Below are 120,435 nucleotides of genomic sequence, written 5' to 3'. Positions count from 1 at the left end.
CAGAGAGAGTGGCAACATATCGGAGGGCAGTCAGAGAGGTGCAAGCCCCCTGTCCAAGGTGTGCCCATGATAACAGATGATAACATCCAGTGCGTGAGGAGAAACAGCACTTCTGGAAGCTCCCTTGCCTGCCCCTGGCCCAGCATTACATACAGATCACCCAATCTGTATGTAATGCACCCAAGAGTACCTCATCAGTCTCAGAGAAGAAGAACAGACAGCACGACCAGGGCCACCACATGTGTTCCATAACTCTGGCATGAACTCATCCTCATTATCAGCAGCCCCAGCTCAGCTTGGTATGAGAACAGTCTGGTCCAGGCACAGGACTAAGGTTTCCCCAATGTCTTTAGGAGCTGTATTTGTGGCCTATAGTTGCTGTAACAAATTACTACAACCTCAGGGGCTTAAAATAACACAGTTATCATCTTACAGTTCTGGGGGTCAGAAGTCCAAAATGGGGTCTCACAGGGCTAGAATTGAGGTGTCAGTAGAACTAGGTTCCTTCTGGAGACTCTGAGGGAGGAATCTATTTCTGGCCTGTTCCAGCTTCTAGAAACTTCTTCTAGAATACCCACACTCCTTGGTCTGTGTCAGCAACCTTATCACTCCTCTGACCCTCCTGTCTTCCTCTTTCACTTATAAGGATACCTTGGGCCCACTGGGGTAATCCAGGATAATCTCCCCATCTCAAGGTCTTTACCTTAATCACATGTACAAACCCCCTTTGCCATGTAAGATGACACATTCACGGGTCTGCAGGCCAGTGTGTGGACATCTCTGGGGTCATGATTCTGCCCCCTACAGCAGGCTTGCTATTAAGCCCTCAGAGAAGTCATTTATGCACACCTGCAAGCCGCTGAGCAGAAGACCGGGACTTGAATCTGGAGCTCCAGTATCCAGGAGAATGAATCTTCCTTCCCTTGCATCACATTGGCAGCCATGTGCAATTTGCCTTCTTTCTCTTCCTCATTCACCAAGACAGGGGTTCTAAGTGCTCACTGAGTGAAACACAGCCCTGTCTCACCGCCTTCCTCTGCCTGCCTGTCCTGGGCAGGTGTGGTGTGGTGGAATCCCTTTGTAGACCAGGCACCTTCCTGGGTATGGCAAAGAGCCGGGGGCAGTGCAGGGACCTACAATTTGAAGCAGAAGATAGTGTTCTAGATGTGTGGTTTGTGTCCTTCAGTGGTATTTACATTTGGCCTCATAGGATGGTTCTTTCTCCTTTTTCACCATCCAGCTTGTCAGAGTGTGTTTCTGGAGGGAAATTTTGTCTTGCTCACAATGGTAGGTGTTCAGGCCCTTCGTACTGTTTATAGCTGAACTCATCATTTCCCTCCAAACCACCCAGCATCCACCTAGTTCCCCAAGATCTGGGCTGTTAGGTGCCTCCCTCTCCTTCCTCCGCTATAATGGGCTTCTGAGCCAGTCTCTTCAGCCCAGCATTTCTCCGGTTCTGAAAACAGTACCGACTCACACTCTAGAGATTCTCCTCTGCGCTATGAAGTTCGTAGGACGCTGCTCAGGACAGGTCGGCTCAGGACCCAGCCTGGACCTATCGTGGTGCAGCATTCCCTGACACACAATGGTGTGCTGGTAAATATTTAACAACACTGTTAAGAAGAGCCCAGAGTTGTGACATTTGCTGATTTTTATGGTATATATACATACCCTCACCATGGCCAATGTCTAAGCTACCAAGCTGTATGTTGAGTTGGGAGCTGGTACTAGCTGATTCCAGCACACCACTGTATGTGACCTAAGTTAGACAATTGGATTCTTGCCAAGACCCTTCTGAATTGGAGGAGGAAGAGTCCCTGCTCTGCTCTAGGAATGCAACTCTCAGATTGTGACCCTGGAGGTGCCAGTAGTCATACTCACTGCTGTTTGGAAAGTTCTGGGAGAACATAGCTAGCATGGAGGGAGAAAAGGGGCTGGATAAGAAGAGAGAACTATTGGTAACATTGTTGTAAGACTTTGGACCCACCTGCTCATTCCAGTTCTGAGTCAGTGAACTGCCTCTTCCCCCCACCCACCTTCAATTTTAGTCTAAGTGAGAGTAAGTATTTTTTTCCACTTGTGACTGAAGGAATTCCCATTGTGCTAGTTTGTCTCCATTTATCTTACATCCGTGCTCCACCCCTTGCTCTGTGCCCAGAAGGCTGATCTCTGCTTTCCTGTTCAGCCAATGGGAGGACCCAGTAGAAGAAGGGAAGGCAGAAGGATCAAGAGGTGGCATGTCATTCCCCACAGCAAGCCCCCTTTCCTGCCCCCTCTCTGCCTATCCAGGGTTCAGCTCCTGTTGGGTGGCTCTCCAATGGCTCCAGTGCTCAGTGAATTCAAGTAATGCAGTTCCCCACACTGTCCCTTCAGGCCTATGGATGGTAATGGCTTTTGGTGGTTGCTCGTCACTGGGTGCCTCGCCTTCCTTGTGGGCTCCCTTTACTCAAACTACATCTGTGTAAATAGTGCTTCCATTAAATTCTCATTGGGAGAACCCTTTTGAGTGAGCCTTGTTTCCTGCTGATACATCCCTGACATATAACTTTCCAATGTGCTTCTCATCTCACAGGCAATGCCTTGGTTCAGGCCCCCACATCTCTCACCTGGGCCACTGCCACAGTCTCTTAATGGTGTCTCTGAATTCAGCCTTGACCCTTCTCATTGGTCCTTGACACCATGGCCAGAATAATCCTCTACGTTGCATTTAGTATCATGTTATTCTTGCAGCTAAAAACTCTTCATTGATCCCCCACTGTCTCCAGGATCGAGTCCAGACTGCTTACCAGAGTAAAAGAATATTCACAACAGAAACTCTATATCCTCTGCCTCATCTTTTGCCAAGTCTCCATTTATACCATGCCTCCCGGCCAGGCAAATATCCTTGAATGCTTTGAGAGTCAGCTGAAATGTCTGGAGCTTGTACCCACCAGGATCACAGCATGGATCATACTGTCGCCATGATGGATTATGTGGGTTGATCTCCACCCCCCTAGACAGCAAGTCTCCTGGGGATCATTGTCAGAGCTTAGCACTGCCCAGTCCTGATTTGACTGAATGAGGCCAGGTTGTGTGGAGAAGATACATTTAATTTTATATCTCCATGTTTACCCCATGTTTACTCCATGAAATCCTAGAAAATCATGGGCTGGTTAATGTGCCTCTCGTATATATAGAAAAAGTATATACTCTGAAGATTGAATATAGATTAAGTTAAACACCCCATCCCCCCAAATCACTTTCTTTACCCTAGTGGGAATCCGTTTTTAAAAAAGAAGATTACTGGAAAAGTCTACATTTGCATGAATATAGATGCCAAAACTGGCTCTTTACAAATCAATCAGCACTCATGGGCACAGAGGGTGCTCTATTGTTGGGGTGCCCACAGGACAGGGGGAGAGGAGGGGACAGTCGCAGGAGGGGAGAGGGGTCAAGGCAAAAATAGCTGATACCACCAACAGCTGTTAATTCAATTCATTTAAAGCTAACTTCAGGCCCAAAGTTCTCTGGGCACCTGTACAAAATCCAAATTCAGCAGAAAATAAATTTCTTTTTCAGGCATAAACACACAAACAATCTCCTCCAAAAGCAAGACTTGTTCCCAGGAGAAGATCTCAGTTAGGAGGAGGCTTTGGGAATTGTGTCAGATCCCAAGAGACTTGGTTGAAGAGACCTTGTTTCTACTACATTCCTCCTCCTGTGTAGCTCATCAGCTGTGTGGCCCTAGAAAACATCTTTCCTCTCTGTGCCTTTTCATCTGCGCACAGATGCTTCTCTGGACATGACAGAGCTGCTGCTAATGGTCTGGAGGTCAGACCCAATTGCAGTTCTCTCAGGAATCCAAGGGGCAATAATGACATGCCTTGTTTGGATGGCACATGCATCATTTTTTTAAGATTTTATTTATTTGACAGAGAGAGAGTGCACGTGCATACACACACAAGCAGGGGGAGCGGCAGGCAGAGGGAGAGGGAGAAGCAGACTCCCTGCTGAGCAGGGAGCCTGATCTGGGGCTTGATCCCAGGACACTGGATCATGACCTGAGCTGAAGGCAGACACTTAACCGACTGAGCCACCCAGGCGCCCCCACGTGCATCATTTCGTCTGCTCTTTACCAAAGCCACAGAGGAGGTATTGTGTTGCCCAGTTTACAGATGAGAGAACTGTGGTCCAAAATCAGGGATTAGTTAACTGGAACCATGTCTTCAAGCCCATTTTTTTTTTTTTTAATAGAGAGAGAGAGCACATGTGCGGGAGCGGTAGGCGGGGAGGGGCAAAGGGAGAGGGAGAGAGAGAATCTCAAGCAGACTGCGCTGAGCGTGGGACCCAAGGTGTTGGGGGGGGGGGCTCCATCTCACGACCCTGAGATCACAACCTGAGCCAAAACCAAGAGTCCGATGCTCAACCAACTGAGCCACCCAGGTGCCCCTCAAGCCCAATATTTTTACTCTAAATCATCTACTTTTCTTTTTAAAGATTTTATTTATTTGACACAGAGGGAGAGAGAGAGCACACAAGAGGCAGGGGGAGAGGCAAAGGGAGAGGGAGAAGCAGACTTCCCGCTGAGCAGGGAATTTGGTGTGGGGCTGGATCCTAGGACCCTGGGATCATGGCCTGAGCCGAAGGCAGACACTTAACAGACTGAGTCACCCAGGTGCCCCTAAATCAATTACTTCTAAAAAAAGTCATGGCTCACTTAAAAAAATAGTTCCACACAATTAGTTCCTTGCAGAAAATTCAATATAAATAATGCAAAAAGTTCTCGACTTCCCACACTAAAGGTGATGACTATTATCTGGCATTCCAACAATCCATGGTCACATAAATGCAAGTATATCTATATAAATAGATAATTTTGTTTCATATTTTAACAAAATTTACATGATATTGTACAGGTGATCCTGTTCAGAAACTTTCTTTTTTTTTTTTTTTAAAGCTTTGTCTGAGAGAGAGTTCTACGATGGCACTTATAGATCTGCCTCGGACGTTTACTCTACCACAGGTTATTTCCAAGTACGGCTGTACCACAGTTTAACCTTTTCTTACTCATGGGTATTTGTTTCCAGTTTTTGGCTATTGTATCCTTTATATGCTCTTTTTTTGGTATGTGTTTAAACACTTCTCTAGGGAGACATACAACAATGGCATTGCTAGGTGTTAGAGAATTCACAATGAAAATATTAGTGGGTATTGTTAAATGGTGCTCCACACAGGCTGTAACAATTTTCATCTGTACCACTGATGGGAGAGCCATTCCTCACATCCTTGCCAACACTCCATGTTATCAATCCTTTTACTTTTTACTAGTTTGATTTGTAAAATGATATCTCATCTTACCTCCCTCTTCCCTGATTAGTTTGAGACTAAGTCTATTTCACACTGTGAGTTGCTCATTAATGTGCTCACCCCACGTTCCCATTGACTTGCTGAGCTTCTTACTGGTTTTTATATTCTATTAACCTCTATTATGTAAGTCACAAATATTTTCTCCCACTTTATTGCTTTTATTTTTGAAACTGTGTTTATAGTGTCTCTTTTTATGCAAAACTTCATATTTTTGAGGTAGTAATATGAATTAATCTTTTCTTTCATAGGTTTCTGCACCTTTTTAAAGAAGGTCTTCTCTACGTCAATATATACTTGTTTATCTACAGTATCTATTTTTCCTATTTCACATTTATTCATTTAGCTCTGTAGTTCATCTGGAATTTATTTTTGTAGATGGTATATTGTAGTGTGCTATAGGATTTTTCCCCTGTATCTCCCAACTCTGAGTTCTTACTGAAGCTCTGAAACTCTTTCCTTAAGAGTGCCTTAGTTCCCCAAATTATGGTCTCCCTTTTTTCCCAAGACCGTGCACACAGGAGAAGGAGGGGAAAACATATGGTAAATACTATGTATAGTGCAAGGCAGGAAGAATCTCATCCAAAAGACTGGTGCTGATAAAATGCCAGAGAGAGGGAAAGAGCACTTTCAGTGGTGCAATTTAGGAAGCCTTCTTGAAGGAGGTGGCAGTTAAATTGCTGGGGGAATGAGAGGTTGTTTAGCTTGATTGGAATGCATATTATAGGAAAGGGTTGCAGCTAGATAGGGTGGGACAGGCTACAGTGTGGGGGTCAGATCCAGCTGCCACCTGTTTCTATATGGTGTGCGAACTAAGAATGGTATTCTATGTTTAAATGGTTGGAAAAAAAAGAAGAATACTATTTTATGACATATGAAAATGATATGAAATTCAAATGTCAGTGTCCATAAATAAAGTTTTGTTGGAACACAGGCATGCCCATTTGTTGGTGTATTGCTTGGGGCTGCTTTGTGCTCTAAGAGCAGAACTGTGGAGTTGTGACAGAGTGAATGGCCCACAATGCTGAAAATATTTACTTTCTGGCTTTTTTACAGAAGTTTCCCAACCCCTGATAGAGAGACGTGAAAGTTTAGGAGTTTGACTCTTACGTGGTAGGCAATGACATGGGAAGCTTTATGATCAGTGCTGTTTTTCAGGAAGATGGCTGTTAGTGGAGAGATTGGTAGATAAGAGAGAAAGGAGCATCCAGCTCCTTGCCTGTATGGCTGACTGGGAAAGGTCATTCCAGGGTGGCTTCACAGGTCCAGCCACATCTCATGCTTCTTGTAGGATCACCTGAGTGGGCAGCCTGGGGCCTGCTTTCAGGGTGAGAATCACCCTTCAGACCTGACCCAGCAAGATAGAACATGCAGATCATCAAGATTTACAAAAATATAGATGATTAGGGCCCATTGATACCAATAGCACCATCAATGACAAGCCATCAAGAAGAAAAGTTTTTTTTTAAAACAAAGTTCACTTTATTACATTAATTTTACACAGTAAAAGAATATGCAGTGCAGACTTGTTTAAATTCTCTTGCTGATTCTCTTGAAGACAATGTCACCCAATGTCATGGTCTGAAAGTAAAAACAAAAAAAAAGCACAAAATGTTCATCTGATGTTGAATTGTAAAAGGTAATTAAGGCCACAAAATCATCCCAAATATGCTAGCATATGAAACAACCCAAAGATTTCTCTGTTTTTTGTAAGATCAGAGAAAGGGTGGGCCATCTTTTCTAAAATTCCATGCCAGGTCTTTGTCACTTCACTTCCTCATGTGAAGAGTTGTCCTGCCTTTTAGTGAATTCCTTTCTATATCGATGGCTGTGAGAGCAAGACCATCCAAACGAGTCCAGTCTAATCCAATTTCTCAAAGTTTCATTGAGTGCCTGCTATGTACCAAAGGAACCCCTTAGCTTCAGCAGCAAGGGAATGGAATGAAAAGATCTAGGTTTGAACCCTGGTTCCATAGCTCATTAGCTGGATGACCTTGGACAGGTCAACCTATCTATTAAATCCCTTATCCTGCCTCCCTCACAGCTGTGGGGACGGTTGGGGGAGATACCAAAAGCATATCAAAGCAGGAAAAAAGCCTATCAAAGGACTTTGGCCAGGACTGAGTCCAGGAAAGGCTCATCTCCCTTTGCTGGTACCTTCCTGCTATTCTGTGAATGTGCCAGCATGGGTGGGGACAGCATGTTTCCTTGTTGACCCTCACACTCTACCTAGTTGAGGGATTCTCCCACTTGAACGAGGAGGGGTGTGACAGACCCCTTGGTACTGTTCTGCCTTCTATTACTCCCCAAAGCACATCCTGGGGACAAAGAAGATCCAGAGGAACATAACTGCAGGAGAAACACTGTGCTATTCACCCCCAAATCAAGGACAGGACATGGCCGACTACCAGGCACCAAGGATGATTGCACAACGGGAGTATGCCACTCTTAAAAGCTGCCATAAAATTGCTATGAATATGATTCTTCTTGTAAATGCCTGTGAGCAAGTCTTACGTCTACATCCCGATGGAGACTGAGAAAGGTGGGTCAAGCTGGTGGCTCTGCAGGACGCTCTATCTCCTTCTACCAAGCACCTCGCTTACCCCATCCTATTTGGGTATGCGTGAAGAAAGGGGGATAGCAATGAGGAGAGAAGGAAGAGGGCGAGGTTAACTAGCACATCTGCTTCAAGATGGTACTGAGTATACGAGTCCACACCATCTATAATGGGATTGGCTGGCTCTGTGTAGGATTGTGCATATACGACTGTGGATGACAGCCCTGTGTGACAGGCCCTGCTCAGAGCAACCCTCATTCTGTCATTCCCTGGCTATTTGTTGCCTCAGTTTCCCCACTTAGAAAAGTCAGGGTTGTGGGAAGATGGAGATAATGTGTGTAAACTGCCTGGTACATCATGGGTCCTCAGTAAGTGGTAGCTGAGGCTGAGCACAGGAAAGGTGGGGGAGGGGCTGCACCTCACCCTGGACCTCTCCCTTCCCCTCAAGCACTGGGAGCCAGCAGCCCAGAGTGCCAACTTACGTTGGTGATCATGTCGCCATTGAGTTCGGTCATAGACTTGATGCCTTTGAAAGTTGTCACCAGTTTATTGTCACCTTCCATCTGGACCACTGCCTGCAGGGGAGAGAAGAGATGAGCTGTGAGGAAAGTCGGGGGAGGGAGCAGGACCCTCACCAGTGACACTGGTTTCCCTGCCTGGGTCCTGGCTGACAACAGCCAAGCCACTCACATCCCCCAGTCCTCCAGCTCTAAAGACAGGAGGTGCCTTTAAAAGCCAAAGAAAATGACAGTGCTTCTTTGGTCAAACTTCTAATTTATGGTACGTGAACTATGAGAAATAAGCATAGGACACCTAAGTGGTCTCAAATGCAAGCACTAAGATAAAATTGGTAAAATCCCAATTCTCCACACTGATGGACAGAAGGAGTAGCAAAATTCCAAATACTGGCCGGTTGGGAGAACACCTATTAGGCTTTGGTATATGTTCCTTCCAGCACATTTATATTTTCTGCTGTGGTCTCTTTTTCAAGCTTTATGCATCCAGGAAGAGAAAGCAGAAACCCAGCAGGAAACAGAAGACCCTGGCCAAGGTTAAAAATGTGCCTCCAAGACGGACAGTTGGAAAAGGCCTGTGGTAAAACCCAAGATGGCCTGCCCCTTCCTACGGGCACATCAAGACAATTTCCCTCCCAAAGCTTATCGCAGACTTTCTGACCTGTACTGTCATAGCTGGAGGGGCAGAAGAGGTAAAAAGACCAACATGCTGAGGCCAAGGCACAAAGTTGTCTGGAGCAGGAGGCATGAAGACAGCTGCTCTGGGGTTTTGGCTGTGCCAGGCATGTGGAGTTTCCCAGGGAGGAAGCGAAGTCTCTAGGGCGGGGCACCCCACTGCCTCGGATCTCTCTGCCATCATCTTCTGGTCATTTCCACAGTGCACACCCTGAGCTGCAGCCTAGCAGTGATGCCACCCTGCCCACTCCCTTCAGTCAGGGAAGGGTGGCTATGCCCATTTTACAGATAAGGTAGCTGAGGCCAGGGGCTCAGTGACCCCTGAAGGCTTGGTCTGAGGGCCTGCCCCGGGCCCTTGGTATTCTGGAGTCCTTGGTGTTGGTAGCACCTCCTGCAGGAAATCTCTCCCCATGACTAGCAGCTGTAGGCTCAGCAAGGCCCGTTTACTTTGGGCTCAAAGATGACCACAGCTCTGTTTAGGGTTTTTCACAGATTCCTGCTTGTCCACTGCTGGGCCTGGGAGAACCTGTGCCTGGTCCCCCCCACATGCTCCACGTAAGAGAGCTCGGGTTCTTGGGCCAGAGCACCCAGACAGTCACAGGAAAACGGGAAGGGCCTCCCTAGAGCTTCCCTAGAGTTGTCTTGGTCTCTCTGGCTCCCACCCCAGAAGTGGAGTCACAGATAAGGTATCCGTGGTGGGAACTGTGAAGTGGGAGCCTGGCAGGATCAGGCCCTGGGGCCAGGTTCCAGGGAAAGTTCCAGAAGCAGAGGGTGGTGTGAGGGGGCACCTCCTACCTTGACCTTCTCCCCAGTCATGGTCTCCAGCTCACACTCTTCCCCCAAGGTGAACTCATTTTGGATCACTTTGGACCCCGTGGTGATGGTGAGTTTGAAGTGCTTCCCGTTCTGCACAATTTCTGACACCCCCTTGATGTCCTTCCCCTTCTGGATGAGTTCATCAGGCAGACCTGGTGGAAACCATTTAAGGTTCAGAGATGAGCAGAGGTGGGAGCTGAAGGGCGGCGGTCACAGAGAAACTCTGTGGCGTGGAGTCAGACAGGGAGGTGCCGTGTCTCCCAGAGGCCAGAGGCCCAGATTGAGTCCTGTGAGCAACAAGGGCTTTGACCTCTGAAAGGAAAGGTCAGTGGCCTGACTCCGCCTGACCTGGCGGGCCACTATTTCACCAGGGGAGAGGAGCGGGTTTATAAAGAAGATACTCCTGTGTCCTGAAGAACCTTTCCTCTAGTGAGCGCCCTGGTTCCCGCTCGCTTTCTTATCTCACACCAGACTTTGCTCTGAGTGTCAGTGTTTCATTCCACACCCAGAGTGACCACACACTTTGTGTTCCAGCCAGGTCCCTCCTGAGAGTGAGAGGGGGAGCAATGAATAAAATGCTAGAACAACACGGGCCAGCCAGGACAGTGCCTGGCGAGCCTCTGGCCACATCTACACTGTCATATGAAGTGAGGTCCATGTGCGTTGGCAGTGGGGTTAGAGGGTCCTGTGGCCCAGGTAAGGGATTCGGAACAGAGGTGGTGTGACACCCTGCAGGAGAAGAGCCTAGCTCTTGGCTAGCTCTGAAGGTCCTCTCTCTGCCTTTGCTGTCTTCCCCACACTTCCCCCTACCCCAGCACCCTTCTTTGTCTCACTGCCCCTTTCCTCATAGGGTTCCCTCTACCTGGAGCATGCTCCCCTCCCCCTGTCCCCTAGGGACCACTTGCTCATCTGCCAAGGCCCAGCCAAGGCTCACCTTCATCACCAGCAAGCCCTCCGTCCGTGCCCTCCTGTGAACCCCTCATCCTTCACATGACTTTGGGGGGCACAGAGGAGTAAAGTGGGGTCTCTGGAACCAGCATCCACTTCAAATCCCAACGCAAATGCTTCCTACCTGTGTGACCTTGGTCGGGATTACTTAACCTTTCTAGGCCTCAGTTGTCTTGACTGTGAAATGGGAAAAATATTAGTACTCAACTCAGAGTTTTTTGGTGAGGATTCATTGGGATATTGCATACTTAGGGCTTAGCACAGTGCCTGGTAATGAGTCAGTGCTCAGTACACATTAGGGGATACTTTATTGTATTTATCTCTTCTCTTTTTCTCTCTCTAAACTGTGACTTGGAAACGAGGCTCATTTCCAAGTTATCTGTCTCCTTGGTATCCGTCTAGCACAGTGCTCAGCATGGGGTTGGCCCTGAATCAACGTTTGTTAGAAGAATGAATGAATGAGGGAGGGAGGGAGGGAAGTCACACAGTGAGGTGTCGGCAGAGATTGCCTATGGAATGGCCGTGTCCAGTGAGCACTAGCACAAGCTGCAAATGACTAAAAAAGTCCCATGCATAATATGGCCTCTGGTCTGTGCAAAGCCTGAAACTTTCCTCCCATCCCAGCATCGAGACTCTGATTAGCCACCGCCAGCAGGGCTAGACCCTCACTGCCGCGTGACCCCCAGCCTTGGTGTCCAGCCCAGCACTCACCAACTGCCTTCATGAAGACCTCAAAGTTTTCCTGGCTCTGCAGTTGGTACTTGCCGGAGAAGTTCATGGTGGCGACAAGGCTCACTCCACAGCGGATCTGCAACCCTGCTGGCTGGGCTGCCCAGTGTGGGTTGATTTATAGGGGGCTCCTTCCGCTTCGGATATTGGACATAGGTCAGCAGCTGTCTACTCCTTTATGGCCAGGTTCAAACATTAACTGCTAAGAGCAATGGTCAATGATAAAAAAACAGGATGGGCACAGCAGAGGTTTGCTCTAATTCAGCAAACATTAATGGATGTCAGTCAAGTGCAAAGCCCTACATTCCTACAGCCTTTAATGTGCCAATCCTCCATTAAATGTGTGTGTGTGCATGTGTATGCACCTGTGTGCTTAGAGATGTGCGCACATATACGTGTGTGTACTTAGATCTAGACACACAGAAAAATACCAAAGAATCCTTTTAAACTCAAAACTTCTCCCTTCTTTACATAACCTTATGATCTCTTCCATCCTTATCATTATACAAACTTAATTTTTACAAAGATGTCATAAGCCCCTAGCGCCATTTTGTATTCTGGGATTCCTCTTGATAATTCCAAGCTCTGCACCGTCCACATCAGCCTCCATTTAAAGGTGTCAAACAAAGCACACCATAGTGAAGGGCAGGTGGGAACCATGGAAACTGGGTGTGCGGAAATTGAGATGCATTTTATTAGGCAGAGACGGGGTAGGAGAGAGAAAGCAGGTAGTATCTGCTGGGCCAACTGAACATGTCAGGGGGGCCATGCTTTCCTACTGCACCTTCTGCTCTTCCCTCACCTTCTCCACCTGCTCACCTCCTCTAGAAATCCTCTAGGCTCATAGAGCACTTTGCAAATACCTATGTTCCAAATCCTACTGGGATTATTTCTCTGAGTATTCTTTTTCATTTCTTCTTTGGCATTCCCAATACCTGGCACCTAGTAGGTGTCCGTAATAGGTCAGTAAATAAAAACCATCAAAAGGTAATGAGGCCATGGATCTTCTTGTTAAAGGAAAATAAGAAATATGGAGAATTAGGTTGGCACAGCCCCTCACATCACTGAATCATTGGGGCGGGGCAGCCAGGATCAGGGTGTGTGTGTGTGTGTGTGTGTGTGTGTGTGTGTGTGTGTGTGTGTGTGTGTCTAACCAGGCAAGTATGCATAGATGAGACTCCAGTGAACAGGGCTGGCAACGGGGTAACCCTGAGACACTGTCCATTTTTTCTCCTTCCTCTGTGGTCCTGCTCTGCCATTCCAGCCTGCACCAGGATAGATGGTGGGAGATTGCAACCAGAGCTTTCTGTTTCCTGGACAGTGCTCTCCATTGCCAGGGGACCCTGTCTGTCCTCACCTGCGGCATGATCATCAGGATGACTGCATGCTCACTCACTCAGCTGCCAACTGTCTGGGCTGCCGGGGCATCTGCTCTGGAAGCCCAGCAGCCCTCAGGTTCTGGCTGTATGGGAGTCAGGGGACACATGAGTATATGGGGGCTCGTGCCAGGGACACTGACACTGCAGGAAGACAAGCTGGGGAGCACAGCACTAACACAAGCGTGTCAGTCCACAGGAGAGGCGAGCTCTGTTGTCTCCGACTCCCTCACACATACTCTCCCAAACAGAATGTGGACCTGTGGATCCAGCAAAGTACCCGAGAAGTCCTCTCATCCCCACATGTGCTCAATGTCTAAGCCCTCCTCTGGCATCCCTGACAGGTGGCGTCAGCATATACCCTGCCACGGAGAGGTCACTCCTTTCTGAGCAGCGTGGGCAGAGGGCACCGGTTGACAGCCATCATGCAGATCCCAACACCAGTAAGCCTTTCCCTCCGGTGCAGAGGGGTGCTCCACTCTGCCCTCTCTGCTCGGTCCTCCTCTGACAGTGCCCAGGACACAGAGTGGTTTCCAGGCCATGGATCAGGACGGTCCCTGGAGAATGTTACGCAGGCTTGGAAGCCCAGAACTCACAGCCATTTTTAGGCACCACAAAAGCCCTAGCACCATTGGGACAGTGGCTCAAAGCATGATATGCACATCTTGTTCTGAACCTTGATTATGTACCTTTTAATATGTCTCATTGTATTGAGGGAACCCATATTAGATCCTAATCTCCTCCAAGTGGGACAATGATTTTTTTTAAAGATGTATTTATTTACTTGAGAGAGAGAGAGAGAAAGGGCAGAGGGAAAGAATCCCAAGCAGACTCCAAGCAGAGCAATGAGCCAAATGTGGGGCTCGAGCCCACAACCCCAAGATCATGACCCGAGCCAAAATCAAGAATCAGATGCTCAACTGACTGAGCCACCCAGTGGCCCCAGGGACAATGATTTTTTATTTTATATATGTATGTGTAAGGCAATGAAAAATCCATTATCTTAAGAATTGGCATCAGAATTCCTCTTGGAGAGGAAACTCTGTGTGTGTGTGTGTGTGTGTGTGTGTGTGTGTGTGTGTGTGTGTGTAAATGGCTGAAGTAGCTGCTTGGAAGAGAGTGAGTGAAACCCAAGATCTGTGATCAGCAAGGGCTCAGGTGGTGACGGGGAAGGCCTGCTGCGCTGTGCAGCACGCTGGGAGAGGCCCCCTTTTGCCCCTGGATGTCGGGAAAGGAAAGAGCAGTGCAGGGGGCAGAAAGGAGGGGAACCAGTGAGTGGGTATGGGGTGACGGGGCACAAAGACACCCCGGTGACAGTAAGGCACGAAGCGCTTCCAGGAAAGCTCCTGTTGCGTTTGAAGCCGCTCATTTGCCGCCAAGTGAATCTCCATCCATCTTTCTTTAATTCCCTCCCCGACGACCTCAGATGCTTTAGTAAAAGGTAATTCATAAATCAATACAGGTGCAAATGGAAAACAATGAAGGGCTGAGTTTCATTTCTGGATTGATGCCATGGAGATGAGACAGTATACCTGAAACCATAGAGATCTTTCTTGACTTAACGATGGCATTGTGTCCCAATAAACCCATTGTGAGTTGAAAATACCATGAGTGGAAAATGCATCTACTGTACCTAACCTACTGAACTTCATAACTTAGCCCAGCCTACCTTACACGTACTCAGGACACTTACATTAGCCTACATTTGGGCAAACTCATCTAACGCAAAGTCTATTATATAACATAGTATTGAATATCTCATGTAATTTATTGACTACTGTAATGAAAGTGAAAAATAAAGTTTACATGGGTACAGAATGGCTGTAAGTGTATTGATTGTTTACTCCTGTGATCACGTGGCTGATGGAGCCAAGGCTCACAGCGGCTGCCCAACATCACAAGAGATGATCGTACTGCATATCACTAGCCTGGGAAAAAGAAATTCACAAAGTATGGGTTCTACTGAATGAGTATCACTTTCACACCATCGTAAACTCAAAAACTCCTAAGGTGAACATAAGTCAGGGACTATCTGTATCAGGAAGCAGGGTGTGTATGGGAGCACAGTCCCCCCAAGGATCCCCAGAAATCTTAGTGAGGGCTTTGGAGGAATTCAAGCTAATTTTACCCAAATCCCAGAGTGCCATGTGATCCCAGATGGTATCTGGTGACGTAGACTAATATCCACAGGCTGATAGCTGGTCTGTGTCTGTCTAATGAGTGCAGTGGCCGAGTGCTAGACTAAATTCAAGTCAGACCTGAGACCCCACCCACCCCACCTCACCCACCACCTATCCAAAGAACTTCTCAAACATTTATCAGGGAGCAAATCAGTAGAAACTTGCTTCAATGGGGAGTCTGGGAATTTTTAAAAGCAATGAAATAATCACTAAGGAAATGGCTATGATGAGGTCATTAACCCCTTCCCCCTGCAGCCAGTAAGTGCTTAATTTGGGAGGATCTACTGGAAGTGTCCTGGATACACCATGCTCTCCCACGCAGCCACTGCCTGCCCAGCATCTCTCCTCAGATAAAGGGATACCTGGGTCCACATCCAGACACTCTCCCCTTGACCATGGATGTCACATGACACACCCCACAGTGCTGTTCTCTGGGCTCTAAGGTGGAGAGTGGGAAGGAAGGTCATGAATTTTTCTCTCTAGGGCAAGTTAGCACTCATCCCAGAGCCCTCGCAGGAAGGCTGTAGCGGGTCCTCCTTTTCTGGTGTCTGACTCCCAGCAGACCCTTCTCCTTGGCCTCTCACTCCCTGCCTACCCAGTCCAGGGAGCACCTTGGGCAGGATTCACTCAGAGGCTGGCCAAGAGGCTGGCACAGTGGTGAAGACCCGCAAATGGACAGCCTGACAGACATGAGGCAAGGACCTCCTCCCTCCCCAAGATCCCAGATGGGGCCTTCTCAGGCAATCCGCGATGGCCTCCTTCAGGCCAGATTTTTGTGTGTTTGAGTCTTGAAGCTGAGGAGGTGAGTGGCCATTTCAAAATTTAACACTTACAAGTATTTTTCCATGAAATTAGGAGAGGGTAATGACATCTCCAGTCCACAAGCTAAGCAAACACAAGAAGAGATAAGCTTAATTGCAATGACAAAGTTCAAGTGGCTTTCAAGAAAAAAAAAAAAAAAGACTCTCACTTCATGGGAGCAGTTTTCAGTTCCCCAAGTTTAATGCCTCCCCAGTGCCCACTAGACATCCCCTCTCCTCATGCTCCCTACTCGGGTGAGCAGTGTGGAGGTGGGAGAGAAGAGGTGACGTGCCTCTTGGTGACCAGAATATGAGAGGCCAGGCCCCTCTTCAGGTGTGTCTGACCCCAGGGTGTCTACAGCGTCAGCTTGCTCATACCATGTGAGTTGCTGGAGGTGCCCTGAGCTGCCCATACTTCTGCTAGACAAAGGGCTCTGGAGAGGAAGGACTTTGGTTTGGGCCCAGATTTCTCTACCTGACCTGTGATCCTGGACAAATCACTCAGCCTTACTAGCCTCCACTTCCTTATCTGTGAAATGGTTTCTCTGCCCTGTGAATGCCCTGGGTAAACTGTCAAGTCCTTCAGCAATGTGAAGCTCTTATCAGAGGGGATCAGAGCGCTTTGCATTGGCCTTTGTCAGGTGTCTCAGAGCTATCCCTAGCTCAGGACTGGTTTTTATGTTTATTCCTTGGCTTGGGGACAAGCTTCTTCCCATCTCCCTGGGCTGGCGGGTAGTGTCTTCCATCCCTGCCCAGTATGCTAAGGTGCACTGGCCTACCAGGCATCTCGGTCCCCACTTTGTGTCTTTTACAGGCCCTGAGGCTTCATCTCCTGCTCCTGAGGGTATGGAAATCCACACTCCTGGCCACCCAGGCCTATTTCCAGGTCTGGCAATCACCCCAGGCACCCCAGCCTCACCGCAGTGTTTACTGCTCTTTCAGTTCTCTCTGTGCTTCTGACACTTGGGGATTTTTCTTTCTTTCCTTCTTGTGACCTCAGCTATATTTCTGAAAAACTCTTATGGTTCAACCTTCACATTTTAACCTTGCTGAGGGAAGAGCTTGCATCAGCTCCATTGACCATGTTGTGGGTCCCGGAAGTCTTGTGTTTTTATTATTAAGCTGTTTTAAATCCTTTTGGTGGAATTTCAGGATGTACATCCTTCAACAAATAATTTTAAAAGACATTCTTAAGCTTTGCTTTTCATATGCATAGTCTATGTCTTCTATCATTGAATTTCCTTAAAGAACCCCTGTAAACAACTGTCCAACCTAGAATGGAATCTGCCTTAAAACCATCCAATATCCTTGGCATTTTTAGACGTCTGCCCGCTTGAAGAACCCAAGGTGGGGGGGGATGCAAATATGATAAACAAACATTGTGGGTGGTGGTTTGTACTGTAAAAAAAAAAATCATACCACACAGATTGCCCTGAATAGTGTACTCAACCAAATGTCCTTTTACAAATAATTTTTAGGAATATCCTTGCTGTAGAAATGAGACCTTCCTGTGAGTTATTTTAAGGACCCCTGTGAGTTCTCCTCTACTGTGACACAGTAGAGTGGAAAATCCTATGGATTACGTGGCAGACAGTGGGGGTGATTTGCAGGATGATTTAATCGAAATAGAATTCAAAACTTATCTCTAAGGCTGTTTATAAGGCTCCTATTTTGGCCGTAAACCTAACAGTGTTTGCTTGTATCACTGTGTCCTTGTGTCCTCTGCCCTCTGAGGGTTGAAAGCTAGCCCAGTGGGCCTCAAAGTCAGCCTGACACTTCAAAGAAAAACCTCTTGCAAGTGATCCTTGGCCAACCTGTCACCCTCACCTTCCAACCCTGCATTCTCTCTGCTTTAGAGCCGTGAGTCATCAGCCCTTCAGAAGCAGGATGGCCACTCCACTGACATCCCTAAAGCTCAGTCTGCATTCCCTCTCTGTACAACCCTCCTGAGGTCTCTGCTTTCTCTGCTGTCCTAGATCAATGTCCCCAATGCCAATTTCTATTCTGTTGCCTTAGGGCTATTATATTCATAGTGATAAAACAATAGCTTCTATTAACCAAACACTAAGTAGGTGCTTTTCCTACTATCTCAGCACATTCTCAAAACAATATTATAAGGTGTTATTATTGCCATTTTTCAGATGAGAAAACTAAGGTATGAAAAGGTGAGTAACTGCTTCCAGTTATGCAAATAGGAATTTGCCAAATAGGAGCACGAACCCAGTCTGTTGGACTCCAAAGCTTATGTTTCCGACCTTTATTATTCCCATATTATAATTCTCAAAGGTGTATATCTTGGTTACTTTCCTGAAAATTCTTCTAAACCAGAGCTTAGTGTTGCACTTTCCAGAGTAAGTGTCTAGAAAATGTTGATAGGACAATAATCCAGATGTTGTTGACCTCTTAAGTCATTCATGGTTGGCTTACTGTTAGCTCAGAAATGTTCTTACTCTAGACCAAATAACCTGACAGTGCATGTGCATGAAGCGAGAACTCAGAGAAATAAAAGATCCTGAGGTGGTTCCTGGCCTTGTGTTCGGTAGAGATGAGTGCAAAGCGTATTTCACTAAATTCTAATTCTTTAAAGCTAGCATCTGCAGTTCTTCCTATATTCGATTTTCTGGAATATCCCATATGGGTCACTCTGGAAACACACACCTTGTTGTCTATGGTGATCATGCACATCATTCTGTCCCCTCCTCCAGGGTAGCCTTTCCCCAGCTTCTATCCCAACAAAGCCACAAGCATCAGATGATTCATCTACTTCTCGAATATTCACTCAACAAGCATACTCTGACCTCCTGCGTGAAATTTGTGGGGTGGTGGGTTATGTTTTGAATCTACAAAGGAACTCACTGTATAGTAGGGAGCATGATGAGAGTTAAAGCTCCCTTTGACCAGGATGAAGTTTGAATAAAACTTCAAAATGTAGAGAATGACTGAGTTAAGAGTAAGAAGGAATTTTCTGGTCAGGGAAGGAGTCAAGATTCATGAAAGATTCGTGAATAGAGAACAAAGCATGCAAAGGCTTAGAAAAATAGGCTGTTGCTGAACAAAGCATGAGGTTCGGGGAGGAAGAGTAGAGACAAGAAGGAAGACCTGGGGATGGGAGCCAGAAAGGGAGGCGGGAGCCAGATGGTGAAGGGGAGGCTGCTTTGTATCCCCAGATGAGAGTGTGTGTGCATACCCCGAATGGGGTATGTATCAGCACAGGACACGATTTTAGATGGTACATGGACGAACACTTTTATATTAATATATTAATTTTAATAGTTATGCATTTAGTCTAATACAGATTAGAAAAACATACACCAACTTAGGACCTCATAGATGTTACTGCTTAGGACAAGGGCGAGTTGTTGTTGCTTTAGGAGTAACTTAGAGAAAAAATAACCCACAGGACAGGAGTCCAGGAGAGAAAACAAATATTGCCTTGGGCGTTTCAAATGAGGAAATTTAATACAGGGGGTTGGTCACCGAGCTGTTGAAAGAGCTGGAACAGCAAAAGAGCTGGAATGGCAAAAGAAAGGGGATTCAAGGCTGTGAATGCCCCTGGGCTGGGTTCCAGAGGTCTACAGGTGCTTCTACAGGGTTGGAGGTGGCTGGTGCCTCCAGCTGTGGATCTGGTAAAGTGGTGCTTCCTTGGCTTGGCTTGAACCCCTGAGAGGGGCCACCCCCAGGCAGGCTGCTGGAACCTAGAGCCACTGCACTCCTGCTGCCAAACCAGCAGCCACTAGAACTGCCAGCGAATGCTGCCCAGCAGGACTGCGTCTTCCTTCCGCCTTCCACGCTCCCGCCACTTGACTCATCGGCATGCCCGAGGTCCGGACAGGAGGCAGCGGGCAAAGGAGTTGGGGAAATGTAGTTTGTAGACTCCAAGTCTCTAAAATACAGAGCAGAGTGGTAAGTGAGGGCAAGGGGCTGAGAGATATAGGCAAAACCCTGGCACAAGGGACACCTGAAGCTATGACAAGAAGAAACCGTGAGGCTGATAAACTAGTGACAGCATTTTGGATATTGCTATGCCAGGCGATGGACGGTCAACAAAAGAGCAGAAGAGAGGTATGATTGTGGTTTTGGACGATTACTCTGGAGGCAACAGGAAAGACTGGCCGGACTGGGGAGAGATCTAGCGGTGGAGAAATGGGTAGGGAACTCCTACAAAAATTGTGGGAAGAGATAAGGAGGACCTGATCTTGGGAGGAGGCGGGCGGGAATGAATTGGAGTGCTGTTGTGCAGCTGTAACTGAGAGTGTTTGGGGGTCCACTGTGGGGACATGGATGGGCGGGGAGAGGAGATAGATGCCTTCCAGTGGCAATGCTGCAGACCCACGCGTCCCTCCTGCATGTCCTTTCTGTCCCAACTAACACTTCCTGAACACTCACTGTTACCGGGCACACTTACATGAATTACCTGTTTTGCAACACATTAAAACCCGTTTTAGGGATGAGAACTCTGAAGCATAGAGAAGTTAGGAAACTTAAGCTCTTCCCAGGTGAGAAACAGAGGAAGGAGCCAGGATTCAAACCCACAGAGTCTGGCTGCACAGCCCAGACCGGTGACATCAATGCAAGATGAGGAGTCAGACTCTATCCTATTTCCCAGGTGCATCCTGATTCACAGGGACCCACCTACACTCACCAGCTTCACAGGAAACTTGGGTGGAAATCAGGGCCGAAGGATTTATTAATGTCAAAATCGTTCTGATCTTCTCCTTGTTAATACTGGACCTGGGAGTGAGTCCACTTAGGAGGAACCATGCTAAATCTTTCATCAGGATGTTTCCCACAAATGTTCTCCAAACATTTGGGACTGCCTCACAATTAGTGATACCTCACCAAATGCTCCGCAGAGTTTTTGAGGTGGCCAAGTTTTGAGGTCTCCAAGAGTGGTAGGTCTCAAGCCTGAGGCATTCCCTAGCACTGTCAGCAAGCACAGGGATGCCCAAGTCTCCATTTGGTCTGAGGCTAAAGGGAAAACCTTGGGGCTCCCTGAATTATTATCTCTTCTTTTGTACCTCAAACTCTGGTGGAATTATTAAGTTTTAAATGTTATGAAAATTTGATTAAGAAGTAAAGTTCTCACAAAACACAAAAAATAAAAAATTTTGACTGCTTACTTTCAGTCTATTGATCCATGACTGGGAGAATTTCAACTTTGAGGAAATGATCATCATAATATTTACTCGGGAGTACAATGATACGACTGGAGGGTTTAGGCTTGTAATGACATTTCTATTTCTGTTTTCTTTTGTTTATCACTTGCGACTTTCTTGAGGGCGGGGACTGTGTTTTGATGTGTATCTTTAGAGCTTAGCAAAGTCCCTGAGAGAAGAGAGCTCTCAGGACCTGCCTGTGGGATGACCAAGTGAACGGATAAGAATAACATAAATGTGGGGCACCTGGGTGGCTCAGTCGGTTGGGCTTCGGCTCTTGGTTTCGGCTCAGGTCATGATCTCAGGGTTGTGAGATTCAGCCCCGCATCGGTCTCCACGCTCAGTGCAGAGTCTGCTTGAGATTCTTTCTCCCTCTCCCTCTGCCCTTGCCCCTGCTCATGCTCTAAATAAATAAATAAAATCTTAAAAAGGAATAAAATGCCACAAACTTTGCCTACAAGTGACAACTCTTCTGGCATTTGCCTTCTGGCAGGATCTTCAATTACACAGGGAACAAATGCATTGTACAGAGTGGAGATGTCATTAGAGATCTATGAGAAAGGGCAGCAGGTCTGTTTAAGCAATATCCTTATAAACATTTCATAGAAATGCTAAAGCCCACCACCCTTGCAAAATAGCATGGGGAAGTTACAGGATTCCATGATGTGGGCAGAGCTCGTGACATGCACACTGTCCATTGAGAGGAGGGATCACCCCATCTGCTGACAGGTGTGTGTGTGTGTGTGTGTGTGTGTGTGTGTGTGTGTTTCAGGGGTAGGTACATTTTTAATCACATGTTCAGCTCTGTCCCAAGTTTCTCCTTTGACCAAAGCTTTTGACAATTTGGTTAAATTTCAACTAAGTATTATTTGACTAACCTACCCCCTTTGTAACTCAGGGCCCTGGAGTCTGTCAGCTTTCTTTGGCTGCCTTTGCTGGAAATAGCTCTGATAGCAGTTGTTTTCCAAGGTCAGGGCAAAGTTTTCCAAGGAAACCCTGGTGTCTTGAGAAAGGGCAACATTGGCCATGTTAAACGGAATCAAACCTTTATTAGAAAGATGTATGGGCCTGAATGCAACCAGTCCGATGTCTCAAACCATTCACTTGACTCCTTTTCCAAATACGCCCAAGTGGACAAACTCTTGACCCTGGTTTTGGTTGATATTTTTCATTGTGGTTGGGGAGACCGATTCAAAGAGAACCCAGATCGCCAAACATTAGAATAAAATGCCAAACCATAATCTGCACAGCACAGCTCAGCAGGACGTATGCATTCCCAGCCACCCCTTGGGCAGGCACGACGCATACTGCTACTCCCGTTTCACCCAGAGAAAACTGAGATCCAGAGAGGGAAAGTGTCTTATCTGAGGCTGCACCGCTAGGCAACGGCAGAGAAGGCAGCCCTTCTGGGAGTAATGCTAGAACTCTGTCCTCTGTGCCAGAGACGACTCTCTCCGCATTTTCAGTCTAAATGCAAAACAATTTTGTATTTTAATGAAGTATGCATACTCAGAGTTTGGAAATTTCTCTTTTAGTTCATCACCAGCAAGTTTGGCTACTAGACCAAAGACCCAGAGAAATCAGTGCCTGGCCCACTGCAGCTGCTAAAGAAATATTTATTGAACAAGTGAGTGAATGAATGAATAGGGTTTTACTACTGTTTCAGAAGCCCCAGTGCAGCAGCAGCAACAACCCCAGCCTTTCCTATCAGCTCAGCTCAGGCCCAGGCTGAGCCCAGGCAGGAGCTGCCCAGGGAGGAGCAGACTCCTTGGCTCCCAGGCCCCGTCTGCCCCAGTCACCACTGCTTCTCAGCCACTGAAGCTCCTTTGGCCCCTGCCCATGCCCTGAACTGGGCCTCTACAGGGGCAAGTGGTTTTCGACCTTGCCTTCTACTTCCACACACAAGTGACACACACTGCCCTGCCCGGTTTCTACTGTGAGCCATTTCTTCCTCTCACCCTCAGGGGTGCATATCAGGACCAAGGGATGGGTGTCCCATAATCAAAGAAAGAAGCTTGAATCCACATTATAAGAGAAAACAAAACAAAACAAGGAGATTTCTGTACTTCTGACTCTTGACTCTGCTGATAAGTTTGAATGTGTTGCTGGAGGCCTGTCTGAGCATCCTGGGATCTCCCCAGGGTGTCCCCTTTCCTACCTTCTCCACCCCCTTTGGAAAGCCCCCACTAGCCCTGCAAGTTAACTACTAACCTTGCCATTCAAATCTCCAGCACAGATCACTGCACCCTGGCTTAGGGAGACCATTCTGGCCCTCAAGTGAATATAACAAGACTGCCTCGATTTGTATCTTGAACCATTCACAGACTCAGACTGCAGCCTTTACAATTTATTGCTGCCCATCTTTCTGCTTCTTAACTCCCACCTCTGCTCCCAGTCTTTAATGGACATGAGAAATAGGCATTGCCATCCATTGAAAACACTGTAGGATTTGTGGGTCAGGTATCATGGATCCCTGGCTACACCATTCTGGGGGTGCATCAGCTTCTCCGACTGCAATTTTCCCATTTGTAGAATAAGAAGCAATTTACTTATTCACTCATTCAACAAATATTTATCAAGCATTTACCTCGTCCCAGGACTTCACTCATCCAAGATATTAACACGTTGCGGCCATTGTCCTTGAGAAGTTTGCAGAGATTTGATCTTCCCATGAGTCAGTGCTGGCTGTCCCTTGGCTTTGCTGAGAGGATTTTTTTTTTTGGTAAAGATTTCATTTATTTATTTTAGAGAGAATGAGAGAGCACAAGCGCTGGGGGGGTGGGGAGGCGGAGGGAGAAGCAGACTCCCCACTGAGCAGGGAGCCTGATGCGGTGCTCATTCCCAGGACCCTGAGATCATGACCAGAGTGGAAGGCAGGCAGAGGCTTAGCTGAATGAGTCACCCAGGTGCCCCTGCTGAGAAGATTAATGGAGATCAATCATGTGGATATCTTTGTAAAGGACAAGCAAGGAGGATCCCGGGGGGCTGGAGGCACCTTCTTACTACCTGAGTTGCTATGCCTAAGTTGAAGGTGTAGGGACTGGGAGTTGGGCATAAGCAGTTCACTCAACCTTCCTGAAGCCTGTTACTTCAATGGTAAAATGTGGAGCTAAATCTACTATAGAGATCAAATGGTCTAGACTCTGCTTTGATGGATGATGGTAAAAGACCAAAAACGTTAAGAGATTGACCCAAAGTTCCAGTGCTCTTGTATGGGAGCTGGTCTTCGAACCCTAGGCTCTTGACTCCGGGTCAGAAATGTCTCCCTACACCATGCTTAGTAATGCAGCAGACACTTTTGATAGTTTCCTAATATCTTCTTTGCTAATAAAACCCCATCCTTGTTCAGATGGTACTGTACTTTCTCTTACTTGGAGCTCTGTGCATTTCTGATAAATCAAGTGCTTTGTATATCTATGTCTGTGTCTACATCAACCTATAGAGAATTGTCGTCCTTATAATATTGAGTCATCCCATCAAACGCACATCCTCTTAAATTCTTTTACATTCTTACATTCTTTTACAAACTCTTTAACAGAGTTTAAAAATTTTTAAATTTCCCCACGGAGGTATCCTATGTTTTATAAAGTCAATTCCTAGATGTTTTGTGATTTTTGCTGATATTGTAGATGTGATTATATTTTCTAATTGATTATTGCTGGTACAGATAAATGCTTTTTTGTTGTTGTTGACAGATATCTGGCAACCTTGTTGAACTATTTTATACTAAAAGACTAATTTTTAACAGCTCTATTGATGTCTAGTTGTCTCTATTGCATGTCTAGTTGACATGCAATAAACTGTACATATTTAAAATGTATAATTTGATAAGTCTGACATACGTATGAACCCCTAAAACCATCACTACAATCAAGATAATGAAATATTCATCACCATCTGGGTTTTCCTCACGGCTCACTGTAATTCCTCCCCTGACTCCTTGCCACCCAACTGCCCCCATTCCTAAGTGACCACCGATCTGCTTTCTGTCACTGGGTTAGTTTGAATTTTCTATAATTTTGTATAAATGCAATCATACCAGATATATACTTCTTTGTCTGACATTTAATTTAGTATAATCAAGTCATACCATAAATAACGAAAAAACAAACAAACAAACAAAAGGAGGCATAATCTCAGATGGAACAGTTGACACCCTTGTTCTGCTCTGTTATATATGTATGTAACAGTGGGATATTGAGGCTGGGAACAAGAGGAGGGCAATAGGCTGATGATGCAGGACATAGATATCTTGGGCAGGCAAGTCACACCATCCTTCCACGTATCACCTCTCCTCCAGGCTGGAAGGATGATGGACGGTGGTCAGGAGTCCTTTGTCAGCACACATGTCCCTGTGGATGGTTCACAGCTTCAGTGGCCCTGAGTTTAGTCTTCTTATCTAAGAAATTGGCCCTGTGACCATCGACCAGCTGGCCATGTGCCACAGATTCAATTAATCTCATTGAGATTAGGGAAGCATCAGAAGCCAAGAGCTCCTTTGATTAGGCCCAAAATGGTCTGAACTCAGCATTCAATCTAGAGGCCTCCAATGGCCCTAGATAATAGGCAGAACTCTACCCTGGTTCTGGGCTGGATGAAAGGTCTTCTCAGGTTTGAAAGATGACTGAAGACCTTTGGGCTTCACAACTGCACGGGTTATCCTACCCCTTCTCAGTGCATCTGAGCCCATGAACTGGATGAGGAATGAGCACCATGGCCATTATCAAAATCTTCACTTATCTAGAAAGACCGTTCTTTCTAGGATCTGAAGGAGAAGGGTAGAGCTGGGGCCACTCCCTCGAGATGACTTATCTTTCTTAGAGTCAGTTTTTGATTAAATGCAACTCTTCTGAGATGTTCTGCTTTCTTATAGCTCTGGATGTCCTTGGTCCTTCATCACTCCCAGGAGACTTGGCCACCAGTGTCTTGGTCAAGGTGGGAGAGATTTGTATCTGCCAAGTTAGTGACCAGATCTTCGATCCCATAAAATGTAGTGTGAGGTGCCCATTCAATGCAGGAGACCACCCACGGGCTAGGACTCTAAAGTTGCCATCTGGGTGGGAGTCCTGCCCTCTTTCCCCAGCATCCAGATCAGCCTTGAACATCAGAGCTGAAAGGGACGTATTCTTGGAGAACATTCCTTCCAAAAGATTGTGACCAAAAATCTAAGGGACCCCGAATGGTCTAGGAACACCCTGTGTGCAACATACACTACATTTTCCTGATAATGCTTTAATTAGATTCTCAACCTTCACCTCTCAAAAAATTCAAGAAGCTCTGACCTAATTCAATCCCTTGCTGAGATGGGGAGATAAAAAAGTGATGTGGTTGGCTCAAAGTCCCACAGTGGGCCTGGAAGAGAATTTGGGGCTTGGCTCTAACCCACCTTCTGTCCCTGCTCAGAATCTAGAGCAGAAGTCCTCAAAGTGGTCCTCTGAACTCCGGTATCAGGTTAAGCGTTCAGGCATCTGGGCCTGCCACAGACCTGCTCAGAGTCAGAGGGTGGGGCTGGGGGTTTAGGAAGTTCCCTAGGGTTTTAGGGCACGCTGAAGTTTGAGAATTTAGGACCACCCCTGGGGGTGCCTAGGTGGCTCAGTTGGTTAAGCACCTGATTCTTGATCTCAGCTCAGGTCTTGATGTCAGGGTTGTGAGTTCAAGCCCCACAATGGGCTCCACACTGGGCATGGAACCTACTTAAAAAAAACAACAACACAAAAAAACCACACCTAAATGGTAAGGTAACGAGACCACTGCAACCGCTTTCAACTCTTTTGGCTTGCTTTTCCTGGCACTTTTCTCCACATTTCTAAATAACACTGTTTTATGATCTTTCCTTCTCCTTTCCTCCTTCTCTCCTTCCTTTTGCAGCCACAGATGTTATCAACTAAGTTTCTCACGGGGGATTAGGGTCATGAGACTTCTTTGGTGGTTTCCAGGTGCCCATCTGGGCTCACCTCTGCCATCTTTCTGGTTGGCGAATGTTCTAGATGCACCAGTAAACCCCATTTCACCTGCCACAGCAAGTCCATCCCTCCCCTGGGGGGCACTGGAGAGTGGCCCGTGCTCTGGGCTGTGTTCCCCACTGCCTTCCACTGCTGCTCTGAACCCTCAAGAAACCTGGGAATCCCTCCTAAACCTTCTCTCCAGGCACATGTGGGTAAGAGAGGAGATCCTTGCTTTTCCTGGGTTGCAATGCCAACCAGCTGCCTCTCTGCCATGGGCTCCTAACCCCAGTGTCGGCTTCATTCCTCTGCCTGCACCCTTTTCCCTTGATATCATCTCCCCAACTCATGAGAAGTTGATAGAACTGTCCATAATTCTTTAATGTGTTGTTCTCCCATTTGTGTTCTTTAAAAAAAAAAAAAGGTCATTCCATAAAGGCACTTGGTTGTGTAACATCCTCTGCTTCCTTCATTTTGATGGTAAGTATCTGCAAGGCTGAGACACCCGTCAGCAGTGACTCTCCGCCCTCATGCAGCACTTTGCATCTAGCAAATGCCTAATGCATGTTTGTTGAATGAATAACTTTGCCTTGCAAAATATCTGCTGGTATTCTTCAAAATATAGTTTCCCTAAAGTTATGAAACACAGACACAATACTGGCTTAGTTAATAAGAAATGAGAATTTTATTCCCACCAAAAGGAGATTACTGAAAATGAACCACATTACCTTGGAGATGAGACTCCCAATCCTGGTTTTGCATCTGTAAACTATCAGGGAAGTCCAGCCTATCTTCTGATTCTAACATATCATAAACATTGCAGACAATAGCTGCTTTCCAATCATCATCTACTTAGAGAGGCTGGAGGAACAGGCAAAAGTGATAGACGATGGTGCCAGCTGGAGATCGTGAAGAAAATTAAGTATAGCATCACCAGTGTGCACACCTGGTACCTGGCCAGGGAGGACGTAGTAAGAAAAGATCATTCCCATGAAAATTCCAGTTTACCCATTTTCTCGGAAAGCATGGAAGAGTGATTTCAGTTTACTATGGAGAGCAATACTCTACCATTTGCTTGATTTTTCAATCCTTTTGGGCACATGAATATATATACCATATGCAATTTAATAAAGTTAAAAAAAAAAACCCGGAAAATCCTATTGCCATTCCCAGGAACTCACCCCCACCCCCACCCCCACCCAGGTCACCCCCAGGATAAACCACAACGGGATCTGGGGCTGACTTGGCACTAAAACAGCTTAGCTGTGGCGAGCACTTTTGACTCAATACTGCCATCTAGTGGCACTGAATGTAGGCCCTACGGCTTATGATGGAACCAGCAATGGGAGGTGGCACTCAGGGTGTTGGTACCAGGTAAGAGAGAAGGGAGTCAAATGCTCTGTATCAGCCAACTTCCTGCCTGGTGTGAGTGGGTAAAAAGGAGACCTCTTCTGTTCTACCTATAGCTGCAAACCTGAGTCACAAAGCCTGGACCAGGGGCCACCTCCTCCAGGAAGCCTTGGGTGTGACTCCTGAATGCCAGCTCTCTGTGCTGAGCCGGGCCGGGGCTCGCTTCCCTTAGAGCACTGTTCAGTTGGGCTGTGTGTGTCCCTCTCCCTCTGCTTCGCCAGAGCGCGGGGTCCTGAAGGGCAGAGGTCTTGTTTCATGTCTAGAGCCTGGCCCAGCACCTGCTACTCCATAGGTGCATAATATATATGGAATATAATCATACACCAGACATCATATGTACAATTATATATAACTAACAAAATAAAAATGAATGAATGGCAGAGTAAACGTCTACCACCTTCATAGTGTCCCCTCCAAGAGTAGATATCTCATACTCCTCTTAAATCATTTTCTAAATGCAGGGGATGCTGTGATGCGCTCCCCATAACCTCCTTCAGGAAGAAAGAGCTTCTTCCCCAGCTGCTGGGAACTGCGGGGAGAAGACCTTCAGCCCCCCGCCTTCTTTGGGGATTGTATCAGCTGAAGATACAGCTGTAGACACTGACTGCAGCAGCCTTGCCCAAGGTCACACTTCCTTCCGGGGCAGCCATATCCAATGACTAACCAACGTGGGAAAGCAAGGGCCTGCATTTATAGAATCACATCCAATTCCTGAGGATGCTGGGGTGTTTCTGAGGTCTGCCCCCAGTGGCCTCCATCTCTTTCAAGCCCTGAGTGACTTGTCCCATTTCTACACCTGAGGAAACATGCCGCTCTTTCCTCCCCTCCCACAGCTTGGGGTACGCATTGTTGAGTGTCCCCACTCCTTTTCCTACTTCTGTCAGGCAAGCTCAGCTCAGTATCTTATATTTGTAAAATGGAGCCTTTGTGGTAAACTGTTCCCCCTGCCTCTGAGTCCCTGTGTGACTTGCATTGTCTTCTGGTCCCCACACCGGCCTTCCTTCCCCTGAGTGGGTGTTTTCCCGGCTCTTCTTGTGAAGTCCCTTCGTGAGAAACGGGAGTCGACAAGTTCTGAGTCTCCTCCCAAGTGTTCAGATAAATACTGCCCACTTTTGTCTCCCTGACTGTAACTCTACTTAGGAAAAATCTTCTAACCCGGGGTGGGGGCGGCAAACTTTTTCTGTAAAGGGCCCTGCTTTTAGGCTTTGCCAGCCATGTGGTCCAAGTCACAGTCTCCCCACTCTGCTGAATTCACTCAGGTGAATGGCACAGCTGGCTTCCAGGAAAACCTCATCTCCAAAAATACACAATGGACCAGATTTGGCCCAAGGGCTCTAGTTTACTGACCGCTGTTCTAGGCAATGAGTATCTGCTCCCACCCTGGGCTTAATTGGCAGCTAGCTTGCCTGATTCGTGTTTTCTTAACTTCCCATGTTCCCTGTCCTATGTTACCTCCGGCTTGTTCTGTGTGACCCAGACCCGTGCTGTCCAAGTGGCCTGTCCAATACCTATCCAACTGGAAGCTCACCTGTAGTTTTCTCTTCACCTGAAGTAATAAATTCCATGCTGACCTTGCCCATTTGGCCTCTCCCGAATTTGTTGAAAACCACATGTAACCACACTCAGGGTAGCATTAGTCATTAAGGAGAGTTAACTGTTTTTTCTCATCCATGGCAGGGTGGTGGTAAGAGCCTTGGGGCCTGGAGGCACTGGGAGGAAGGAAAGGTATCAGGGTACAGAGAGGGGCAGGCATCTCCATTCCCGCGGTCATGGCTTTCTTCTTCTTTAAGCAAATATTTTACTGAGCATGTATCACATGACAGGCACTGTTCTAAGCACTGGGGAAAAATCAGGAGAATGGAACAGAGCTAGTCCCTGCTCTTCTGGGAGCTTCCATTATGGTGAAGAGAAACCAATGGCCCTCTACAGTGTCTGGTGGCGATAAATTGATGCAGAAGAACAAAACAGGGTAAAGGGATAGAGAACATTGCTTTGGACTGAGGGATTATAAAAGCCCTTTCTAATTAGGAGACCATCAAGCGGAAACCTGGCTGCATCAAGAGGGAAGGCCTCTCTGGAAAGAGCATTCTGGGAAGAGGGAAAAGCAAGCGCAAAGACCCGAGGTGTTGCTATGTTGGTTGCGTGAAGGAGCTGCCGTTGTGGCTGGAGCAGAGAGAGCAAAAGAGAGCGTGTAGGGAATGGAATTAGAATTGCATACTCCCTTACTTCTCACTGCCCATGAAAAGGAACTGTTGCTCAGGTTTTTCCTAAATATGAACCCGGGCCCATTGTCATGAACGATGCCATGCTCTGTATTAAGATTTCAGTGACCCATGCCTGAGATTCTGGGCTAGACATTTTCAGGTGTCTGAACAAGGGCCATTTACAATATTGTATTGCAAGCATTATGTTGTGTCACTCTTCCGCACCACCCACGAGAGGGTATCCATAAAGAGCTCCCTCTCTACCACAGCCCAATCCCTTCTGCTATTTCTTCAGCTGCCATTTGCTACCTTTCAAGGCAGCTTGTTAACTCATCACTCTTCTTGAGTTTTTTTACGACAATGGTCAAAAGCAAAACGTCCCTAGATGTGTCAGCCGACCATTTAAGTCAGAATCACCTGGGCCACTGATTAAAAACAAAGATCCCTGGGCCCTTCCTACTGACCTTCTGGATCAGGAGCTTGGAGAATGAGCCCAGGAATCTGCAGTTTAAACAAAATTTCTACGTACTTGTTACTCAAAGCGTGGTCCTCAGACCAACAACATTGGTCTCACCTGGGAAATTGTTAAAATGCAGAATCTCAGCCGTATCCCAGATCTACTGAATTAGAGTCCACATTTTTAAAAAATCCTCAGGGGAAGTTTTGGGTGTTAAAGTTTGAGAAGCATAGGCCTAGATGATATTTATACGCCCTGGAGAGGAAGAACAACTGACCTAACTCTATCAACAGGTGAGAGTAAGTGTTCTCAGAATAGGGTCTACGCTTAGACTGAAGCCACACAGTCTATGCTTAGACTGAAGCTGCTTGGCTCGCCCGGAGGAAGAAAGCTATGTAGCTATAGCTGCAGGTTCCTTTTCTACATTCGAGACCACTTCAGTCCATTCAGATTTTCTAGTTCTCAATATACTCATCTGCCAAACCCATGTTCTCATCCTGAAGCTTAATAACCTTGCTGACCATTGTGTCCCGGGATGGTTATCTTGGCCACCAGTTATGGAATTTCTTATCAGGCTCCAACCAACTTTGGCAGGCTGGCCTTTGCTCAATGAGTAACCAGTGACATTTAGGTGGCTGACAACTTAAGCAAGTCAACTTTGCTTTCTGTGCATTGTACTCATTTGTTCAGTAAGCATGCATTGAGTGGGGCCAGGAATTGTTTTGGTGCCAGGGAGAGAGTGGTGGGCATAACCCATAAGGTCTGTGTCCTCAGAGAGCTTCCGTCAGAATAGAGAGGGGAGAAAGCAACCAACGAGCTCAAGAATGTGGTGTAGTAAGTGCCATAAAGACAATGGAACCGTGATGGGTATTAAGGAGGACACGTGTGGTGATGAGCACTGGGTATTATACCCAACTAATGAATCGTTGAACACTACATCAAAAACTAATGATGTATCATATGTTGGCTAATTGAACATAAAAAAAAAAAAGACAATTGAATGGGGCCATATGGTGGTGGCTGGGGAAGGGTGAGCTCTGAGGGTTCCTCCAAGGCCATCTACTCTCTCACTCCTAGAAAATAGATGTGGCTGTCACACCTACCCAAGCCCACACTGATAAAGAGCTTCAGTGGATGGTGCTGGGCACAGAATCTGTAGGCACAGTGGTGAGTGGGGCAAGGGTCTGCTCCCAAGCAGCTGACACTTCAGTGGGTAGGTGAACAGGAAATTGAACAACAACAAGCAAGAGAACTTCAGAATCTAGCAAGCGCTATAAAGAAAGTAAGAAGGATAGTTTGACAGAAACAGGGAAGGGAGAGTGGTCAGGGAGGGTTCTCTTAGAAGAGGACACGAGTGCAAATACCTCAGGTGTGAGAAGAAGCCAGTCATGAAAGAGGCTGGGAACAGCATTTTGTCAGAGGGAATGGCAATGCCTAGAGATATGAAAACACTTGGCTTATTTTTTAAGGGAAAAACCCTGAGTCCTGCTCAGTCATCACAATGGGTGAAGGTTGGAATATTTCAAGATGACGTTGGAGAATTCTCTTGGGTCACATGGGCTCAGAACTAAATTCTAATAGTGACAAGAACTACTGAGGATTTAATGGCTGGTGTGTTGGAACCAGTCCTGCTGCCAAGAGAAGTGATGGTGGGTTGGGAGGGTAGAGGCTGGCAGGGAGGAGGTGGAGATGGTAGCACATGGACCAAGAACGTAGATTCTGTGGGTACAACCTTGGGGCTGTGATGGATTGGATCTGGGGGATAAAGAAAAAGGAAAAATGAAATATTCCAACTTGGGAGTTTTCAGCAACTGAGCCTCTAAGGGACCATCCACCAAGCGAGGGAAGAGTAGGTGGTGGTTGAAGAGTTCTGTCTACGGCATGTCGTATTGAAGATGAAACGGCCACCTTTCCATTCTCTAGTTTTGTAGTGATTCTTTGTCTCACTTGCCCGCCCACCCCCCTCTTTTCGGGAATTCTCTTTCATCCTATCATTTTGTGATAGAAGACATTAGCAGTTAGCATGTTGTTTGGCTTCTAGTTTCTAGAAACCCTGAGAAACCAAGGCTTAAACAAGTTGAGTCCAGCGCTGGGTCAGCCGCTCAAGGATGTCACCAAGGCTTTAGGCACCTTCTATCTTTCTGCCCCTCCATCCTTAGTTTGTGGCTGTCCACTATGGCGCAAAGTGGCTGCTGAGCCTCGAGGTGTTGGGGGAAAATTCTCAATGGATATTTCATAGTTTCGCCTGATCCAGGCTTTCTGTACAAAGGGTATGTTTGACCAGCAAAGGCCTGGGAACATGGAGATAGTGTCTCCCTAAATGTAGAGACCTCCAGAGAGATTTGGAAAGTTAAAGCCCTCTCCTTCTACATCCTGGAGACATTTCTTAACATTCCAAGGTAATACACCTAGTGATGTCTTCCCTCTTTCCCAGAGGCCTAATAAATGACTCATCTCAAGGGGTAGATGTGCCAATGGCCTAAGAAACTCTGAATTTCAGGGTTCCTCTACTGTGATACCAACCCCACTTTATGTACAGGTTTAATCTGATTCTCACCATCTTCTCCCTTGGGGGTTGGGGGTTGGGGAACTGGTGCTAAGGTGCTTCTCTGGCTGTTTTTGTCAGGAGTGATCAACTGTTTGTCCGATCCAGAAAACCTCATGTCTCCTGTCAGTATATATACGTAAAATGTGGCCAGCTAACATTAGCTTCCAAGCTGGGTAACGTCCCAGACACTTCATGGTTTCCCACTTAACACCAGGCAACAAATCTAAGTCCCAGGTGCACTCACTAGTTGAGTCTATTCCTTACAAAAGCTGTCCTGGAACCCTTCCCAGAATTCTTAGCTTATATTTCATTGGCCAGAACTCGGTCACTTGGCCACTTCTCAAGGCAGAGGAGTTTGAGGACACATGTGGGTCTTCTAGCTGCACATCTTGCCACAGTGGGGGAGGAGGTGAGAGTGGATGTTGGTCAAGCGTCTCGCAGTGGTCTGTCCCGGGACGTTTGTAAGCCTTCTCTTACACTGCTGTCTTCCCCAGGTTTTCATCATTTCTCATTAATGGAGAAATTCGTTTCCAAGTTCCAAGCAACTTACAGTTGTGGCAGGATGAGAAGAAAATTGGATGTGGAATTGGGAGACCTGGGGGGAATCCCAGCTGCCCTGCTTTCTAATGGTATGCCCTTCGGTAGGCTTCGATCTTGCTGAGTCTCCGCTCCTGCAAACTGGAAATGAAGTGGTGACCGGGAGGCTATATGGGCTGATATATGTGAAGATTCTTAGGAAACGTGAGTCCCGGCTGAGACAGTGGAAGAGCAAAGGGCAGGTCCAGCACTTGTCAGGCAGCAAGGAGCCCTGTCCCCTCCCAGAACAAAGCAAGAGCCTGCTCCAGTGACGTGGTGTATCCAAGTCCACAGAACGCTGACACAGGACCTCACATCCTGACAGCCAACAATACCCATGACTGCTGAACTGTACAAGCCATTTACAATTATCACCACTTGTAGTGGTAATAACCTCTTACAGTCTCGAGATCATGGAACATGAGTCTAGGCTTTTACTTAATCTTACTTCAGTGGAGATAATTGGGTAGGCATGATTTCCTATTTGCATGAGCAAAAGTACCTTTGAACTTGGCACAGATGCTTTCATGCACGCAGAGCATGAAATGCTTGGCAGAGGCCAGGGGAAGGAAAAAGACACGACTGAGACAGCAGCATCCAGTCCTTACGACAGACATCTGTTAGAATTGTGCACTTAGCTCAGATGGCCAGAGAGCAGCCCCTGAAGTGACATCAGGTACAGAACTATTTGTACTCTTCCCCAATGTATTCTGCAGGTTTCTCAAAAGTTATGGAGTAAATCCAGATATCAGGATGTTATAATGCATCTCTGACCTATATTAATTATGCACCGTTGACTGCTCTTCCAAATAAACTCAGCAATGGAAGAATTTATTTAGAACAGTAGCAAAGAATCCACAGAAGAAACTTCCAGCATTGAAAAAGGCTTGGTTGTCCTTCCCTGAGTTTTTATGAATGATTTCTAAAGTTGTTTACTGATGAATTAGATCACGTCTGAATCAAAACCACTCTCCTCTCATTTTGTACTCCCAGTGGGAGCAATGTGCCCCTTCTCAGGACTCAGTCTGTCCCTTCTGGCCTTCAAAGCTTTTCTCTCCGGGCAACTGTTTTGGATAATGTGCCCTGACTCCTAGCCAATCAGTTTTTATGGGGCAATTTTTTTTATTATGACATAATTCACAGAGCATTAAACTCACCCTCTCAGGTACAGAATTCAGTGGTCTTATTATACTACAAATTTGTGCAACCATCACCTCTGTCTAATTCCAGAACACGTAAATCATCCCTCAAAGAAACCCTGTCCTCATTAGCAGCCATTCCTTATTTCCCTCTCACCCAGCTCCTTGCAGCCACTAATCTCCTTTCTGTCTCTATAGATTTGCCTGTTCTGGACATTTCATATAAAGAGAACCATACAAGACGTGGACTTTTGTGTCTGGCTTCTTTCAGTTAGCAGAATGTTTCCAAGTTTCATCCATGCCATAGAACATTCATCCATGCTATAGTATTTCTTTGATGGCCGAATAATATTCCACTGTATGGATATACCACATTTGGTTTATCCATTAATCACATGGTGAACATTTGGGTTATGTCCATTTTGGGGCTATTATGAATAAGGCTGCTATGAACATTTGTGTTCAAGATTTTGTAGGAAGATATGTTTTTGATTCTCTTGGGCATGCACCAAGGAATGGAATTGCTGAGTCATCTGGTAACTCTTTAACATTCTAAGGAAGTGCCAAATTGTTTTCCAAAGTGGCTATTCCAGTTTACATTCCCACCAGCAATGGGTCTCAGGACGTGTATGAGGGTTCCAATCATTCCATATCTTCACCAACAGAATCTTTTTGATGTCAGCCATCCTAGTAGGTATGAAGTGGTATCTCATACTGGTTTTGATGTGCATTTCCCTAATGACTAATGATGTTGAGTATCTTTTTATGTGTTTTCTGGCTATTCATAGCTCTTCTTTGAAGAGATGTCTATTTAAGTCCTTTGCCCATTTTTAAATTACGTTGTCTTTTTATTATTGAGTTGTAGGAGCTTCTTATATATTCTGGATACTTGACTCATCAGATTTATGATTTGCAAATCTGTTCTCCCTATTCTTTTTTTTTTAAAGGATTTTATTTACTTACTTACTTACTTACTTATTTATTTTAGAGAAAGAACATGCATGCATGCATGAGCGGGGGGAGGATCAGAGGGGGAGGGAGAGGAAGACGGAAAGAATCTCAAGCAGATTCCATGCTGAGCCCATGTGGGGCTGGATCCTACAACCGTGAACTCAAGACCTGAGCTGAAACCAAGAGTCAGACGCTTAACCAACTGAGCCACCCAGGCGCCCCTATTTTCTCCTAGCCTGTAGATTGTCTTTTCACTTGCTTAATAGTTTCCTCTGATGCACAAAAGCTTTAATTTTTTATGAAGCCAAATTTGTCTATTTTTTCTTTCGTTGCATTTGATTTTGGTGCCATATCTAAGAAAACATTGCCTAATCCAAGGTCATGAAGATTTCCATTGTTTTCTTCTAAGAGTTTTATAGTTTTAGTTCTTACATTTACATCTTTTGTCCATTTTGAGGTAAATTTTGCATATGGTGTGACATAGGGGTCCATATTCACTCATTTGCATGTAGATATCTAGTTATCTCATCATCATTTGCTTAGGGACTATTCTTTCCCCATTGAAGAAGCTTGGCACCCTTGTTAAAAATCAATTGACTATACATGCATGGGTTTATTTCTGGACTATAAATTCTATTCCATGGATCTGTGTGTTTATTCTAATATCAGCACCACACTGTCCTGACTACTACAGCTTTGAACTAGGTTTTAAACTCAGGAAGCGTAAGTCTTCCACTTTGTAATTTCTTGTCAAGATTGTTTTGGTTATTCTGAGTCCCTTGCATTTCCATATAAATTTTAGGATCAACCTGTCTGTTTCTGGAAAAGAAAAAAAAAGGTAGTTGGAAAGATACTAGTCAGTTTTTTCTTGATAATTTGGGACTATTTATTTGAAACCCTTAGTTACAGAGTCAGGAACTCAGAGTAATGAGGGTGATTCAGAGTATGTGAGCTTAAATACCACCCCATCTCCTTAAACAACCACCACACACATTAAGTAAAACAATGGATTATCAGTTTAGGAAGTCAAAATGCTCAGAGAGACCAGGCGTGTCCTGTCTCTGAATGCCATCTTTTCTCCCCTTTGCCTTGCTCCCTTGCCCCACCGGAACTCCAGAAAAAGCCTGAGCGCCGGCCTGTGGCCTTCACGAATGGCTGGCGGGCTTCTGGCAGGTCACATGCTCCTCCAGCAGCCTGGGCCCTGTGTGCTCTCGAATCTTTACAGAGGGCTCTGGCCCCTAGCTCCTACATCCCACTGGGGGGGGGGGGGGGAATCCTCTGTGCACAGTCTTCCAGAAGCCTTCCTTAGAGGGCTTTGTAGGGACACATGGAAGAGAGAGCACTGCAAGGGGCCCTGGGGCTCTGCTTTGAAGATCCTTGGCTTCAAAGCCACAGACAGCTAAGCACTCTAACCCCTAAGGTCAAAAAGCAAAGTAAATACATAAAAACAATTTTCAATTTTATAAAAACTCAACGTTGGTCCAGTGTAAAAGTCTCAAGGAACTCCACATTCCTACTATTCCTACTTGGCACTCCGAATTCTGTCCCCCTCATAGGCTGGCCATGCAGAAGTTTTTATTTTCTAGAGCCGCATTGTTCTGAATGTCTTGGGCGGGGATTCCTAACAAATTAAACCTCTTCTTCCCCGAGGCTTTTGCTCCTCTCCTTTCTGAGGGAATCAGAAATGAAGAAGTCCTGAGGCCTCTGTAAGTCTGGCAAGGGGCCTGAAGGGAGAAGTCCGTGGAAGGTACTTTTGTCCTTGTGGGGTTTTTGAGATACCATCCTGGTTGGTCATGAGCATTGTAACATATACGGCTCCGTCTTAGGGCATTGTCGCCAAGTGCCTCAGCTTCTCTGGCCTTTGAGTGACAAAGTATACCGGATACAAGGGGTGGATACCCTTTGGGGGTCCTGCCTGGCCTGGATCCCTCTCTGGGAATGGCTCCCTGGCCTCTGTGTGAAGTCCACCACAACAGTCTGTTAGCAGAACAGTGACCAGACTCTCTCTTTCTGGAATCTGAGACCCATCCAGACTGGAGTCAGTCAATGGCAAGTATGTGGACTTGGGTGGATACGTCCAATGAGCACATGCGGGCCGACGTCTGGAGAGAGGTAACTTGAATGAGCAGAGACCCCAGGTTTAGGAGAATGTCCTAAACAGGAGGAAGAAAGGAGGAAGGCAGTCATCCACATTCTCTGTCCCCATGAGGCCCAGCTACAGGGACCAGGCCCAGCACAGAGGCACAGACTAACCCTTAGCTGACATCCGTCCAGCTCCTCAAACTTTGCCTCCTAAGTGAATTGGGACCCAGGAGGATGAATGTGAATCCAGGGGCATTTGCCATGTCTGGAGGTCATTTTTTCAAGTGTCTTGCTTCGTTAATAATAAATAAATAAACTGGGGAGGATTTTTACTCTAGAATAGTTCTGTACTTAATAAAAAGTGTTTTCCTACAAAGAATTGTTGAGCTAAAACAATGCCACGTATCCCCGTGGATTCCGAATTCTTGATGTACTAGCCCTAGTCTGAGGAACAAGGAGTTTGTCCAGACGTCTGATTTTGCCGGTGAGAAGCATGAAGCCCAAAGAAAAGGGGTTCTTTCCATCTTGTCCTGCCTTCTAATCAGAAAAAAAACAAGGTTCCAGGGCGGCCGTGAAGATTGGGAGACTGAATGTCAGTGATTTGCCAGGTGCCTTAAAAACATGCCAAGTGAAGCTAAAGGGCTGCGCTCTCACTGGCCTTCCCTCCGGCGCCCTCCTGCACCTCATCGCGCGCCGCTGCCTTCCGCGCTCCGCCTCACTCCCCCGCGGCCCTTCTCCCTCTCCCGGCCTAAGCCTGACCCTGCCGCCCAGGCCAGCGCGCACCGCCCGCGCCGCGGACCCGGTAACCGGCCCCCGCCCGGCCCGGGCAGCCCCTCCGGCCCCTCGGGCCCAGGCCAGCCGATCCCAGGGCGGGGGGAGGGGGGGGGTGGCGCCGCTCGCTGGCCGCGGCGACCGCCCCACGCGACCTGGCGCCCCCGCGGCCGGGCTCCCCGCACACAGGCCGGCCGCGAGGGGGGCCCTGCCCGCCTGCGCTTCCGGCGATCGCGGAGCCCTCCCCGGGGGGGTGGGGGTCGTCCGTAGCGGTTTATCTGCGCTCTTGAACTTCTCGCGGTTGGCTTCCGCTTGGCTGTGTCGGCCTCCCGCCCCCTTCTGTAACCTCTAGCTGTGGCGCTTGGCTGGGACTCCGGAGGAACCTGGGAGGGTCGAGGGTTTCCGAGGCTTTGCACCTTCTGTAGGGTTTCTGTAGTACCGTGTTTTCAGAGGCTGGGAGTGTGCCTTATCCTGCAGGTCTTATCAAAACCTCCTTCCCTGACCCAGGGCCTGGTTAGCCGGAGGACTGGTCCCCGGTGACCCTAGAGAGGCAGAGACCTACTTGGGCCTGCTGAGGCCTCCACTACCCCCCCCCCCCCCAGGGGCACGGTCTGCCTGCGATCAGTGGCCAGGGCCTCAGGCCCTCGGGTCCAAGTCCCTGCCCTGCCCCACCTTTTGTCAGAAGATTTCTTTACCAGCTGGCCCTTCCTGAAATGTTTCCTGGCCTTGGGGCTTTAAAACCAGAGCTCCTGGATTCACCACCCGGATCCAGAGAACGGTATTCAGAGCTCAAGCTCAGCTCCTTGACCTGGCACCTGGCTCCTGGGAACCTAACTGATGTGGCATTGTGAACACAGTTAGGCCTTGGGCGCTCTTGGATGCTCCTCCCCACAACCCCAATCAGAGTCCTGAGTCCACACAGGGCCAGCTAGCCTTGGCTAGACAGTCTTAAGGGTAGCTTGCCAGCACTTCTAACGATTCCGGGATTAGGCTGAGAGGTAGGGCACTGGTTCTCAACTAGGATGACAAAACCGTTCTAGTTTGTCTGGCACTGAGGGGTTTCTTGGGACTTGAGACTTTCAGTTTTAAAGCTGGGAAGGCCTTGGGCAAAGTGGGACAAGTTGGTTACTGTATTCTTAACCCTGGCTGCACAATAGCTTCACCCATGGAGCCTCTCATATAGAGGTTCTAATCTCATTGATCCAGGGAAGGCCCCGGATAGGAATACTTTTTTTAAAGCTCCCAAGTTGATTCCAACAAACTACCAGAGTGAGGAACCACTAGGTTATAGACAGCCATTGACGGTGGTTACTTTTTGAGCAGAAGTGGACCCAGATATCTCTCAAAAGGGTATAGTGTATAACCAACTGTGGTGGTCCTCTCCTTATCAAGAGAGCTATCAAAATGGCAATTGCCTTATTGCTATGATCTATTCCCAGTTCCCTTACTCCTCAACCGTGAGGACCAAACTTTCTCCTTTCCTGAAATGACTTGATACCCCCTCTCCCAAGGTCAGTGAATTTGCCTCATTTTGACTGGAGAGGTCATGATTTGGACAGTCCCAGATGAAGCAGGCATGAGACTCGACAGGGCTCCAGTCTCTCAGGCTGGGATGCTGAGGGTGCTGTGTACACTTTAGCTTCTAAAGACCCCCATGAGTGGTGGTCCAAGGGCTAGCTGAGGGTGCTGTGTACACTTTAGCTTCTTCCTGTGGGGTACTGAGCTTGGAGATCACGTGCCTCTGGGACCGTTCCTTCTGCAGGCCACCAGGATCATGTGGTACATCAGCACTCGGGGGATGGCCCCACGGGTCGACTTTGAGGGGGCCCTCTTCTCTGGCTATGCTCCCGATGGAGGTCTCTTCATGCCCGAGGAGCTCCCACAGCTGGGCATAGAGACCCTGCGTCACTGGAGTACGCTCTCCTACCCCAGCCTGGTTAAGGAGCTGTGCACCCTCTTCATTGGTCCTGAGCTCATTCCAAGACATGTCTTAAACGGTGAGCATCCCCCAGCCTCTCTACTCGCCAACCTCATCCCCCTGCCAGTCCAGCCCCCCCACAGAGCTGCGAATCCGTCACCTAACCCCTAGGAGGTTTCTAGTCCTATTTCCCAAACTTTGGAGTTTTTCCCCAGATTCTAGAATCCCAGAAATGGAAATATCCCCAAAGAGTTTATCCATTCCACCTTCCATCTCCAGTGGGATGAACGCCATGGTGATCTGCAGAGAATGTTTTTCCTTTAGTTTATTTTTCAAAAATCTCTTTAAGACTAGAGACTCACCAACATCCTGAGATGCTTGAATGTTGGGATATTTCCTACCTGTATATAAAGCACCTGGACCCTCAGATTACTGTTCTGTTTCCTTGAATCGTAATTTCAGAAGGGACTTGGAGAGTGTCCTGGACCAGCTCCTCTCAAACTGGAATGTGCACATCGATTTCCCTGGGGACCCTGTTAAAATGCAGATTCTGATTCAGTAGTTCTGGGGTGGGGCCTGAGAATTCTGCATTCCTACCAAGCATCCAGATAATTCTAGTGCCGCTGGTCCATGGGCCAGACATGTGAACTAATCCACGATATGATGGTGGGAGTTTAGGGCTGGGAAGAAGAGGACCGCTCAAGAATGTGGTCTGATGGCACTGTTGGCATCACCTGGGCATTATTAGAATTCTCTGCCTTCCTCAGGCCTACTGAACGAGAATCTGCATTTTAAGATCCCAGGTGATTGGTTTGTCAATTAAAGTTTGGGAAGCAATACCTAAGGTGGACCTGCCTTAGGTAGGATTATATGTGAACCTTCCCAAGGTTCTGGTATCACAGGCGTGAGATTTAGTATAGCAAAAACAAACCACATCTGGGCTTTAAGAAGGAACCCTGGAAGAGATGAGACATTGATTTGTTTGTTGCATAATTGTGGAATTGAACCTTGACTGGCATACATGCATGCAAGACATCCAAATGATGCAGTTTATAAAGTAAAAAATGGAAGTCTTATACTCTTTCTCTTCTCTGGGGGCATCACTCTGAGGAATCCATGAACAGTGTGGTTCATGTCTTTGCAGACCTCTTCCTAGGATTAAGTAATTCTATTCATAGATAGTCTCCTTTGGGGTAAACATTTCTGGTCTCTTATCTGGTAGCAGGAGAGAGAAACTTCACACTCAAAAGTATAAAGAGGGCGCCTGGGTGGCTCAGTCATTAAGTGTCTGCCTTCGGCTCAGGTCACGATCCCAGGGTCCTGGGATCGAGCCCCACGTCGGGCTCCCTGCTCCTCAGTAAGTCTGCTTCTCCCTCTCCCACTCCCCCTGCTTGTGTTCCTTCTCTCACTGTGTCTCTCTCTGTCAAATAAATAAATAAATTCTTTAAAAAAAAAAAGCGTAAAGAAATGGGGGTGCAGGGGAGTGGAGAGGGGAGAGAGCCTGAGGCAGAGCTAATGCCCTTCCCCCACTGTCCCACCCCTCTCCCCGCACAGTTCTGATCGACCAAGCCTTCTGCAGATTCCGCCATAAAGAGGTGGTCCATCTGTCCAGGCTGAGGAATGGACTGAACGTGTTGGAGCTGTGGCATGGGGCCACGTACGCGTTTAAGGACCTGTCCCTGTGCTGCACAGCCCAGTTCCTGCAGTACTTCCTGGAGAAGGAGAAGAAGCACGTCACTGTGGTTGTAGGTGTGCATCGTGCGCGTGAGGGCCAGAGCCCCGTAGGTGCCCTCATGTGCCGGTATCTACCCACGGGATGCTCCGCATGCATGTCTCGAGTGTATGTGACTGGTTCTTCTAGAGCAGGGCTCGTCACATTTTCCTGAGCCACGGACCCCTTGGACAGTCTGGTGGAGGCTACGGAACCTTCTCAGAAGAATATTTTAAGTACACAAAATATGTAAGATTATATGGTACCAAGTTCACAGATGCCCTGATTTCTGTCCCTGGATCCCTAGGGCATCACCTAGGCATTTAAGTTAATTACGAGGTTCCATCTCTTCAGGTATTTGAAGTAGACATTGCCTTCTGTGCAGCAATGCTTTAGGGACCATTTCTTTCCTTCTCTGTCTCCTTGTTGTAAAGGGGAGGGTTATTTTTTCTTCCTATCCAGGAACATCTGGGGACACAGGAAGTGCTGCCATTGAGAGTGTTCAAGGAACAAAGAACATGGACATCATCGTTCTGCTGCCCCAGGGTCACTGCACGAAGATCCAAGAGCTCCAGATGACCACGGTGGTGAGGGAGAACGTCCATGTGTTTGGAGGTGAGTGCTGGAATGGAGGCTCCAGGGAAAACATGGCTGCCTTGAGAGCATCTGTTTTGGGAGATGGGCTGGAATACAACTGGTCAGTTGATTAGTTGACCACCCTTCCTCCTGCTTTTTCTCTGTCCTTCCCTTCCTTCATCAGTCATGAGGTTGGTATATGCCTTGCCCAGCTCTGGGCAAGCTCTTGGCAACACGGTTTCATAAGCTATTGGAGGTGACAAGTGCATAAACCATTACTGACAGTATAACCCAACACCAAACCCCAAAGAATGCCACCTCTGTGCAGGTTCAACCTACTGGTGCCATATATACAGGCAGCCACCAGACCCATAGCCCAAGCCAAGTGACCTGGGTTTTGTTTTCAGTGCACTGAGCTTTAGAGGCCACAAAGATGTTAAATATTTTAAAAGAGTGTGTCCTTACATGTTAACAGCTCAGGCCCTCCCTTGTGGTGTAGAAACAACTAAGTCGTGCATTTGGTTAGCAGGTCTAGGAAATTACTCAATAGTACCCACTGCTGGAGATGCCTTTTCCTGAGCCACATCATGAATTTTGGTATTTTGTACTTGCAGAAATGCAAAAAATGATCTCCTTTAATGTCAGGGCATCTATTCTATGGAAATTGAGACTCTAGAAGGGCAGAGTGAGCTTGAATGGAGCCATACACTCTTATTTCCACTTTTTACACCTAGCTAGACCCCAGGTAGCCCTGAAGTAAGGGTAGGAATATGAGGAGTAGGGGTTCTTAGTGAGGTTTTATACACTGTGGCCTTGGGAAAGCTGTCCAGGAGGCCTGGCTTGGTTTGGTCACTCACTTAGCAGGAGAGCAATGATGGTAGCAGAAGACATTCCTCCTACAAATCGCCTGGCCTCCTGATATAATCCCACAGAGGATGTTTTCACAGAACACTGGTTTTGTCGAGGAGCAAAAAGCATAGTGCAAATAAACCTTACCCATGGCGGTAGCAGGAAGATCTTTCGTCCATTGGTTCAAAAGTAAGCAAAACCCCCTTCTACTCTTTAACAAGCACCTACACATTTCAGTGAAAATTCTGGGTTTAGCTAATGCAGGTGTTGGGAAATCTTACATGTTAGCATTGGCAGTTGCCTATATTTGGCTGCATTTTCCTGCACTCGTTGCAAAATTTTGATGTATGATATCTGGGCTCCTGAGGGTCCCTATTATACTCTAAGCACTAAATTGCTAGTTATGGATCCAGGACTTTCTTTGCCTAGAATCGAAGCAGAGAATAACATTTCACACGTCTGTTCTGCCACCTTCTCCCTTCTTGCCTTATACCCGATATTGGAGGGCTTTTACCTAAGGGCTTGTGTGTAAGCTTGGTTCCTGACCACAGAGCGGAGAAGGGTGCCCATTTGTAAAATAGTAGTAGAGCTAGAGATGTGGATGGTGATGAGGGCAATATGTTATGAATGTCTTCTTGCTGGAGCCCAAGGGGCATTTCTGTTTTATCCATGTTCTGAGCTTCAAGAAAATAAGACAGTGGACTTTAAAGAAATTAATTTTTGTTTCTAAATAGCACTGTTAAGATCCTTCCTTTCATTCTGGAATCTTCTGATTTGGTTTCTAGGAGGATGTGTGTTTGTTCCAGGGCTAAGAGTGGACATGTCTTTTCCCTTAGACCAGGGAGCTCAGGGAGTAGGAATGGGCCACCTGGATTGTTGTGTGTTGGACACTGATGTTTTTAAAAGTCGTTAATTTCTGTATATATTTTATACTTGGTTCTTCTTAAGCACAGAATAATCAGCAAGTGCTGGTTATACATTATTTGGGATATTTTTGGCTGGAAGTAACGGAAAATCTAACTCCGACCAGTCTGAAGAAGAATATTTTCCAGCTTATATAACTGGAAGTCTAGAGGTGGGATGGGGTTCCTGAATAGTTGATTCAGTGACTCAGCAGTCCCTCAGCGGAGACCCAGGTTCTTGGCATTCTCTGCTCTGCCTTCCCAATCCTAAGGCTCAGTTCTCTCATGGCATATGATGCTTACTTGAGGTAACTAAGTCTCTCTTCCTGTGGCTCCATCTTAAGAGCAGTAAATTTTTTCCTGGAACCCCAGCAAACATCCCACTGGTGTGTGGATCTAGAGTCAGCCCCATGACCTCATTGCTGCTCTACAGTGAGAAGGGTAGAATGGATAAGAACCTCAGTGGCAACTCTGGCACTTCCTGCAGTAAATCTTACCCCTCTCCTTCAAGTTTGGATCTGGTGGAGAAATAGACCCAGGTTTCAGATAAGAGATCCATATTGGCTTGATTGCTAGTTGGGCTGGATTGAGGAGTGCAACTTGGACTAGTAGCCAAGTCACCCATAAATTTACCCAGTAATTCATCCATAAATTAAACTGTGCCCACACCCAGCTCAGGGAGGAAAGGCCCACGCCAGCTTACCTACCACGTGGGAGCAGAGAACAGAATGCCTCTCTGTGATCTAACTGAGAGAGGGGCAGAGCATATGAGAACAGAGACTCTTTACCCCCACGTCCTGGTAGAGGACTGTGGAGTGAAGAAAGGATGAGCCTCTCACCACCGCATAGCCTCATAAACCATCTCTCCTTGTTCCTGGAGAGTGGGGCAGGTGGGCACGGACTCCAAAGAGGAGGCTTTTTCCCAACCTCCCAGCAGGTTGATAATTTATGTCTAATTTTATGTAATGGTAGAAATGTTGGAAGTATGACCAGAAGAATATGAGACATGGTTTCTTTTCTTGAGTTGTTTAATTTCGAGTCTAGAAAGCCAGGCCAGGACATGGGAGAGCAGAAACCAGGGCCGAGTGAAGGTCCTGGCTGGATGGGCCCAATGTGCAAGGGCCTTGTGCCAGGCAAGTGCCGACCACCTGGGGGTTCTTCATGCTCCTGATAGCTCCCCTCCCCCCTCTCCCCTGACAGTGGAGGGCAACAGCGATGAGCTTGATGAGCCAATCAAGGCCGTGTTTGCTGACGTGGCTTTTGTCAAGAAGCACAATCTGATGAGTCTGAATTCCATCAACTGGTCCCGGGTCCTCGTGCAAATGGCCCACCACTTCTTCGCTTACTTCCAGTGTGCGCCATCCTTAGACACGTACCCCCTGCCCCCCGTGGAGGTGGTTGTGCCAACAGGGGCTGCCGGTAACCTTGCAGGTAAGGAGACCCCTGGGCAGAAATGGGCTTTCCAGAAAAATCCCTGTGACCCTCGTCCTTCCAGCTGCCCTTGGGCTGCACCTGTGAGGAGAAAGTTGGAGTCCCTGCTCTGAAGGTGACAGGCACCCACACAGAAGAAGCCCCCAGCAAATGTCCCAGTCACTCCTTGGGAGGACCACTCAGCCTCTTGCTGCAGGAGGGAAGGATGAGCTCGCCCCCCTCAGCGGGGTGTGGAGAGATGCAGTCAAGATTCAGCCGCTGTGTGGGCCTGCCATCGCCCGCTTCAGAGAGGCAGACTTTACTCCCAGCGTCAGCCAGCTGCCTGCTATGAGGGCATCCGGCACAACACGTTCCCACCCCTAGAGTCCCTACCCAGAGACCGTATCAGGGGGAAAGAGGTCTGGGCTTCGGGTTTTGACCCCAGCTGAGTGGCCCTGGGGCAGTCCCTTAGACCCAGCTGCTCGGCTGTAAAAGCAATATTGGATAGCTTATCCTATCTCTCAGGGCTCCTGTGAAGTGCAAGTAAGATCCTTCACGTATGTGTATGAACTTTGTGAGGGTGCAGTGCTGTGCCACTGCATGGCCTTAAAATTGCCTTCTAGAATAATAATAAACATGCATCCCGCACTTGCTGTGCATCAGGTGCCCATCTAAGTGCTTTTCATGTATCACCTTATTTAATGCTCATGCGCGCCTATGAGGACGGTACTGTTGTCTCCACCTCACAATGAGGAAGTGGGGGCACAGAGAAGTTGGCCAGCTTGCCCCTGCGGTCACAGCGGTCGGTGGCAGAGCCAGGATGACCACCCTCGCGGGCTGGCTCCAGAGCCTGCGTCCTCGTGAGCTTGCGAGGCTGCCTCCTCACGGGCACAGCTGTTTCTGATGGCTCTGTCCGTGGCATTGCTTCTGATGGGCGCCAAGGATGGCTTCGGCGAGACCGAGAAAGCATCTCAGTGGTCCGGAGGCTGCCTGACTTCTTCCACTCCCGCGGGAATGGGGAGAGTGGGGCTGGCGATTAGGGAAGGATCTTCACCATCCACGGGGGGCGGGGGCGGGGGGGGGGCACAGCGCTTCCCGTTTGCATCAGCCTCCCGTGAATGGTGCCGCCTGCATGTGTCCCAGTGCCTACCACAGTGGCTGGCACAAAACGAACGTTTGCAGAGAGTGCTATCGATCTCTGCTCCATCGGGAACTAGCCGTGTAAATTTAAGCTCCTGGGCCCTTTTGAGCATCCATTTCTCCTCTGCATGACGTTTACATGGGGATCAAGTGAAAATAAGAATGTGAAAGTGCTTTGCAAAATTCAGAGTGAGGTGTAGTGATCCCTAACTCCTCTTAACGACCCACCAGAGGAACCATTCGTGGAAGTATGTAAAACCCTCTCCCAGGGTGAAGAATTCCTTGTTTGTTCTATGCAGACAGGAACTGGTGGCTGGGAGGGTGGAGGGCACTGCTCTGTTCTCCCCCACCCAGGGGCCTCTCCAGGAGGGGTGGGGTGTCCACAGACGCTGCTTCTAGGAGGCTGAGTTGGGGGCAAGATCATGTGCCACTCAGCAGGCTCCGGGGGGGGGGGGGGGTCATTTCAACTTCCCAGAACCTTCATTTTCTCTTCTGCAAGTGGTAGCAAGCATGTATGCCTGGTGTGTGTGTGAGAGAGAGAGAGAGAGAGACAGAGACAGAGAGAGAGACAGAGACAGAGACAGAGAGAGAGAGAGAGTGAGAGGGAGGGAGGGAGGAAGAGAGGAAGGGAAGGAGGGAGAAACGTGGAGGTGGAGAAGAGTATCAGGGACTCTTCTTTCCTGTTTTGTGTGCATGTGTGTGTGAGAGCTTGTTATACAATTCACATACTATACAATTCACCTGTTTAAAGGATACAACTGAATAGTTTTTAGTATATGTGCAACCACCCCCACAGTCAATTTCAGAACATTTTCATCACTTGGGAAAGAAACCCTGTTCCCTTTAGCAGTGACTCCCCATTTCCCCTCATCTCCCCAGCTCTAGGCAACCATTGATCTATTTTGTCTCTATCGATTTGTCTATTCTGGATGTTTTATATAAATAAAATCATACAATATGTAACCTTTTGTGTCTAGCTTCTTTCACTTAATATGTTTTCAAGTTTCACCGATATTGTAGCATGTATCAGTACTTCATTCCCTTCTATGGCTGAATAACATTCCATTGTATGCATATACCACATTTTGTTTATCCATTTATCACTTACTAGACATTTGGATTGCTTCGATTTTGTAACTATTATGAACGATGCTGCTGTAAGCATTGGTGTCTAAGTTTTTGTGTGGACCTGTATTTTCATTTTTCGAGTATATATACCTAGGAGTAGAATTTCTGGGTCACATGGTAACTCTCTGCTTAACTTTTTGAGGAACTGTCAGTTTCTGATTCTAACCATCCTAATGGACATGGAATGGTATGTCACTGTGACTTTGGTTTCTATTTTCCTGATGTTGAGTATCTTTTATGTTCTCACCGGCCATGTGTATATCTTCTAGAGAAATGTTTTTCCAAGTTTTTGCCCATTTTTAAATTGAACCATTCATATTTTTATTGTTGAGTTTGAAGAGTTATTTACATATTCTGTATGCGAGTCCTTTATCAGATATACGATCTGCAAATATTTTTTCCCATTCTGTGAGCTGCCTTTTCATTTTCTTGATCGTGCCCTTTGAAGCACAAATCTTCAACATCTTCAAAAGCACAGAAGTTTCTTAATTTTAATGAAGTCCTGTTTATCTAAATTTCCTTTTATTTCTTGTACTTTGGGCGTCATGTCTAAGAAACCTTTGTTCTTCTCCTCTCTTGTCTTAAGCTGGGTGCATTGCTCGGAAGATGGGCCTGCCCATCCGCCTGGTCGTGGCAGTGAATCGTAATGACATCATCCATAGGACTGTGCAGTGGGGAGACTTCTCTCTGTCCAAGGCCATCGAACCAACCTTGGCATCAGCTATGGACATTCAGGTAGGACCTGTGGGAAAGTGTGTGCCTGGCCCAGGTGTTGACTGGGTGGGGATGGACGAGGGCTGAGATCAGTGTGGCCCTGGCACCCTGCCTTCCTGCCCAGGTGCCCTACAACATGGAGAGGATCTTCTGGCTGCTGTCGGGCTCTGACAGCCAGGGAACAAGAGCCCTCATGGAGCAGTTTGAAAGGACCCAAAGCACGAGTCTACCCAAGGAATTGCACAGCAAGGTCAGTCACCACTCAGGCACCACGGAGATAGCAAAGGGTGCAGCCATGAAACCCAACTTGGGTTTGGAAATCTGGTTACGGGAAGAGGTCACCTGTTTCTTGAGCACCTGCTATGAGGCGGGCACCTTTGCAGTCACTTCCTATGGGTTAGTTTATTGAATGAGGAGACACAGTAGAGAGCATTGATTTAGAATCAGGGCTTGGCTCCAAGTTGGCCATGAAAACTTGGGCCCATTTCTTTAAACTCTGTGCCTCAGTTTCCTCATATGTAGAGCGGGGCTAATGAGAATGCCTATTGCTATTGAAAACTGAACTCAAATAATGCCCATGAAGCACTTGGTACACTGCCTGGAAATATAGGGCTTGATACATTAACTATTATTATTTTTATTTATTGTTGTTGATTTTCAGCAGTAGCAACAATTGGCAGCCATTTTGCCCATCCAGTTTGAACAGAGACCATTATCCTCTTGAGTTTTCTTTCTTTTTAAAAGGGAAAGGAAAAATTTTATTTCTTCAGAGTGGTAGGAATCTAGTTAGGAAGGACTGCTTTTATTTTATTTATTTATTTATTTATTTATTTATTTATTTTACTTTATTTTATTTTTGAGAGAGAGAGAGCGTGCATGCAAGTGGATGGGGTTGGGGGAGAAACAGAGGCAGAGGGAGAGAAAATCTTAAGCAGGGTCCACGCTCAGCATGGAGCCCGAGGCAGGGCTCGAGCTCATTACCCCGAGATCATGACCTGAGCCAAAATCAAGAGTCCGACGCTCAACTGACTGAGCCACCCAGGTGCCCGATTGCTTTTATTTTAACGCAACCTGGTGATGGTCCTTCCACCTTTAATTTTCTCTACCACATCCCACCAAGTCATCCAGACCGTATGTCCAGTGACCAGGATCTCACTACCTCACACCAGCTCTCATCGTTGCAAAGTTCTGTGTGTTGAGCTAGAATCTCCTCCTTCCACCCTGTGCACTGGAGAGCAGTGTGATTCCCATATTGGAAGAGAATCTCCATTTCTCTGCTGAGTCTTCCCGGTTCCTTTAGCCGTCCCTTACATGACCTAATTATGCCTAGTCAATGACTGCTTAAAAGGCTGCTCCTAGAACTGGACACAGTTCTCTGGGCTTAGCCACCCGTGCAGACCGGAGTGGCATCTCAGTGTTTCCTGTAATGCAACCTTAGTTGGGGCCACTATAACAAAGTAGAGACTGGGTGGCTTATAAACCACATACTTCTATCTCTCATAGTTCTGGACGCCAGAAGTCTGAGATCAGGGTGCCAGCATGGTTGGGTTCTGGTGGGAGCAACTTCCATAGAAATGGCAGACGGTCAGTGTGTTGTCATAGCCTCACATGGTGGAAAGACACGCAGCTAGCTCTCTGTCCTCTTCTTATAAAGACACTAATTCCTTTCATGAGGGTGCCACCCTCATGACCTCCCCAAAGTCCCACCCTCAGATACCATCACATTGGGATTAAGTTTTTCGCATATGAATTTGAGCAGGGGGAGGGGGACACAAACATTCAGACCATAACACAACCAAAGATCCACATATTCAGTTAATGGTTTGTTTTGATACCCCATTCCTTCTCCTCACGTAAATGAGGTGCTCCAGGAACACAGACACCAGACCCCGCCCTGCTTCATTCTCTCCCTGGCTGTACATGGACAAGACTTTCCATCTGCTGGAACAGCCATCACTCACTCACTCATTCATTCATTCATTCATTCAATATATCTCCTGTAAGCCGGGAACTGGCTAGGTGCTGGAGATACAAATATAGAGAAAACACATTCTCTGTCTTCTGTGAACCTAATGGGACAGGTAGCTGTACAAACGATTTATGACACCGTGTGGTCTCTGCTGCAGGCAAGTATATGCAGGGTGATTGGCACATCGATAGCATGCAATAAATTTTCAGAAAATGATCAGATCAACCCTCCACCCTGAGGGGGCAGTGGGGACTCTTCCTCTGTGGGTTGGGGGGAGGCTTCCTGGAGGAGGTGTGACCTGGGCTGGCTGGGAACTCACTGGAAGTGATTCTTGCACCCACAGGGAAGGGGTGTGCCAACGACAAGGCACCAGGAATGTTTGAAAGCCCTTAACCTTCTGTGTTTTGTCCTTTCGCTGAACAAGACTATATACTAATTTGCTAAATCATGAGCTAATCCTAACTAAATTTACTGACCTGAAACTCAAAGGATCCTTCCCCCAAGCTGAGGGAGTCGACTCAAAACTGGGAAACACGGGGAGCCATATTTTTCTGTGAGCTGAAGTTGAGCGACTTAGTCTGAAGATTCCATCTGAGGGTCTGGTGTTGCCTGCCTCTGTTATGTAGTGAGTTTTGGGTCACTTTCCACGGGTTCCTCCCCGACCCTGATTCCCACCCCTCTGACCCTGGGACCTGTCAGCTTTCAGGGGCCGTGACATCTGAGTCGGTGTCGGATGAAGCCATCACCCAGACCATGGGTCGCTGTTGGGAAGAGAACCAGTACCTGCTGTGCCCTCACTCGGCAGTGGCCGTGAGTTACCATTACCAGCAGACGAACAAGCAGCAGCCCAGGTACGGGCCGTGGGTGCCTGGGTCACCGGGGTACTCTGGCTTTCGGGGGCCCTCCTCCTCCCCAAGCAGGGAAGACAGAAATCTGCACCCATGGCTTTCATGAGCATGACAGGTGCTGTATGGAGTGTGCCCCGAGAACTGTGGTCCTGGAGGAGGGTGTGTGATAGCTGTCTGGGGGCGGCCACTGAGATGTGGTGGTTGAGCTGGGTCCCCCACAAAGAGGAGCAGTTTCCCTGGCAGTGTCACTGTCGAGATAAGTTTGAGGTACCCAATGTCTGCCTCTTTCTCTCTCTTCCTTTCTTCTCTGTGCACCGCCCTACCCCTTCCTCCCCTGTTCCTTCTCCTCCCTCCTCGCTTTCTCCTTTCCACATCTGTCTGTCTGGTCGCTCGCCCGCCCCCTGTTCCCACCTGCCCCACCCCACAGCCTTCCCCGGTGCTGTCTGGCCCCCGCCTCTGCAGCCAAGTTCCCAGAAGCTGTCCTGGCTGCAGGGCTGGCCCCAGAGACCCCTGCGGACATCCTAGCCCTGGAGTTCAAGGAGACGCGCTGCACCCCGATGCGGAAGGGTGACGACTGGACGCTGATGCTTCGGAACACCATTGAGGGCCTGAGCTGGCAGCAGAGGCCTCAGTCCTGAATGCTCCGGAATAGCCAGGCTGGATTTGACTTGAGTCAAGTTGCTCTGTTGCTCTTGTATCAGGGTCCCCTGTTCTATGAACCCAGGGCAGGTGTCAGAGCACCACTAAATGAAGTCCAAATGCCTGCATTTCCATAGGTACCTCCATAACCATGCTGCCCCGGAGAATCACACTGTCCTTTCCTCTGAAAATATGACTCACCCTCTCCCCTCTCCATGCCTTCCACCCTGCCTTTGCCTCTGGAAGACTGTCCTTCTTTGATGCGTCTTGGTTCCTGCAAATTGTTTACTGCGGAGTTGTCCCTCATGAGCCCAGATGGAAATAAGGGCTCCTGATTCTGGCAGAACATCAACAGTAGCTTTCCTAAGGCGTGTATTCCCTTCTACCCTGTTTTATTCGCTCGACATTAGACATTATCTCCCCGTCTCAAAGCTTCATGAAGACAAGAACCACTGTTTAACACTATGGGCTGAAACCTTTTGGGTTTGCCCCTATTGATCAAAACATTTTTAAAATTGTTCTCCCGACATGTGTATACTAAATTATATATAAACTACACAAACCATATGCTAAAATAGGAATGAAGGACTAATGATAAAAACCTACATTGATCTTTCCTCCCCATACTCCAGTGACTTGTCTTGTGGACCCATCTTTGGCAGTCCTAACTGAGCTTAGTGTCTGGTGCATTCCATAACCAGCAGGAACCAGCATCCCTGTGATTCCCCATCTGTCTGATGACTGTGTGATGGTTCTCAAAGTGTGGCCCTTGGGTCTCCTCAAAATGCACACTCTGGCTGCCGTCACAGGTGAATCTCTGGGTATGGGATGGACATCATCTGCAGTTCTTACAAATTTCCTGAGTAAGTCTTCTGTGCACTCCAGTTTGGGAAACCCTGGCTGGGAGTTTAAGTTGATAAGTAATTCCTTGTTTATCAATTACGAGGTGTACTTTATTTTCACAAGGGCATGCTTTATGGCTCCTACTGTTTCCATAATCTAGCCTTGCACTGTCAAATTCAGTAGTTACTAGCCACACGTGACTCTGAGCACTTGAAATGTGAACAGTACAACTAAAGAACTGAGTTTTTAATTTCTAAAAATTTTAATTAATTTACATTTAAATTTTAAAACTATTACTCGATTCAGTTATTAAAAAAACTTTTAAGTATGGTTGGAAAAATGCAGGTATTTGAATCTGCTTTTTTAGCTGTAAATTTTCTGAAGTCTAAATACAGGTAAGTATTTCCAATGAAAATTGAGTGTTCTAATTGAAATATATATGTGTGTGTATATATATATATATTATGTAAAATATACATTGGATTTCAAAGACTTTGAAAGAAATCTGAAATATCTCAGGAATAACTTTATATTGATCACATGTTGGAAAGACAATATTCGGATGTATTAGGTTAAATAAAATATACCATTAAAATTATTCCATCTGTTTCTTTTCCTTTTCCTAGGATGTTTAAAGTTAAATATGTGGCTTGCCTTTGTGGCTCATGTTGCATTTTCATGGACAGCAGTGATCTAGAGTTTAGCATTGGCTTCGGGTACACATGAACGCACTGCAGATAGGTGCGGGTTTAGTTATATTACTGGGTTCAAATCCTGTATGAATTGAGGGGGGTGTGTTTAGACCAACACAAACATGTGAAGGTGAACGCAAGCCTTATGTTCTGGATGGCGGGGGCGGGGGGGGGGGATGGGCAACCTTTGGAACACAGGTGAGAGAGGTGAGTCAGGCACAGCATGGAGGGAGTTTGGGGACCACTAGAGGATGCTGTTGCTACCATTCTGAGGGCTGCCCAGAGAAGGCATCCTGCCTCCAGAGCCCTCTTCCTGGGCACTGAGGTCTAAAGGAGCTGGTCACCCAGGTTGATCTCTGCCTGTCATTCCCAGAGCAGAGCATGCCAGCCCCACATCTCTCTGTGCCCAGGGAGAGAAAGAAGAGGCTGGGAGGTGCCCTCCTACTGGAAAATTGGACGTCAAAGCATGGCATTCAGTACAAAGGGGGAAGGGCAGGAATGCTGGACCCGCAGGAGGATGGATAGAACATTCCTAAAGGAATGACAGTGGCCAAAGCCCTGGGCAGTTTTGGAGACCCTGTAATAGCTACACTAGCAAACAGGTTGGAGCCTCAGAGCCCGTTCATCCACTAGGCACTACAGGTCTGATGCTTAGGAGTCATTATACATTTAGAGGCCTATGAAAATGTTTTCATTTCTTTTAAAATCAAAAGAGACAATGAATACAATCCAGCTTGGCTTCTATTCATCTTTATACCAGCCTACTTGTACAATAGAATTTTTAACATTTGTTAGAGAAGAAGAGGCCCATGAAAGCAAAAGTGCCCAGAAGTCATCAGGTGGGCCTGCTCAAACCTACTCTGTGCAGGTAATGCTTTACAAAGTAACTAACTGAATCCTGCCCCTTGTGACAGGGGTATTGCTATTATCTGCATTTTGCAGATGAAGAAACCGAGGCCCCTGGCTAGGGTGGTACCACTAGGCGGCAGAGAGGCTGGGACTTGAACCCAGGTACTGTGGCTTCAAGTTCAATGGAGAGTTTCTATCACACCATGTGTTCCGTAGCTGGTCTGCGATCGGCTGCTTTCCATCCTTCCCCAGGCTGTGGCCCTGCTTCTGGGTCCTCCTCCACTCTCCCTTTCACGGATGGATTTGGGAGCATGGCTTTGTGTCTCTGAGAGGCCCGCCATGGGGCCTGCTGCAGCCCTGCATTGCAGGTCCAACAGGCCCTGGCCCTGGCTCCCAGGAAGCACTGTGGGCTGGCCTAAGCTGCTGGTTCCTTATCTTTTGCTGCCATATTTCTGAGGGCCTCAGGGCAGTGCTGGGGCCATAAGAGTCCCCAAAATCCCCACCCTATGGCTGGTTCAGAGACCTATCCAGCTCTGAGAGGTCACCACACCTGGAAGAGGGACCCGTAATAAAGCCACTGAACACAGCACAAATAGACGCGAAACATGAACTACAGGATATCCTGGCCACCGGGAATCTTGGGGGCCAGTGGAGGAGGAGGGCAATTCTGAAGGGAAAATCCGAAGAAGCACCCACTCCGTAAACATACACACAGCCCGGCTGTCCACACACACGCACACGCACACACACGCACATCTATGCACCTACACACATACACACGCATCCCACGGGCACCAGACGAAGCTAGAACGAGGTGAAGCGGTCCTTCCCGAGTCCACCACTTGCTGGCCACGTGATCACAAGCCATTTCACCTTTGTGAGCCTCCGGTTCCTGGTTGGCTAATGCCAGTCCTTACCTGGCTGGTTTGTTTTGAGGATTACATGAGATAATGTATTTCCAAGTGCTAGGTAAATGCTAAAATGCTACACAAATGGTTCTTCTTATTAACACAATTATAGTCTGCGCCGAACAATTTAGTACTTTTAAACTATCTTGTATTTTTTACTAATTGCTTTGCGAATTAGTCTTATCTTGCCTGCAAGACTGCCTCTTCCTGGAGGACCTGGCACTGCTCTGGGTGCAGGGTTGGAGTGGCCCTCGCCCAGCCAACGTGCCTGGCAACAGGCTCTGCGAGCCTCCCTTGGGGGCTCGAGGGCATGGATTGGTCAGCAGTGGCTCTGCTAGCTTGTTAACAAGCTTTGCTTAATTTGCAATGATGATGGTGATGGAATGATGCCCTTTCTTGAGCACCAATGACCAGCTGAGCCCTTTGCGAAACACCTTCCAGACATTGACTCCTTTAAGGCTCACGAGGACTGTATGAGAAAGTACTATTGGGATCTCCATTTTAAAGAGGAGGAAATGAAACTCAGAGAGGTTAAGTCACTTGCTGAAAGCTACCCCAGCCAGTGAGTGGTGAAGGAGAGATGTGAGGCTGGGTGTAGGGTCTGTGAGTTTAAACATCATGCTAGCCTGGGAGAGGCACTTTGGGCCAGAGGGTCTCTGGGTTCTCTTGAAATCAGGGTCTGCAGTCATCTGAAGATTAGATGGGGAGATGGCCGAATTAGAGAGGAGGGCCAGGTGCTCTGGGGAGGGAGCCGGGAGCCAAAACCTTCACTGGAAGCTTGCCTCTGGCTCGGGTTCCCACTTGGAGCTGGGTTCCTCCCTGGGGAAGGCTGGGAGCAAGTGTCTGCTGAGTGGGGTGGGTGTTGTCCCAGGAGGAGAGTGGATGACAGAAGTTCTGAGGGGTTTTTCAAATGCTGGCAAGGAGGCCCTGTCTGGAGGGCCCCACTGGGAAGACCCGGACGGATGGAGGTGGGGAGACTTTGTTGAGTTTTCTGTGTCCCCAAATGAACAAAGGGTGAGCAACACAAGGAGCGCTGGGCCATTAACTTCCTTGAAAGAGGAGAGAGATGACTTCTCTGTGTCCTGGTCAAGAAAGGTTCTCCCCAGTTCCACCCTTCAACCTACCAGGGGCTGGGCCCTGTGTTGGGTTCCGAGGGAGTAAGAAAAGATGGGGCTGGGGTTGACCTATGTAGAAGGATAAAAATTTGTGACCACCCCCAGGCCCCAAGGCTGTGAGTGACTGGTTCTTGAACGCAGGAGCCCGGCAGCCCTCCTGGGGCCCACTCTTCCCAGTCCTGCTCCAGGGCTGATCTGTAGTGTTGCCATGATTGTTTAGGGGCTTGCTCCCTGGAGATGTAAACATTTCTGCAAGACTGTTGTCCAATATCCCATCAACCAACACCTAGCTCCCAAACCTAGCCTTCCTGAGTATGGCCTCAGTGAGTGGCTGATGAGAACAGAACTGGTCAGAGGGCTGCAGGGCCCAGAAGAGGAAAGACAGCAGCCGGAGAGGAAGGGGTGGGGGAGAAGGTTGGGCTGGGTGTCCAGGGGTCGGCCAGGTGCTGAGGCGCTCCTCCTAGATTCAGAACTGTTTCCTTCTCCTCCTCAATAGTTTGTTCATCACAAAGATCTTTTATAAGAAGGTGGAGGGACCTCCTTCCCTCTGAATAAATGCTCAGGAGCTAAGTAACCAAGGCAAATGTCCCGTAACAAGTACAAAACTAAGAACCCAGGCAAGGCTCTGAGAGAGCCTTCCCCTGGTGTGGCCGCTAGGGGGACCCATGGAGTGTCCCCTCTCCACCCTCCCCTTCAACTCCTGGCATCGCCTGGATCACGGTCTCCCTTCCACCATCCCTTATCCAAGCCTCATCCCCAAGCAGAGACAGCGTTTGCTTGTAGAATGGACTCAGTTTAGGTCTTGAGGGATCAGAAGCGTCGGGGCCCAGCTCTGTGCCATGCTCCTGCAAATAAAGGTCACTTTTGTCCCCCTTTCCTCCAATCTCTGGGCAAAAAAAATCCCTCCAAATTCTCCAAGCCCCGGATGAGCCAGCCAGGTTTTCACATGGCCAGCAGAGGGCAGCAGAACACCCCCCAAGGCCCTCTCCCTCCAAAGGTGACTGACCCCAGCCCCATCCCCACCCCTTGGGGGCATGCAGGTCTGACTTTGTTCTCTAGGAATCAGAAATTCTGAAGGTCGGGGGGTGGGGGGTGGGGCAGTTTTTTTAGATCATTCTCAGATTTAATATTGGGACCGCCCTCCTTTCAAAAATATATATATATATATATCTCACAGATGCTTCCAATGTTGTCTTAAGTAGTTTTTGTTTTGTAATAATGCTACTCAAACATGTACAAACATAAAGCTACCTGTGAACTCCTTATACTGATAACTCCCATACAAAGATAAACAGAAATAAAAATTCAAATTAAATGAGAACAAATCTACAAACGAAATTGAAGTTCAAAGTAATCTCCTGAATGTGTGTGATACATCACATGCCGCACTCAAGCCTCTGGAGCCGCGGGACTGGGGCACTGAAGTCCAGACGCAGGAATTTCGTTGTTGTCGGTTTAGCAAATTTATTTGTTTGTGATGGAATAGCTTCATTCTTCCATCCCTCTTCATTTCAAACCACCTGGAAACATCCCAAGCACAGCACGGTGTGATGTCATACAGCCTTTGCTTGGCATATAGCCAACTCACCGTGTATTTGTCACATGATCACCTCTTCCTCACTGGCTTGTGACAATCCAGACAGTATTGTTGCTTGTGATTGTAAATACAAATACAAATGCAGACACTAGCATTCTGCATAAGACTTAATTTTAAGGTGGCTAGACACACACAAAATCACATGCCAAAAAACCACACCATTGATTGAAAATTCTTAAATAGCAAGAATGGGGGGCACCTGGGTTGCTCAGTCAGTTAAGCATCTGCCTTCCGCTCAGGTCATGATCCCAAGGTCCAGGTATAGAGCCTGGAGTCAGCCTCTCTGCTCAGTGGGGAATCTGCTTCTCCCTCCCCCTCTGGCCCTCCCCCTGCTCGTGCACGCTCTCTCTCTCTCAAAATAAATAAATAAAATCCTTAAAAAAAAAAAAGGCAAGAATGGATGTCCAGAGTCCCGTGTGACGAATGTCATCTCCCCCAACCCTTGCTTTTTACAGATGAGCACAAAAACTCAGAGAGGAGAGCTGGCTTAGCTGAGGTCGCAGGACTAGTCAGGCTGGGCAGCTTGAGAACTCTGGGATTCTCACTTTGCACAGTACTACCTCCTGTGAACACACTCGAACCGCCCCTCCTGGGCTTGGCTCCTGGAATGGAGCCCTAAGGGTTGTCTTAGGGATTCGTCATTGCCGTTTGGGTAGTTCACTACAGGTTGCAAGCAGCCATCTTGCAAAATCTGGAATATGAAAGAAATCACCCAAACTACACACAGCCCTGCCATAAACGAAAAGACTTTGTTTAAAGCCCTTCCCAACTCAGGGGTCTGAAAAGAAGGCCCAGTCTGCACCTTTCTGTATGTTCTCATTTTCTGTATGTATATATATAAGCTTCCTTAAGTCTTTCAGGTATTGAGGACTTTTTGGATGCTCTTTTCAGGGCCTGGGAAAAGAGGCCATCTCTGTCCCAGCTCCAGGGGCAGATTTTGAGTTGGAGGTCTAATAACTCCCAAAGGGTCCATGGATAGAATTCAAGGGGTTTGAGAACCTGAATGGGAGAAAATTATAGCTTTATTTTCCCTAGCCTGTGACTTGCCATGTAAATGCTGCCAACCAACGGATTAATGGGAGCAGCCCCTGGGACTCTGCCGGAGCCAGAAGTCAGACATTGTCACAGAATGATACAGCAATGGCAGGTAGTGTGAAATATTATTAACGCTCATCCCCACTTTCAAATAATACTAGATCTGACACTATATTATGTTATTTAATTATCAATGAGGAACATATACAGGGTTTCTGTATTAGAAGTATTTTTAAATATTTTAATAATGGTCTCTCAATATAATCGGTTTCCTTTCTTATCTCATGAACTTTATTTTATGTATTTAAAAATATTATTCCAGCCTGCCAAAGGAGTTCACACACCAGAGAAGTACCCTTCATCTGGGGGAAGCAGATCTGTGGAGAGTCACATCAACTACAAGCTGGGTGCATCCTGGTGTTAGTATGTGTATTATCTCTGGCAACATTGAAGTGGACGGTATTATCCCCCTTTCATGTGTGAGGAAACTGGGAGGCGCCTAATTTCACACACTCTGCAAAACAACAAATACGTTGAGTCCTATAATAGAAATAGGGACAAATGAGGGCATCCCCGTGTCTGGTTTTGCTCACTTCTACTTGCCCCCACGCCTGGAACCTCTTGGATGCTCAGTCGATGTTTGTTGAATAACTGGTTGAAGAGACATCCAGTAGCCCTGCCACAGGTGGGGTAGGAAAGGCTTCAAAGGAAAAGTGAAGGTTGGGATGAGCCCCGGGTCTTCGGGAAATGGAGGCTCGTGTAAAACAATCATGGTTCTCCGTTGCCCAAGCCAGTTTCAGAAAGGGCCTGTCACTTAGCTTTGGCCCATGAGATGCAAGAGAAAGCTCATCCAGGACTGGTTCTGCCTCTTGACATTGGAATGGGAGGCAGAGACACTCGGAACCACTGCAGCCACCTTGCCCCCATGAGGAGAAATGGGGCAAGGCCCTTGGCTCTCAGTGATGCTGTAAACCTCTGAACTGAATAGCCCGCAGCTTCCTGCCTCTGGACTTCTAGTGAGGGGGGATCACAGGGTGGTTATATTTGAATCTATTTGAGTTGAGTTTTCTGTGCCTTGTAGCTAAAGGCATCCCAGTATAGAGTGTGTACACACAGGAAGGGAGGGGCCATATCAGGAATGACTTCCATGCTCTTCTAAGGAGCTTATGGCTTATCCCTAGAGGTGATGATGTGGGTGGGCAGGGTGGGGGATTAAAAGATTGGAAGAAGGGACTGAGATGGTGTGATTTATACTCTAGAAAGAATACTTTGGAGGCAAAGTAGAGGATGGGATAGTGAAAAATTGGTTAGTAGATAAAATGGTAAAATAGCACAAATATGGTAAATAAGCAAACTGGGGTGGATCATTATTCTGCTCTCAGCTTGAGGAAAAAAAGAAACACAGTAAGTAAGCATGTTAAAATTAGAAATTTGCTGTAGAGTTCAGCTTGCAGGGGACCCCAATCTCATACATCTCACAGAGGACAGGCTGTATGGGGCTGGTGCTCAGGACACCGAGGCCCTGCCAGGCCCAGCGAGGACACCAGCATCAGCAAACAAAGGGATTCATCTGCACGGGGCCATTATAGTTTCTGGAATCTTCCCTTCTGGTGTATGCTATTCTTTGAAAATTGATCATCTTTCTGACTTAAGTGGTTACTCTCGATGAACCAGAATACCCCCTCTTTTTTTTCTAAATAAAAGAAAGCTTGCTGTGCTTGGGTGTGTGAGTCTGTCTCGAGGTGTGTCCTGGGGACAGAGGTGGTGATTGCGGTGGACAGAGGAGTGGCCTGGGAGTCAGAAGGCCCCATTGGTGGCTCTTGCTTTTTCTGTCCCTATCTGGCCAGGCACCCTCAGACATGCCTCGCCCCCTCTCGGCGCTGCAGTGTCCTTGCCTGTGAATAGTGGTGTTGGCTCCATGTTCTCTGGGTTCCTTCCTGATCCCCACACCCCTGGACTCTGACAGCCCCCCCACTGGGCTGCATCTTTTACTTGCACTGGTCCTTCCAAAGGAGAGGATAGGATTCCTCAGACTAAAATATATTGTTCTCAGGTCTCGGGGTTGGAACCAGCAGCCAGCCAAACATTCAGTATTGATAAAGACCCTACTATGTGCTTGGTACCATGCACGAGGAGGCATCCTCAAGAAAAAGATAGGTTCCACTCTCCAGTCGTTGCCAGAGACCTATGTGCACACACACACGCGCGCGCGCACACACACACACACACACACACAGACATGAAAGGGTGGGAGCAGTAGGTAATTTCCTGTGGTAGTTCTGAGAAGGGGGGAAGTCACTGGTTCGGTGTTGGACAGTTCCTGAAGGCTTCCTAGAGGGAGTCAGTCAAGTTTCTTGCCAAAGTGTGGTAGGTTTTAGCTAATGATCTATTAGCCACTGTGGACTGAATTGTATTCCTCCAAATACTCATATGTTGAAGTCCTAAGTACCAGAGAATGTCACTATATGTGGAAATAGGGTCTTTAAAGAAGTAATTAAAGTAAAATGGGGTCATTAGGGTGGGCTCTAATCCAATGTGACTGGTGTCCTTCTGAAAAGAGATTAGGACACAGACATATATGGAGTGAAGATGATGTGAAGACCAGGGAGAAGACGGCCACCGTCAAGCCAAGGAAACAGACCCTATGAGCCAGGCATGGCACTTTAGAGGCAGGGGTATGACTGATGAAGTACCTGCTCCTCTGGAGCTCTCATGCTGGGGCAGGCAAGGAACACGCCCCCGAGAAAAAATAAAGAAGCAAGGTAAGTCCAGACTGCGATGTCGCCGTGGAGGGAAGCCAGCAGAGGGTGAAGATGTGGTGGAGACAGAGGAGGGGCAGGGCCAGCTGCAGGTGGGGTGGTCAAGGGAGGGTCTCTGAGGGGCTGCCACCCTGGGAATGAGGACTAGATAGCCAAACTCAAGAGCATTCTAGCAGGATGTCACAAGCCGGAGCAGGAGCTTGGAGGTAGGATGTGCTGGGGTGATTGAGAACCCCCTGGCTGTGTCAGGTGTGCAAGGATGCAGTGGGATGACATGAGCTCCCTGAGACCCTTGTGGGCACCAAGGGAGGCTTGGGACAAAATGGTTTCACTTTCATGTTTAAAAGATCAGTCTGGGGGCGCCTGGGTGGCTCAGTCGTTAAGTGTCTGCCTTCGGCTCAGGTCATGATCCCAGGGGCCTGGGATGGGGCCCCATGTCGGGCTCCCTGCTCAGGTGGGACCTGCTTCTCCCTCTCCCCACCACTTGCTTGTGCTCTCTCTTTCTATGTCTCTCGCTCAAATAAACAAAATCCTTTTAAAAAAATAAAGAATTGAAAGCAAAGAATTGAACAGATATTGTACACCCACATTCAAGGAGCATTATTCACAAGAGCCAAAAGGCAGAAGCAACCCAGTGTCCACCAACAGAAGGATGGATAAATAAAATGTGATATATCCATACATTAGAATATTATCCAGCCTTAAAAAAGGAAGGAAATTCTGACCCATGTTACAACATGGATGAACCCTGAGTACATTATGCTAAGTGAAAAAGCCAGACCCCAAAGGACAACTATCATGTGATTCCACTTCCGTGACATACCTAGAAGAGGTAAATTCATAGACAGAAAGGAGAGTGGTGGTTGGTGGGGGGGGGAGGGGTAAGGTCAGGGGAGAAGGGAATGGGCAGTTAGTGCTGCAGGGGTGCAACGTTTCCGTTTGGGAGAATGAGAATCTTCTGGAGATGGATGGCGGTGATGGTCGTCCTATATTAGGAATGTACTTAATGTCACTGAACCGGATACTTAAAATGGTTAAAATAGTAAATTTTATGTGTATTTTACCACAGTTAAAAAAAAAAAAAGATCAGTCTGGCTGCAGCTCAGGCGGGGGGTGAGGCGCAGCCTGGAGACATGTGGGCAGGGCAGGCCACTTCCCCAGCGCTCCTGCTTCTGCGGCTGCAGGGCTGCAGGATGTTCATTCCAGCACTTTCCCAAGCCCCAGCCTCGGGATGGGGAGCCTGCAGCAGAAGCCCGGACTCCAGACCCTCGGCCCCAGGCTCCCAGATCGGGACTCACACTGCAGCTTGCATCTGGTGGTCATCTTATTGCCAAACTGGGGAGGCTGCAGGGGTGTGTGTGTGTGTGTGTGTGTGTGTGTGTGTGTGTGTGTGTGTGTGTGTGTGTGTAGGCCAGGGGCACCAGCTGCCGCCCAGACCCCTTGCAGCCTCCCCCGAGCCGAGCATCCTGATCCGCAGCAGACAACTCCTGCAGGCTCCTTCCTGCGCGAGGCCCCGCGGTGCTGCCTGGGCAGGCCCGCACCGGGGAATCACGCTGCCCTGGGAAAAAAAAAAAAAAAAAAAAAAGGTGAGAGAGGGAGAAAAGCAGCACCATTAAAATCTTAGTGTATGAATAATTACATTTTAAAAATCCCCACATTTTTTTTACATCAAAAGGAATTCTGTAATCAGAGGTTTAATTTGCAGATTTAGTGGCATTTGGCAGGTTAAAAGTAGGTGCTGTGAAGTGAGTAAGCGTGGGATTTGGGGCTGGAAGCAAAGAATGGGGGAATCTGCTCAACCAGAAATCCCTGCTTTGAGCTGCCTCTGAGCTTCTCGGCCTCACTTCCTCTGCCCACAGCCGCCCTCGGACGGCACTACTCTCTACTTTTGGGGTGGGAGGAAGGAGGGAGCCGAGAGGGAGAAGAATCAAGCCCTCCAGCCCTACGGCCTCGTTTCCTCCTCCTTCTTCAAAATAGCTTTATTGTTTTTTTCCCCCTGATTATTTGCTCACTGCAAAAAAAAAAAAAAAAAAAAAAAAAAAAAAAAAATCCTGAAAATATAGAAAAGCAAAAAAAAAAAAAAAAGAAAGAAAACAAAGATCACCTGTAGTTTCACTGCCTGAAGGTAGGAGTGACTTTTCCTCCTCTCTAAAATAATGTGGATAAAAATCCCTTTGCCAACTGTCTTGGGCTTTACCGATGTACAGGCTTATTATTCTCACCCTTCTCTACTTTTCCCTCTTCTCCTCTGGGAGTCTCCCTCTCTTTCCTTCCTCATGAGAAACAAAACAAAGCGGGAGCTTTAGCATACGAAGTTCAGGAAGGGAGATTTGGGCCTGAGATTCTTTCCAGAGCTGATGGTTGCAGGGCAGCCTCCCGGCAGGGGCGCAAAACAGGGCCATCCTGGCTGGGGGAGGGGGTGGCCTGGCGGAGTGCTACCAGAGGAGGGTAATTCTGGGGCGGCGCACCCGTGGAAGGGAAGGAAAAGAAGCAGGAGTGGGCAGTGTTTGTCTCTCATATCAACGACTCATTGGAAGGGGGCTTACCCCAGAAGGGGGTACTTTGGGTGACGTGACTGTCCTCAGCTGAGACAACTTCTACATAAGTAGGGCTCAGGGCTGTCTGCAGCAGAGCTCCCAACAGCTGGGGGGTGGTTGTATGCCCTTCGGTCCCTTCAGTGTGTGTGTGTGAGTGTGAGTGTGAGAGACAGAAACAGAGACAGAGACAGAGAGACAGAGAGGGCTCCTGGAGCTCGCCAAGGCAAAAATCTAAAACCAGCACAAGGCAACTGATCCCGGAGAAACTTTGCCAGTTGCCAGGCAGTTTCAAGATGTGTCGATGAAGACAAACGTAGGAAGGAAACAACCGTTGGGTTGTCCTGCAGCTCACCAAGATAGGACAAAAGTCGTGGGACCCTCTGGCAGTTTGGGGGTGGGGGGGACAGGCCAGGCACTTTCAGGGGACTGAAGGCAAAATCCAGAGTGGGAACAAAGAGCAAGACTTCCCTGAGGAGGCCGAAGCTGCTGGCCCTACAGCCCCTCTGTCAGCATCTTTCTTATCACAGACTCTACATGTATCTGGCAACAGGAATGGCTACCATTAATTTAGCATGACTGTCTTGTCCCCCCAAGAAACTGGGGTTCTGCTCTTGTACCAAAGCCAGAAAAAGAGACTGAGAGAGGTTGAGAAACTGGCCCAGGCTCACAGGTAGGAAATGGCAGAAAGGAGGTTCAAAACCAGGTGCTCTGACTCCAAGGTTCTCTGCATATCTACTGGTTCTTGTGACTACGTTTCTCCAACTTCGGCCATCGTGAGGTACTTTTTAAAAGTATAATGGATTGAAGGGACACCAAGGTGATTAAAATCATGTGCTTGGATCACACCAGATGGAAGAACGCGGTCTTCCAGATTAATTGTAGCAAGAAATTATAGCAGGAAATTATATTTTTAATTTAGAACAGAATTGCCATGTTCTGTATATTAAGCCAACTTAATTTCATTAATAATTAAATAGATCAAGATTTTAAATATATATATTTTATATTTTTTTATTATAAGGTATGACCCCCCTCAAAATTGTTTCAATTGAAAGAATTCTCTTTTGAAAAACCACCTTTTCACTTAATATTAGGAGAAAGGGGCTGGTTAGGATCTTCCTTATCAGGTTCGACATCAGATCTATTTCCATATTCTGTTTCTGTCACCAGTATAATGTATCAAAGGAGAAAAGATCAACTTCTTATTTTGCATTGTTTGTGTTGTGTTTTACCATAGTTATTCTTATTGTTGGCAATTTATTTACTCATTCCGAACAGCTCTTCTCCCAACTTTTTTAGAAGCTCTCTTCATTTGGAGGTTGCTTAATTATGTGGTTCTATGATTCAAACCCAGCTTGGGAGCACATGATTCTGCCTTTTTTTTGAAACTTCCTTCTTCTGGATCCATGAAGATGATATGGGGTAGAGGCTATGTTTAGGATACAAAAAACATTGAATCACATCATGAATATATTGGGTCTTATATGCCAGAACACGCAATGAGGCTGATCATGATCATTGAAGAATCACACAACACAAGAGTCAATTGTTAAATACTACACATCAATAGAGGCTATATTGGATGTCACATGTGTGTAATTAGGTAATGCTTCCCGCCATTTTTCAATATGGAACATCATTTTAAAAAAGCAAGGAAGAAAAGCAGACTATCATATAATAATATCAATGGCACCTATATGAATGTGTCCAGTGTTTTTCTTAAGTAGATATTTAATATTTTTAGAGCAAAAATATGGCTAATAGAGCTTTGAGCTTTTCTGGCGCAACACCTATTAACATCCCACAGCACAAGGCTGCACCTTGGTCTCCATGATAAATTGGTAAAATCACGCTAATTTGATCCAATGCACAAAAAAAGTAGCAAATACCCTGGATGCCATGATTAAAGACTTGTGCTATAGACATGCATTCTAGAGAAAAACCGTAACAGATTCAGGGACAGACTACACTGATAAAATTTTTTAGGGTCTAGTGGTTTGAGCCATGATCAGATTAACCCTCCAAAGTAAAGACAACGTATTGCACTTTAAACTCCCACTACTGAGAAAGAAACATAACACTTGGTAGACTTCTTTGGGTTTTGGAAGCTACATATTCCATACTTAGGAATCCCATTATGATCCATTTATTAGGTGTTAGAGAAGGCTGCTAGCTCTTAGTGGGACCCAGCACAAAAGCAGGCTCTACAGCAGGTCTAGACTGTCGGACAAGCATCCCTGCTGCTGGCTAGGAAGCCTGGGAGACCGCATGGTGTCAGACATGTCTGTGGCCGAGGACGATGCCAAGTGGAGCTTTTGCACACTCCAATAAGACAGCAACAGCACAATACTTAGGGTTCTGCAACAGGTCAAGGCATTTGCAGCAGAGAATTATGTGCCATTATTGCAAAAACAGCTCCTGACATGTTAGTGGGTCCTTGTAGAAATTTAGCCTCTGACCCTGGGGAGTCAAGGGGCCATGAGGCCATCAGCTGGATACTGTTAGAGCCCCAGGTCACAAGGCTGGGGAGGGAAGCAGCAGAAATCTCTCATAAAATAAAAGTGGTGCATTGGGGATTGGGCTGAAGTGGGTTCGGGGGGGACAAGGAAGCTGCGCAAATGGATAATCCAGACACCTTATTAGTCACCACTATGGTACCAACACGTCTCCCTCAGCTCATACCTCTGGTCTTTGTGTCCTCTAGACCTGTTTCCTTGCCAATAAAATCCGGATGAAAGAGACATCCTTCAAGCCCCCTCAGGGGATGTTATGAGAATAAATCAAGATAATAGACGGAGAAAAATGGGAAAGTTAAAATTACTAAGCAAATTACAATTTAAATACTATCATAGATGAAACTCGAGTAAGGCTTGACTAGAGTCAGGGTATCAAGGTGGGAAGAACCTGCCCTAATTCCAGGACTGGAAGGCTCTCTGGGACTTTTCAGACTGGGGTCCATGACTCTGGAGGGGTCCTCAGAGTCCCTGTAGCAGCCTGGGTGGGGAGGGGGCTCCTGGCTCTTGCTCTGGCTGTCCCTAAAGCACTTCTGCTTTGATCTGTTGTTATAATGGGCGCAGGACCAGATTAAGACTTAAAGGCCCTGAATACTGAGAAGACCCGGAAGCCCCCATCCCTACTTAACTGACGTTAAAGTGGCTCATCTCTAGTTTTGCTGATGGAAAATTCTAGCTGCGTTTATTTAAATGGAACATTTCTCTCTCCCTCTTCCTATTTGTCTGGTGTTCCGAGCACATGCTCAGTATGCCTTTTGGATAATCTCAGCATTGACTGGGTTTTCACAGAAAGATTCATTTAGAAAGGAAGTTTCAGGGCGCCTGGGTGGCTCAGATGGTTAAGCATCTGCCTTTGGCTCAGGTCATGATCCCAGGGTCCTGGGATCGAGTCCCGCATCGAGTCCCGCATCGGGCTCCCTGCTCGGAAGGGGGCCTGCTTCTTCCTCTCCCTCTGCTGCTCCCCCTGCTTGTGCTCTTCCGCTCTCTCTGTTAAATAAATACATAAAATCTTAAAAAAAAAAAAAAAAAAAAGGAAGTTTCAAGGGCTCCTGGGTGGCTCAGTCGGTCGAGCGTCCTGTTCTTGATTTCGGCTCAGGTTGTGATCTCGGGGTCCTGAGATAGGGTCCTGCGCGCTGAGCGTGGGATGTCTCTCTCCCTCTCCCTTTGCCCCTCCTCGCACTCGTGCTCTCTTAATTAATTAATTAATTAAAATCTTTAAAAAAAGAAAGAAAGGGACGTTTCATTGTTTAAAGTTTTGATCAAATCTAATGTCTATTTAAATCCCCTCGCCACCAAACATTTTCCCAACTCTGGCTTAAATACTTCCCATACTATTTACTATTTACTACCCACCAAGTGACCCTGGCACATCTTCAGATTATTATTAGAAAGTCTGGTAGTGAGGCCAAACACATCACCTTCCAGCTTCTACCATTGGGTGTCCCTCTGCCCTCAGGGCTCCGCTGAACATGTTTAATCCCCCTTCCACTGTCTGCCGGGGCTCAGCCAAGAGCTTGGGTGGGGTTCTTGGAGTCAGCTTGTCTCTTCTCTTTCTCTCCAACCCTGAGTCCTCAAAATAGTCTCCCCAGGTAGTGAAAACAATAATAATAGTCCCCATTAACTGGACTCACTGTGCCAGGTGCCAAAGTCACACACCTAGAGGGTTTTAGAGCCAAATGCTAGTTTGTCTGATCCCAGGGTCTCTATTTTAACCTCTACATTATGATTGTAACCTCCCATCTAGTCTGAAACAACTTCAAAGTGTCATCTCCTCAGAACATTCAGAACAATGGGTATAGGAAAAAAATGTCAAGTACCCTCCAGCCTCTGACATGGAGCATTGTCTAGAGCCTGAAATACTAAATCAAGGAGTCTTCACTTGTCAATCAAGGGCCCTGCCCCTGAGTTGGATCTGCTCAGGCTTTTCCTTTAAGGAGGCATCTCTTAGGTGAGGGGGCAGGGCTGTAGCTAACTATGGCCTTTGGCAGCAGGGAAGAGTCATTGGATCTGCTGAATATTCTCTGGATTATCCCTGGTACCTGCAGGGATCTCCTGTCCATCTGGGTGATACCTTCCCTGTAGGAAGTTCGTGGCTCAGGCGTCGGGCACCTCATTAAAGCCAAAGCAGGTGGGGCTTCTGGTCGGCTAGCTTTGGTCCCATGACGGTGCTCTGGCTCTAAGGACAGCTGGGGAAGCAATTTCATGGGTTTCTGCTTCCCTTACTGCGAGGTGGGCTTATAAGCGCTTATTTTTTAAGTAGGGAATTCTTTTTTTTTTTTTTAAGATTTTATTTATTTATTTGACAGAGAGAGACGCAGCGAGAGCAGCAACACTAGCAGGGGGAGTGGGAGAGGGAGAAGCAGGCTTCCCGCCGAACAGGGAGCCCGATGCGGGGCTCGATCCCAGGACCCTGGGATCATGACCCGAGCCGAAGGCAGACGCTCAACGACTAGATCAAATGTGATGAACCAAAATGTGTCCACACGTCTGTAGTTCTGAAATTCCCCAAGTCTTTTCCTTTCATGAATTCAACTCCTATTTAATTCATATTTACCAAGTCCAAGGTCCCTGTAAGGCATGGTGAATAGGAAGGTGACTGCCTCATTTAGTTGAAACCTCAGATCTCCCCTGGGCTCAAGGTCTTTCAGTTCTTGTGTGCACCAAGCCTACACTGGGCTCTTTATTTACAAGACCAGAGGTCAGATGGGATTCAAGGGACCGGCCTTATCCTCTCAGATTTAAGACACCCAAACTAAAATCCTCAAACTCTCATCCTGCTGCCAGGGCTTACACAGGGTTGTCACTGTGATATTCCTAAAACGTATATAAAATTGTGTCACCAGGGCGCCTGGGTGGCTCAGTCTGTTAAGCGTCTGCCTTCAGCTCAGGTCATGATCCCAGGGTCCTGGGATCGAGCCCCACATCGGGCTCCCTGCTCAGTGGGGAGCCTGCTCCTCCCCCTACCACTCCCCCCGCTTGTGTTCCCTCTTTCTCTCTGACAAATAAATGAATAAAATCTTTAAAAAAATAAATAATGTGTCACCTCAACAGCTCAAAAACCATTGATAAATCTCCCTTACTCAGAGGCTAACCCATTCATTCATTTATTCATCCATTCATCCACTCAAAGTGTACCTGTGCCCATTATGTGCCAGGTATAGTGCTAGACGCTTGAGATGGAAAGATGAAAGCCATGGGCCCAGCCGCCAGGGAGCTCAGAGTGTAGCCAAGGGGATGGATGTGGACAGGATTACATCCGGAGAGACGGGAACCCACGCAGCAGTGTGTCCTTAGTGCTTCTGGCTGAAATGCCCTCCCCCGGAGGTGGTCCCCACCCCACCCCCCGCCCCCAAGCCCATTCCCGTATTCTGTAAAGCCTGTGCTTCCCTCGAAACTAATCTAGACATCTCCCTGGGGCATCTTCGATGTTTCTCTGTGTGTTCCGAATGCTGGAGTCTCCTGGAGAGCGGTGTGGGGTGGGGCAGGATGGCCTGTGGCATTTTTACTGTGGGTTTCCCGCAACACCCTGCAGAACACACCCTTAGCATCTAACAGGATGACTCCTCTGGGTTCTCTTCCCTCAAAATCAACACATGTTTGGTGATGCCTTTCTGAAAGACAAATACACACTTTCATTTTGCAGTACCTGAAAGGGATGGGGTTGCTCCCCAAAGTCACATCCACCATATGCTCTGCACCTGGTGGGCACTCAGTGACCCTCTGTGGGGTCTGTTCAGAGGCTCATCTCCTGCCCCAATCAGGCCCACACAGGGCAGGGCTCCCCAAGTCCGGGGGCTCCCTGAGACAGCTGGGGGCTTAGGGAGAGCTTTGCTGCTTGGGGGATGCTCCGCCCCCGTCAGCTCTAAGTGAGGAATCTGGGCCCAGAAGATAAAATGATTTTCTGCCTGATGGAACTTGCCGCTTCTCAGATTGGCCAGCAGAGCTTTGGTTTCCGGCCAAGTCCATGGTGGGCTTCCCTGCTTTGATGTGGTTTTGCAAGGAAAACATCCGCAAATGAGCAACAACTAACAGAGTCTCTTTCTCTCTTAGTCCCACCTTGAGTTTTTTAGAAAGAAGTGCTAATTAGCTTCTTGGAGTTGGTTGGGGTTGGAGGCCACCGCCCCTCTAGAGAAGAGAAGGGTATAGGCTTCAGAGTCTGAATATAGGCATAAATTTAGATGAAGTTGCGATCTCCAAACTGTTACTCAAATGTGTGTCATTGGTGGTAAGGGGAAGAGAAGTAATTTGGAATTAGGACACCCGGGTCCTGAGTCACTCAGGCTCTACCCCCTAGTTAAGGTATACCATTTTGTTTCTGAGCCTTGGTTTTCTCATCCATAAAATGGAAAGGCTAATCAAAGTACCGCCTTCGTACTAATAATCTCCAATGAAATGGTGCCTGTCAAAGCCCTGTGTGATCTGTACGGCTCTATCCATGGTAGATATTAACCAGGGACAAATAGCAACCCCAAAATAAGACAAAAGAATTGTGTATGAATATCAGAGGCAAAACACGTTGATCAACTCTTTTTGAAAAAAGGCTTTTCAGGGCGCCTGGGTGGCTCAGTTGGTTAAGCGACTGCCTTTGGCTCAGGTCATGATCCTGGAGTCCCGGGATCGAGTCCCGCATCGGGGTCCCTGCTCAGCGGGGAGTCTGCTTCTCCCTCTGACCCTCTCTCCTCTTGTGCTCTCTGTCTCTCATTCTCTCTCTTTCAAATAAATAAATAAAATCTTTAAAAAAAAAAGAGGAAAAAGGCTTTTCAGTGAACTAGATATACTTTGTCTCACAAAAGCAATAACAATAGAGCCTATACAAACAGATTTAATATTAAAAACATTGAAACTTGTCTCTAAACTTACCTCTCTTTTGTCGTTGTTTGTGCAGAACATTTTCTTAACTTCTTATTTTGAAACGATTATAGATTCACGCAAAAACAATGTATAGGGAGGTCTATGCACCCTTCACCCAGCCTCCCCTGGGGGTGAATGACTTAAAATAACCATACAATCTCAAACCAGGCCGCCGACATTGGCATAATCCACAGAGTTTGCTCCAATCTCACCGGTGTGACAAGCACTCATTTGTGTCTGTGTGTACGTAGCTCTGTGCAGTGATCACACACGTAGCTTGGGTGTCACCACCTCTGCCATCAAGATTCAGATCTGTTGTTCCATCACCAGAGGGCCCCCTCATGCCAGCCCCACATGGATTCTCATCCTCTCCCTGGAGTCCAGGCCCCCACCCCTGGCAAACACTGATCTCTTCTCTATCACCATTGTTTTGATAGTTCAAGAATGTTACATAAGTGGAATCAAACAGTATGTGACCCTTTGAAATTGGCTTTTGCACTCAGCATGATCTCCTTGAGGTCCCGTGCAAGTTGTTGCGTGCGTCAATAGTTTGTACCTTTTCTTTGCTGAGTAGGATTGATGATGTGGCGGTACCTTGGTTTGTTTAACCACTGAAGGACATCTGGGTTGCAATTATTCCTTATAAAGGAAGGGAAGCCTTTTTTGGTTCTTGCAAGAGATATTTATGGAGTTGCCCACGTGTCAGGTTCGACTGCAAGTATTGGTGATGCAGCAGTAAATGAGAGAAAGATGATAAACCTGCGAAGAAAATGATGCAGGAGCTAATAAAGGCTAGGAGGAGCTAACAGACCGGCAGAGCAGAGTGTGCAGGACTCCTTCAGAAGGGAGGTTTTGTGTGTGTGTGTCGGGGGGGGGGGGGGGGTTCCTCGGCAGAGACTTCATTTAAATCAAGACCTGATGAGTAGGAATTAACCCTTCAAAAAGCCCTAGGTAAGAGCGTTCTGGGCAGAGGAAAGAGCAAGTGCAAATGCCCCGAGGTGGGCCTGTGCCCAGCTGTTTGGGAAAGGAAGGGAGGCAAGGTTAAGAATGGTCCAAGAAGCAGGCAAGGCCAGGCAGGGCCTGTAAACTGTAGAGAGGAGTTTGGAATCTTATTCCAAGGGTATCACGCAGGGGGAGGTATGATGCCATTGATGTTTTAAAAGATCACTCTAGAGTCTAGAGACAAACTCTATTTTAAGCCCCTGGGTGTAATTTCACTGAGTAACTACTCATTTATTATTCACAAACCCTTGAACTAGAATTGAATGCTAACGGCCTTTGTAGCCACTAGTCATGTGGGACTAACTAACCCCCTCCTGGTCTAAGGGGAGTCCCTGGAGGATAGGCAGGGTCAAACATTTTCTGCAGCTCCGAAGCCAATGGCTCAACAAGTATGGATTCACCCAAAAGAATCTGCAATTTTTTTTAATAGACACCTGTTGTATTTCACTTGGACTCCATGAGAATTTGCTGCCCTACCCCTACCCGTCCACTGTGCACCTGCCCTCCCCCCCGCCAGTCCCCAGTCAATGGCAGAGGTGAGAGGAGAAGGGAATGAGCAGGTAGAAGAAGGGGAGATACTCCATCAGGGGCCTCACAGAGCTCTCAGTCTGCTTGAGGGATTGGTGGCTGGGTTAGGAGAGAAAGAGAGAGAATGAGAGAGAGTAGAACAAGAAAAGAGCAATGTGGGCTGATATGGGAGATAGGAAGGGACATTGAGAGTCCAGTCCCAGCCCTGGTAGTGGGGAGCAGTCACTTTGCCCCTCTGGACTTGTGTGTCCTCATCAATGGCCTGTATGTTCTGGTCAGAGGATGCTTTCTATCTGCAGGTCTAGTCAGTTCAGGACAAATACGCATTTCTCCGTGGCTGACTTGCCTGAGTGAAAGTGAGAGGGTACTGAGGTTGGGCAAATGTGGGACTATCTCCCTTCTTCAACATAATGTGGTAGAGTCTAGAAACTGAACCAACTCTAAAACCCAAGGTGGAAGTTGACCACCTGCAGAGAGGTTGCCCTAAGGCCTCCAATTCTGGAGTAACTCGCCTTAAGAAAATTTGATATGCAAAAATTTAATTTTCCTGATAAACTAGGGCAGGGTGGACAGACCACGGTCTAGTACTAAATCTGACCCACTGCCTATTTTTGGGTGGCCCACAATCTAAAAATGGTTTTATATTTTTACATAGTTGGGGGGAAAAAAATCAAAAGACAAATGACATTTTGTGACTGCAAAAATTATATGAAACTCACATTTCAGTGTCCATAAAGTTCCATTAGAACACATTCATTTGTTTAAGTCCTGTCTATGGTTGATTTCATGCTACGAGGGCAGAGATGAATACTTCTGACAGAAACTATCTGACCTGTTAGCCTTAAATGTGTCCTCTCCAGACTTTTACAAAAATTTGCTGATCCCTGTGGTGGACAGACTCCAAATGGCCCCACAAGTCTTGCTTCCAGGTATTCACACCTCTGTGGAATCCCTCCCCTTGTGTGTGGGCGGAACCTGTGACCTACTGCTAACCAATAGAATGCAGCAAAGGCTGCCACGCCCCCTGATTACGTCACACAGCTCTGTAATTTCCGCCTTGCGAGGGAACTCTCTCTCTTTGCCGCTTTGGCAAAGCCACCTGCTGTGTTATGAGCCGCCTTACGGAGAGACTCCTGTGACAAGAAACTGGGGATTGGCACCAGACAGCAGCAGGCAAGAGACTGAAGCCCTCAGTCCAACAACCTGCAAGGAATGAAATCCAGCCGATTGCCACAGGAGCTTGGAAGGAGATCTTTCCCCAGTCGAGATTCAGAGACCCCAGCCCTGGGTGACACTTTGCTTAAGGCCCTGTAAGAGATCCCAAAGTGGATCTTAGCTGCCTGTGGGCAGGACTGGACAGTGTGAATTCCCTAGATGTGCTTAGGGTCCTGGGGTCCTGTGGCCCAGAGGCGCACTGGCTGCTTGGCTCTGAATTGCTGCAAGGTCATGGCTCTGGTGAGCTGGGCAGACCACTGAAATTTGAGGACCTCCTGCAGCCCGTGACTTTAAGTCTTAGCCCGGAGTCAGGATTATGCAGTCTACGCTGTGGTGGCTCTCAGCTATTCCCCAGTGGCCGTCCCTTAATCATGAAGAACCCTTCCCCACCGCCCCCTTGATCAGTCACACCACCTTAGAACCATCTATGGTGAGAAAGTAAAGCCCAAAAAAACTGAAGAGGGCAAGAACGGGGGAGCTCCGGGCTCTACCTAGAAGTTAAAGAATGTGGATAGATGTGGTTACAAAGAACGATTTGATTATGAAATTTAGGACAATAAACTAAAGAAGCAGTTAGCTATTTTTTTTTAAGGTTTTATTTGTTTATCTGACAGTGAGAGAGCACAAATAGGGGGAAAGGGAGAAGAAGGCTCCTTACTGAGCAGGGAGCCAGATGTGGGACTCGATCCCGGGACTCTGGGATCATGACCTGAGCCGAAGGCAGACGCTTAACCGACTAAGCCATCCAAGCACCCCGCAGTTAGCTATTTTTAAAAAGAGAAAGTTCAAAACCTCTGTCAATCCCCAAGTTAGGAAACATCGCCATGGGGTTTCAGGAGAGAGTTGTCATGGGGCCAGTGTGTGCGGGATGTCCGGTGGGTGGCTAGGCTCACCACTCAGCTGTGACTGCAAACAGGCTCCCCCTTTTAGACCAGCCTCAAGGCCCTGCCATCCACCTGCCAGCCTGAGGCAGAATCAGGAGGACTGATCTGCCAGGGTTTCTAACAACTAGAAGAAATCATGAATATTAATTTTTGGACAACTAAGTGCCCTTTTGTTTTAAAACTCCCGAGGCGGGGCACCTGGGTGGCTCAGTCGGTTAAGCAATGTTCGTTGAGCGTCTACTGTACTCCAGGCACTGTCTTAAATGCTGGAGATACAAAAGCAGACAGGATGGGCTTGCTTCTAGCATGGGGCAGCCTCAGGGAGTTTCAAATTCACAGTGGCAATAACAGCTTTTGTTATTACGACTGCTACTGTTGTTATAATTTATAGCATAGGTCTTCCATAACAACCTTTTCTGTCCTTGCTGTTAAAATTTTCAAACACCTGTTAGAAGGAGTCCACCATGAACCCCATTAACCGTTGAACTTCGTGAGCTGCCACCCGCCATGTCCCAAGATTATTCCTGGGTTTAAGAGAGTCTTCTCCATAAAATGTGGTCGCTGAGGATGAGATGGATATTTCAGTGAAGACCAATTTAGCATACACTTGACTGCAACTCTGCAATCTGCTCACTTTGAAATCAAAGAAAACTGTTTTGTGGCAATGCTTTGCGGTATAGATACATATTTTTCAAATAAAAGCGTATCTATTATTAAATGAAATTCTGTAGTGTAAAGAGTGAAAGACCCCTATGAGTCTTTTTAAACTTTCTGCCTTTACTGTTTAAAAAATGAAAACTTAGAGAAATGTAGAGTCAATCTTGCCTTTAACCTTTGACCCTCCCAACCTGCCCACGCACAAATAAAAGATAACCACTGTTGATAGCTGCTGTGGGTCCTTTAAACTTTTCTGCGCGTGCAAACGTACAGATTTCTGAAATAAAAATAGGCCACTACACCCACTTTTTAAAAATGTATTTCTCCTCCACTCAACCCTGCATGGCTCGGCCGAACTGCGGGCACATTACTCCCGTGACTGCATGAAGTCACCTACACTGTTTTGGAAAGTGGTGTAGCATTCCATTACAGGCTGTTCCACAATTTTTAACCAGTTCTCCACTGGTGGATAATCAGATGGCAAACAATCATTTGCCAACAGTGCCATGGTAATCATTCTTGTACACAAATATGTGCATTTTAAAATAAATATTCCCATAGGGTAAATTCTTAGAAGTGGATTATTTTTATAGCCTGGCCTTAGTTCTGATAATAAGCCATAGTAGAAGAAGCACTAGCCATGGATTTGGAAGCCCCAGCAAATTCCTGCTCTCACTCTTGGACAACTCACTGGACCTCTGAAACTCAAGTTCCTCATCCACAAGATGAGGATACTAATCCCCCATTGACCCATTTCATGGGGGGTGCTGAGATCAATTTGAAATAAAGAATGCAAGGGCACCTTGAAAGAAATGAAGTACTCAACAGATGGGGGAATGGGTGGTAGTGTGATTACTATTATCCCTTAGGTGTGTAAGCATGGGAGGGGGAATGAAATTCCCTACATGAATTTAATTAACTTTAATTTTTAAACTCTGCCAGAATATTCTGGGAGTACAGTGGTGGGTAGTTACAGGTGCCAGGGCCGTGGACTCAAAACAAACATGAGACTTTGCTGGCAGAGACTCCAGAACCTGTCTGCAGGTACCCACAGGGTCTTCGCCTAGACTTACCCTGGGGTCTCAGAGGCCGGAGTGAGACTGAAGGCTCGAGGTCGAGGGAGGCTGGTTCCGACATGCTCTGCGGAAGAGTCTAATACAATTAGAGCCATCCAACCCACAAGAGTTTACCCTAAGAGAGAAACTCCCATCCCTGGAAGCATTGAAAGAGAACACATGAACCCCTGTAGGGATCACACAGAGAGGTTTCCCGTAGGAAAACTCTCTCCAGGACTACTTGGTTGGACCTTCTTCTTTTCTGAGAGACCCTCAGACTCAGTCTAAAGGTGGGCTGAGGGCTCTGACTGGCACCCGTGCACAGGCACCGTCCCCGACCTGGCCATTATTCGGGGTGCCTTTGTTATTTCTCCACCACTCTGTGGGCTGTGTTCCTCAGAGATTTTGCTTACCACCAAATAAACCACCATTACTATGAAACAATGAAGCACCACTCATTATTTATCAAATCAGAGCAGAGTGTTTTCTTCCTATAAAATAACCAGGGTTGCCCTTCTCAACGTATATATATGGTTATAGCCCTGAACAACGACATTTAATTCAGAGAGGTTGACTGACTTGTTAAAGGGCACACAGCTGGAAAGCTGCTGAGCCAGGACTAAAAGCTGGACCATCTGACCCTGCAACCTCTGTCCTGAAGCAGATTGCTGGACGCCTTTCGGACGTTTGTGCTCAACAGACCTGGCTTTGGGAACTCTGGTTCTAACGTGCCCTGCACTTATAGTGAGAAGGCAGGGTTCAAATCCCAACCTCGCTGCTTTCCAGCTGTGCAAGCTTCTGGGAAATGGAAGCAAGGACACTGTGCTGTTAGAGTGGCTCTGAGGAGCAGATGAGACCAAAAATGCTCCATCATTACATAAAGGGAGGCTTTTATCCTGTGATTGAATATGAAAGGAAAGGGGTGGAATGTGAGGGGGTAGAAACCTGCACACATGTTCAGCATTAACACGACTGCCTTTTCCTGGAGCCAGAAACTGCTAAGTGGGGGGGGGGGGGGGGGGGGTCGGCCTCTGCAGGCAGGAGACCAGGTCCCCTACCGTGGAGCCGGATTTCTCCAGAAGGAAGTGATGAGGGGTTTGATGCTCCCTGCTGCCTCTTTGAGGAGCCTCAGGAGCAAAGTTGGCCGTGTGGGGAGAGCCATGCGATCTAAGGCCAAGGGCGCTGGGCTTCCTTCATTTGGAAATTCATATTTTAATGTCTCTGAACTATTATGATAGATGAGGGCCCCTTTGGTGTACAGTTTTTCTTTCACAGTGGCAGTCCCTGGAATGATCTTTCTTTTTTTTTTAAGATTTTATTTTATTTTTTAAAATTTTTTACTATTTTTAAAAGAGTTCATTTGAGAAAGAGAGAGAGAGAGCGCGCGCGCACAAGGCGGGGAGGGGCAGAGGGAGAAGGAAAGCCCCACTTGGGACTTGATCCCAGAACTCCGGGATCATGACCTGAGCCGAAGGCAGACGCTTAACTGACTGAACCACCCAGGCGCCCTGGAATGATCTGTTTCTATCAGTGCCTGGACGGTCCTCGAAGCCCTGCCCCACAGAGGGCCCAGGGAGTCCTCCAATCAAGTACATTCTGGGCCCATCTCGCCCCTTCTCTTTACAGGAAACTGAGGCCCAGAGAAGGTGAATGACAAGTCCAGAGTCAGGGAGCTAGAGTAGGTGTGAGCAGGGCCTCGGAGCCCCTGTGTGCTCTCTAAAATTCCGAATTCCGGATGCTGAGGCGCCCCACCCACTGTGAGCAGAGAAAGGGCTGCAGGACACTGTCCCTTCCGGCGGTGGGCGGGAGGGGGCGTCCCCAGGGGTTCAGGTCTCAGACAGACAGAGAGACAGCTCACATTGATGACCTTTGGAGCCTCTTCATTCTCTACTCAGAGCCCTGACCAACCACAGCAATACCGTCTGTCAGCTGGCTCGCCCTCGCTGCGCGCCAGGCATGGCACTGAGCTCGTGGCACTGCACCCCTGGAGGGGGAGGTACAGAGAAGGAGTGTAAGGCTCAGACCCGGGCTGTCACCTGGCCAAGGTCACACAGCGAGGATTTGAATCCAGGGCTCATCAGAAAATGTCATCAGACAAAAGAGGACAAGGTGTGATTTACCCTTGAGGGTGGTCTGAGGGTAAAACAGCCGAGGTGTAACGCAGGGGGTGCCTGGGTCTCAGTCCCAGAGTTTCTGACTCAGTCTGGGGTGGGCCTGAGAATCTGCATTTCTAACAAGGTTGCAGCTGATGCTGAGGCTGCCCCTGTTGGACCACATGTCTAGAGCCGCCGCTTTGTTTCACTTCTTCCACCACCAGTCCCCCTAACTCACACTCCAGCCCCATCTGGGCCAAGACCAGGGCATTTCAACCAAAAGCAGCCTCAGAGAGCGAGATGAGGAAGGACCCTATGGTCTGAAAAACTGGGTTTTGATTTTCCTCTTGGCTTTTTAATCTCCGTGGGACCTTCGTTAAGTCACCTGATTTCTCAGAGCCTCGGAGAATTCTCTAGAAAATCAGATGCTAAGACCTACTTCCTAGATTGCTGAGATTGTAACTATAAACCCACCCAGGATGTCGTAGGAGCTCAATTAATAAGTTACCCTGTGTCCGGTACACAGTGTTTTCTCCGGGATTTCTGCTTCCCCACCAAGCCTCTGGATGGCTGCTGAGTCAGGATGTTCAAAACTCTGTGGGCTGACTGTGTTCTGTGTTCTTTAAAAGTTATTCCTAAAGGCAGCATCAGCCTGCTTGAGAGGTCTGCAGTTGGGGATTGCCCCAATCTCAGAGCCCCCAATAGAGGAGCCAGCCAGGGAGGGCAGGGAGGGGAGCAGAGAAAAAGCCCGAGGAGATGGAAACTGCATGTAGATTAACCCCTAAGTGACCCAGGGCAGTGCGCTCTAATCCCTGACAGCTGTAGGTGCTGGGCTTTGTCACGTGGGAGGAAGCAGCTGGCTCTTGGGTCCTTACCTGCCGCAGCAGGGCTGGGCCTCCTGGCACCCAGGTGCTGGGGCTGCGGGGTTTTGATCTTGCCCAGAGCCTGGCAGCTTGCAGACGGGGCCACCAGCATCTGCTCAGCGGACTGGGTGCATGACTGGCCCCATCTGCTCACCTCACCTCTGCCTATGATCCCTCCCTCCTGGGGGCTGCTGGAGGGTCCCCAGGGGCAGTCCAGCTCCCTCCCACCCCAGCTCTGAGAGAGATGCATGGGTGTGTTGTCAATGTGCCCACATCCTTGGCCAGTTCAGATCCTTTAATTGAGCTCAGAGTTTTAGTCTTACCAGGGCCACCCTCTTGGCCTTGCAAGAACCTCCCCTCCCCTCAGGCCTCAGTCAGAGAAGCAGAAAACCCTGGGATTTGTTATAGGATTTGAATGTATGCAATTATGGGAACTGGCTTAGCCTCTCTGATGCTGGAGCTTGAAGTCCACAGGACAGGAAGTTGGGCAGGCAGTGAGCCACACGCGTTGACGTAGAACCTTATTGGGCCCTGTATAGATTGCTAGGGCTGCCATATCAAAATACCAGAGACGGGTGACTGAAGCAACAGACATTTACTTCCTCACAACTCTGGAGGCTGGAAGTCCAAGATCAGGTTTGGGTTCTCCTGAGACCTCTCCTTGGTTTGTGGATGGCTGCCTTCTGGCCATGTCCTCCTGTGGCCTTTCTTCTGTGCACACGCATCCTTGGTGTCTCCTCCTCTTCTTACAAGGACACCAGTCACATTGGATTAGGGCCCCACCCCATGGCCTGACTTAACCTAATTACCTCTTTAATTAGGCCCTATCTCCAGGGCGCCTGGGTGGCTCAGTTGGTTAAGTGACTGCCTTCGGCTCAGGTCATGATCCTGAAGTCCCGGGATCGAGTCCCACATCGGGCTTCCTGCTCAGCAGGGAGTCTGCTTCTCCCTCTGACCCTCTTCCCTCTCGTGCTCTCTATCTCTCATTCTCTCTCTCAAATAAATAAATAAAATCTTAAAAAAAAAAAAAAAAGGCCCTATCTCCAAACACAGTCACACTGGAAGCTAGGGCTTTACCATGAATGGAGTGGATGAGCCATGGTCTACATTCATGGATACTTGTGGTTAGGAATTCCACATATCTTTTGGGGGGCACCATTCAACCCATGACAGAGGGTAAGCTTAGCTAAGAGAGGATGCAGAAGAGCAGTCCAGGCCAGCCAAGAGACAGGGAGACCTGAGAGGAAGCCATTGCAAAAACCCAAATAAGAAGCAGATACTTAAGGGGCGCCCGGGTGGCTCAGTTGGTTGAGCGTCCGACTCTTGATTTCGGCTCAGGCCATGATCTCAGGGTAATAAGATCGAGCCCCGTGTCTGGCTCTGCGCTCGGGGGCGAGTCTGCTAGAGATCCTCTCCCTCTGCCCCTCCACCTGCTCACACACCCTCTGTCTCTCAAATAAATAAAGCAGATACTTAAATAAAGCCCCGAGGACAGGGAGTGGGAGGATTTGGAGCTCTCTCCCTCTCTACCACCTGTGCTTCTATTGGAATGCAGGCCCCTCTCCAGGCCTGGTTTAACCCTTCCTGGGGCCAGCCCTATGTCCCTAGACTCTGTTGGTCAAGAGACCAGCTGAGGGATGTGACAAGACCTCGCTGCCCCATACGCCTCTCTTCATGGCCTGCTCTAGTCCTCCCGATCACAGCCAGCACATGGGGCTTGGGAGCACTCCTGGCCTGAGTGATCTGAATTACCATCTTACGTGACCACAGGTGGGAATCTGATTTGAGAAACCGTCCGAATGCCAAGGGGGTTCGTTCTCGCCGGAGCGGGACCGCAGTAGCCATACCGCAGCAGCACCCTGTCCCCCGCCTCCCCCAAGCCTGAGAAGGCAACTGAGAAGCGGTGACGCAAACTGCAGCTTGGAAGAAGGAAGACTCAGCCTCTTTGTACCAAGTTTTTCTGGGCCTTTCAGAACCTCAGTCTCTTTATCTCAGAAAATGTGGGTCCTGTTACTTAATTCCCATGGTGGGAGATTACATTGAGTAATGTTGCGTCAGCGCAAGGTGCAGAGCCTGAGCTAGTGGAAGCTTCCTCAGTAAATGCCAAATCCCTCCCTCTACCCCTTTGCACCACTCAAAGCCTGTGTTACAATGTCAGACCTGTGTTTGAATCCGAGCTCCAAGTGCAGTTAAGCTGTGTGTGACTGTGGGCAAATGACCAGAGCCTCAGGTTCCTCTTCTAGGAAGCAATTGTAGAAAGGTGGTTAGAAAGGAAGAAAAGTCTAGACCCAGGGCCTGGATTCAGATCCTGGTTCCTCTGCTTATGAGCCGTGTGACTGGGCAAGTTCCAAAGATTTTCTCTACCTTGACTTCTCCTTCTGTAAAGTGGGGATCATAAAAGCATCCAGCTTAGTACATGATTTGGGACAAATTTTGGGTTTTTTCTTTCCCATGCATCATTTTTTTTTCCTTTGTGCTTCAGTTTGGGTAATTTATATTGACCTGCTTTTGAGTTTCTGATTCTGGAGCTGCAGCTTACTGATTCGGGAACTGTTTTAGATAAAAAAAAAAAAAAAAAAAGAGGTAGTCAAGCTAACACTTTATGCCTTTATGAGAAGACAGCCATGAAGGGCTTAGGAGACAAACTGGAACATGCAGTCAAATCATTCTTGCCTGAAAGAAGGAACATCAGCACCTTGGCCATTTCCTCGGTCACTCCAAAATTTACAAGGAAGAGTCTGTGAAAACATGTTGATTTGCAAAATGATAGATGTGGAGGTAAATGAGGAACATTGCAACATCCCTCTCATTCCCCACATCTGGAAAATAGTAGTAATAATATCTTTTTTCCTGCTACATTAATAGGATTTCTGAGAAGGACAAATCATAACTGACAGTTACTATGTATGTGCAAGGCACTCTGTTAGGCAGTAAGTGTGCTCATCTTTAAAATGGATATGGCTTCCTCTTTGAGCTGTTGTGAAGATTAAGAGCACGTTATGAGTGATCTCATGTGTGTGAAAATGTTTTGCAACATGAGACAGGGTTATAGATTGTGAGAACTAGAAGGGGCTGGAGAGATGATTGGACCCAAGTTCTCACTCCATCTGCATGTGAGAAAACTCAGAAAGGGGACAAGGCACAATAGATGGTTAGAGCAGCAGAGCTGGAACCATTCATTCATTTGTTCTACAAATGTTTATTGAGCACCTGCTGTGTGCTAGAACCACATTTGGTGCTAGTATTGATGGTTCTCAGATTCTCTTTCTGGTCCTCTGTGTTGCTGGTGTGATCTTGTGAATTTGACAGGTGGCTCTACGAAGAACTTAGCTTCGGGTCTGCTTTAGTCCCCCTTTAACACACTTGGCACTAGTCACAGACAGCCAGGGTGACTCCTGAACTCTACTCTTTTTGAAAATAACTGCTTCATCCCACCCAGAGATCCCACGCTGCAGTGCCAATGTTCCCAACCTATTGGTTGGGGCAGAGCCTTCTCCAGTTTTCTTATAACCATATAAATTATCATTTAAAAGTAAAATAATCATTAAAAAATCAGCAGGTACCAAAATGTTTGTCTTTTTGTATACTCTTTATTTAGAGACTTCTGTTATGCCAAGGGTGCCAAGCTTAGAAAGAAGAGTATTCGCTGAAACCTAGGACCATAGATTTCATCTTGGTAGAGTGTTCTATAAATGTCAATTAGATCTTATTGGTTGCTGATTTTCTGTCTACCAGTTCTATCAATTGTTGAGAAAGGAGTGCTGAAGTCCCAACTACAATTATGGGTTTGTCTATTTCTCCTTTCAATTCTATTGGTTTTTGCTTTATATCTTTTGAACACTATTATTTGGTACATACATATTTAGGATTGGTGTGTCTTTTTGGTGGATTGATCCTTTAATCATTTCTTCTTCTTTGTCTGTGGTAATTTTATTTGCTCCAAAGTCCACTTTATCTGATATTAACATAGACATTCCTACTTTCTTGTGATTAGTGTTTGCATTAATTTGCATTGTATTTTTGCTATCTTTTTACATTTAACTTACCTATATCATTATATTTGAAGTGAAGTTCTTGTAGTTATATATAGTTGGAGCATATTATTGTAGCCATTGGCCCAATCTGTCTTTTAACTGGTGTATTTAGAACATTCACATCAAATGTAATTGTTGATATATTAGGACTTAAGTATGTCATTTTTAATTTGTTTTTTGTTTACTCCCTCTCTTTCCTATTCCTCTGTATCCCTTTTCCTGCCTTTTTATGGATTACCTGAATATTTTTAATAATTTCATTTTGATATACTAATACTGTTTTGGGATGCATATTTATGTATAGATTTTTTATAGTTGCTCTAAGTATTATATATACATATGTAACATAGCAGTCTACTAGTGTAGAGATCTTACCTCCATTTAAGTCCCTTTACCTTCCCTCATTTATAATTATCTTAAATATTTCGTGTATATACTTTGAAAAACACATCATATAATGTTATAATTTTGCTTCAACCACAAAACATAATTTAGAAAACTCAAGAGGAGAAAGAAAGTCTATTGTATTGTATTTACTCACATTTTAAGTTTCCCATGTTCTTCCTTCTTTCTTGATATTCTACAAGTCCTTCTATTATTTCCTTTCTGTTTAGGGAATTTTCTTCAGCCATTCTCATAGGGCAGTTCTGCTGGTAACAAATGTTCTTAATTTTCCTTTATCTGAGAATGTCCTGATTTACTTTTTACCCCTGAAGAATATTTTTGTGGCCATAGAATTCTGGGTTGACAGTTCTTTCAGCACTTGAAAAATATGTGGGGTCATGAGTTTGAGCCCCATGTTGGGTGTAGAGATTACTGAAAGAAGAAGAAGAAGAAGAAAAAGAAGAAGAAAAAGAAGAAGAAGAAGAAGAAGAAAGAAGAAGAAGAAGAAGAAGTAGAAGAAGAAGGAGGAGGAGGAGGAGGAGAAGGAGGGGGAGGGGAGGAGGGGGAGGAGAAGGGGAGGGGGAGGAGGAGGAGGGAGAGGGGGAGAAAAATGTGTTACTTCCTTCTGGACTTCATGATTTGGATGAAAAATCTGCTGTTATTCAATTTTTCCCCTTATAGATAAGGTATCATTTCTCTCTTGTTACTTTCAAGATTTTTCTTTGTTTAGTTTTAAGAAGTTTGGTTATGATATAGGTTGGCATGGGTTTCCTTGGGTTTATTCTGTTTGAGGTTTAAGCAGTTTCTTCAGTCTGTTTATGTCTTTTGCCAAATTTGGGACAATTTCAGCCATTATTTCATAGAATAGTTTTCAGCCCCACACTCTTTCCTTTCTCTTTATGGGACTCCAGTGACATAAATGTTAGATCTTTTGTTATTCTTCCACAGATCTCTGAGATTCTGTTCTTTTGTTTTCTACTTTCTTTGTGTTCTTTAGATTGGATAATTTTTTGATTTTTTAAATTTATTTTTTATTTATTTTATTTTTTATTTTTTTTAGATTGGATAATTTTTTTAAGATTTTATTTATTTATTTGAGAGAGAGTGGGAGAGAAAGAGCACAAGCACGGTGGGGATGGGCTAAGGGAGAGGAAGAAGCAGACTCCCCGTCGAGCAGGGAGCCCAATGCGGGGCTTGATCCCAGGATCCTGGAATCGTGACTGGAGCCAAAGGCAGATGCATAACCCAACCGAGCCACCCAGGTGCCCCTAGACTGGATAATTTATTTTGATTTATTTTCAAGTTTACTGATTCTTTCCTCTGTCACTGCTATTATGCTGTTGAGTCCATCTAGTGAGTTTTTCTTTCAATTATAATTTCAGCTCTAAAATTTCCATTTGGTTCTTCTTTATATCTTCTATTTCTTTCCTGAAGCTTTCTACTTTTTCATTTCTTTCAAATGGGCTTATAATTGCTTATTAGAGCACTTTCATGATAGCTGCTTTAAAATCCTTGTCAGATTATTCCAACTTCTGTGTCATCTCTGTGTTGGTGCTTTTTGATTGTCTTTTTTTTTTCATTCAATTTGAGATATTCTTGCTTTTTGGTATAAGAAGTGTTTTTCTAATGTAAACTAGATATGGCAGGTATTCTTTTATGAGACTCTGGATATTATTTAAATATTCTATTCTGGCAGGTCTCACTGACCCTACACCAACAGGAGAAAGGAGGGTACCACCTCATTACTGCCACGTAATGCAGAAGTCCAGGCTTCCCACTAGGTCTCTGCTGACACTGCAAATGGTGGGATGGGGGTAGATAGAAGAGGAACCTTATTACCACTGGGCATGGATTAAAGCCTAGGCTCCCACTTGACCTCAGTTGTTGACAGATGCCTTGTTTTTCCCATGGTGTTTGGCTAGAGTAAAGTAGGTATTTTCAAAAAAGTTTTTGATCTGCTAGGCCACTTCTCTTCTCAGCCTTTGGTTAGAGATTTTCTTGGAGATTAGTTTTTGGTTTTGTTTTTGTTTTACACCTCTTGGTGTTTCCAGATTGAGGGAAGCCAAAATACATATAAGAAGAGAGAATAAGGGGCGCCTGGGTGGCTCAGTCATTAAGCGTCTGCCTTTGGCTCAGGTCATGATCCCAGGGTCCTGAGATCGAGTCCCGCATCGGGCTCCCTGCTTGGCTTTCGGAAGCCTGCTTCTTCCTCTCCCACTCCCCCTGCTTGTGTTCCCTCTCTCGCTGTGTCTCTCTCTGTCAAATAAATAAAATCTTAAAAAAAAAAAAAAGAAGAAGAGAGAATAAGAAAATCTAGGAACTCATCACCAGGTTATTCCTGAAATCCTGAGGTTCCTACCCAGTTTTCCTTTTCACCTCTCAGAATCTTCTTATATTTGTCTTATTTATTTTGTTCAGGGTGTTTGGTTGTACTTGGAGGAAGAGGGAGAAATGTGTCTATTTCATTTTGTCTGGAATCAATAATCTCTATTCGATAATATTAATTATTATTAGTTTTTTCCAAGTTTTATTGAAATATAATTGATATACATTCATTTTTCTGAAGCATAATAATGAGACTGTGTTTTTTTAGATAGTTCTTTTTGAGGTACATACTGAAATATTTCCATACAAAATAATATGGTAGCTGGACTTTATTACAAAATAATTCGGTGTGGGTGGAGGTTGGAAGGGATAAAGAAGAAACAAGAATGTTCAGAAGTTGGTAATTGTTGAAGCTGAGGGAGTCATTTAAAGTGGGGATTCAGTATTCTATATCAGCTTGATTCAGAAGAAATTTAATGTAGCCTATATACATATTAAAAAATTTCTAGTCACATTTAAAAAGGAATGAAAGGTATTATTAATTATAATAATACAGTTTATTTACCTCACCAAACCCAAAATAATGTAAAAATTACTAATGAGATATTTTACATTTTTTATACTAAGGCTTTGAAACTGGTGGGTATTTTACACTTATAGCAATTTTAATTCAGACTAGTCATATTTCAAGTGTTTAATAGCCACATGTGGATAGTGGTTACTGAATTAGACAACACAGTTTTGTATTCTCTTCTTTTGTTAATGTTTTGAACTTTTCATACTAAAATAAAAATCTAGATCTGAATTCAAACCCTATGCTCTTAACTCCTATTTTTTAATAAAGATTTTATTTATGTATCTGATATAGAGAGAGAGAGAATGAGCAGTGGGGTGGGGCAGAGAGAGAGAGAGGGAGAGGGAGAGAGAAGCAGACTCCCTACTGAGCAGGAAGCCCAATGTGGGGCTCAATCCCAGGACCCGGAGATCATGACCTGAGCAGAAGGCAGATGCTTCACTGACTGAGCCACCCAGGCACTCTTAACTCCTATTTTCTTTCACTCCTGCAGGCTTTCTCCGTCATTTAGGACTCTCTTCGACACTGCTTAGCAGAGTGACACACACAGGTATGGGGAGATGTATACACCTCACCACCCTCTCGTTGTTTCTCTGTTGCTGCCCATCATGTAATCCAGCATCCAGCTCTCCTGCTTTTTTGAAAGTCAGACAGGTCAGAGTCCAGGTACTGGCTCTCCCTCAGCACCTACTACGTACACAGCGCATAATTCACATTTCATGTACATTGACTAAGTAAACGAATGTTAGGAAGGAGACAAGAGCTCCTACATATTGTGACAGTGGAAGAAAATTGAACACTTGGAATGTGTTAGGCGTTTTCCCACATGAGAGATCTTATGGAACCCTTGCGAAATAAATGTGCCGGAAGTATTATTACCACCCCCCAAGCAGATGAGGAAATAACTCAGAGTGTCTAAGTCACCAGTCATTCAGTGTGAAAGCCAGGCTTCTTATCCAGATCTGCCTGACCAAAACTCCATCACACCATCTCCTTGGAATTTGCCCAACACCTGGAAGGGAGTGTAGGGACTGACCAACGGGCCACGACAATCAGCCCTCTCTTGCCCGCCTCAATTTTGCTTTTCTCAGCATGTGGTAGATAGAATGAGGGGCCCCAAAGATGTCTATGACTGTGTTTGGTTAGATGGCAAAGCAGAAATAAGACTGCACTCGAAATGAAGGTTGCTAATCAGCTGACGTTAAAATCGGGAGATTATCCTGGGTGGCCCAAGTGGGCCCAATATAATCATAAGGGTCCCTAAAAGTGGAAGAGCCAGTTGGAAGGGAGTGAGAACCAGAGCAGCAGCATGAGAAGCACTCAGCCTGGTGGTGCCGAAGGAGCCAAGGAGGGCGGGTGGCCTGCAGAAGCAGGAAAAGGCAAGGAAGTGGGTTCTCCTCTAGAGCCTCCAGAAGGAACATAGCCCCACCTCAATGTCCAGAATGAGCTGCCATTCCCATTTGCTGCCCTGCTTCTCTTGAACCCTGGTAGGCCAATGTCACTGGTCTCTTTCAGGTTAGTTATGGGGGTTTCTGAGGTGTCATTGGTCTGCATCAGGTCAGTTATGTCCTTTGTGGTGAGTCTTGCCTTGTGCCCCAACTTTCTGGGGACTGTCTGGCATTTTGGTCCTATTTGCCCTATGTTTTCCTATGCATGGGTCCTATCCTGGCTTGCCTTTAGCGGGTGTTCAGGTGGTATATCACACCTGTATCCACTTGGCATGGCACAGAGCTAAGCTGACTGTCTCCTCCTGGGACAGAACCGTTTTTTTTTTTCCCTGCAAAGCTGTGTAGGGTTGGAAAAAGGATTTTGCACCCAATGTAAGAAAGCCTGGGCCCAGGTCCGAGATGAACGTGGGCCAGCCACCAGTCCACTCTGCTTCCTCAGAGGTAATAATAATACCCATCTCACAGGGTTCAAAGTTCAATTTAACTCACAAACATTTAGAATTAATAGGGACTAATGGTTATTGAGTGATTTATGCTCCAGATATCATGCTGAGCGTTTGACGTATCGTTTAATCTTCAAAACAAGTCCGTTTTATAGTTAAGGAAACCCTGCCATATGGAAATAAGAATGTTATGGGCTTACTGTGCACATACATCCTCTGTTTTCTGATGCCCTTAGCTTCAATTAAAAAAAATGTAAAGAATCAATCTTTGTACAATTAATTTACAGTGATAATTACTTGTCGAATTTAACTGTAGAAATAAAAAAAAGAAGGAAGAAATCTAACATCAACTAAAATAGTGCACAGTGAAATCTGAAAACTGAAGAATCACAATGGAAGGGAAAAACACCTCTGTTTATCTCTACTACAATACTCCAGTCCTAGAATACTTCACTTCTGGTCTCCAGATGTGAGGGTTTTCCACACCAACCAATTCTGCAGCTCCAGCTAGATGTCCTACAATTTGATTCTGATACTATCTGGAATTAGTGCAGACCCCACAGGGGAAGGGCTCAGTCCCACAAGACTGTCCTCCTCAACTTCAAACACTAATTGCAAGTGGTGGGTCCCCAAGTTACCTACAACTTGTCCAAGTTAGCTATGAATTGGGAGGTTTGGGTTTGATCATTTGTTGGAATGGCTCACAGTGAACTCAGCAAAAACAGTTTACTTACTAGATTACCAGGATAGTACAAAGGATATTGAAGAATAGGAATGAGCAGCCAGATGAAGAGACACATAGGGTGAGGTCCAGAAGGCTCTGGACTACAGGAACAGCTGTCACGGTGCAAGTGGATGTGTTTCCGTTCGCCAACCCAAAGCTTTCCAAACTCCATCCTTTTGGGGTTTTTATGAAGGCTTCATTACACAGGCACGGTTGATTAAATCACTGGCCATTGGTGATTCGTTCAGATTCCAGCTCCTTTTCCTTCCCCGAAGATGGAGTGGGGACCTAAAAATTCCACCCCTCTAATCATGTGGTTGGTTCCCTGGCAACCACTCCCAATCCTGTGGTTATCTAGGGGCTTTCTAAAAATCACCTCATTAACCAACTCAGGTATTGTTGAAAGACATTCGTTATAAATAATAAGAGACATTCATTTACCTTTATCTTTCTGGAGCTATTTCAGGAACTGAGGACAAAAAACAAGTATTATAATAAAAGATTTTCTTACCGCTCTAATAACTTAGGAAATTACAAGGTTTTAGGAACCATGGACAAAGACTAAAATACATATTTCTTATATTCACAATGTCAGATCTTTTGAGTTAACATCAAAAACGCAAAAATTGGTCCAAGAAAAATTGGTCTGTGTAAAAATATTCAACATATAATTAAACTGTCAACGGCTAAAGCTATACATGGTAAAATAGGTTGTGGATTAAAAATTGACAGAATTACATTTTCTCGGTAAAATTGAAAGCTTTAGGCCTTCCTAGGATAATTAGGTTTGGTAGAAATAAAACCACAGAACAAAAATAAAAATGTTAGGAGTTAGGGTATCATTTAATTTGACAAAAATAAAGCCTTGATTGATAAGTGAGTCATCTTTCTTATTTTTAGAGCAAAAAGAGAAAAAACATGATAGTGATGAAAATTTTTCAGTAAAATAAAAATGGAAATAAGGGGGAAACTGTATAACTGTGTTGTATAGAAAATTGATCTAGAAATCATATTGGCTTAATGAGACTTGCTCCTGAAAATTCTCTCTTGGTGAAAAAAATGTATCTTGGTATAGTTCTACTTCTTAAATTTTGTATTTACAAACCCAGAGTCCAAACACCTTCAGGTCAATATGATGATGTATCTATCGTCTGGGGTTTCAGTGCAAGAAAAGAAAAAGTAGGGGCGCCTGGGATGCTCAGTCGGTTAATCATCTGCCTTCGGCTCAGGTCATGATCCCAGGGTCCTGGGACTGAGTCCTGCATCGGGCTCCCTGCTCAGCGGGAGCTGAGAGGGACCCTCTCCCTCTGCCTGCCGCTCCCCTGCTTGTGCTCTCTCTCTCTCAAATAAACGAACAAGATCTTAGAAAAAATAAAATAAAATTTAAGAAAAAAAGAAAGAAAGAAAGAAAAAACACCTTCGGTATTTCAAGAAGGAGGGTTTACTGTGGGGAAAAGTTTGCTTAGAGTGAAGAAGCCATCAGGGACCACCACTAGATTTTGGTCAGGTTGCCCCTGCAAGTTTTAATCCAGAGGTCAGACCTGCAGGAACCGGTTTCTGCCAGTGCAGAGGCCAGGCCGAGGATGGGAAGGCAAGCTGTCCCATCTGCAGAGGCTTACGTATGCTCTAGTGCCCAGTGCTGGAGAGAGGATGCCTCTGCCTTGTTTCTGAATCTCTTGGGAGCTGGTGCATGAGCAGAACCTTAACCTTGCTGGCAAGGGAGTCTGGGAAATGTAGTTCTCGATACATCGGAGACTACAGAAGGGGGAAGGAATGAATGCTGATCACCTTTAAACAATATCCAACAGCAGAGGGAATATGATGGCTCATTTTACGGGTCAACTTAGTCCGAGCCGCGGGGTGCCCAAATACCGTGATACGTTATTCTGGGTGTTTCTGCGACAGCGCTTTTACAAGAGATTAACATTTGAATTGGTAAGCTGAGTAAAACAAATTGCTTCATCCAGTGGAAGTACTGAATAGAACAAAACACTGACCTTCCCCCAAATAAGAGAACATTTTCTTGCCTGACAGTCTTCCAGGGGGTACATTGGAAGACCTGATTCCACAGCCGCTCTCATCTTCGGACATGAACTGGGACATCAGCTCTGCAGATTTTGGACTTGTCAGCCTCCATCATCATGTGTACCAATTCCTAATCATAAATCTCTTTATATGTCTATATAAATATATATTATCTCTATAAATATTTCTATTACACATTAGTATTTATTATTATATATAATAGTATATATTAATATATAATAGTGTGTATATATATATAATGAATATCCTACTTGTTCTGTTTCTCTGGAGAACGCTAATACCGGGGTCACAACACCTTGTGTGTAGATAAGTGTTACCGAGGTTAACCTGACTAAGGTCACTGTGTGAGTCGGGGGGGATGCAGAGCTGGGTGATACTGTGCCTGCCCTCCTAGAGCTCACTGTGATCGGAGGGAGACAGATACAGAGTATCTTGTAAAGCAGCGCCGCCTGTGCAAGATTAGAGTGCCTGGTGAGGAAGGAGCAACTCTCGTTGCCTGGAACAACAGGAATCGAGAAAAGGTTTGAGGGGCACCTGGGTGGCTGTCGGTTAAGCGTCTGCCTTACAGCTCAGGTCATGATCCCAGGGTCCCAGGATGGAGCCCCGTGTTCAGGCTCCGGCTCAGGGTGGGGAGTCTGCTTGTCCCTCTGCCCCTGCCCCTCCCCCTGCTCGTGCTCATACTTGTTCTCTCTCTCTCTCAAATAAACAAAATCATAAAATAAAAAAGAAAAGAAAAGGTTTGAAAAGCCAAGAATATTTATTTGGGTGTTCAAAGGTGGCTGCATTCCCATGGTGGGGAGAACTTGCGCTTGTTGAGAGGAGGAAACGGGCCGAAGAAGGCCCGCCCGGCAGGACCTTCTGCACCTGTACGCGCGTGGCCGTGAGTAGTTAGGGCCTCAGGCACTCCACTGGGTGTGTGGCTGGAAGAGGGGCTGGCGTGGTCAGCAGCGCAGGTGGGACTTACGGGTGTCCCTGTTGGCCACAGGCTATGGAAGGGAGCAGTAGAATAGCACCTGGAAGCCTCTTAGAGCTCACCAGCTTGGGGCTTGGTGAGCGGTGCTGGGCTCAGTAACTGGGCTGGAGAGAACATTCTGGGCCATTGCATTGCAGAGCTGCCTCCATTCTCTTCCTCCCCTTCACAGATTCAGTCCTTTATTGTAACAAATCCACCTCCCAAAACTGCTTTCTGGGTTTTGGCTCTAATTTCCTAAGCTTCCAACAAGTAAATGCTTTTTATAATCTTCCAGATTTTCCAAATCCATCTACCAAATTAGCAGTTCCTAAGGTGTGGCTGCTCCAGCCGGTGCAGCCCTGAGAGGTGGGTTGGGTTTTCTCAGACATAACTAGACTGTTACAGCTCTCCGGGCAAACTCCAAAGCTGGTGAGCCCTGGACCCTGGTGCGAGGCCCCCAGTGATTTCATGTGACCAGATATTTGACAACGTTGGAGAAAAACTGGCAGAGTTGTAACTGAAATATAAAGGTACAACAGATCATTAGAGGTGACATTGCAGGGAACAGAGCCTACTAAGGCCATTCACCTTTGATAAGCCTGTAAAGTAGGTATAATCATACCCATTTTACAGATGAGATAACTGAATCCTACCTAGATAGAAAGAGGAACAGCTGAGATCTTAAACTAAGCTCTCTACTTCCAAGTCTAATGCTCTTCCCACTGAGCCACAGGGCAAACCCTTCATTTGGTGGCCCTTGTCCTCTGTCTTCTTTGATACTCATCCTTGGAAAAATGTTCTACAGTGAATGTCCAAATGTCCATTTGGTGACAAATGGTAAACTGGACAGGGCAACAGGTGCAAGCTTGACTGTCCCAGTCAAACTGGGCTATACGTCACCCTATTTATAGTGAGCAGAGTTTGATATGAAGAGGAGGAAAAAGATGTATGCATGTCATTTACATATAAAAACAAAGGTATGGGCAGATTTGTTCTAGGAAGAACCTAGGGACAAAGTATAGGATATAGACTTAGCTCTAGGCACCCCTGGGAAGAGCCTACTCCATCCCATCCTGCTTCTAACCAAGTGCTTTGAGATCATCCATGGAAGGCTCCCACCTGGATGCCAAACTTCCCTGCCTGGCAGCTCCATCCCTCCCCCAGATCTTTTCTCCTTCCTGTAATCTCCACTAATATTCTAGTCTGAACGGTGTCCTGTAAGGAGGCAGCAGGAAGCTCCGCCTGGATTAGCCAGGCGAAGTGAGACTTTTAGGGGACAAAAAACATCCAAATCTTGCAGGTGTGGGCTGAAACCCAAATCTGCGTGGCAGGAGAAGGGGTCCAGAGTTTTCCAGGGATATGATATGTATGTTGTCTCTCCCTCTCTTTCTCACACACACACACACACACGTGCATGAACACACACACACTCAAATGTAAAATCTTCCCTTTAAGTTTGAGAAGTCAGTTGCACAAGAACATGATGGAGAAGATCAAACGTCACTGAAAAACATCTGAAGCTTCCTACCTCATCCTGTGTGTAACCTGAGCTGGCTAGGTGTTATGCAGGCTAAAAGCAATTCTCTGAGATTCAGTTTCACCATCTGTAAAATAAGGATAATGTTTAGAGAGAAGGGGTGGGGGAATGGGCAAAATGGGTGAAGGGGGGTGGGAGGTACGGGCTTCCAGTTATGGAATGAATATGTCCCAGGGGTGAAAGGTACAGCACAGGGAATATAGTTGACGGTGGTAATAGCATTGTGTGGTGACACATGGTACTCTCCTTGTGGTGAGCAGAGCATAGGGTATAGATTTGTCTAGTCACTATGCCGTACACCTGCAAAGGATGTAACATTGTGTGTCAACTATACTTCAATTCTTTTAAAAAAGAAAAAAATATTTGGTTCAATGAATCTTTGATGGATCCACTGGCTATACTTCTGGGAATACAGGATAAATTCTAGGGTCAATTCAAATGCATGATGTGGTGGTGGTGATGAAGACAAAGGTGATAATGGTAAATGATGATGCTGTTGAGAAAGAGGATGCTGGTGAGGATGTTGGTGATGGTGATGATGGTGACGATGAAGATGATGAGGAGGAGGAATGCCTGAAAATGCTAACAGTTGGGGGACCACTGGACAGTTGTCTTCAGACAGTTGAAGAGCTGACAGAGGTACAAAGAGTAGATATAGTCTTTCTAGCTCCAGATTAACCCAAGGGAGGGAAACCCACATTTCTTGAGCACCGGCCATGGTCCAGAGCTGCAAGGGGCTTTCATGGTCTTGTCTTGCTCTCCTCCCAACCCCGCAAAGTCTCCACATCAGTCTTAGTAGGCAAAGGAACTTGTCTAAAGTCACGTGGGCCAAAAAAAGGAGGCAGAACCCAAAATGAGGTATTATGGTTTTATAAACCCAACGTTTGTATTCAACATTTCCCCACATTAAGGAAGACTGTTTCCCATGCCAACAGAAGGAGCATCCTCAAGACAAGTGAGGAAAACATTACTGGAATGTCCAGAAGCTATCCAAACATCTGTTTATGAAGGTTATCGTCTGGTGGATCAAGCCAGGTGACCTCCTCCCCCTGTCAGCTCTATGATTTCAGAACATACATACATCCGTGCCCTACTGACATTCTGTACTCTCTGGAATGACCAGTTCGTTTCATCTCTTTTGGCAGTAGAAAATGGTGGTTAAGATCAGAGATTCTAGAGCCACACAGACCTGGCTGCAGGTCCCAGCTCACATTTTATAGATAAGCATGGGAAGGCCCAGAGAGGGTAAGGGACTTGCCCAAGAATGCATACTGAGTCAGGTAGCAGCACCAGGTGCAGAAACCAGGAGTCCTGAGTCATCATATTCTTCCTTAAGAGACCAAGCCCTCCTTTGTGGATGCCCATATACGCTGTCTACACTGCTTCTCGAGTGGCACATCTAACCAACTCTTCCATATTTACCCAACCAGTGGGCTTACGGTCACATGGGTGCACAGAGGCTGTTATTAATTTCACCTGCTTCAAATAGCTCATCATTGGCCTAAATCAACCAGAATCCTGGCACGCTGACAAGGGTGCTCCTGTGAAGACAGACAGTGGGGTGTGTGTGTGCGTGTGCGTGCGTGTGTGTGTGTGTGTGTGTGTGCGCTGCCGAGGTTGTAATGGCAACTGGTCTACCTAGGTGATCTTATTGACACCCCAACCACAGCTCAGGGAAGCAGGTGGGGCAGGGATAATTATCTCTTGTTGACAGATGAAGTAACAGGTTCGCTGGGGTTACCTGCCAGTTACTCCCCTCTGTGGGCCTTGGTTCCCTCACCTGGCAACCAGTCTTTTTCCATTCTAATAGTTGATGCCTCTGTAGTTTGTCCAAGTGGACACAACTATTTAGAAGCAAACTCAAAACTAGGACGGAAGTCTTGGGGCTCCTATACCAGTGATGTTTCTAATGCTAATTGCATCCGTTTCCTAAGGCTGCCACAACCTGGATGGCTTAAAACAAGAGAAACGTGTTATCCTACAGTTCTGGAGCCTAGAAGTCAGAAATCAAGGTGTTAGCAAGACCACGGTCCCTCTGCAACCTCAAAGATCCTTCTTTGTCTCTCCCAGCTTCTGGTAGCTCCCGTTCCTGGGTTTGCGACAGCTAACTCCAATCTCTGTCGCCATGTTCATGTGGCCATCTTGCCTCTATGCCTGTGTCTTCACGTGGTGTTCTCCTCTCTGCATACATCTGTGTCTCGATTTCCCTCTACGTATAAGGACCCCAGTCAAACTGGATTACGGCCGCCCCTGCTGACCTCACTTTAGCTTGACGACATCTGCAAAGACCCTATTTCCAAACCAGGTCACATTCATAGGTACCAGGTGTTAGGACTTTAACATGTTTGGGAGACTCAGTTCAACCCATAACATTAATAATACCTAACCTTTATAAAAAAACTTTGCTTTATGACAGGCTCTTTCACGTGGATTATCTCCTTTAACGCACACATGATGTAAGAGTTCCCATCAGCTCCCTTTAAGGAAGGCATTAGGAGACCTAGCAGAGAAGCCAAGTGACTTGCTCAAGGTCAAGTAGGCAGGAAAGGGCATAAGTGGGGCCCAACCCTGCCTCAGCTGACTGCAGAGGCTGCACCCTTAGCCACGGGCAACACAGCCTCTCTGTTCTGTGTGGCCCTGTGGTGGCTGTGGTGTAGTTGCCCCTGGGGGTGGCTGTGAGGAAGGCCGTGTCTGGGTGGTAAAGAGGACCAAACATGGCTGCTGAGCGTGTTTGCTCAGCTGAAACGCCAACACACAGTGAGTCGATATTGAGTCTGGTGCTTTCCCCACGATTCCCTGAGTGGCTGTGGTTTCCCAGAGCAGCCTCGGCCCAGGGTGAAGTCACCCCCAGTGAGTGGGCATGACGTGAGCCCTCGGGAGGCAGGAACACTGGGAACTTCACCTCAATGTTGGGCTTGGGGCTGGAGGGAATGCAAAATGCAGCACAGCTGAGCAGCCCAAGTGAGGCCCAACGTGGGCGGTTTGGAGCAGAGTGGGTATGCCTGTGGACTCAGGCAGAGCTGGGATGAGGTCCTTGATCCTTCGTCTATTAGCTGTGTGACCTTGGGCAACTTACCTCAATTCTCCGAGTCCAAGTTTCTTTAGCTATTAAACGCAGATCACAACCGTCCCTATCTCATGGGGCTGTAAACACACACAGGAATAATAGGCCCAGAGCTTAGCCCAGAACCTGGGACAGAGGAGATGCTGCAAATGCCTACACACATGGTAGGAGGCAAGGCAAGTTTTGGGTGTGCCAGAAAGTGGGAAAGAAAATGGAGTATTGATCCCTTCAGAAAATTTACCAGGCAAGAGATTGCACGAGAAAGTGTTTGTAGTACATTTAAAGGAAATTCAGATTAAATCAAAGCTAAGACTTGGAGGTTCCACAGAGAAATGGAATCCTGAGAAAGACGTTGAAGGAAGGTAGGAAGGCGGACTGGAACAGGTGAGGCTACAGGGCTCAATAGCCCTAACGGCTCGAGAACCTTCCACCAGCAGCAGCAGTTCCTAGGCGATGTTCGTTCTCCTCTGGTCACCTTGTCCCAGACATCTCCTGAGATGGCCAAGCTCCTCCTTCCCCTTCCTCCATCCTCCAAATCACACAGTGCACCACCCCCAACACACACACAAACACACACCCCTACCTTTCCGTGCTGCTTTTTGTTTGAAGAACCACAAAGCTCGGGTTTTCCCTGGGAAGGGCCTGTCAGTCAAGAAGTGTGTTACCCAGAGCTAATGAGTAACTCAAGAGAGATCAAAAGATAGAAGTGATGCCTTTTATTAAGCTCACAGATTTATTATAAGTGAGTCTGCAGGACCACACAGGTCTCTCGTCCCAGAGCAGAAGAACTGAGCGTGTGTGTGGTCCTGCTGCAGTCGAAAGGCAGTGAGACGGCGGGTGTGAGCCTAATAAAGGCTATAATTGGCACCTCTTTTCCCACAAAACCCAGCGACCACCTTCTCCCATTTCCAGGCTCTCTCCTTGTGGGGAGGGGGGCCGAGGGGGGAGCTCAGCCCAGGGGAGGAGCCTGGAGTGGGAAGGGGACACTTCAGCTGATGGGCCAGGGCTCCAAATGTAAGGACAGCAGGGGTGGTGGGGGGGGTGTTTCTTCCTGGGAGACTAACCATCAGGGGTCAGGAGGTGTTTTCAGGGACCCCCCCCAGGCCGGTCACAGGCATTCCATTCCATGCTCCTCTCTCAGGACAGAAGACAGGGAAGATGAGTCATTTCCACGAATTGTTGTCTGGTACATTATTAGTATTAATATTTCATTATAATAAGCACTATGGGGACACCTGGGTGGCTCAGTCGGTTAAGCGTCTGCCTTTGGCTCAGGACATGATCCCAGGGTCCTGGGATCGAGTCCCACATCGGGCTCCTTGCTCAGCCGGAAGCCTACTTCTCCCTCTGCCTGCCACTCCCCCTACTTGTGCTTGCTCTCTCATGCATGCTCTCTCTCTCTCTGACAAATCAATAAAATCTTTAAATAATGATAATAATAAGCACTATGATGAAATTATAATATTATGATAAATATGTTATAATAAATATTATATAGTATGTTATACTATATTTATTATAGTACAATATTATTATAAATATTTGTTGCAGTAGCAACAAAAAATTTTTAAAAAGCTATAAAAGCTGGCTTCTACTCCCATAAACCCCCGTATTCCAAAAGAAAGAAAAGAGTAGCGTGAGCCTGTGTGTATGTGGTACCCTCTCTGCCCATGGGTGATGGACAAGCAGTTGGCATTGCCTCAAGACTTTTATGAGATGAGCTTAGCTCTTTCTGGACATCTATTTCTATTTTGGCCAAAACAGGACACCAACTTCCCTTCTCTGAATGACCCCTAGCAAGCCAGCCATATACAATGAGGTTCTTCCCTCACAAAACATGCATGTCCTTGGGCAGGTCAGAACACCGCGGGGCGTCCGTTTTGTCATCTGTACAATGAGAGAGTAGAGCCACCTGATGTTGAAGACTTTTCTAGCTCTGACATTCTGAATCCGGACCTTATAGCAAGGCCTGTCCGTAAGTCAACAGCATGCTGGCTGCAGTGTCCCTCCACTCCCCATCACGACCCCAGCCCATATTTGCCACTGTCCCTCCAGCCCTCCCCTGAAGCCCCCCACCCCCTCCCCAGGCTCCTGCCTTGCTTCCAGCAGTCTCTCCAACTGCATGCCGCCCACCTCAGGCATTATAGCCCTGCTAATTCTGCTTTGGCAAACCCACAAGCCTGATAATTCCCCCTAGCATTCCTTGGCAGGCTCTCCTTCTCCTCTTCAGCAGAGACTTAAGAGCCAAGAGCAGCCATGAGCTCATGTTCTGGTCCAGCTTTATTACTTCAAGAAAGTCAGCTTCATTTACTAATGTGCTATTAATTATTGCTGCAAGTAATGGAATCTCAGTTGAATATTATGAGACAGGCAGGAAAAAAAAAAAACAAAAAAAAAACTTCAATCCAGGAAGTTTACTCCAAATGCCTTTTTCTTGCTTACTCTGCCTTAAAATTTTACTTTTATGGCAAAAAATAGAAAGTTGCTACTGAGACCAAACAGTGGTGCTCAAAATAAGTCCTGCTAGATTGAGGGCAATAAGGAGAGACTCCAGAGATGGAAAGGATGAAGAACAGTAACATTAACTAGGCACTTCATATTTGTTCACTCATTTAAACATCAGAACGATTGACCTTTATTACTTCCAGCTTGCAAGTGAAGGGACCGAAGCTTCAAGAAGTTAAGTCCTACAACACATGGCAGAACGGGATTTGGAGCCAGGCCTGTCTCACTGCAAACACTGTGTCCTTCTGTGATGCCCATGACCTTTATTCACTCAGGCTGAAGCTTCCCCACATATAAGTGCAAGGACATTAGCCCTCCATAAGTATGTATGGTTAAGTCCTTTCCCTATTGCAAGCCCTAGTACCTGATCATTTGTTTCATCCCCAAGTAGGGACTACTGAACATTTTTAGACCTTAGAGAAAATCACTTAACATTTTGAGTAGGTAAGAAAATTTTTAAATAAAGTACAGGCATTATGGTTAGCAGGAAATGATTTTTACTTCATAAAATGGCAACAGAGAAAAAAAACTGGGTGGGCTTATACTTGAACTGAATTTTAAAAGTCACGTTCTCCCCGACAGGCCTGACTACTCCCACCTACTCAATTTCTAAAGAACCTTACTCTATAGAAAGCTCTGGATGTTCCGTAATCCTTCTCCTATGGAAATGAGAATGTGTGGTTAAGGACCGATTTCTTGAATGCTAATGCAGGTATAAGTATTTGTTAGAGGACAGGCAAGCAGGAGCTAAGAGGAAAAATATGAATGTTCACTACAGGATAAAGTTAGCACATCGTGGGGTGAGGGGTGGGAGGAGAAGAGGGAAGGGAGGCATAAAGACTTAGCTTCTTGCAGCACTTCTTACTTTAGACCAGTGGTCAGCAAACCAAGCCATGTGACGACATCTGGCCCACCAACTGTTTTTGTATAGCATATGAGCTAAGAATAGTTTTTAAATTTTTTATAGTTGAAAAAAGATGTATAGCACCAAGACAGAACCCCAATGTAAACTATGGAACCCCGGGGTAATAATGGTGGGTCAATGGTGGTTCATCGGTTGTGACAAATTGGTTGTAACAAATTGATCATAGAGGGTGCTGTGCATGTGCAGGGGCAGGAGGTCTGTGGGAAATCCCTGTACCTTTCCTTCAGTTTTGCTGTGAACCCCAAACTGCTCTAAACAAATAAGTCTTTTAAAAAAAATCAAAAGAAGAATAGTTTGTGACACATGAAAATGATACGAAAGGCGAATTTCAGTGTCCATAAATAAGGGTTTGATTGGAACACAGCCATGCTCGTTTGCATATTGTCTTGCCTGCTTTTACGCTGCAACAGCAGAGTTGAGAGGTTGTGACAGAGTGTATGTGGCCCCAAAGCCTAAACTGTTTACCGTGGGGCTTTTACAGAAACATTTGGCGCCCCCGCGTTGGCCAATCCCCATTCTCAACCCTATTCCCATCCTCCCTCCCTCTCCTGTTGTTTTCCTCTCCATCTCCCTCCCATCCGCCTTGTGGTCACAGAGGGGAAGAAGGAAAGTGGCTGTGTAGAGATGCAGGTTGCCTTCAAGGTGCTCGAGGAGTGTGTGTGTGTGTGTGTGTGTGTGTGTGTGTGTGTGTGTGTGTGTGTGTGTGTGTTGAATTTGATAAGGCCTTATTTCTTTTTTGCTTGTTGTTGCTCAAGGAGCAAATTTCAGTCATCTGGAAATCCCATCCTCTGACATAGACACGGAGATGGACACTGGGTTAATCAGGTCCCCATTCATTCCTCCGCGGGTAGCGCCCGACGGATGACGTTGTAATGGACCCAGAGGACTTCAGGCTCACCTAGACATATGAGCAGGGGTCTGAACAAAAAGGAGACATGAAATAATTGTCGGGAGAATCTGAGCCCCTACCTCAGCTCTTGAAAGAAAAGAGGAGGAGGGACGGCATTACCCAGAGAGATGGCACGCACTGGGTGGTTGCACGATCGACTCAGGACCCTCCTGGCAGCTGGCAAGCCTTCTCTGGGGGACCATGATAGATGCTGCAATCCAAATCTGTTGGGAGGAAACCCCTTTCCATGTGTGAGATGCTGCGCTTGGCCCTGCCTTCAAAGGGCTACACTTCCATTGTCTGTCTTCCCCCACGCCCTTGGGCGGGGCCCTGGGAGACCAGGGTGGGGAGCGGACAGCCCATTCCTGGTCCATTAGCTCCAGGAGGAAGAGTCACTCGCACGTCCTTCTCAGGGCTCCACACTCTGGGCTGCTTTCCGGACCCCGGCATGGGTGCCACCATGTCCCCCTGGGCTTGGTCAGCTCTGAGAGTCCTAGCTCTTGCCACCTCTCAAGAACTCAGAGTTCCTCCTGATGGTAAAATGACTTTGGCATTTCCGGCTTTGTCACGCACCACCTGCGGACCACGTCTTCTGGGTCCTCTTTCTCCCCCAGCCACCAGGGGTTGGGGATTTCAAGTTTCATTTCACTTGTACATTTTTCCTGGGAGACCACATTCTCCTAGGAATTCCCATATTCCTTCTATACTGACGACTCCAGAATCCATATAATTAGTCTAGAGCAAGCAATGTATATCTCCAATGCATTTGTTCATTCACTCGATTATTATTCATTGAGAGCTTGCCCAGTTCCGGCACTGTGCTGAGCACCCTGGTACAATGGTGCCCCAGCAGATATGAACCCTGTCCTCGGGCAGAGGGGAGACAGAGTAACCAAGTGGTTGCACAAAGTATAATGATTTTATACAAAGTATCACAGTACATCGTGCTATGAAGTGCATAACAAGGGGACTTGATATAATAATAATTCAGAGGGAGGTCCGGAACTTTACCAAGGAATGGGATTTCAAGGTAAAATCTGAAAAACTCAAAAGAGTTATTAACAAAATAAAGTAGACAGCGCTCTGGCTAGCAGGAACAAAATGGATGAAAATCCAGAGGTGGGAAGGAGCCTGGTATGCTCAGGGGATGGAAGAAGGCCATGGTAGAGTCATTTTAGAGCAAGGGGAGAGCAGGGACGCCTGGGTGGCTCAGTCGGTTAAGCATCTGCCTTCAGCTCAGGTCATGATCCCAGGGTCCTGGGATGGAGTCCCAAATCAGGCTCCCTGCTTGGCAGGGAGCCTGCTCCTCCCTCTGCCTGCCGCTCCACCTGCTTGTGCTCTCTCTCTCTCTCTGACAAATAAATAAATGAAATCTTAAAAAAAAAAAAAAAAAAAAAACAAGGAGAGAGTTTTCAAATGCTGCTACAGGAGGGCTACAGACAGATCATGTGCAGCCTTTTTATCAGTTAGCATGCTTCTGGCTGCAAGTAAGAGCAGCCTAACCTCACTTCCACTGGTTTCAGAAATAAGAAAATGTATCATTTTATATAATCGAAAGCCCTCACCACAAGCAGCCTTGAGAATTGACAACCTCATGACTGTGTTAGTTAACAACTGCTGCATAACAAATTACCCCAAAACTTAGAAGCTGAAAACATTATCATCTCACAGTTTCTCTGGGTCAAGAATCTAAGAACAGTTTAGCTGGGGGCCTCTGGCTCCAGATCTGTCACGGGGTTGCAGCCAAGCTACTGACCGGGGCTCTGGTCATCACCAACACTTGCCTGGGGCTGAGGGATCTGCTTCCAAGATTGGTGGAGTGGGTGCTGACGGGGTTCAGTTTCTCACAGGGTGAGGCTGAGAACCTCTGTTCTTCACCACGCGGTCCTTTCCACAAGGGTGCTCATGGCACAGAACCTGATTCCCCCAGTGCAAGGGAGCTGACAGAGAGAGAGAAAGGACTGACTCTGCTTGCCTGGTTATTTCTTGGAGTGGAACAAGAGGCAGGACAGTTCAGTCATGGAGGCTGTGGGTCTGGATTAGCCAGTCCTGGTTTCCAATTCTGATGCTCAACAGTTACACACTGAATGATTTTAAGTTACTTAACGTCACTGAACCTCAGAGAGGTTTCCTCACTAAAACATCGGTGTTGGCGGCATGTGTGTGTGTGTGTTCGTGTGCGTGTGCATGTGTGTGGGCAGGGGTCCTGACAGGGACTTGGGGCAGGTGGGTGTGTGGCAAGGTACCTGGAGCCTGGTCGCTGACTTGATACCAGGTGCTCAATAAATGGTAGCTGATTACTATTAAAGTTTCTAATAAAATCACTATGGGGACATCCCCTTATTAAATCTCATCTGCTCCAGGCTAAATGCGTTAAACATTTCATGTGGATAATTCACAGAGCCCACTATGTTTATACTAGGTTTTCTTTGACTTCAGAGCACAAATGAGTTTGGCAGTTCTTCCCTTTCCTCGTGGGAGACTCAGTGCCCTTTGGTGCCCGTGTGGGGGTCTGCGGCGTGGTGCCGGCAGGGCCCCCTCTGCCTCAAGTGGGCAGGCCATGGATGTGTCTGGGGTTGATCACCGACCTGGCTCCCCCACCAAGCATTGCCAGGGGCCTGCAGCCCTTGGCGGAGACTCTGTCGGGCCTCCTGCAAGGCTAGCGCTAGGGGAATGCTGGTGAGGAGCTGGGACCCCGGGCTTCCGAGGGCAGAGACCCGCCCAGACCTCCTCCACAGACGCCGTTGCTCTTTCAACCCACACGCCCAGCCAGTTCCAGACCTCCCCGACGTCTACTCCGTCCCTTTCTGCTGCTTCTGACAGGTTTTGTCTCCTCTTGTTTTACTGCAGAACAGATGGCAGGACCCCTTAAAGGAGGATCCACGCAGGCACGTTGCCCTGAAGCCAAAACCCCAGTCCTTTGAGTTTCTAAGGCTTGTTGTGGCCAATTACAAAGATAATGCTTCTGGGGTGAAAAGCCTCAGCTCTTCCATTTTCTCTCCCCCCCCCCCCCACTCCTCACTACCTCTAGCTGTCTGTCCTTCCCCGGGCTCTCCCTCTCCCTGCCTCCCTCCCTCCCTCTCCCCCACTCATTTCTCTCCCTTCCTCTCCGCACCCCTAACCCTAACCGGCCTATTTCCTCAGTCCAAGAAGGGTCCTCAAACACTGGTTGGGGTACAGAGAAGAGGAACGGCGATATTTGTCTCCGTCCTTTCTGTTTTTTTCTGTGATCCTGGGATGCTGGGTGGGGTTTCCAGGGTGAGTATGATAAGAATTGCTTTGCTCGCACAAAACAGGAAAACCTCTGCCAAGTAAGCCTGGCAGATTTCGAGCTTCTGCTCTGAAGACACTGGAAGGTGTGACAGTGCTCCAGCACGGCGTTTGAGGGCTTGGCTCAAAGTCCCGTTTCTTCCAGGAAACCTGGTCCAGGTGAGGGGTGGCGGTGGGAGGGTGGAGTGGGGCACAGATACGTGTTAGCCTGACTTGGCGCTTTACTCCTGATTTCTGTGTTGTGTGAATTTGGACACACTTTTTATTTGATGCACATGACTAGTCATGGATCATCATGCACGTCTGTCATTGTGTAGTGATGTGTGGACTCAAGAGAAGTAGGTGTTTTCTGCGATTACTCACACTTCCCATGCTGTGGTACCTGAAAGGTGACCCGGGGTGTTGGGGCACTAGTGTTAGTAACCACACGTGGCAAGGGAAATCCACGCGTGTGGAACCATGCAAAGCAAGGCCTGCCTGTACTCGATTCGATGCCACACAGCTCCACTGAGAAACCCAACAAGCACCTGAAACTTGTCATCTGTCCCTTGAAACCTGCTCTCCTCCCCAATTCCCCATTGCAGACTCCACCAAGGCACTGAGGCCACCTGGGGATCATCTCACTTCCTGATCCTACTCACGCTACCTCCCAGCAGTGACCCAGCCCTACAATTCCAACTCCGAAATATTTCACACGTCCGTTCTAACCTCTCCAGCACCCCCGCTCAGGCCCCCTCTTGCTTGCGGGTACACAGCGAGAGTCTCGTCTCACAGCCCCTGCAGGGGGCCCTTCAGTCGGTCCTCTGTCCAACTGCCATGAACTAAAACATAGAGCTGGTGCTATGACGTCCTTGCTCAAAGCCTTTCAGTGTTACCCCCTTGTCTAGAGAATAGCCTCCGCGTATCGCCGCGGCAGACAAGGTCTTCTAGCAGCTGGTCCCCGCGGACCTCTGTTCTCTCCTCATTCCCTGTCAGTACTGAATGCTTTAGAACCATGAACTATAGTGTGGTTGGTTTCCATTTCTTCTGCTTACGTACTTTTTCCAGGGTGTCCCCCCTCCCCGGCTACCCTCTTCACCTGGCTACCTCCAAGACAGTTAAGACTCAGCCCAAGTGTCTCCTCCCCCTTCTCCCCCCTGGCCTGGGTCAGGTCCCCTCCTCAGTTCTCCCATCGTTCTCTTGTAAGGCCCTGTCACTGCCTTCACCACACAGCTTCTGTGGGCATCTCCTCTCCTGGAAGGCAGGGGCCGGGTCTTACTCATCTTTGTGTTCCAAATGCATGGTATACCGCAGGTTCTCAGTAAATCCTCCTTATGTAATGAAATTAAAAGTCTGGACATATTTGTACAAAGTTTGGATCTGAACTGGACCAACTCAAATGGAATGTTACAGCATGCAAAATGATTTCATTTACTGTACAGATGAGAAGAGTGAGGTTCGGGAAACCTTAGTGGTTTACCCAGTGTCACGTGTCTTTTATGTGGCAGAGTTCTCTCTCAAACCTGGACCCCCGACAGATGTCAGTCCCGACCTTGCCTGTTGGCTAAGTGTTGGGGGTGGGGTTCATGGAGACCAGGCATGTCGCTCGTTTTGTCCACTGTGCTTCCAGTGCCTCGAACCTATGGCAGACACTCAATACATGGTCGTTGAATTAATTCATGAGTTAGTGAACACCCGCATGAGGTAAAGTTTTGTTGGTTGGAATGGAGAAGCCAGGCATTTGGGAATTCCCAAACAATGGTATAAAAGAGATATCAAAAGAGTCCCAGTTCTAGGAGCAACAGGTAGAAAGAGGGTCACTTTTTTTCCCCTAAACCCAGATAATCAGAGTCTGTAGGGTCCCTAACACGCCCGTCTTGCTGAACAGGTGAAAGGGAGCGTTAGCCTGCAACCAGCTCCCGCCACCCCGAGAGTGGGGTTCTTGGAAAGGTATTCTCACGCCTGGCTGTCAGGACGGGACTGGAGCACATCGCCTTCCAAGAATGTGACTGACGGCAAATTCGAGTTCAAAAGAAGATTGGATTTCAAGGCAACTGGAAGCTATTCAGTCAAAGCCAAGTTTTACAGGGAGAGCTTCCTCCCGTCTCCTCTTCTGTCCTCCTTCTCGCTCCAGGGCAGCCCGGGCTTGTTGAGACCTGAAAGGGAACTGACAGTGCCTGACTGTTTCCCTAATTGAGAAAAGGGGAGACAGAAAACCAGACTCTGGACTTGTTTATGAGCCTAGGCAGGATCCAAGAAACACACCTCCCCGGGCATCCTGGTGAAACAGCTATTCAGAGTCCACCCAACATGGCGGCTGGTAGGCGCCCCGTGGATGCCCGGGCTGGGCCTCCACACTCGTGTCCAGCACTCAGCAGCCTCCCTCAGGAAAAGGGGGAGGCTTTACCATGCGCTCTGTTGACTGTAAGGGGGGAGAAACGGGACCCGTAATAACAAATTGAATTCTTAGGTTGGTACAGAATTTTCCAGTTTGCTCCCACAACAACGTACTAAAGAGCTACACAGGGGCCACCAACACTCTGCGGTAAAGAAATCTGGGCCAGGAGACGTTACAGGACTTGGTCATGGCCACACAGCCCGCAGATGGCGGTGCAGGCTTAAAACCAGGCCCTTGACTGGTGACTGAACACTTCCTCCGGCCTCCACACACTGCGCACTTTCACGCGTTAGACCCTTGATCCTCACAGCTACCCTATGAAACAGATGCCATTTTTATTCACATTTTATGGATGAGGAAACAGAAGCTCAGAAACATTCAGTAAATTGCTAAACGCCATATAACCATTAATAGTGGAGCCAGAATTTGGTTTTCAAGCGCAGACAGCCTGACTCCAGAGTCAATTATATAACCACTACTTGATTGCAAATTTCCATGCTCAGAGCGACATCTCACTCAGGGTTTGGGGGTGGTTCCCATGTTTTAACTTGGAAGACGTCACAGCTGCACCCTTCCCGATCTTCATCAGATCCTCACCAAGGCAGCCATGGAAGGCTGAGGGCCCTACAAGACCAAGCACCCAAATGCAACAGCCAGTGTGCCAACGGTCAGAGGGCAGGTTCACAAATGGAAATCAAAGAAATGCAGTGATGGGAGGGCAAAACAAGGAAGGATGTGTAGAGCCCACATGGCCAGTCCCACACGGCCAGGAAGTCTCGGGGAGGAGGATTGGGCCGAAGAAAGGGGCAGTTTCAGGGAAGCACATAATCTCGGTCGGCTTGTTGATTTCAGATGCACTGTCGGGTGTTGATTGTGTGTCCTATCTTGCCAGGGGCAACCTTATTTAGACCTCAGGTCAAATTTTTCATAGAAACTGAGTTCTGAGGATCTGAGTTACCACCCACTAGTCCTGCTCTAGTGTTAGCAAAGACTTCTTGGCTGTCGACATAAAATGATCTAAATTCTAAACTATCATTTCCCAAGGTTTCCACCGCTCATGGCTCTCATGGGTCCGGTCAGTGAAAAATCCAGAGGTATTCAGCATTCAAGGCTCTCTGCAGGGAGTCAAAAAAGCATAGCATATGCACCATTCCTGTCCACCAGGAGCTGGCAAATTCATTGGGGAAAGACTCCACTCAAGTTCATCTTTACATCTCGCTACCAACAGCGGGTGAACTGGCGTTTTGTTTGAATAGCAAAGCAGAGTGTTTTCAGCATGGAAGACTCTAGATATAAAGCCCTGAAAACAAAACAAAACATAACAAACAAACAAACAAGTGGAAATAAGTTTTCATTCCCTCATTAGTACAAACTTTGAAAACATCTATTAATAGTAATAAAACAAGAGTACTTAACATATACCCCTCATTATGAAATAAGGAAAAACATGTGCTGTTCAAAAGTCTAGTGCAGAGGAGTGGTGACATGCCTTAGCATAGAAGTGATACAATCCTCTAACCACTTAGTTAATTGAACTTAATTTTATTTATGGATTCCTCCTGGCCTTTCCCTTGTTTGGGTTCTCTTCCCATCCAAACTCACCCCGTTCTCTCCAATCCATCTGCTGGGCAGTTTTTCTCTTTTCTTGCAGCCCCTTTGGGTCTTCTGAAGAAAATGCCTTGTTCCTTCTCAAGCCCGGCCCCAGGGGAAGCCAAATAAACAAACCAACAAAACCCACCTTGCTTCGCAAGGACACACGTGAGGAGATAAAACACACAGTCAATGCTCTGTATCAAATGAAGGTTCTAGGCCCAAACTTTCTCTGAGACAGAACCCTTAGGGCCTCAGTAACATTTTCATGGTGCCCCCAGGCCGAAAGAAATACCAACAGTTCCCTTTATTAAGTAATTAAGTAATTAGGTCCAAACAACTTAATAAGTATTTATGGCTTAACAACTTAGTAGCCACTTGAAAAATTAATACTCAAAAGATCGAAAGAAAAAATATTTATGTTTCATTATTAAATAATTACGATCATTTATGGGGCACAGCACAACTTTTCAGGCCACAGGATCAAGGGTGATACAACATCGCCACCCTCATTTCCTATTGCACATTGATTTTCACATGAAACTTTATTATTTTTTTTAAATCATAGCAAGTGCAAAACTACGTTGTCAGAAGGACTGTGCCCCAATAAAGTGGAGACCCTAAGCTAGTAGTTGGCAGGGCATCTGACAGATGTTTCTTTGAGAAAATCTAAAATATTCCCCAGCACTCTATGAACTTGCTGCGGTGGCCTGGGTGCCCCAGCACATAGTTTGAGAACCACAGTTCCATATAATAAATGCCAGGAGTGTTCCCATAAAAATGGTTCACATAAGACTTCATGGAGGAGGAGAAATGGGGGCTGGCTTGCTGGCATGGCAGAGTGAAAAGGAAGGGGATGGGAGCGTGCCAGCCTAGAAAGGGGTGTCTGCAGAGAAGGTCATGTGCAAAGTGGAAGGGAAGCTAGCAGAGATCCACTGGCCGTGGTTTCCGTGCAAAACTCTCCTGCGCGAGCTGGAGGAAGACCGAGTAGAAAGCAGACTGCCGCATAGAGCCGAGGGTCCTAGCCGTCAGTAGGAGGGCTGAGCTGGCTCAGCTTTCCTGAGGGCCATCCTGCACTGCCTCTGCTTCACTGAATTCTTCCCAGTTGATCTCCTCAGCAAGACTGCCAGCTCTGAGGGTAGCGACTGTCTATACTTTCTATCTTCCCCATCAAGGAGCACAGAGCTTTATGCAGAGTGTTCTTTCAACCGGTAGTGACCATCGGGACACACCCACCCTTGCGGGCAAGCTAACATCACTGGGGGCCTTTGCAGACCTAGGCACAGCCCCGGAGATGAAGGCGTGGCCAGGATTCCAGCACCAGGCGGGGCTGCTGAGCTCCGTCGGATCCCTGCGGCCCATTCCCGTAAGGCGAGTATGCGGGGAGTAATAGGTGAGACTCAGCCCGTGTTGTTTTCAAGAATAAAATGGAAAGCGCCAAGAACGATCATTTCCAGATCTCTTATCGGCTGCATCTCCCAGGTTTTACCAGGAGGGCAGCTCTTAGGGAATGCACCTGCTGCCGGCCCGGCTTCCCTAACATGCCCGTTCCCACGAGGCAGCCCCGATGTGACAGTAGCTCCTCAGAGAGCTGTTTGTGTCTTTCTTATTTACACTGTAAACAGCATTTAGGCTGCAGCTTTGGAAGGCCTCCGTCTATTTGTTCGGGTAAATCCATGGCCCTGGATGTGGTTTCCTCACAAGATCTCAGGCCATGAAGGCAAAGGATGTTTTTGCACAGTGGCTTCTGGATTGTTCCTCTTCACTGGCCATTACAGAAAGAGGAAGAAATCTTCTGGCCATCCAGTGCTTTTGCATCTATTCCGTTTATTTACCTTGCTCCTAAACAGAGTCTGCCAGGAGGAAAGATGGGGTTTGCTTTTCTGTACCACTGACCCTTCCTTCTGGAACACAGCACTGCTTAGAATAACAAATCTCTTGGGAACAGAGCTTTATAACAAAGTTCATTGTATCAAAAGCAAAGTCAACAATAACAAATGAGATTTTCATAATCAGGGACTGCAGAGCAGTCTGGGTCTGCTGCTATGCAACCAAAATGTCTCTGTTTCGGATACAGCTGTGTCCTTGGAGGTTATTGGCTTCAATATACATATTGGTACATTTGTCATTGGTGGTATCCTTTACTTTGTGAAAGAGCTGGATTCTAGCAAAACTAACACGGAATGGATTCTGTTTCAAGAGAAGCCTATTGGTTTCCTGTTGATTCTGTTTCAAGAGAAGCCTATTGGTTTCCTGTTAATTCCCTTCATAAAATTGAAAATGCTTTCTCGGCTTCTCACCATCTCTTTAAGGTCTGGGTTTACAAAGTAGCAATCAAAAGACATTTCAATTCCTCCTAGGTATTTTGTCCTCTTAGAGTAAATTACCACTAGCTGGATAGTAATGCTTCATGATTCAACCACGCAAGCTTCTCATGGGGTCCTGAGCCTAGAGAAGAAGTCACATACTTTTCCTTTAAATATGCCCTTTGAAGTAAAAACTGTAACATCGGTTGTGACCACTAAGTAACACTGACAGAGAAGAAGACAAAAAGAAAGGTCAGTCCCGATAAAATTTGGAACCTTCCTCCAAATTCTTTTTGCATAAGAGAATTCAGACTTTTGGGGTGCATAAGATAATTCAGACTTTCGGGGCGCCTGGGTGGCTTAGTGGGATGAGTGTCTGACTCTTGGTTTTGGCTCAGGTCATGATCTCAGCGTCGTGAGATTGAGGCCCCAGGCTCGGCCCTAGGTGCAGAGTCTGCCTGAGATTCTCTCCCTCTCCCTCTGCCCCTCCCCACCTCATGGTCTCTCTCAAATAGATAAGTAAAATCTTTAAAAAGAAAGAAAGAGGAAGGAAGGAAGGAAGGAAGGAAGGAAGGAAGGAAGGAAGGAAGGAAGAAAGAAAGAAAAGAAAAGAAAAGAAAGAAAGGAAGAATTCTCTTAAAGAGAGAAAGAGAATTTGGACTTTGGTTTTCCTCCAACGTGGAATGGGGATCTTTTAACTCACCCTGGATGCTAACACTTCCTCAACTCAAAGCTGTTCATGGGGCTGCTGGTGGTGATTTAAGTTGGGCATTAAAAACAATTACAGGCAAACAAAACGCTGGCTTTTGTTCTGTTTTCCAATTCCCTGCTCTGGTGAACTCCTCCCCAGGGAACACAAGCTCCTTGAAGGCAGGGATTTGGCCTGTGTTGTTCACTGGTTTATCCTGAGCATTTTGCAGGAGGGCCTGGCACACACTCTGTGCTCAGCAGAGTCTTCCTGAGGAAGGAGTGGAGCAGGCGGCACCTGGAGGGAAGTGCTATGAGGCATGGAAGGGGCAAAACACGCTGAGCAGTACTCAAATCCAGCTCGTCTTCTTTCCCTCTCTTCCCCGGGCAGCCCCTTAAATCCTGAGAGATCAATCCTACTTCCCCCACCATTCACCACACCGCTGCTTAACTGTGACAGTGGCAGAGCTGTTGCCGGTGGCTGCCATAGCAAATTGCCACAAACTGGGTGGCTGAACACAACAGAAATGGATTCTCTCACAGTTCTGGAGGCCGGAAGTGCAAAATCAAGGTGTTGGCAGAGCTGCACGTCCTCCAAAGGTTCTAAGGGACCGATCCAATCCTTTGTTGTCTCTTACGGGCTCTGGGGGCTCCCGGCAATCCTTAGAGTCCTTGCCTTGTTGCTGCACCACACCAGTCCCTGCCTCCCTCTTCACACTGCCTTCCCCTCTTTTTATAAGGACATCTGTCCCTGGACCTAGGACCGACCCTAAATCCAGATGATCTCCCTTAACTTAATTCACCTTAACTTGATAATATCTGCAAAGAGCCTTTTCCAGATTCTGAGTCTTTTGGGGGTGGGGGTGGGGGTGGGAGTACCATTTAGCCCATTACAGTGAGAACCAAGGAGGTCTCACTGGTGCCGACCCCAATGAGACCATCGCTTCGATGACCTCATGACTTAATAAATGCTAAGATTTTCAAATATTTCAGTTGCCAAGAACATTACTGGCTCAAATGAACTTTGTTGTCACATGAACACTGATTTTACATGAATGCTGCTAAGCCAGATCTCCCCAACTGCATTCATGTCCTTGTTCATTAAGCAAAACAGAGGTCATCTTATTCCCCATTGATTTCATGCAGAGAACATTGGGAGCCTTGACCTCATGGCCGATCATTGTTATCTAAGCTGTAAGTCAATATATCGAACACAAGGGAGCCACAAAGAGCCATGAGGGGAAGTTAACTAGAATTCGATCCCTTTCAAGCACGCCTTTAATGAATATTTCTGGTGTTTTCACACCGAGTGAGATGCTACACTGGGCTTTCTGAATGACTCCAAAGTAAGGTATAGTTGAGAGTACACAATATTACAGGAAGCTCACGAAGCCATCAATTGAATATTTTTTAGATAAACTCGAAGAATTCAACTAAAAACACATGCTTTTAAATTATTCATAACAGTTAAAAAAAACTTGCCAAATGCCTTGCTTGACATTTATGTCATGATACATTACATCTACCGATTTGCCAGGTCAATAACCAATCTTATTAGGGAGAGGCTTTTAATTGGCAGGGCTTATTTTCAGTGAACCTACATCAATTCCTGATGATGACTGTTGAAAGACCGATTCTGAAATGTGTTGGCAGACAGCAAGTTTATCAGACTAAAACTTTAAAAAAACCCACAAAAACCCTATAAGGTAGAAACTGCCTGTTACACCTACTTTACAGATGAGGAAAATAGTTGAAGCAAAACTGGGTGACAAGAAATACTTTGTCATGAAAGCCGGACATTTTAAAGAAAGCCCTCTTTTCGGAAAATGAAGTCTCTGGTGCCAGAGAATGTCCTTTCGTCTGAATAAGGCCAGCCATGCACACAGGTTCCAAAGATGGTGTGTGTCGGTGGTGCCGCCTGAATGGGGATGAGCCACGGATGAATGAGAATCTTGCTGTTGCTGTTGAAGGTCATGGATGTTTTAATCAGGACCCCATGCCAGTTACATTCATCTCAGCTCATGTCTTAATCTTGAAACAATTCTTTCTTAGTTGGCCCTCTGAAATATGAACTGAAAATGCTTTTAAACAATTAATCTAGGTCAACGGTTCATATTAAAATCCACAGAGAGAACTTCATACAACAACAATAATAAAGTTATATCTGAGCCATTCTCCAGACTAATGAAAAAGGGTTGGTAGGAGTGAGGCAGAAAATCTTTTTTAAAAGCTTTGTGGATGATTCTAATGTGCAGCCGAGGTTTTGAGCCACAGACTGAAGACTATCGCATCTAAAGGGGTGAGATCAGAGTCTCTCAAACTTGACTGTGGGTAAAAATTACCTAGGAGCTCGTTAAAAATGCAGATGCACAATTGTTGCCACTAGAGACTCTGACTCAGTAGCTCTAGAGTGGGCCCCTCCAGGAATCTGCATTTTTAACCAGCGTCTCAGGTACTTTTAATGCACATACCCCTTGACCACATTTTAAAAAACAACAAGATGGCAAAGAAGCAAAACAAACAACGAGGTGTGATGCCCTCTTTTTGCCTAGCCTGGGCTAAAAATGATTTCTCTTGGTCTTCCCCTTCCAATGTGTTTCCCTTTCCAATGTGAAGATCATCCTATTTCTAAAATATTTAAGTGGGCTAGATGTCATATTCTCCAGGTGAGGTTCTGCTGCAGCAACAAACACATTCTCACACCTGAGGAGTTTTATAGAAAGTTTATTTCTGGTTAGACCACATGACTTTCACATTGGGAGGTCTGTTCCATATGGTCACTTGGAGACCCAAGCCGATGGAGATGCCACTCTCTGATAACACAGCCATCTCAACCGGTGAGGGGCAGAGGACAGAGAACACTGCAGAAAACTCAATGCCTTGATGTCCCTTGGATGGAAAGTGACCCTGGCATTGCTACTCACAATCCATTGGCCAGAACTGGTCACATGACCCCCAAGAGGGTGATAAGAGAATGAAGGGGGGCTTGGACAACAGTTGGTAAGTGCAACTGTCTCTTCCTTGGGATTGGAACAGTTGTGCCTTATCTCTGGCTTCTTTCATCTATTGACAACGTATTCTCTTTCTCAATCAAGCAAGCCTTTATTAAGCCCCAACTCTGCGATCAGGACTGTGCCAAAAAATAATGGAAGACAGGCTCCAAAAGAAATAAAAAATAGGCCTCCTAGTCGTTGAGATTCTTTAGGGAGATAACGCAGATAAGAAGGAGTTAGTGAACAATAGACAATATTGCACAATCGGGGGACAAATTATGTGGGCGGCTCTGCATGCAGTCTCTGCTCAGAAAGGGTGTGATTATGAGGCCTGGGATGGTCAGGGGAGACTTGCTCAGGGACTTGGAAGTTGGTAACAGCTTAGCGAGAACGAATAGGAATGATTGAGCATGAATCTTCTAGAAGGATCAAGGTGTTAAATGTCCAGGGAGCCCCGACCGGTACGTTTGCTACTTCTAGTTTATTTTGGTTTCTATTACAGCCCATAATTAACCGAACTCAGGCCGTCAGTGAAAGTCAACCATTGGCAAAGCACAAACTCCAGTGGCTTCGATGTAGGACCGACTTCCACCTGTTCCCTACAGAAGCGGGGAAGTGCCCGGACTCGGTCCTCAGAACAGGAGAATCTGCGGAGCTTGCCTGTGACAGCCTCTCTCCCACCCCTGGCCTAGTGGCTTCCCCTCTGAGGACCAGAGGTAGAGTGTCCCGAGGAGGAGCTGAATGCTTGGAGTTCACCCGGTCCCACGCGATGTGGGGTCATCTCTTAAGACTTGGCGCTCTCCTATTGGGGCGGCCGCAACTGCCACCATCTTTCGGACTTCCAGAACACTGCCATCGGTGAGCTCCCAAGGCTTTCTCACCAAAGGCAGGACTCCGCTAGCCCAATAAATCAGCAGAAAAATAATAAATAGATGCTCTCACTGCCCGTCCAGGGGAGGTTTATGCAATTCCCCCCGCCCCTTGCTACTGTCACCACTCCTGCCTGGGACCCAGGGAGGCTGGGGAGGGAGCGCGTGGGTGCCTGCATCCCTGGAGACAAAGAGACAAGTCTCCGAAAGCGGTGAGCACGGGGCCGGAGGCAGCGCCTGAGGATGGGGTGGGCTGGGAAGATTGGGATCTGCTGGGCTGTGTTGAAACTGAGTCTCGTGCTGGGCCTGGAGGAACAGAGCGTCTGCAGATAAGCGAGCTGGGCTGCAAGTCTGGGTCAGGATGGGGCTCACCTCTGAGAACAGCCTGCTTGGCGGTGCTGTGAGAACCGAGGTTTGGACATGCCTACTTGCTTGTGGCTTTGGCCCCCACAGCAAGACGCGGGGGGGAGGGGGTGGAAGGGGGGAAAGTGTTGAAATATCAACAGGGAGGCTGAGGCGGTTCTCATGGGTGGCTGCGTCGGGGTGGCCACGAGGGCAGGAAGGGAGGACTGGGGTCTGGGAGGAGCTGCTTCCTAGGGACTGCAGAGGGGGAGACCTTAGCGCCCAGGTTAGGGTATCTCTGGCTCTTCTGCCTTATAAGTCAGCTCCGTGAGGCCCAGAGACAGGAGCCGGCCGACCCGAGTCGCACATCTCATAGGGGCAGAGTCAGCACTGCTCCGTTCTCCTGGCTCACAGTCCAAGCCACTGTCCACCAAGCTGTCTGTCAGGGCGAGGTCCTGTGCCCACACACATGTGCACGTACACACAGCTGGAACATCAGACAGGAGAGCAGAGCTTAACTCGGGGTGGGCGAGCTTCTGCAAGATGGCGAGAGGGCCCCAGGGAATGCCCCACGAGCCTCCTCGGCCTCTCCTGCTTCCCTCTGAGCCTACACAGGGCCTTCTTCCAGCAATAGATCCTTAATCTCCTATCACAGGAGAACTTCTGATTTTTAAGGAAGGTTCCATCTGGTCAGTCAAGACGTAACCCACTGACAGCTTTGATATGACCACAAGGAGATCTCTGACACATCCAAAGTGCTAATAAGACCCCTTGGACTTGGAGCGAGGTCTTCCTGGAATTATTTTGGGGCGGAGCAGGGAGAGTGCTGCTCACTAGGTAGGCATCATCAAAATGGACACACAAAGTCCTTTCATGACTCCAGAGAAGTGATGTGTTGAGTATCACCCCCCTTGAAGGAGTTGAGAAGGAGAGGCCCAAGGACAGGCTGGGACAAAGAGAGGTCCAACACCCACACCACAGTCAGCCAACGGCGACGGGCCCCACGGGCGGCGTCGGAGGGTGTGTCCTCTGCGTGGGCTCTGCAGGAAAAGGCACTCCGCCTTCCTTACCAGTCCCTTCCAGCCTCGCTGCTCCGGTGTCTGAGGCTGCCATCCGAGCCCTGAATGGAGAGGACGTGGGCCAGGTGGCTAGAAACACACAAACTCTGCAGCCAGACAGCTCCGGGCGAGTCTCAGCCCCACCACTCAGCTGCCCGATCTTGAGCGAGTTACTTGACCTTTATTCCTCAGGCCCCTTATCTCTAAAATGAGAATAATAATAGTACCTACCTTAGAGGGTAGCGATTGGGGATTATATTAATTATGCAAAGTACTTAAAATAATATAGCACCATGTATCACTTTATTATAATCAGCGTTCCCTCTTTTAGACAAAAGTAATTTTTTCTGCTTTGTGAATGGAGCCGGCATGAGAGAATATGTATTAAAGTAATAAAAGCTTCTCAAGCTCATTCATTCATTCGTTCATTCAAGGTGTATCGTAGCTGTGTTTTTTTCTCTTCTTTTTAAGTAAAAAAGCCACAGATAAAATACAATTATTCAAATATAGCTTCAGGCACAGCTTAGCTTCCACTTGCTTCTCCTGGCTTTCCAGCTATTCTCCGCAGACCTGTAATTGTCCCAGCTGCTTTCTGAAAACATCAGCCCAGCCCCTCTCCCAGGTGAGTGATGGCACCAGCCTGGCACGTCTGGGTCCCACCTGGGCACCCGGCGGGAGCATTTGCATCCTTCCTAGGCTCTTCTTTTGAAATTCCACACCAATAATTAAGGATTTCTAATTCTGTAGTAATTGAGCACTATTTGGGACTGATTAAGTAGATACTATCTAAATAATTATCTACTATCGCATGGCTTTCTTTTGTGTGGGCTATGAATGGCTCGTCCAAAGCGAACATAAAATCTCTCTCCACCTGGCTCTTATTATGTCTCTGCATTCTCTCTCCCAGTTCCCTCACCATTTCTTTCTCTTTCTGCCTTTTCTCTGCTCTTGTTTCTCTTTCCTTCTCTCCTTCTTTGCCTGTGCTTTGCCACCGGGCCATATAACCCCGTCATTCTGGTGATTTGGTGATAACATCAACCCCCGGCGTTTGCTCTATTGAATTCCAAACCAAATAAATAGTAGGACCGGTTTTTATTTTAAACGGTAGAATGGACTGGTGGTGAGGGGACCCTCTTCATATCATGTCCAGGAGTCAGGCACTTGAAGAAGGCAGTTTAATGTGTTGTATCCAATTTAATTAAACCATCATGACCATCCAGCAAAGTAGATAGAACTCTCTGTATTTCACCAATTAAGAAATGGAAGCAGAGGAGATGAAGGAGCTTGCCCATGTGTGATACATGCGTAACACACACTAACATGCGTGATAATGAAGGTCGTATGTTCACATGTACGGTAACGCACAGAAAAATGAACCCCCTGTTCATTTCAAGTCACCCCCGGAGGCAGGTGGACCACAGATGCCCCCCTCCCCGCCCCAAGCCCGCAGGTCTTCTTGTCACGTAACCCTCGCAGCCACAGTGAGGTCCCCTGGCAGCCCGAGGCCCCGCAGTTGTCATTCCCAGTAAGAGCCTGCAGGGAAGGGCAGGGCCCACGTCCAATCTGCCTCCATCCATGTCTTCAGCGCTTGGGCCTGTGTTCAACACACAGGAGGCCCTCAGTGCATTTCTGTGAATGCGTTGAAGGGTCCCGAGGGCCTTCTGTTTGCAGGTATCTTAGTGCTTAGAGTTGCTCCCCACAGATTTGGGCACCAGTGGGAAGCTTACACTAACCGTTTCATCCCTCACCATCTTGTCTGTCTAGTAAGATGGCACACGCTCGTTTTCTCATACACTATGGAGCTAACAAGTGCTGGCGATACAGGGGATGCACAAAAAGTCCTTGCCAAATTGGACGGAATTCCTAACAGATGGCAGCTCTAGGGTAGTTTTTTAAAGGAAAATAAGGGGGCTTGTCTAGTCTCTGAGCTGGAAGCTACGGAGGACACGCAGCTTGCCCACCCCCCCTGCCCACCTGTCAGGCGCACCTGTCAGCTCAGATTGTTGGTAGTGGAGTCATCGTTTCTGCAAAGTACACATAGTTAATTAAATGGTTGACAGGACTGCTTATCTCACATTTTGGAGACTCCTAGAATTGCTAGGCTGTGGCTAGTTGATT

At 47.1% G+C, this 120,435-nt stretch overlaps 2 protein-coding genes and 1 long non-coding RNA gene across 5 annotated transcripts; 1 reads left to right on the top strand and 2 right to left on the bottom strand.

Annotated features, from left to right (window-relative positions):
• Nucleotides 1-6,801: 6,801 nt before the first annotated feature.
• FABP1 (fatty acid binding protein 1) lies at nt 6,802-11,789 on the bottom strand. Its single transcript, XM_027620569.1, has 4 exons — nt 11,566-11,789; nt 9,886-10,058; nt 8,383-8,475; nt 6,802-6,924 (listed from the first exon to the last, which is right to left on the bottom strand). The coding sequence occupies exons 1-4, from the start codon at nt 11,630-11,632 to the stop codon at nt 6,874-6,876; spliced, it is 384 nt and encodes a 127-aa protein (XP_027476370.1). The 5' UTR covers nt 11,633-11,789; the 3' UTR covers nt 6,802-6,873.
• Nucleotides 11,790-19,776: 7,987 nt separating this feature from the next.
• On the top strand, nt 19,777-54,399 carry THNSL2 (threonine synthase like 2). Of its 3 annotated transcripts, none has more exons than XM_027624210.2 (9): nt 19,777-20,001; nt 40,938-41,172; nt 42,648-42,842; nt 43,267-43,419; nt 46,332-46,562; nt 49,396-49,544; nt 49,648-49,773; nt 52,192-52,343; nt 52,768-54,399. In XM_027624210.2, the coding sequence occupies exons 1-9, from the start codon at nt 19,906-19,908 to the stop codon at nt 52,976-52,978; spliced, it is 1,548 nt and encodes a 515-aa protein (XP_027480011.1). In that variant the 5' UTR covers nt 19,777-19,905; the 3' UTR covers nt 52,979-54,399. The 3 variants fall into 3 exon arrangements, with proteins under 3 accessions (XP_027480011.1, XP_027480014.1, XP_027480013.1); XM_027624213.2 differs by lacking the exon at nt 19,777-20,001 and adding an exon at nt 39,020-39,206; XM_027624212.2 differs by lacking the exon at nt 19,777-20,001 and adding an exon at nt 39,545-39,953.
• Nucleotides 54,400-66,351: 11,952 nt separating this feature from the next.
• Nucleotides 66,352-75,107, bottom strand: LOC113938259. The gene is made up of 3 exons (XR_003524868.2): nt 74,928-75,107; nt 72,688-73,437; nt 66,352-66,743 (listed from the first exon to the last, which is right to left on the bottom strand). It is a non-coding gene; the product is annotated as an uncharacterized LOC113938259 (long non-coding RNA).
• Nucleotides 75,108-120,435: the final 45,328 nt, after the last annotated feature.

This window comes from Zalophus californianus, chromosome 8, assembly GCF_009762305.2.
Source record: "Zalophus californianus isolate mZalCal1 chromosome 8, mZalCal1.pri.v2, whole genome shotgun sequence".
NCBI lineage: Eukaryota > Metazoa > Chordata > Mammalia > Carnivora > Otariidae > Zalophus > Zalophus californianus.
The sequence above is the reverse complement of the archived record's forward strand: the minus strand, read 5'-3'. Positions and strand labels throughout refer to the sequence as shown.

What these genes read in the sequence shown, in the direction of transcription:
- FABP1 (XM_027620569.1), bottom strand. Translation starts at nt 11,632, where the DNA reads ATGAACTTCTCCGGCAAGTACCAACTGCAGAGCCAGGAAAACTTTGAG. An exon ending in GGTCTTCATGAAGGCAGTTG is followed by an intron (nt 10,059 to 11,565) that starts GTGAGTGCTGGG and finishes GGTTTCCACCAG; the next exon opens with GTCTGCCTGATGAACTCATC. An exon ending in TGACTGGGGAGAAGGTCAAG is followed by an intron (nt 8,476 to 9,885) that starts GTAGGAGGTGCC and finishes TCTCCCCTGCAG; the next exon opens with GCAGTGGTCCAGATGGAAGG.
- THNSL2 (XM_027624210.2), top strand. Translation starts at nt 19,906, where the DNA reads ATGACAAGAAGAAACCGTGAGGCTGATAAACTAGTGACAGCATTTTGG. An exon ending in GAACGTCCATGTGTTTGGAG is followed by an intron (nt 43,420 to 46,331) that starts GTGAGTGCTGGA and finishes CTCCCCTGACAG; the next exon opens with TGGAGGGCAACAGCGATGAG. An exon ending in ACGAACAAGCAGCAGCCCAG is followed by an intron (nt 52,344 to 52,767) that starts GTACGGGCCGTG and finishes CCCACCCCACAG; the next exon opens with CCTTCCCCGGTGCTGTCTGG.